The 144,179-nt window shown below is 39.6% G+C and overlaps 2 protein-coding genes across 4 annotated transcripts; one reads left to right on the forward strand and one right to left on the reverse strand.

Moving 5' to 3' along the window:
* Window positions 1-7,744: 7,744 nt before the first annotated feature.
* Window positions 7,745-92,072, reverse strand: JPH1 (junctophilin 1). 2 transcript variants are annotated; one of them, XM_086465518.1, is made up of 6 exons: window positions 91,694-92,072; window positions 84,107-84,863; window positions 38,019-38,137; window positions 15,911-16,557; window positions 12,906-12,914; window positions 7,745-7,825 (listed from the first exon to the last, which is right to left on the reverse strand). In XM_086465518.1, the coding sequence occupies exons 1-6, from the start codon at window positions 92,070-92,072 to the stop codon at window positions 7,745-7,747; spliced, it is 1,992 nt and encodes a 663-aa protein (XP_086321644.1). The 2 variants fall into 2 exon arrangements, with proteins under 2 accessions (XP_086321644.1, XP_086321643.1); XM_086465517.1 differs by lacking the exon at window positions 12,906-12,914 and having other exon boundaries at window positions 15,896-16,557.
* A 19,510-nt stretch (window positions 92,073-111,582) lies between these two features.
* GDAP1 (ganglioside induced differentiation associated protein 1) lies at window positions 111,583-120,792 on the forward strand. 2 transcript variants are annotated; one of them, XM_086465507.1, is made up of 6 exons: window positions 111,583-111,642; window positions 111,889-112,081; window positions 113,698-113,871; window positions 117,432-117,526; window positions 117,991-118,105; window positions 120,410-120,792. In XM_086465507.1, exons 1-6 carry the CDS (start codon window positions 111,592-111,594, stop codon window positions 120,790-120,792), a joined length of 1,011 nt encoding a protein of 336 aa, XP_086321633.1. In that variant the 5' UTR covers window positions 111,583-111,591. The 2 variants fall into 2 exon arrangements, with proteins under 2 accessions (XP_086321633.1, XP_086321634.1); XM_086465508.1 differs by lacking the exon at window positions 113,698-113,871 and having other exon boundaries at window positions 111,607-111,642.
* Window positions 120,793-144,179: the final 23,387 nt, after the last annotated feature.

Consider the following 144,179-nt stretch of genomic DNA (forward strand, 5'->3'; position numbering starts at 1 on the left):
TCTAACAAAGTTCTGTTTCCTGTGTCTATATCATCCATTTTCTTCATATTTTTTCTCTCCATAAACAGTCCTTTTCCCTCTCTTTAACACATATAGGTACCCCAACAGCTTCTCCTTTCTCCTCACTTTCTTCCCTTTCCCCATACTTTCTACTCTCTTGGATTTCACCGTGTCTATACCTCCTTATTCCTAAATATTTGTTTCCAATCCTTCTGACAATGCCTGTTCCGCTGTAAATCATGGATGCATGTGGAGGCTTGCTGCAATCTATGCCAGGAATGTGTGGCCTTGGTATGGCAGGAATGCGTAGAAGCCATCCTCTGTGATGTAAATGTCTTTCAATTACCTTCTCTTTGAAGAATGTCTTTTTTAGTCCTAGCCCCTGTGAAATGCTGCTGGTGATCTTCTGTCTTCACCGTTTCCATGGTAGCTGATCCCATCCTTTTTGTGACTTTCTCATCAGTGGCCTAAACAAAATCTAGAACTGTCATAATTAAAATGGAATGCAGTTTACAATATTTTTGAAGACTGGGTGGTATTACATGATAAAAGTACTTTGCAGCTAAAAATGGATAAGTAATTAAGCACCATTATCTTAAATTACGATACTTTCAGAGGTATTCTGTGGAACATGTCCTGAATATAGTAAAATTGCAATGTTAAATACAGTTAATGACGCTGTTCCAGAAGTACAGAACGTAATGGCTTAATTAACCCACAGTTACTGCTGCCTGACTTTAACTAACTTTTTCCCTTCCCTTCCTTAAAAGCACTCCCAGTTCAAGCGTTTCTGCTGCGTGCCCTTGAATTGGACCTGGACTCAGATTCTGACTGAAATCCCAAAATTAGAGTCCATAGCTCCAATGGCTGATCCAAAATCCAGACCTAAATGCTTCCAGCCTCTGGCATATTTGTAGGCCAGATTCAACATTTTCATAGGCTGCAGTTCTCAGCGTAGTATCTGATTTCCTTCTGTTTCCCCTCTTCCCCTCCCTGCAAACATCTGAATAGTAACTGCGAGGCGCTCAGGAGCTGGAAAATTTTTAAACTTAGGTCATTAAGTGTAGACTAAGAACTTTAAATATAGGCAGCCATTTTCAAAAACCTTGGTCAAGATCTGTCTTTTGTGGTCTCTGTCATGTTGCTCTTCAACGAACCACATTTTGAAATTTGGGAAAGACACGTCTCCTCTCTCAAATTCATGTATTGATCTCAAAGGAACTCAGGTACTGTCACGGATTAACATATACATTATTATTGTAAAACATAACACCTGGAATTTACTCTTTGACTATATTTTGTATTTTCTTCCAATTTGGATAAATCACCATAAAAAAAGAAGAGTTCAAAACCTACACTTAACAGCCTATAATTCACCTTTCTGTCATTTATTGCTCTTTACTTAATTAACATTGAGGTCACTTGTGAAAGTAAAACCTAGTCCTTGTCTAAATGTGTATGTGCTCCCATTTCCGTAGAGCTGTCTGATTCATAGAATCACAGTCATAAAACGGTTTGGGTCAGAAGGGACCTTAAAGACCATCTAGTTCCCACCCCCCCGCCATGGGCAGGGACACCTTCCACTAGACCAGGTGGCTCCAAGCCCCATCCAGCCTGGCCTTGAACACTGCCAGGGTCATTAATCACTAAAGACATGCAGAAGACATATGAAAGCTAAGGGAAGTGAGGTAAGCCAAATTTCCAAATAAATATGTATTTTATTCCATCTAACAATGCACATCTTTGCAGATCGAATCCAGGAATCATCATACCACATTATCCCAGACAATCACAACCCTCAACGGGATTCCTCGGTCTTCTGAGTTGAGAATCATCTTCAGCTGCATGGCCAGACTTCTGCATAACCTTACTGTGGACATTTGTGGTGGAGTTCAAAACTCAGTTGATACCAAATTTTTTTCTCAATGATGACAGCATTACGTTGGTTTCTATAAATTATGAAGAGCCATTAGAAATCCCTGTGTGTAGCATTTTTAGACATTTTCTTTTCTCTTAAATTCCCACATACTGTGTTTAAATCACTGTCCTGACACTGGAAACAGTGAGTATAGATTTGAAATTAGAATACAGTTGCAAAACCCAGCATCAACAGTATGCAGAGAACTGGACCAAACAAAAGTGCAACATGACACGTGCAATTCAGTGTAGCACAAACTGCAAGAGAGATGGTTTCCATAGCCACAGAGAGCTAAACTTGCTGCTTAAACAAGTGCGCCCAATAGAAAATGCATGATTTACTGGAGTAAGTGGCTGAAGTGTGGGGGCAAATGGCTGTGTACGGGGAAAAGGAGAGTAACTCAAATTTGCTAGAGCTGAGGGGTGGGTAGGCAGTGAAGGATAAAAGATAATTAAAAAAATAGTGGAAGCACAGAAAAAGTACAACCAAAACCATTTCAAGGGTGATTGGGAACATCCTGTTCTTTTCCATCACTGAAAAAAAATGCAAAACCTCCCTCTTGGAGAAATGGCACTTAATATACTGCCAGTTTGCACCTAAAATCTCCTAGATAACCAGTGCCAAGTGATGGTGAAAAACGTTAGCTGAAACAAACACATACCGACACAATGAAATTTAGATTATCAGATTACAAAAAAGCTGTCTGTTTCCTGCCCCACCCCCCCACCCCACCCCCCCACCCCCCTTCTAGCAAACAAAAGGAAGAAACATGAGTGATTTAAAAAAAAATCTGTTACCAGCTTCATTTTTGCTATGGGTTTTACGGGGGTGAGGAATTTGTTCAGCTGTTACAGCAATGGTCACAACATGAAGTATTTAGATAGATGAAGTTTCTGCTTTTTCCTCCTAGTCTAAAAGCTGTTGACACTATAGACATTTTTTCTTAAAGATGTTGTGTATGGAAATTATATTTACCTCCTACGATGGTAGGAGGTGTAACGTCTCTTATTTTGCGGTTTCTGCGTCCAGTAGAAAACGAGATCGATATTGTAGCTGGCTCAGCTACAGCATGTTGCCATACACAGCTTCTTGCTCAGACTTAACATAATTTCTATTTTTTCCTGTTTCTGTGAATATTAAATGAGAGAATGAGGAGACTCCTTTATTTGAAAGGCTTATTTAATTTCCCTTCTCTTCACTTTCTTTGTTTACTGAATTACATTTCCATAGGAGAACGGTATGTAGAACTGTCTCCCCTGACTAAACGGTTCAAATGAGCTATGAGTAAAACCATTTAGATATAATTCACAACCATGTTTTATTAATAACATGTAAGTTAGTTAGTCAGTAACTAAAAATGTTTCCATAGCTCAATAAGCACTGAATTTCTGCAGGCTTTTATTGTTGCATCCAGGTTAATGTCAGAATTTTTTAATATTGTGTAACCATCTTAACAGAGCTTTTAATAGGTATGTAATGTCTCATTAGCAGTTACATATATAACCATTTTGAGACTTTTAATCAAACACTTGTAAAGAGGTGTTTACTCCTGTTGAAGTCAGCACTCGGTTGCATTAATGATTTTTTTAACACACGTCTGTATCTGAAAGGCAAGTTGTAGTCATCTGTTACAAAATTTCTGCTTTCAAAGAGCCTCTCCTTTTGGAAAGCACATTCCACACTCTTTGTGACCCTATTGCTTTTCTGATGAGAAGGCAAAGTAAGAACTATATATACTAAGTAAAGAAAGGACTAGATAGACTAAAAAGCAATGATAACAGATGATTTTTTTTCTTCAGCCTTTGGCATCTCAACATCATTCATTTACTGGTTTTCTGTCTACATTACATATACTGTTTAATCAGATAAATGGAGTTGCCCAAGAAACCAGACCTCAAATTCAAAGGTGAGAGCTCACTGCGTACTGGCATCTGTGGGCAAACACACAACTGTGCCAGGAGAAACTACTTTGCCTGGGAAAAAATTTCCTTGCGCTGAAGTGGGGCAAAATTTCCCATAGCGGAGCAAATCTCAGAGCATTAAGTTGCATTGTATGTCCATGTGTGGTTTTTTCCCCCTTAGGCATAGCAGATGCATTTCCACGTAGATCCATTTGTAAGTTTATAACTGATATAAACCATTGGTAGAAATGTCAGAGAAGAAATTTCCATCTGATTTCACACACCATAGAAAACTTGTTGTATTTCTATGCAGATGTTGATTTTTGAGAATTCTGAACACTGATGAGCAGGGAGAGCTGTCATATTCCTCAGCTGATTATGAAAACTTTTTTTCCTTCTATTTCTAGGCAATTCCTTTCCTTGTTGCCGTTAAGATTTATATATGCCTGAGTATATTATCACATTCATAGAACTTAAGAAAGATTTCATGTCAACTTTACTTTCATTATTGAACATGTTACACAATGTGGATTGCAAAATGTCAGAGAAGAGCTGTCTCAGTGAACTTGACTTTAAAATTTCCTGGCATTATATTTATACCTGTTTATTTTTCTTGAGAATATATTTTTCTCTACTTGAAAACCCAAAAATTTTCTTTAGGGAGTGGGTTATTGCACAGAAAATACAAATTCTTAAAGTTTATCTTCATGCTGGTAGAACTATTTTTTAAAAAAAGACAGTAACACTTATTTCCTAAAAATATGTTTCCATTAAATAGGGACTACTAAGAAAACTTGCTCTCCTTTTCAATCAAACATTAGGGTTCCACACAGTTGACGTGCTGTTCAGTAATCTGAACTCGAATCACAGAAAATAAAATTCTCAGCCAATTTACTAGTTCAGCAAATGTGGTGGCTTGGTGAATTTTCTCTGTGTAGAATATTGGCTCACAAATGCCCTGTTAATTTTGAACCTACGAAGTCCCTGAGAAGAAGGGAAGTCTGAAAAAGTTGTTGATTCGCTTACAAGATCAGCTGTTTAAGGTCCAGTCACTGATTAAAACAAGATTGACTAAACCACTCCTGTAGTGGGAATATAATTTAAGATACTAAATCTATAAAGATACAAAAATCCTGTAGCAGAAGAGGAAAGAAGACACATAAGGAAATTACTTTTTTTTTTTTTTTTTTCACTTTTAATTGTTTCCCAGAATCGTTTTGTTTAAAACAGAAGCTCACAATGATTTCAAAGGGGCCAGGACTTCACCCATTTTCCTGCTTCACTCCTTGTTTATTAAATTTGTTAGAAAAATTGCTTCCAGAGAATGAATGAAGTAATTCATAAACAGGAAAAACTAGTCTGAAACTCTATTAATAACCAACTTATTTTTATTAGAGCAAATACAGTTGTGAAAACTGTACATTGTACATTTTGGGTCAAGAATTATAAATAGAGAAACTCATAGATAAAGAGTTCATTCTTTGACAGCAAGAAACTGTAAATGGACAAAATGACATTATTAAGTACATTGGCAGGCTTCCTTGTGCTGTCCAAAATGTAGTGTACAGTATAACAACCAATTATAAATAGCCTTTCATGTAAAATACAGCTGTGCACATTTTAGAAAAATACCAACAATTTGTTTGAGCTTTGTTTTAAAAAAGCTTATAAATCATACATATTTATAAATGGTACTAACATGCTTACTTAAATTTATAAACATTTCCATAAGCTTTGTTACCCATTATTTCCAGAGCATAAAGTATTTTAAATAAACATTTAATAGGAATTAAATACGTCAGTAACAAAATTACCTCTCCGTGTAAGGAGACGGGGTGATTTCACTGTCAGATGGAACATTTTGTCCATTATGTCAAGGCGTACACAATAACTTTTAAAATTTTGTTCTTATTTAAAAATTACTTTCCTAAATTTAAAACACAATTTAAACTTTTTTAAAAAATAAATATACAAGTTTTATTTTCATTTGCTCTCTTTCTGCATTCTTCTTTATCCACACTGGTCAAAACACCGGATTCTCAACATACTTCTGTAAAAAACACCACGGTGTTACTGCCCTGCTGGGAGCTGCTTTGCTGCACAATATTCAGTCCATACCTACATGACTTTAACACGCTGCACCAAAAGATAGCTAATGTACTTTGTAAGAATGTCGCCCATTAAACCATGCAAACACTTAGAAAGTTTACAAACAGGTTCAAAAACTATATTGTATGAAAGATTTTCTAATAGAGATAAAAGAAACCATAATACAAGCCCTTTGCTTTTTGCAGCTTTAAATTAAAATATTTACTTGCCAAATGACCACACCACATATTTTAGGTAAATAAGCATGCTTTCGGTTAATATAGGGTACAATAATTACAGTATAATGGCACAGAAAAAGAAACATGATCACATCATTTGAACAAAGGGCTGTGCAACTACTTAAGACAAACTTTCCAAATGAAAAATTTTGAGGCATTTTTAATGCTGAGGTAAAACTATGAATGGACTTTAAAGACACTGAATGCATCAAATCGATAAACAATCTCTTAACGTTTCTAAATGCTCTACCTGAATGTATTCAACACAAATCTAGTATTTTAAAATTACGATCGTTTGTTATGAGCATTAGCTAGCTTAACTGCCATTGGCATTAACGTGCACTCAGACAAGACTTTATTTTAACTGCTGGCAAAATACCTCAGTGTTGAAACATAATAATTCAAATCACCAATTACCACAGCACCAGAATTAAAAAGAAAAAAAAAAGGAAAAAAAAAGTTAACATGCAAACCCTGTATTTCTTGGCTTATTCTGGTAATCCACCTCCTGTTTAGAATGTGCTGATATCAACTTCGGATTCTTATTCTTTTATTATGAAAAATGTTGCTTGCTATTGGCATAAGTGTTTGAGCACTTTTAGGAAGGTATCAACATTTTTAAATTTCGCAGTCATGGTATATTACTTACTAAACCTTAAAGCAAAATGGCTCTTCAGGTTCAGGAAAATTAATTTATGAATTTTATCTTTGGATTGGAAAAGGAGATTTCATTTTCTGCTTCTGCTGTCATGCCAAACTGGTAGCTTTCTCCAGGTTGGACTAGACACCATGTTATGGCTATACATCAAATTTCATAAACAACGAATGAACAGAATCATGCACAGGCAAATGAAAACCGATCTCCCAGAACACTGCAGGAGATGTTAAAAGCAGCAGGTAATGGAATAAGACTGGTGACTGATGCTGCTAACTATTTCTTCTAATGAGATAGGAGTGAACGCTGGAATCACTTCCACAGCAACAGAATCCTCTGACCACATTCCTCTGGCAGTCGTTTTCCCATCTCCCCACTAAAAACATCAGACGGTAAAATAGTAAGGCAGCTGTTAGCTTCCATCAACAAAAAGTGCAGCTCCGTACATTTCCAGGTTAGTCACACTCTGCTGGAACAGATGGAGAAGCCAACGCACTTCACTGGCGGGGCTGCTTCAGCAGATTATTTTGTTTGTTTTCCAACATGGCTGCTTGCTTCAGCTTTCAGAGGACCCCAAAGCCACGAGCCATGAGCAGAGAAACTGATCTGGGCCCCTGGCTGAATTTTCCAAGTTTCATCTCTCTTGCGTCCCATCCCAATTCCAAGCCTCCTTCCCTGTGTCTGAGTATGACAGGTGCCATTTAAAAGGCTGATGACACAACTGCAGAGAACTGTGGGCTAACACCACTAGTTGTCATGACTTCACTGAAGGGTCAAAACAGTTACATTATTAAATAACTATGTTGAATCACATTCAGGCATAGCTAAAATTAAAGCAGGGAACATTAAGTATGCAAAGAAATTAAAACTTTATCATCTGAGGTGGGGTGGATAAGGTGATTTTATATGAAAACAAGACCTTTCTTACCTTTCCTAATTCCAATCAAGTTAGAAAATGGACAAAAAGAATAGCTAAACCAATATTCAACAGCATTACCAGGGCAATCATGACTGAGTTAGGGCCCTGAAAATAAAATAAAGATATCAGAATTAATGCAACCTTCCACACAGTGCACAGCAATGAACATGACTGATTTTACAATTTCTAACGGTTTTGACCTTGCTCTGAAGGGTTACCTAAATACTGAAGATAGAGATTCTGCTCCTGAAATGTAGCCATTACCCTTGGTATTCAGGTGAGCTAAAGGGTAATCTGTGTGAAAGTGAGCTGGATAAATACAGGTGAGAGTACATTATTACACTGTTCTTAATCACACTGAGATTACCTGACAAATATGACTGCATAAACAAATAAAACCAAACCCATCAACACAGAAACAATATCAGCTTAAAATAAAGCAAAACAAAGAACTTGAAGTACCTTAGCAAAGCTGGAGCACTGCTCTTCATCCTTACAGTAGGTTCCTTCTCTAATTCCAACCCGTTTCAAAACAGACATGACAATGTGTTTTGTGAAAAGAATACCCACTTTTCGATAACCAAAGGGGAAAAAAAAAAAATCTACTTACCATTGCATTAACATACAGATTAAAAAAAACAATTTTACACCTGCAAAATTTGTTTTGATTTACTCTGACACTTATTTTGGAGACCTGAAGAAAAGTCAAAATACTCCTTCCCTTCCTAGCTAGAGCTAAACTTGGTTGGAAAACTTAATCATCACATAGTTTTAGTCTTTCTGTGAAGCCAGAGAACAAAGTTCTTAATTCTTTTCAGCAATTATGGATACATTTATTTAAACATGGATACTTTCTAATAAGCAACTTGAAACAATGTCCTGAACACATGGAAATTCTCAATTCTTCTCCTCTCCTTTTAACATATTTGGTTTACTACAACATATTTTCTCAAAGATTTGTACATGCTTATATTTTAAGGTTGCACATTTCCTGTACGTAGAAACAGAAAAACTCTTCACTCAGACAATACTTTCCTAAATCATGAAAAACCCCACCAAAAAATCTCTGCAGAAAACTATCTTGTGAGCTACATAAGGATCACTGGCACGCATAAGAAGGTATATATTTCATTAGAAATCACATAATTTTTTTCACTTTCCACATGAGGCATGCCTTGCAGAAGTTCATTATGCTTCATGACAATGCTAAGATTAGCTATATAATTTCTGGAATGCTAAGGTGTAAGAATTTGCTATTATTATTTAGTTGCAGCAGTGTAATTGGGAAGCTATTAAATAGTCTCGTGTCATTATTATATCACATGCTGTTGTCCTGCAATGGTGTCATTAAACACTTTCCACCAGAACACACCTGTACACATAGTTAAGATGGCAGGCCAGATGTGGACTGCTACGTTCTCGAGTAAGGCACAAAATACGTTATGCCAAGTACTCCTTAAATCTCTGGGGAGTCTAAACTCAGTCGGCAACTCCATCCGTAAAGGCCATAAAATTCCCTGCACCTATTCAGAGGCATCTGTTCACTGGTTGAGGAACTAGGTGTTCAAGTTCAAACAGTGATTGAGGCTATCAGGACGCCAGTTAAGTGTTGCCATAGGGGTAATGGTATTGGCAGCAATATTTGCATTTTGCTTGATGGCAGAATGTCTAAAATATTCACCAGGAAATTGAAGACTAGCTTTAAGGTCACCTTAGTCAAAGGGATTCTGAATAACAAGTTCCCACTTACCAGTGGTATGTTTTAACCACTGGGTCACAGAACAGAAGTGGAACCATGTTCCTTCCTTCTTACTGGAAGGGAGCCGCTACGTGCCAAAGAATATGAGACACTTGGTGACAGACAACAGGCATAAAAGGAAAGTGTGATATGGTTACATTTCTGACCACAGCACTGTAAGCAGCCTCACTGCAGTAGTGCATAACTCAATGTTAATTTCTTCTTTCTCTTTCTGGCATGGTCACAATGGTGCTAGCTTGGTTACTTCTGTTCTTTTCTACTGTGAAGGAAATCCAAGTTCTTATTGGGATTTCCACCAAATGTATTCAGCAATTGTGAGATTTATGAATGAAAGCCATATTGGAAGACTCTGAGCAATAAAACACGTTTTTCTTGAAACAACAGCTACTTTGAGAATCTCTCAGTTCTGCTGTCTTGGAATGTCCATGTCAACACCTTTAGAGTGAACATTTCAATTAAGGACTTCTTTTTTTTTTTGAAAAAAAAAATAAAAATCCCAGAATCTCCTGGCAAACAAGAATAGTACATACATGCTAATGTTACAAATCTGTCTACAGGAAGTGTGAGTACACTATTAATTTCCACTAAGATTTGGATTCAGCATCTTTCTCTCTGGTGCTGAGACACTGGTACAGGTCTCTCAGAGAAGCTGTAGATGCCTCACCATTGCAAGTGTTCAAAGGCAGGTTCAACAGGGCTTCAAGCAACTTGATCTAGTGAAAGATGTCCCTGTCAATGGCAGGGGGGATGGACTAGATGATCTTTAAATGTCCCTTCCAACCCAAAGCAGTTTATGATTCTGTGATTCTAACAGGGACTTCCTGTGTGACCAAAATCAGGTCAATAGTTCTTTTATAGTTTAGGGTCCCACCTAAAGATTTTACAGTTATACAGCGTGAGGAATTGCAAGGAACAGTGAAGGAGATAATTGCCCAATACTGTTAAAATTCACCTGGATTTGGCCATCTGATACTTTGCATATTTGAAAATAACATCCATGGAAATCAAGTTGATTTAATACTATTGAAGAAGATTTTGGACCTTTGGGGCCTTCACAGGAGCCAGGAACTCATTCTTCACTACCTGAAATATATCCGGAAACATCCTCCTGACGGCTGCATGAATGGCAAGTTGGGATGCAGCTCAAACAACAACTCGGTATCATTAGTGCGCAGTCTTACAGAATTAAGCTTGGTGGAGGGGGAGGGGACTTCTCTATTGATGCATCTGTCAGTCAGGTTAGGTATAACAATCTCACCACAATAACATTCGATAAATTAGGCTAAAAATCCTAGGGGCTATAGTCTGAATCAAGAAATCTCATCTACAAAGACAGAAGAAAGTGACACCTTAAGAATTGGGTTGTTGTTTTTATATGAAGATCAAAGAAAAATGTGTTAACTGTTTATGATAATGAGTTTGTGCTTTATACAAAGAAGTAAATCTCATCTCCTTTGGCCTGCTATGTGAATTTTGTTTCCACTTCTGATAACTACAACTTTGAGCCCGATGAAGAATTTCCTGATATACTAAAAATGATCAAAGAGTATCTGTGGAGCACATGGTTATTATGCAATAAACTACTACTTGGTTTGTAGACACCTATGAAATGAGCATTTAATGCTTTAAGACAAATACCATAAATAAGACTTTGGTGTCCTGCAAGGGCTTAAAATAGCAAAAGCCAAATTTAGTCTGAACAGTCCAAGAGTGACTAGAACAGGTGCACTAAAGAATCTGTAGTAGAAAAACTCTAGTCCTGCTTAAAAACTACCCTTTCAGCTTCTAGTACATCTGACGCTTATGTAGTTAAAAATATAACTGTGTGATTAGTTTTCATTTGGGGAGGGAAGAAAGTTATTTTCCTAAAATGTAGTGCTAGGAAGTATTAAGACTAGTCTTGTATTCCCATTGCCTTAGAAATGTCCATTAAATTTAGCATAAAGTTCTTGCTCAGAGTTTTTTTTGTAGGATCAGGCAAGTCTGATCTATTTTTCTAACATCATGGTGGTCATACCCCTTACTAACTGGAGGTTAAGCGAACAAAGAGGTGAGAGTAGAAGCACACTGGGTAATATTCAGCAAAATGTAATGATTTTAGATACAGCAAAAGACAGGCTAAACGCTCTGTGTGGCTTAAAAATCTTTACCTACAAAATGAAAAAATGACAATATAGTAGAACACTTGCGCCTGGGCTTGTACATGACTGAGGGCAACACATGGACACATATCAGGCAAATAAAATGTGTATTCATGACTGTACACTACAATGGTAGTATTTGCAATTCAATCCTACTTTTTACCCAAATCCAAGACAATCTCAAATTAGCTCATATTCAAGGTGGGGTAGCAGCACGCAAGCTGATACTGGGGTTAAAGGCTGCTTACGAGCAATTAGAAACAAGTTAGTACTGATCTGTGGTCAAGTGTCTCTGTGCGCACTTCACACTGTGGTAAATATAAGGTGATTTGAAGGTGCCTATTTTTCAGCGAAAAAAGGATGATTTACCTCTCATTTTTTAGGGTAAATGCCTCCAAACAGACAGCTATTTTGGAGCAGCTGACGAACGGTGACTGTCATCGTGCTTTATGCATGTTTTCACCTTGATAAAACTATGACTCTTTCTTACGAGCTCTGAAATGATTTTAAACTTTGATTTTTGAACATTAGAAAATAAGTACATAAAGAAACACATTTATATGTGTGGCATAAGAAGTATGTGCTGATATTTTTCAAGTGTAATGCCAGAAATGGGGATATCTAGAGAATCAATACTGTTCCTATAACTAACTTATTGCACAGATGATATTCAATGAATGACATTCTTAAGGATGTAACAGATTCACAGAAAACAGGAAACATGAATCTTGATTACTAAAACAGCTGCTGCAGACTTTTCTGTAAATAAAGTTTTTAAAGTTCTTAATCCAATTTGAAGTTAATGTTTCATTCAGATGTGAGAAATGGCTTTGATTTAGATACACGGAAGGAAGAACTGAAAATCTTACGTTCTGTATCTATGTTAATGCTTTATCACTGGAAAGCTGGAAAAAGCACAATTTTATCCAGCACTTTCGGATAATCTAATGAAAGTGCTCAATAAATGTTGGAATTTCTTTTTGCATTCCAAAAACGTGTTTTCTCATTCTCTTTTCATGAGAGTGAGAGTTCTTTTCTCTTTATATTCCTTAACAAATAGATTTTTAAACATTATGGAGGATCTAAATCAGGTTTGTGTTCAAACCGTAATAAAATCATCTGTCGGGATGACTATAAAGCAATTGCAATTCCTGACCAAAAGAAAATAATTCCCCTTGGAAGTCTCTCAACATTCAGAAGTGTGTGGGATAAAGAGGAGTACACTCATCTGGAGTCTCCTCAGTTACTGCGTACTCTAATGTTAGCCACCGTGTAACTCCAGCACACTATTGAGCTCAGTCCAGCAGCACTGCAGAAGAGGCTACTGTTTTTCTAAAGTTGGAAGGTGATACTAAAAATGAAAAAGAAAAGTCTCCAGGCAATGTCAACAGTCATTCTGTGCTAAGTCTCTCCCTCAGTCTGCTAGGCCAGTAGGCTACTCCTTTCTGTTTCAATTGTTTTAGGATTTTTACTTGTTTCAGCACTGCAAATTTATAGACATATATGAAAGATATCTTTGAAAAAAACACATACATCTACATATACCTTTAAATGCTGTTACAGTGAAAATGAGTGTCTAAACTCTACCTTCCTTCCTTGTTGAAATGCTGAAGACAAGAATAATGCCATTAGGGTGCTCCAAATGAAGCAGAGGGACAGTTCCTAGATGACCTGTCATATAAGTAAACAAACAGTAGCTAATGTACAGTATCTCATCACTTTTCCACCTTTCCTGATAACAGGTTATAGGTTCATGGTCCTTATTCTGGTTATTCTAGTAGGTCAATCAACTGCTGCTTAGATGCCCTACTTGGTTTCTTAAGGTGAAGACTCCCTCAGTTCCAAAGCTTTATTTGGTTTGGATGGAATCTAGGAAAAATAAGGACTATTTCTAGCCACTTATTTTCACCAGAGCTGAACAAAACCTTCCAATTCAGGCTAAAATTTTGTGCATGCTCCCTCAGCATTTACAAGCCTGACAGCTTTGCACTACCCTACACAGGAGTCATTCATATCTGTGAGATCTGAAAGGTTAAAGGGCTGATATCGGCAGTAATATAGATTTGCAGATTACAAAACCACTGTGAACATCGACTTTTATCCACACATAACAGAGTATAAAACAGAGTATAAGCCTCCCGCTGAACTAGAGGATATTATCTTGGCAAAATGCTCATTATCGAACTATTCAGTGACAGCTCCAAAAACTCAGCATCTGAAAACTGATGTTACATTTAATTAATATCATTAAAGGTAACTTAAAAGAAGACTTTTATCTAAATATTTCCAGTGTTGGATCTTCTTACCCATTTGCCTGTTAGCTTGGGAAACTAGTTTATAAAGTGTACTTACAGAAAGTGATTTATTGTGTCAGATGTTTTTGCCTTGAATCTTTCATTGTAAGATATGTTTTAATCATTCTTGCAGCTCTTCGTGGGGTTTTCTCTTAAGGTTTCTTCTGCTTAAAATCCCTGATTCATGGACACTGTATTTTATTCCAGAAGTGGTTGCACCAGTGCCAAAACCAGATAAAACAGACTCTTGCTTAATCTTTCCTGTTGATAAATCTAAGGATTATATTAACAACAGCAGCAGACTGGGAGCTCATGCTCAGTTACCTCTCTTGCTCCTGATCCACCAACCTCTTCCAGTTCCAATCCTGCATGGCCAGGCTCTATGAACTGTCTTTCAATACACAATCATACATTTTGCTGTGCTGCACATGGATAATTATACTTGCATCTTTCTTAGCAGGTGATTTGGACCAGCTTGTATTGATAATAAGTTGACTTCATTATTTATCAGTTTCCTCGTCTCTGTGCCTTCTGTAAAATTCATGGGTAATACTTTTACGTTCTCTTCCATGTCATTAATAATCTTAATAAAATAGAGCAGCAGAATTAACCCAAGAATGACCTCACCAGAATAATACCAAATTACTGATGTTTTTCCAATTACTTTTGAGAACCATCAGTTTATAAAAATTATTTTAATGTGACATTTAGCCTTTGCACTACTCTGGCTTCCTTGTCAGAATAAATAACTGCGTAAAAGTAAATCAAGTGACCTTCCTGGTTGAGGATATGATTCCTCTGTCACACCTGAAGATGTCAAACTTGTTTGACAAGATCTTTTATGATGCGTGTTGGTTGGAAGTTCTTACACCTCTTTATTTTTAAATTCTTTATTAATGAAGTCTGGTGTCAATTATTCAACTGTTTTGCCTGAGATCAGTGCTAGGCTATCTGGATCTCATTAAGTGGGTCATTCTGTTTATCCCATCAACAATGACACGTTTGTTTTTTTCTACTGGAGTACCAAAAACGATTCAAAGAAACACTTATAAAAAAGAAACATTATGACAAATATCTAGAACTCTTCATTTGCTCAAGGTTAACTTTAGGATCTACAACCAACATTTTCTTGAGTTTCTCTTGCCTAGAAATAATTTTATCATCATCATCGATTCTGAATTCAATAACCTGGCTTTTTCTTCTAACATGGAAAAAGATGCTATTAGTCATTTCTCCTTTACTGCATAACTATTGATTGTTCTATTATTTCTAAATAATAATGAGATTCAGATTCACACTCATCTGAATGTATAGGTTTAAAACTCCTCCATTTTCCGATGAAAAAGAGTACAACTTTTCATGTCACTGTAAAATTCAAGCATAGTTAGAAGTATGCATTTTAAAACTGTTTATATTTTGATGCAAATTGCCTGGTTTTAGAGCTCAAATCAACACAGAGAAGAAAATTAAAATGAGAGATTGTCTAGACTGGGTCAGCATCATGTCTCCAACAATAGTGCAAAGCAGACCTTTGGGGAAGAGCGAGAGTGTAACTCCCAGTACTGCCCAATCATCCACTGAAGTACAACGAACATTGTTGGGGAGGAGGGGAGGAATATATACACACACACACATACAGACATGTATATCTGCAAATATATATCTACAAGCACACAAAATGCACATACATACAAACACTAATACACACACTAACACACTTTTGTGTTTACAGATGCAATAGGGATTCATGTCTCAAAACTCTGTCAGTATCTGGCTATCCCTTCCCAGTTTTCAAAAACCATAAACATAAAGGACTGGAATATTTGTTCCTCACTCCAGTCTGGTGTAGTGGGTTCTAGCTAGCAGATTGTATCCAGATGAAGATTTGACAGAAGTGAGCTTTGCCTGACTTTAGCTTGCAAAGCTCAGCACTAGGAGGCAAAAGGGCAGTGAAACTGAAAAGGTTTCTTGCAGTACTCACCGAGCTGTTCTCTACTTCTTTTTCCACTGCTGAATGTGACTCATTATTAGCTGGGTTCTTTGGTGCAGCAAATTCTGGTTTCTTAATTTTTGTGTCAGGTTTGTTTTCTTTGGCATCTGGCTTACCCCCAGATCTTGCAGGACTTGGCTTCTGTGAGGGTGGTATCTGTGCAAGTGTTGATGGTGATGGGTTGACATATTCATCTTCTTCCCTGAGCTCCTGTGGAAGCACTGTTGGATTCATTTTTACATAATAGCCATGATAGTGACCATGCAGCTCCCCATTCTCTGTGCTGATGGGATTGTGATGGGCTGAAAACTTTGGCTGGTGTTTCACAGCTACTTCCTCCTTCATTGGTGCTTTTGAATATAAAGGCTTGTTAATTGTGGGTGTTATATTCTCAGTGGCTAAAAGCTTTTTTTCTTGACTGAGTCTTGCCCCAGAAGTGGAGCTTTGCCTTTTCAGTTGTTTTGAAGGAGAAGGATCAGAAGAAAGGGGAGGACTGTGCCTTGGACTTGCTTCTGGCGTTCGAGGGGGTGTAGTACCTTTTCGATAAAAGTGAGGTGACTCTTTTGGGGTAGATGGTTTTTCCTGAACTTTTTCTTCAGATTTTTCTTTCACCTCCATGCCTTCTTGAAATTTTTGTTTGATGTAATCAGGGCCTGAAAAATAGTGTAATAGAAATATTATGGCTAAACCAAAAATAAGACATCACAGTAAAATTATTGCATTGGGATGTCAGACTGGACTGCCTTGCTAAAATTCTAGCGGGGGCAGGTGTTACCGAAAATTCACTGGCATCCATAGCGATTTAGTCTAAATCGCTCAGTAGTTGAAGTTACTGTACTTTTTGGTAATTGTTGGGACTACTTACTAATTTAGCTCAGTCACTTTAAGTCTTCAGCTTTGCAAAGGGCCGTGGGACATAAATTGTCTCTGAGTGAAGTCTGAGGGACTGAAGACTGACTGACTTTACATTCTTTCTTTTTCTGAGAGGCATATTTTGAGGTATGCTTAATTTCCCTATTTAACTTCTACCCTCATGATCATAGTATCTGTTTGACATGGAAGTAATTAACCATCAGAATGAAACATCTCTTCTGCCCTTATAAACTACAGGAAATAGGGTTTGAATCACTTTTTCTCCCTTTGTGTGCATGTTAGCTTGTCTTATATATACATATGCGCCTTGAACTCTCACACACTCGCTTTGTTTTCCTAACCTGATCAATTACTGTATGAAGACCCAAATTAACCATTCTAGTCATAATACAATTCTGCTCAGAAGCTAGGAAGACAAATTCTCTCACATTCACTAGGGAAATAGCTACAGAGCAGCCAGAATGAAGAATATCCTGCCCCCAAATCCTACCTAAACACCTATGAGCACATTCACCACCAGGACTCATTTATCAAGGTGCATTTCTATGCAGCTTTCTATATAACAACAAGCTGGCTGAGATGCTTTGCTCCAGGTTTTGGTTGTGTGATTTAACAGTTCAATGCTAAGACTTGAGCCAACACTCTGTTGAAGAAACAAAATTGCTGTAAATCTGTCTGTACTGTGGGCAGCGGTTTTTATTTTTCTTCTTAGAGGCCACATCCCAGATTCCAGGATCATGTCCCCTAAGAAGTCAGAAGTTGGGGAGCTCTGTGAACAATAAACTGCAACAATCTTTCTTTATGTTCAATAATGGCTTCTGCCAAACTTGTTCTCCCCTTCTATCTTTGCTAGCACCACTACTTTCCTTTGATTTTTTTTTTATCTTCTGTAAGTGAGTCTTATCTGTGTTTTATGTCATAGAGAAATTCTGTGCCCAGGGAAGAATGCCTGCACACATTTTTCTGCTTTTGAGTTTAAAGGAGGCTCTAGCTGTGTTAGGCAGATACAGTGTTTTTACAGATGCCAGAAGCATATGCATCACTACACAGTGCTAAGATGAAAAGAAGGAAGAGTAGTATGAAGTTTTTGGAAGTTACTGAGTCATCTGGCAAGTAAGCATTGCTGAGAAGAATTACGTGGCATGCAGCGTCTTTTGAACAGGAAAATCATGTTTTTGGCATCTCTGAAAACCAGGGGTGGCAACAGGGAGCTGTTGAGAAAGAAGGTTGGATGTAGACAAGCCAGGATTTGTTCTCAAATGACATTTGAAGAGGAAGCTTTGAGGAGTTAAGCCTGCACAGAGGGAGAGGACTAGAGGCATGGTTCTTATGGCTTTTTATAATCTTCCTGGTAAAAGGGAAAGGCAGCATAACACAAATTAAAAGTCGCCATATATAAAGTTACAGTTATGATCACCAGTCACAAAATTCTCCATCATGTAGGGGATTTCCTTCCATCTTTGCTGAGATGCATAAGGTAATCCTGAGGGTTTTAACATGCATGAACTTTGCTTTTCTTTTCCTTTCTGGGATATAAAGAGCAATGTAAAGAGAAAAGGAAAGCTAAAAGAGCTCTGCCTAACCCTTAAGCCCAAGCCACGGAGCTGTCAAATTGCAATGATTATTTATGATGGACACATCCACATTCACATTACCTTGCTCCTTATGACTGCTGTGGTGAAAGCATCCCAGTTTGAATACCATCTCTTCAGCTTTACAATGCTGCTCAAATGGCACCTGCTCTGTTCCTCATCTATCTAGAAAATTCACACCCTGTGACAGCTCTCCACTGCCCAAGGTATGTAAAGATACGACTTCTGCTAATATCTGACAGCACTTGGTGGACTGAAGGCACTTTCATAAGGAGCACATCTGGACCTCAGAAATGTCACCCCTCTTCAATGTTTCCGACGTCAACTAAAAGCCTCCCAAGGCTGGCCAGAGGGCTCTCTCCTCCTGAGACCTCCAAACTGTGTTGGAATATCTGAAACAAGAAGGGAGCCAGGTTTTGGCTGCCCATGTCTACACGAGAGACTGGCAGAGTGAAAACTAAAAAACTTAAACCAAAAATACCATCTTTAACTGGAGCTTCCCAAAGAAGTTAAGTGTCAGCAGGCTAACAATGCCACTTTTTTACTGGGTATTTGGCACTATTTGATGCTACGTGAAAGTGAGCCCCACCAGAGAAAGCTGTAGCCATCTGCATCCAAGTAATGTCTGAGGGTGTCTGACCACACATGCAGCAATTGCCTTAGCGTAACACAGCAGCCCTCCCTCCCACCCCCAGTACATCACATATGGCCGTTAGAGACACATTCCTTGCCTCCAACCTTGCCCGGCAGGTCTTTCCAACACTCAAATTCTTGGCTCTACGCTGAAGTTAGCTTTGGAGATTGTCCAAAGTTCATTGGACTTTTTTTACAAATATTGACTGTATTCAGTACAATCAGATTATGCACCTGTCTGAACCACTGACTCCAAGTAGCAAGCATGCAGTTCCTGCTCCCTTCTGAGGACTAAGAATACTTATTAGAACTTACCTTGTCTGCTTTGTTAAAAGCATTATCTAACACTACAGGCATGGGCAACAAAGTCCTTTTTCTTCAGCATAAGAGCACTCTGTAGCACGAGTTTAAAGGAAACAGGGCCAAGTGAATTTGGGAACAGAGTCACTAACTTCTGATCCTATAAGATCTCTCAGCTGCCTGATCTTAACGAGGAAGAGAACAGGATTTGAGGGTGGAAAGAAGGTAAGGTGAGATTATCTGTCCCATAAATAAGCATGGAGTTCTGTTCATCAGTTTGCAGTTCAAGCAACCAGTAGATATATTGCTAGACACTGTATGTCTGAGTGCCTATGGAGAATCTGGTCTGGAAAACAGAACCAAGAAGTGTTTCTAACCAAGTAAAGATAAGCTTTCTTTGTGGATGAACCTGTGTGTTTTCTTGTGGTGACATGCTGGCCCTGCTACTGTCGGTTCAAAATTTACACACCTTTGCTGGCGGAAGGTCAGCCACGGGGCGGTTTTGGCTCACACAGCTCTTGGGATGCCAGCAGCTGGATGGCACCATTAAAGTGTGAGTTAGCCAGTATATGGGGGGAATAGCCTCTGAAAGCCAAAGGACTGTGTGGATGTGTGTGACGTACGCATGCAGAGTCTCCTACTGTCTGCTGGTCTGCTTGAACAGCATTTCATTGATGGCTGTGGGGTGAGGGAAGCTTTGGTTTGGTTGCAGACATACTCATAGTTGTTCTAAATCTAGAATTTCTTGTGGAGTTCTTGTGTAGTGTGTCCTTCCTCCTGGAAGGGCTCCAGTAAGTGATGTGACAGCATGGCCAGCCCCGTAAATGAGAAGAGAAGGGTGCCTTGGTTCTGCCACAGCACTTTTAGAGAGGTGACAGCTGCATGTGTTCCCCCCTGGCCTGGTGAGGTATACATGTTGGCAGCATGGGGCTGTTCCAAGTTTTTGGCTTGAGCAGTGTCTGAAAATGTCATCTTGCAGGACACTGTAAATGCACCCAGTGTTTCCCAAAAAGGCTAAGAAGAGACCTTGTGCCTTATCAGCTCAGGATGAAATCCGAAGCTTGAGAGGGATTGCACAGCGCACCTGGGACAGTAACGAAAAAGGTGTAGATACATTATATACATGAGCTTCAGGTCATACTCCTGCCTATTCAATCCAGGCAGCTTCACATATTTTTGCCGCTTTGTGAAAAAGAAAAGGTAACGATACGGAAAAAGGGTGGGACTGAATGAGGATGAGCTCAGGAAGTGCTGAAGGCACTAGGATTCCTTGTAACAGTAGGGCTGGTGATCTTTCAAGGAGCAAGTCTGGACTCCATAGTCAATATGCTTGAGTCACCTGCCATAAATCTCATCTCCATAATTTAATGAGCTTTTGCCTCATTTTAGTATAATAATTTCTATATTCTTGAAATTATTAAGTTAATGCTTCTTTTAATGGCAAAAAGGACTTCTGTAGTAACATATCAACCAAATAAAAAATTCTGATGTTTTGTGTCAGGACTGCAGGACAATGCATTAAGTAATACAAGAACACTTCTGTAGCTTTCTAATATCATAAAGTAACAGAGTAGTTAGTAACTTACAGAATAAAAATATACTCAAGTACTGAATTAAAAACATTATTATCTAAACTAAAATATACTATATTCTAGTACATTGTAGTTCTGTATAGCAGTCTTTTCTCTAAGAGTTAATCCACTCCACCCTACTGTTTTGCAACTTTCCATGGACTCCTGTATGACCTTGGATACGACCTTATAACATCTTACTTGGTGCACACGCAAAAATACAGTATGCAGGGGACACTCAGGTTTAAAAGCTTTTCCCTGAACCAAAATTGTTTAAGACAGGGAATTTTATTGATATCCACAAACAGTTTACACAGGAAATATTTTCACGGTGCCAGATGCATTCCTTCTTAGAAGCAATGCTGTGAGAAACTCCACTAGGACTCCACTAGAAACTTCACTCTCTGGGAGCAGCAAATATGTTCTGGGAGAGCAGGTTTCTCTGAGCTAAGCTTGAGACACTGCGCAATACAGATGAGAGCCTCTCACCATACTATGACAGAAGATTTCTATTCCTGCAGCTCTGGGCTCGCACCTGACTGAAGTGGGTTTCGGTAACACCCTACAGGTAAAGCACAGGCTATAGGACTCCAGCAGCCTTTTTGCCCGGGTGTCTCCAGTCCCCATGGTGGATCGGTACTCCCAGTTGTGAACTGGTTGGCTGCTGCGCAAGAGGTGAGAATCCTCCTTCCCCTTTTCCCCTCCAATTTGTGAAGGCCCAGCCACAACCTTTAAATCAGTTAAAAGTGATTTGGATGGAGGGTACTGTAAGTATATACCCTGTGCAAAAATGCTAATTTGGGAATTACCTGGCATTACCAATGAGACTATGGTTAATTAGGCCATCATAACTTGCAAAACTGTATTTAAAACCTAGAGGTTGATGTGTTCTGTACTGTAGAGACCAATTTTGTTCTTCAGACACGTCCTCTCTATTTGTTTTTCAGAGGAAAATGAAAAACATGGCAAACCCACCTTCTTAATATATGGAAGTAGCATTTAGGCTCTTACTCTGTGCAATTTTGCAGTAAAAAAAGGAAAAAAAAAGAAGCATCTCCTGAAGAAAAACCTCCCAACTTTATGAATAATTTAAAAACCATTTATAATTTCTTCATGGTACTTCTTTGACTTGTTTGTCCTCACAGCCTTACCACTCTTACAATTCAGGAAAAACAAGCATTTCATACTACAATTTTATTAGTCTTTTGAAAGTAAAAGAGATTGCAATGCCACTGTTGCACGCTCTAGAATACTTAATATAATATTTAAAGTACTGTTGATGCTGAAATGATGTGATTCAATTTCAAGGTATATTAGAAGTAATTATTAGGTAAGCATGCACTTATTTCTGGTTTTTAAACTAGAGTACACATTATGCGATGCAATCTGACCACCTTTAGTGCTACATAAAGAGTTAAAGACTCTCTCTCTATATCATATATATAAAGACTATATAAAGACTAACCCAGGTAACAAATGACATTATAATTTCATGATTACAAGAAAATTTATGTTGCACTTACAGATAAATTCCACCCATAAAGCAGATACTTCACCCACTAATTTTGTTTACAAATATGAGTTGTTAGCGGAAAGACTCTCAACCTTCACTGCAAGGTTTACTGATTGTCTGTAGGGTAATGGTGACAAAACTATTTGCTCAGTCAGGACACTGAAGTCTATATGCAAACCTTCCAGGATGAGAGGCCCCTTTTCACTGAACTACTGAACGCTTCTATAAAAAAGAGAGAATTCCTGCTCTGAAAAGTTCCCAGTCTGTAAGTACAATACACAAGACAGCAAAAATGTTACACCAATAAACCATTTTACAGATGGGGGAGCTAAAACAAAGGGAAATCATGACCCAAAGTGCATGCTTCATCTGAATAATGTCTCTGCATTCAGTGGTCAGTTGTCAAGAAAGCACTGTCATGCTCAAAGCTTTGCTAAATCTTTAGTGAGGTGATAGCCTGAAGTTGCACAGGAAGCCTTTGTCAAAACAAGGAACAGAGTGCAAGTCTTCTGAGTAATCAAAAGCCAACACAGCACTTGGGCCATAAGTTTGTCACACACCTTATTACATGTCACCTTTCTGGAGAAGCTGAGAACTGACTACTGAATCAGAACTCAAAGACTGTGAAGAGGAAACAGTAAATGCTGAGTAAATTTCTTACTGCACATTATATCCTAGCACGGATCCAGGGCACAGTATCATTGAAGCAAAAGCTGATGTCTTTTGTGTTTAAATGCACTGTACTAAAAAAGGAAACTATTCAGTTTGGTGTTGGTTGTACAGGTTGCTAAATACTGTTCAAGAAATAAGCCTGTGAAAACCATCTGGTTTGTTATATTCTGATGTGATTGATGGTTTTCTAATGTATCACTGTTGGCAACAATATCTATGCTCTCATACTGAGATTTATTTGCTACTCTGATGAACTTTAATAAAACTTGGAAAGCCTGGTGATCCATTAGAGGATCGATTAATAAAGGATCTTTTTTCCTGCAAGCATCCAAAAATGCTCTTACGTTAGGATTTTTCAGGCTAGGACATCTATTTTATAATAATGTCTATTTTATAATAACACCTCAGGATGGTAACTGTAGGTGAAGGAAATAAAATTAATCGTTTATCAGTCTGTTAAAAGAAGTGATTCAATGAGTCATTATGAAAGTGCAAATAACTATATTTAGTAAATTTTAGAAAGATAGGGTTTATTATTATTGCTTCATTGTGGAGATGTGTAGGGGGAAGAACTATAATTAATGTCATTAGTACTTCCTCTTTTTATTCTTATTTTTCTGAAGGTTATACTGGTAACAGGGAAAAAAAAGCTTTTAACTGCTAGGCTGCTGGCTTGAATTCAGCCCAAATGAATGGAGGGTTGTGCAATGTCATGTGTAAAACATGTTGATGAACTCAGCGGAGCAGATATATGGTTATGGTTTTAGTAATGTTTGGCAGCCCTGTCTGCCATCTTGGCAGATTGAACTGGGACTGAATGGGGCTGAAAATTAACAAGTGAGGATTACAGCCATAGAGAAATTGATGGATATAAGGCAAGGTGCTTAAAAAGGCATAGGGCTCTGAGAAATCACTTCTGCCTGACTTAGACATGAATAGGCTAGGCTAGGCTAGGCTAGGCTAGGCTAGGCTAGGCTAGAATAGAATAGAATAGAATAGAATAGAATAGAATAGAATAGAATAGAATAGAATAATTTCAGTTGGAAGGGACCTACAACGATCATCTGGTCCAACTGCCTGTGTGATTCAGGGCTGACCAAAAGTTAAAGCATGTTGTTAAGGCCATTGTCCAAACGCCTCTTAAAACACTGAGAGGCTTGGGGCATCAACCACCTCTCCAGGAAGCCTGTTCCAGGGCTTGAACACACTCTTGGTAAAGAAATGCTTCCCAGTGGTTGTTTAAGAGGTTCTCAACCCTTCTGATGGATACAGTGCCCCAGCAATAGGGCATGGAACGGTGTAGCTACTTCATGGTTGGGTCAATGTGCAGCAAGGTATGTAAAATTTCTGGGCACCTGACTTGATTGCCAAGTTGGAGGTGGGATTTCCCTAGAAAGAAATGCCTTACGCCTAGTGAGGCATATATATGTTATTAAGTAATTCCTTAATTCAAAATGACATACGTAGGCCCTGTTGCCCAGTTTTGGCTGCATCTGAAGTTGGTTATGCCAGCTGGAATAATGGCTCTCCTTAACTGTACTTGAGAATGCTTTAGAGAGAAAAAATCACACATTTGCTAAAGTTTAAAAATAAAGCATGTCACAAACCAGAAAGAAAAACTGAAATGGAAGGGATTGTTGACACTATCTGGTGAGAAGTAAAAGAAACCCAAGTCTGGATGCCTGCTTTAACTTTCAGCCTTTGATGACAACTGCATTTCGGTAAGGTATGGTCAATATTTTAAACGCTATAAGCAGCTTCCCTAGCAAGGGGCAAAGAAAAAATATCTTGCCTGGATTAATTTTTAAATTCCATCTGACTGCCTCACAATATTTTCCTCTTTTTCTGGACTTGATAGCACTAGCATGGAAATACCATGGCTGCCTAGGAAAGTAAACTACAATGTAAACAAGAGGGAGAACAGTGCATGTTCTGCATAATCCAAAAATACTCTAAAATGTAATGTATACTATTTGGAATGCTTTGTAATCTTTCTTAATTCACTCATACTCCCAAGTCCTCATTTCCTCCTCCTCCCTCCCTGAAAATACCTTCCCTTTGCTGAGATTTTCTGCAGCTTACTCTTCTAGGGCTTCTCAATCTGTTGTTAGCATTGTTGCTTCCTTCAGCTGTACTCCTGGTAGCCCTTCTTCTGCTACTGCACTGGAGGCAACACTGAAAGTAGCATGTGCCAACAGTTACTTGCTCACTAGATCCATGAATGTCATGGAGAATGATGCCTATATGTATTCATTTTATGGAACTGTTGTGATTTGATCTGGCAGCCTGCTGTCCTTCAAATCATGTACTACCAACATGACCTAAAAGTTAACACAAAGATAGCAAGTAATGTGATATTATACTATTGCCATATCATTGTTCTATGATGTAAAAGTTAGAATACACAAATCTGCCACCTAGGATTAACTTTAAAAGGTAGCATCACTGAATAAAAGCAGTTTTTAATGCAGCCTTAAATGCAACCTTCCCTTCTTGCTAAGTAAAGATAAGCACCTACAATAGGTAATCACTGGCAGAAATTGCTTATTAAGTGTCTCATGCAGAAGAACCCCAAACATACAAATTCTTGTATATCAAGGTTGCCCTCACAACTACTTTATCTCTTCTCAGGAAGCAGTTTTGTGCAGTATCATAAACAACTTCCAAGTAGCTTTGCTAGAATACTTATCAACCATCTTTAAAATAGCTGCCAGTACTTTATTTTCCTGGTTTTGACATTGATGAAAACGACAGTGTCTTCTCGAAATCCACATGAAATGCTTCCTGTCACGGACTAGAGAGATCAAGGGTGCCAAGTTACTTATTTACTAGCCACACATATGGAGACACGCATACACTTTGGCCAAACCCAAGGCTAGTTCTTTATGCCTCTGTGTTTACTCTGTTCTGATGTTTACACAGCACAAGAGAACTACTGGTGTGGCCTGGGAACTGACGACTTTACTGCTACTCTCCCTGCATTTCACCCAGGTACTTATTGCAAAGTATACGGCACTATGTTATCTCACAATGTTTCTCGAAAACATCAATATGTCCACTCAAGGACACGGACTTGAGCTGCTAGGAACAGCAATGGCAACAAAAAAAGAAATGGACTTCCACCAAACAATTCAAATCATATGCAACATCACAAACTCATGAGTCTAGCAGTAGGACTACAAAACAGAGATGTTAATGCAATTCCCATCTGTACGAAACCCAGACTGCCTCTTTCTCTCCCTTCCCATCAGTTCCTCCAAATCTGAAATGGAGTCATCATACCATTAACATATCTGAATATAATACATAAACAATGTTTTTGTATTTTGCATTTTTGTATTCTCTAATAAATAATTTAAAAATAATTACAGATAAAAGAATCCCTAAAAGTAAGATTTTCTTGTTCAAAAGGTTTCTAAATGCATCATTATAGAGTAGACATACATACACTGAAAGATCTGAAGGCAGGAAAGAATAGACTAATGAGTCTCAAAAACTGCCCGCAGGCAGCACTAAGTAAGAACAATGTATTCTGACTGTAAATCCGATCTGTGCTCCACTTCTGTGACTACTTTAGTAGGTGACTGAAGCAGCTGTGACATTTGCAAAACAGGGCACAAATTTCGTAATTGTGTCTGCATAGTAGATTACAGCATGCGGGCCCTTATATTTTTGGATTCATTACCATCAGAAAAATGTAACAGACTTGTCCTACGTGATTGACGGCACTATGAGTGCTGCGCAGCTCTCTAACTCCTCACTGGTACATCAGCTTATGGACCAGCAATCTTAATTACAGTTTGCTTTACTTACCCTAACTCTCTGTTGGTGAATACTGACAGAACTTCAAAAATATTTGACAAGATTAGATGGTGTTGCATATGGCTCCTGTATATAGGACAGGCTTCATTTTTCCAGGCTAGATAATATATACACTGTATTCAATGGGAATGCTCCCGGCTAAATAACACACAGACTATAATCTCCTTGAATGCTTCTGAGCCTGCAGACTGCTTAATAAGAGATAATTGAGAAGGTAAATTTTTAGCTTTTTCACAGAAAATCTAGAGCCTACTTTACTTCAGCTGAGCTGCACTGGGGCATTAGGGAGACTGAAGCCTAGTGTCAGGGTATGTTTTACTGCTCTTAAGAACAGTACATGAACCTCTGATCACAGGAACGTTTTTCTGAAAACTAGAAAAAAACCCCGGGAAAATTTAGCAGACTGCAGCAGTAGTGGTTTTGAGCTCCTTTATATCTATCATAAAGCACAGGCAGAAGTGAAAGGCTGTAATTCTGTTCTCATCACAACTGCATATTCTCTGAAAAGACGAATTTTATATATATAAAGAGACTGTTAATGTGGCATATAGGTGCCTTTACTCAGTAGAATCCACACTTCTTTACATTTCTACCAGCATGTCCGCATCTTTCTGATATGACGATGCCCAAAGTTACACACAGTATTTCAGATTCAGCGTCACTGGGATCATGCACAGAAGGGACCATTACCCTTCTCCTCCATGATGTGCTGTTTCTGCCTGGAAGAGTATTAGCTGCTTCTCCTGCTGTATCACATTTCAAGTGCATGGCTATCATCCTGCTCCATGGGAGTTTGGCAACCGACCTCAACAGGAGCAGGTTCACATCTCGTCTCCATCTGGCTGAGTCTGTCAGCCCTTAAGGACTTCTCATAGCACTTTTGAGGAGCAAGTCACTGTCTTCAGTTTCAATAAGAAGTCTGACAATTCTGTGAACTAGCTCGCATTTGGTGAGTGATCATTGCTGTAAATGCATCCACTTTCAGCTATATGTGGAATGTTACTGAGAACTTTTTCATAGAGTTGTAGAATCATTCACATTGGAAAAGGCCTTTAAGATCATCAAGCCCAACAGTTAACCTAGCACTGCCAAGCCCACCACTGTCTTTTAAATACCCCCAGGGATGGTGACTCAACCACTTCTCTGGGCAGCCTGTTCCAGTGCTTGACAACCCTTTGGGTGAAGCCATTTTTCCTGATGTCCAAACTAAACCTCCCCTGGTGCAATCTGAGGCCATTTCCTCTCATCCTATTGCTTGTTAGAGTTGTACTTTGTTCCGGCTTGCAACATACCACTTCGCCACTACCTGCTGATTTAAATAATATGTTGTTCACCATATTATACAACTATGCAACATACAACCCATGATATTTGGCTAGTCATTAGCGAAGACTCAGATGAGATGATTATTAATTTCCTTGTATCTTTATCAGGCTTATTTCTCTGCCATTTTTCACTTCCATCTATTATTTTTTTTCTCATCAACAACTTCCAGTATTCCTACTGTAATCAGACAGGAAAACTATCTAAACATACTTGATTCTCTTTTGAAAACATTACAGACTAGCAACCGTCATGTCTTGGTTTTTAGCTGAACAGGAAAATACGCTATATTTGATTAAGTTCAGTATCAAAACTGAAACTTAAGTTGCCAGCCATGCTCTACATTAAAAACAAAATACTTATGGCTCTTCATACTTATTGTTCTCTTAGTATATTCTCTCCTCTTGCAATGCAGTCTTGGGTTTGCCTTCCTATTCCACATCAAAAATTTTAACATAAGCATCCCAGTTCCCAGTGGACGCTCCATTAATAGACTGCACAAGTTGTATCAGATACATTGCCTCTTGGGCCACATACAAACTGGAGGAAGCAGTAGTTTTTTCTTCCTTGCATTTGATTGTCTTTGCAGAATTTGATATCATATACTGAGAACATCTTAAAGAAAATTTCTTACACGAACTAACTCTCAGCCTCCTGGTCCATCTGTCCACATATGCAGGTTTACATAGACATTAGAAACTACTGGAATTACAGCAGTTGCTCTGCTGATTTGTATCAAACAGCTTCAGATTAAAACTGCAACTACTTCCACAAACAACTTGAAATAACCATAAAATAACATGATTTAGAGATTTTTAGGAGGAGAAAAATATCATTCATAACTGTCAGATGCTTTTCAATACAACAGTATTGCTCTTTAGTAAATTTAATAATGGAGTCAAATTTTTGCCAAAGCTCTTCTAACTTTTCGCTCTTTTAAAATCCTTATTTGCCAAAGAAACTGCCTGCACTTTTTCGCTGAACACCCTTCCACTCTTCCACTAAAGAATAAAGCAGATTCTAGGATATGCATCCAGGGCTTGGGTTCTAGATGCCAGCACTTCTTATGTCTGTGGAATATGTGCCAAAAAGGCTTAATACTGGGAAGAAATGTAATATATTTATGTCACCAAACAAGCAAAATTACATTTGAATGATTTAGATGGGCAAAGTAACATGGAAATAACCAGTTTTAGACTCCACTGATTTTAGTCACAAATTTAGATACACATTACTGCCTTTACTTAAACTCCAGATATTTCAAAGGGATTCATGATTATATGATAACATTAGACTTCATGGTTTTAGAAGTTTCCTTTATCCCCTTGTGTTTCTAGAAAAACTGCTTTAAAAGTATGAAATTGAAAGATGGAAAAGCAGGAGTAAAATAGAGAGACCCCAAATTTAGTGCTTTTAAAATATATGATTACATGAATTTTCTTGGAGGGTAGAGGGTTAATCCAGTATTTTTTGATATTCAGGAACAGTATTCATTAAGCTGCATTGCACTTCTAGCAAAATTAATTTCTTCTATCTAGCAACGGAATCAATTAAGAAGCTTAAAAGTGTGAAGTGGGCTAACAGAACTGACTGCTGCACTACAAAAGCCAGAACTAGAGAAATACAACAATAAATTTAATTGTGGTAAAACTAGGGCATGTGATCTGCTTTGTCTTCCATCCTATTCTGGCTTCTTTCTCAACTTATTCTTGATCTTTTGTATTTTAAGAGAAACCACAATCATCATGCCACTTACCATTCTGACCCCACATGTGTCATTTCTCCCCCTCCACCTCTGTGCTCTAAGTTTCAATTTCTAAATTCGAAGTTTGCAATATGCATTTACTGCTCCTCTTTTCTAAATCTAACCCATACTCTTCACAGTTTGGCAATTGCCCCTGACAAAATACCTTCTGCTCTTCATTAATACTTTTTGAGAATCCTCTGCTGATTTCTTAGTCCTGTCTCAGTATCAGTACACTCTTCTCATCCTCCTTTGACACAGCTGGCCATTCTCCTCTTCTGGAACAATTCTCCTCTATTAACATCTGTGACTCGTCCTTTTATTTCTCCCTCATTTTTATTTCACTTTTAAACTACACTTTCAAGGAAGATAATCTCAGATTACCCTGTTCTTGGTCCTTGTACCTTCTCTTTTTACAATCTTCATCCTGCTTAATGTCACCATACAAAAAAATTGAACTACCAATTCCATGCTGGCTGTCTTTCAGTTGCAGGTTTGACTCCTGTTCAGATTGTGATCTTGGCGAATAACTGTTGCAAGACTAATAGGTAGAAAACTTCAACTCTTCCAAATTCTCAGCATGATCTTCTACATCATACTGAACAATACTACATTACTCTACATTACTCAGGTCTATAATCTGACTAACATCTTCCTTTTTCAGTTCTGCGTTCAGCTCTGTAGCCCTCAGTGTAAGAAAGACATAGACCTGCTCAAGCAGGTCTGGAGGAGGACACAAAGATGAACAGGGGGGCTGGAGCACCTCACCTGTGAAGACAGGCTGAGGGACTTGGGGTTGTTCAGCCTGGAGAAGAGAAGGCTCTGGAGAGACCTTATAGCGGCCTTCCAGTGCTTAAAGGGGGATACAGGAAAGGTGCAGAGGGACTCTTGATCAGGGAGTGTGGTGGTAGGACGAGGGGTAATGGTTTCAAACCGAAAGAGGGGAGATTTAGATGAGATATTAGGAAGAAATTCTTCACTGTGAGGGTGATGAGACACTGGCACAGGTTGCCCAGAGAAGCTGTGGCTGCCCCCTCCCTGGCAGTGTTCAAGGCCAGGCTGGATGGGGCTTGGAGCAACCTGGTCTAGTGGAAGGTGTTCCTGCCCATGGCAGGGGCGTGGGAACTGGATGGTCTTTAAGGTCCCTTCGAACCCAAACCATTCTGAGTCTACAATCTATCTCTACACTCTCTCTAAGTAAGTCTTAAGCTTTGCAGACTTTCTTGGACTAAAATGATGTACATGTTAGCCATCTATTTCTCTGGTCTTGACAAATGTAGAATGCAGCTGTGAAGATTATTTTTCTCTAATGTTCTACCCTTTCCTCTGGAATACATCTCTTGTTCCCCATTTCCTATAAAAACAACAGCAAAAAAAAAGACTACAGCAGGCATTAACTGCTTATGGTGAAGTAGTACAAGGCAATGCAACCAGTAGAGCTGTGGAGATGTGCTAATGTAACCCATATCAGATGTTAAAAATATAACACGAGAAACCTAACGTTTTTCAACACAATTTAAGCCTTCAGTAGTGTAATAAAATCCTTTCAAGATACATCACTGCACTCTAGTGAAAATTAGCACTGTAAGGAAAGTTCTCACAGCATAGACCTTGTTAGCTGAATTTCAACATGGAACAATTATTTATGACACAGTTATAAATAAGATTTATAACGGAAATGTTGACAGTGTGATAATACTCTCATGTGAGAGACCCTACTTCATCCTGTCCTTGGCTGATGGACACTGTGACAGACCAATACAGAAATCTACTGGAGCAGACCAACAGCGGGTAGGTTCTGTGTCCTGAAAGGAATGGTTCTTTTTGGGATCAAATGGATAATTTTGAACAGGAGAAAGGGGGCAATTAAAACTCTAAGGCAGCACTGACCTCTTTCTCTCAGATTATACGTGTAATTAGCACTGCTGTGATGGCAGCTCAGATAGGTATATCTAGGCTAGAATTCAAGAAGCTACTTCAAGACAGCAACATAGCCAAGACAGCACTGAAGCTAGGCCAGGCTAGTTGCCTGTCTGTCTAGCTAGCTTTATAATCAGATCCTGTAGCCTTTACTAGGCAACCACAAGTTGTATCTAGATGCAAATTAACTTACTCAGTACTTGATGGAAGCCTGTGAAAATTACAGTGATTGTAACAGCTTTATCTCTCTACAGGACACTGGGTCTCTGTTATTGGTTTTAAAAGTTAATTTGCTCAAAACTAACTACACACACACACTTTTTTTTCTAAGGAAATCATTTGGTTATGTGACTCAAAAGTATCTTGGAGAGATTGAGAAAGTATCCTGAAGAATTAAAGCTACTCCCTTGCAACCTCTCATTCCTTTGCCTTCTCCCAAGAAGGCGCTCTCGTCCCAGATGAATGGATAAATGCTGTGGAGTGGGTTGAGCAGTGGAGCAGGATGGGTGCAGACTGCCAGCAAGCTGGATGGGCCTCAGACTGGTCAAGAGGAAAGATGTGGAAGGGTGGAGGCATCTGTACCTAGGGCTTGGCAGCTCTGATGATGTGGAAGTCAAGTTGTGAAGACTGGTATGACAGGAGTTGTAAAAGGAAAGGGGAGAACAAGAATAAAGCTTGAAATTGATATCTTTTCTTTTAATGCTTCTCCTTTCTTTGACTACTAGATACAACAGAAGTGCCTTAGGATATTTCTATAGGCTCTGGCTTCTCCAGAGTTGTGTAGACAGAGGATGGAAGCAATAAATTGTATATAAAAGATGCCATAGCAAGAATCCTGACAACAGTTGTGTGAGGATGATGTAGCCATATGTCGAATAATTTCAGAAAATGAACAGGTTCTTGTATGACTAAGAATAACTAGTGAGCTTCCGTACACTTTAAGGCACAAACTGATGGCATGGCTGGTAACTCTAATCAGGCAAAATGCTCATTGTAGTTGGCTTTTTAAATAAAAATATCTGGCCTGGTCCACATGCATTTAATTAGCACCAGGCAGAAATCTCTCTTTCCTGTCCATATGGAGTTTGCATGTTGTGAACTGGAGGAGGTGGAGATGGCAGAGAGGAGGAAGATGGGAAGGATTTGTTTTCTTCTGAGGCTACAGACTTCCACCACTGGTCAAAAGAGAATGTAAAACACAGTTGCTCTTTAAGGCATTAGAAATTGCCTTATCATAAGGTTAAAGTGCATATTTCTGAAACTAGTGATGTTCTGCATGTTAATACTGATGCTGTAACAGTAATCAAACATTACAGGAAAATATACTGGTAAAACCTGACAAATTCTTATTCTTTTCATTAGAAAACCTTTGTTCTCTGCTCATGTATTTCACATAAAGAAATTCTGTCCATCTCTTTAGAGAGCATTAGTTGACAAACTGCTCCTTGATTTCTCTCATGCCTTCTTTAGGACGTCAAAGGCTGACAAATTGTTCTGGTGAGCTATGTATGTTCATCTGGCAGCTGGTTGGCCTGACAAATAATCTGCCATAAAACAATTCAGAACTGAATTTCCAGACCTTAATTGCTCCATGGTACAGTGCCCAGACTGCTCTTACCCTGCAGCAAAGTAGTTTTACCCCTCTTTCATTTAATCAAATGTTATTCATTCAAACTGAATGAAAGAGCAGTAACTATTTGCTGCAGGATATATACACACACAGACAATTACGGCTCAGCTGTCCAGTCTGTGCAAGTTCATACTTTAGCTTACCTCTAGTGTGTTCGCAAGACTATATCCTAGAGATGGCCTGTGGAATTCAGTATGAATGGGTAAGTCAAGGCATCCACTGATCTTGTGCAAGACTAGAACAATATTCCCCCTTTTTACTGGGTGTCAAAAGCCGTTTGTTTCTGTTACACCTTTGATACAGCACTCCCATTAGTCATTCACCCTTCTCTAGGTTTTAATAAGAGACAGAAAACAGCGTTTACTGTTTTTCTCTAAGCAAAGACAATCTCAAACTGTCCCTGGATGACTCCCTTGAATGAGGATATGACTCAGGTTTCATTTGTTTCCTGTCCTGGTATGCTCTCTTTTGACACATCTACAAGCTTAGTGATGCCTGAAGGAAACAAACAGGTTAGAGCTGGGATTTCTCAAAATTTGTTTTATGTGATGATAAAAAGGCCTGTAAAGTATGGTCTCTACTATAAAGACTGTAACATTTGTTAAATCTACAAAATGTATAGACTTGTGGGTAGAGCTCTGCAAAGTTACACCATCCCCATAGCCGTTAACCACTAGCCAAATCTTTGCCACAGCAAAAGTAGAAGCAGGGTCTTGACTGAGACTAGCATGAATAAGCTTAGGGAAAACAGTTCCCTGTAACCTTATAAGTCCTTACACCATGGCACTGACTTTTCCAATCATACTTGCCTTCCTTATAGGCAAATATTAATCAATTACTGGGAAAGCTAAATCTCCAGATTTCTATGGTACCTCAATATTCACGATTCAGACCGACATTATTATTCTTACTCAGTGGATGCTACTTTGCTTCCTACCACTTTGTTGTCCTTTCAATCTCCTTTTAAACTACACTACAAAGCTAGAACCTCTTGGCAGCTTCTGATGAATGTCTTAATGGACATAAAATGAACATACAGGCTGCCCAGAGAGGTTGTGGAGTTTCCTTCTCAGGAGATATTCAAAACCTGCCTCGGTATGATCCTGGGCAACCTGCTCTGGGTGAACCTGCTTTAGCGGGGGGGTTGGGCTAGACAACCTCCAGAGGTCCCTTCCAGCCCCCACCATTCTGTGATTCTGAGAAAATAGAAATGTGAGAGAAAATAATTGGGAAGTAAGAACTGTCATGGTACAATGAGTGATGAATATCCACCGTAATTATAAATTATGTGTAATACTGGGCTATATGGCCCAGAAGGTTGCTGTTTAAGAACCTGAAATTCAAGAGCTTTATAAAAAGATTTTCAACTATTTAAACAGACTTAGACCACAGGTAATGCAAAGATCACTCATTAAGACAGAAAAAAATGCTTAAGTATTGTTTACAGACAGGTATTTGTATTTCACTTTATTTTGTCTCCCTTTATTTCAAGAGACTTGTTGATACACTACATACGTTTATTTGTTGCTGACAGCACGCTTGTCTACCGTACTAAGCAGTTCAAGCAATGAGAGAAAAAATTACACTTTCCCACAACAACTTATTTTCAAGACAATTTAGCAAAATGAAAAGCTTTCTCTTAACTATAGTTTCAGAGACTGAGATATAATACTTATTATTACCTTTTAGTAGCACTAACAGAAACTTATAAAGGTACTGTAAAAATAACAAGCTCAAGCAACAGAAGAAAATCAAAAAGTTGCTGTTAGGAAGCAATAATGATTACCTTATTTTCATTCAAACATAGGAAAAACGCTATTTGAAAAGCAGATATTTACTGCTGTTTGTGTGAGTGAATGTAAATAGTTTAAAATATTTATCTATTTTATTACCACCAAAGACAAAAGTTAATGCTAACATTGTCCAGGAACTCATAGCATGACACTTGGGAATACTTAAATAAGGAAGTATGTGTACAGGTGAGTCTCAGGGTCAACCGGTACCACTCAGAAAGAATCACAGACTCATAGAATGGTTTGGGTTGGAAGGGACCTCAAAGATCATCTGGTTCCAACCCCGCTGCCATGGCAGGGACACCTCCCACTACACCAGGTTGCTCAAGATTCCATCCAACATGGCCTTGAACACTGCCAGGGATGAAGCATCCACAACTTCCTTAGGCAACCTGTGCCAGTGCCTCACCACCCTCAGGGTGAAGAACTTCTTCCTTGTATCTAGTCTAAACCTGCCCTCTCCCAGCTTCCAATCATTACCCCTCGTCCTGTCACTGCAGGCCCTTGTAAAAAGTCCCTCCTCAGCCTTCTTGTAGGCCCCCTTTAGATACTGGAAAGCTGCTATAAGGTCTCAGCTGAGTCTTCTCTTTTCCAGCCTGTTCTTGTAGGAAAGGTGTTCCAGCCGTCTGACCACCTTGGTAGCCTGGACTCGCTCTAATAGCTCCATGTCTTTCTTGTGTTGTGTTGTTTCAGAATGTATCCGAAAAAGCCGTTGTGAACACTGAGGCTAGAAAGTATCTTTGACATGACAGTATCTGAAAGGATCACAATGATGTATGAATCTGGTGTTTAGATGCAGCTTATTTGGGTTAATTGAAATTTAGTTACCATCTTGGCATCTTAAAGTTACTTATGCAATGGGAATGGCAATTTTTTTTCCCCAAATGTGTACAAATACGCTGTATTTTACCATCCTGAAAATAATCAGGAAATTTAAAATTTAGACTCCAAAAGAGGTATTTATCTTTTGATAGGTAGCTAACTGGTAGACATTTCCACATAAGGAACAGAGTAAGTAAACTCTGAGAAATGTTTTGTTACATCACTGTACACAGGTACAGCTGCGTTTGGGGAAGGGATACAAACTCTTCCCTGCTGTAACTGGAATAAAATTTTCAAATAAGAAGAAAATAAGAATTACACACCTTCCCTCTCAAAATCTCAGCCAATTTGTCAGCAGGGAAGTAAAAGATGACACCTAACAAATTCTTGATCTGGGGGACTTCTTGGCGTCAAATTTCACACCATCAGATGTTTGCATTTGCTCTCGAGTACTCTAGACATTTCTTTATTTCAAGGGTTTGACAGCTTTGAAATACCATCATTCCAAATGCTTTAATTCCCTCTTACTGCCATTCTCCGTCAAGCTTTCCCTTGACAGGGTTCCTGTTATTAGCTCTTTGCATGGCTAAGCTTATGACTTCTTAGCTTATGACTGGTAAGATGAACTGCTGCTATAAATTGGGAGTTCACCAGTTGATGGAAGAATGAAATAATGAAAAAAGAGAAAGACTTGGGTATCATAGGAGTAAGTATGGGCCACTAATAAAGTCCACAGGAGAGGCTGTATTGAGGTCATTTCCAACAGTGCAAGGTACATACTGATACCATTTTAAAGCTAGTAAATTCTTACTACTGGAAATAGTTCTGTTGAGCTTTGCCTACAGCTCTGGACAGCCATGTTCAAGAAAGATGAATTTATAGCGGGATGTGTTCAAAGGCAATTTGCCAGATTGATAAGGGCAATGGAGATTCTAACCTGCACGAGGTGACCAGCCCTTGCCTTAAGCACTAAACAAATAAAAAGACTGCCCCAACCCTCCCAAACCCAAACCGCACAGATTGCTCTCTACAACTGAATACTTAGACATAAAGAAAAAGCCAAGTATTCTGTAAGTAACTGATAGTAATTGTTTAGTAACAAGATATATATAGTGGTCATTTATACCAAAAATTGAAGGAAATACGTGGATTGTTAGAAAATGTTCTTTGATTTTGCAGGTCATGCTATTATCCTGCATTCGCCATATGGGTACATTTAAGGATAAAGAGGTTTGTGTCTGAACCAAGGATGTGCAGAAGATGACGGTAAATGAAAATGAATCTCAGAGCTATAAACTATATTAGCATACAAGTGAAGGCAAGTCCTTGAAAAGTAATAACAAGATATGACTCAACTCATTTGACAAGTGAAAGAACGGACAAGACTTCTGGAAAGACGTTAAATCAGCAAATGGATTATTCCATTTGATCTATCCAATCTTAAGCTAAAGAGCAGTACACAAAAATCTTAACCTCACGGGAAGGCACCAGAAAAACAAAACAAAATCCACTTCGCTTCTTTCTATAGCAACTTTCCAAACCACATGACAGGTGAAAGTGGGTTGCAATGTTGATATAGGTGACACAGACTTAATTTTATGCTATCCTGAGTATAGGACTAATACTCCACAGAGCTTCCTGAAGAAGCTACTAATTTGAGCAAAGCTGCGCGCTTGATACTGACTTTTCAACACTGAAATGCTTTTATACAAAGCTATTGTCACCAAATGATTACAAATGAAACCAAAAATTTCCTTGAGCAATGTACACTCTTCATGACTTACAAAGGACCACTGTTTCTATATAAATGACAACATGCAAAACGAATCGACTTTTTAACTTAGCGCAGAACCTTTTCACTGCAATAAAAAAACCCAAGCTACAAAGAAAACCAAACTATAATTACCTGGTTGGTAGAAATTTGGTGAAAGTTCTCTGGCAACTGCTCTTGCAATATCACATTCCTGGCGAGCAGCCTGAGCGGCCTGATCCGCAGCATCAGCTTTAGCTCTTGCATGTGCAGTTCTGTACAGAGTAGAAAACAGTTTATATGCAGGGAAGCCTTTCACAAGTTGCATCAATAACGTGAGAGCAAAGGACTACTGTCCTGAGCTACCATACACTATATCGCATAGTGCACTCTTATGCCCACTTGCTGTGAGTAACTGGAAATCAAAGTATTTCAGAATCCACGCATTATTCCTCTCAGTTCTTCAGTCCTGCTCATCCTTGTGTCACGTTTACCTGTAGGTACACAATTTATAGCCCAACCCCACAATTAAAATTTCTAAATAGAAAAAAAAATAGTATCTGACTGAAACCTGGGACTACGATTTTAATACACGTTACCAGAATGTGTACAGAAATGTACAAAAAGCCAGACTGGGCCACCACACTGACTCCTAAACAGTGATCTTTGAGACCAGGACACACGGTGTTCAAGGGGCCCGTGGAATCCCATTACCGCCACAACATTTCAAAGTTAATGCTCAATGCTGTGTGCCATGTAAAATTTTTTGAAGGGCAAAATTTTAGGCAAAATGTTGGCCTAAAAAACTGAGAAATGCCTTCCACAATCAGGCCACATTGAAAACGAATGGGATGGAAAATGTGTTTGATGCTTCAACAGGCATTTGTATAAATAGGGACATAACAGTTTAAAATTCTTGTAACTCACTGAATTTCAAACCCAAAACAATCTGACAAGGCAACTTTTCTGAAGTCAAGACAACAGTTTGGAATGCTTTTGTAAAGTAATCTGCCCTCTGCTTCCATTTTTTTCCTTCTGCTATTTCTTAAAAAGCCTCAAGAACAGGTTGTGCAAGTGCCTCTGATTCCAGACTGTGCAAATTGATAGTTGTGTTACTGCAGGATTGCATCACTGCTTGTCCCATCTTCCCTCCCCACTTCATTTTTAAAACTGTCATCTATCTAAAAATTCCTAACGGCAGTGATCTCTCTGTGCCTTTACAGCATTAGCACATAGCCTAGAGCTATGAAATGGTTCATTAGAATGAAGGGGAAGCTAAACGTGGCAAACCGGCAGAGTTTTGAGCTTCTAGAAATATTAATAACATTTCTAAACCAGATATATTAAATTTCATGGTCTCAGGAATTTTCTCATAACACTAGTAGAAAATTGTCACTTAAGTAAGAAAAAAATTAGTTAAGAGGACAACAGCACCAGCAACTTTTTTCCGATGTGCCTGGTGATACTAATCAACAGCAATCAAATTAATGAAAACTTTCAACAACTTCGCTGTAAAAATTCAGTTTTATTTTCAAGGAATAAAGAAGAGTTCTATGTGGTTTAGATGAAGCAAGAATTAAATGTTAGCATTAACCAGAATGAGTACCAAGAGATTAACAGTATGGCAGACTTTGCATTTCTAAAAGGATGTTTAATCCCGCAGGGTACTAGTATAAACACAGACATAAAAAACCCTCATAGACAGTTTCATCTGTGGTGCCTGGAGAAGATTTATTTAAGTTACATCCTCCCTAAAATGTGTGTGGGGATAAATGTTGAATGTTATTTCAAAGCTTAACTTGTCATAATTTACTGGATAAATATCAGCTCATGCTGCCTTCTTGCAGGTCCCTCTAGGTCTCTGAGAAAAAAAGATAATGAGCAAATAAGCAGTAACACCTTCCACTTGTACTCGGGACGGGGAAAGAAACTGTTAATCAAAACAAATACACTATAATCCCATATGTGTTCCATGCGGTTCATGAATGGTTGTACGGTATGTGCTTGCTTAGTAACAGTAGTCAAACCCGTTCTTTCTCTACAATCATTATTTTCAATTAGATGAGCTATTCTTAGCCCCTGCATAATTATGTCTATGTAGCATAAACTTAATGAAGCAACCCTAGCACTGGGACATTGTTTTGTGAGAGACAATAATGTAGTCTGCACATAGATAAACTAGACACTGATCATTCTTTTGTGATGACAGAACAACCAGACTATGCCCATATAAAAATAGTCTAATACTATTGCCGCTGCTACCATAGGCATTCTAAAAGCTAATATACTAAATGACCAGCATCAGGGAAACATACTGCCGGGACAGTAGAGTTATTTATTGATGCCTGTGAATTTTCTGTATTATTATATCCAAGAAGCAAATCATGCATCCTTTGCAAACATACCGTATCAATTATTTAAGGAATTAAATGGTGACATGAGTAATAAGTCAATGAAACTTTGTCACATGAAGCTGGGCAAAGCGAATCACAGCAGGAAGAAGCCAATGGAACAGAAGGTAAATGAGCACTGCTCTCTGCGGCTGCCTTAGCTCACACCTTTTTTCTCAACTTGTGCTTCCTCCTACTCTGCTGCTTTTGTACTCACATCAGGAGTTCCAGCAGACCAGAACAGGAGCGACTGTTCAGACACGAACGCTGCCAAGGCATGTCTCAGCGGCACACTCGAGCAGAGCCCCAGTGCTGTACGGCCGCTGAGAGACAGTGCAGCAAGAGGAGCTAAATAGGCGCAGGAGGGTAAGGCACAAGAACGGCTTTTATGCTCCTGAGCAGGCCTTCGACCAGCCAAACAGAAGAGTGTGCATGTGGCTGTGCTGAGACACTTCCCTGACAGCTCTTCAGCAACCATCATCGACGATGTAAGGCAAATGTGAAAAGAAGAGGCGAAATGGGCAGAGCTGGTGCTTCTGTACAGAACAGAAGCACCATGCTTCGCCTGGGAACACAGGCTCTTCAGTATTCACATTATTTGCTATTTATTACCCTGGCATTTGGATGCTTTACTGGCTAACTTCAGCAATGTGTACTTTATTACCTCAATTTACAACTGGACATTCAGACTTTTCTGTCACTTCCTGCACACTTACTCGTAAGTGTCAGGTTCAAATAATTTTTCTGTTGCTATTTTATTTCCTGTTTTGTTTTTTTTTTTTTTTATTCTGACTTCCACACTTGATTTGTCTGTATGTTTTCCAAATTACCTGCTGCTTGGTGCTACATTTTGTTTGTACTTGTTTTATTCTGCCTTGCATTGACCCCCCCGCTATCCGAGTGTTATTATGAGAGATTATGGAGAAAGACGTTAGTTTAGAATGACAATCAAAGCACATAATATACAATTTGCTCCATTTATGCTTTAAACAGTTCTGGAACGCCTTCTATACCTTTTGTTCCTGGAGTAATTTTGTCATTGTAAGTTTTGTTTATTATCAGTAATTATTCCTGGAAATTTAAGCCTATGATATACCAAGTCAAAGTGACCCACATTTGGATGACCACCGCCTACTTATGAATTGCTTTTTTTCCCAGACAGCTCTACATCTTTTCCTGCGACAAGAAACTTTTGAAAGAGAAAACTTAACAAAATGACTCCTTTTGTCTCCCCCAGCCAAGAAAAGGACTGTAGTAGGCTTTGCATGCTGTTCTGCACATTCTCCAGGAAGGATCAATCTGAAGTTTCCACAGCAAGACAGAAACTATGCTGAGAAGTAGGCAGCAATCCATAGACTGCAAAATAGTACAGGAAAGTAACGAGTGCTTTGCAATGCTGCATTCAGGTTCTAACCCACAGCAAAGGCCCTTTAATGATTTTTCTTTCAGGTGAACAGGCAGTCCTTCACAAAAAATCATTCTCAGCAACTGTTACACATAATATACATTACTAACGTTTGAACTGCCACGTGTTTTTACATGTCTATCTACTTGAAAGTATCATCCCACCATGAATATTCCGTACAATGTCTCAAACATATGCTTGAAAGCTTTCAAACCAAGTTTTAAACCAAAACCAATTCATATTTAGAGAAACAATCTACCACCGACCTAATGAGTCCAGAGTGGTGGTAAATGCAATCAAGACAGGGACAAAATTAAGTTGTATCTGTGGCAGGAATCAAACTGTACTCACATTGAAAAGGAATCCACAGCCATAGCTCGTGCAGACTGTTGTTACCAGGTGACAGCATGCGGAGTCCTTCTATCTACCTGTCTCTGTTGTCAGTGAGTGAGGGCTGGAGGACCAACGGCCAACTGAATAACTTTGCTATTGTTAGAAATTTTATTTGAAGTGATATGAGAGTCTGATTTTGAAAGAAGCCCAAGCTTTCTAAATGGTGGGACAACAGATATCACTACCGATACCTTTCTTTTCTGTTTTTTCAGGTAGGTAAACATATACATGTCATCTTAGCTACGCTCCAGAGTATGAGCACAGTCAGGCGCTTCTTACAAGCAGTGTCCTCTTCCAGCAATGCAGTGTCCCCTTCCAGCAATACTACCATCAGATTTCTATCTCCTTATGTCTGCAAAGTGACTTGAAAGAGTATTGAGGGCTGAAGAGCTTAACCGACATTATCTAGCATTCTGCAGCAACAATGCTATGTATCATGCCATGTGTCTGGAATGTATTACGTAATGTTTATCTAAATTTAAAACCCATTTAGAACTGTCCATTACCCTTCAGATTATTTTGTATTTCCATGGTATCCTTCAACACACTTGTAATGCTGCCTCATTCTGAGTCAACTAAAAATGTAAGCAACATATGTTTACTTTGTTTCATTTTTCAGCTTTTATTAAACACACTGATTTCAGCACAAAGCTTTCCAGGAGCTTGCTTCTATTTCTTAAAATGATACAAATAATTATCTCTGTTTTCAAATAATCTTAACAATGTTACTTATTAACAGATTTCCACATTGTAAAAAAAAAAAAAAAAATCAGTAAAAGCTAAACCTACATGAAGTTTGAGTCAGAGTTACATTCGTTTAATGACAGCTATCAGGTTTGTCTGACTAATATTACATGCTGTTGGTTATTACCCATACCATCCTTTTTGAACCCGGAATTCTCTAAAAAACAATCCCATCTTCCTAAATTCTAAAATTCAGTGATTTTTCTAGAAAGCAAAGAACATGCTGTTGTTTTTTTCCAGGTATGAAACTCTCCCACATTTTTACATTCATTTCTATTTATTGGAGGCTCAATTCTCCAAAACCAAGCTTTGATAAAATTGCTAGAGAGATCAATAGCATTTCCAGGAAAAGAGGAGCTGGAGAGAAAGAGGAAAACTTTAAGGAATGATTCTTTAGTAGTTTAATTTTCTCCTTGTCCCCATTTTATTTCCATATTCTTCTGATATATAATATCAGTAATGAATGCACTACCTAAGAACTCTTGGCTTCACCACTCTCAGCAATTCATTGCTGTAAAATATCTCAGAAGTGAGGGTAGGTCACCGAATACCAGCAAGAAATGGTAGTCTCAGAAAGAAACAGAGAGGGGAAAAAGACTGACTTACAGACATTGCAATACGAGAGCTTCATGTCAGTGAGAAACTTAAATTACTCCTAAACAACAGGCTGAATTGACTAAATGAGCTGTAGGTCCTCAGTCAAGAAGCCTGAACTTAAAAACTCTTCGAAGTGTTTTACTTAATCAATCTCCTTTGTGTTTTGCTGGATTTCAGTTTCAACCAGCCGCTCCTTCTTCATGAACTGACTTCATAACTGGACTACCTCGGTACTACCAGTAAAGTCTCATGTAGTGCAGCATAAGCAGATCTATTATGTACACACTGCTGGCACTTGATCCATATCATCTTACCTAATGGATTCTGAAAACTCCTTCCCAGACTAATTCCATTTTTCAGGTTTTTTTTCAGTCCTAACCCACATTAGGAGAACTGAAAAAAATAGTAACCTTTAGTTAACAACTCCCCAAAAATGAAGAAATTCCTTACAATTGGCAAACAGCCAACCTGATTTCAGTACTTGAAAAAATAACCTGGGGGTAATGACTGGTTGGCCAGATATCAATCTTGGGCATAAATAACAGCATAAATAAACTGGGGCTACATCCCTTAAGATATACAGGCTAATAATATATTGTGCCAGACATCACGCTTTAACAAAGAGTATTTTGCCAAAAACTTCATACATATGTAAAGATTATGGGTCCCATACCTTATCTAGATTGCCTTGATTTAACACACTTGGATTGTTTTCAAGGTTTCTGATTTTGTACCCTATGGCAACATCAGCATAAATTACATGGAATTAATAAGACACATGAAAATAGATTAAAAGCTGTCTGACAGATTTCAAAGCTTAATGCCGAAGACATCAAAGAAAAGGGTTGATATGTGCATTTTTACCTTATGAATTGGTTTTTGCTCCAGAGTGGTTTAATATTTTACTTTTATAATGTCTCAATACAAGCTAAAACATACTATGGCAGAGTTGGCAGATTACACCACTTCTGGATTCCAAAAAACACCAAGAGGACAATGTACTGTAACCTACTGTAACCTAACATTACTGTGACCTAAAGTTCAAAGATAAGAATTCCAAAACCCACTGCATTTAACTGTACTGAAACAGAACACCGGGAAACAAAAAATCCAGCCAGTATGGGAGACTGTCATGGGAAGTAGCCCAGAAGGAGTATGAGATCACGCTGGCTAGCCCCACACACTGTGGCAAAAGGAAGGATTAATGTGGTCTTTATACATGCAGTGACGAAAATCAAGTATAAACAGGAATTTGTTCTTGCTGTACTGCATAATCCAGAATTCATAAAACTACTAATGGAACAAATGTTCATCTCATCTACATCTCAAGAAGGAAAAAGAAATATCAGGACCACAGAATAACTGAGGTTCTAAAAAGACAAGCTTTTAAACTTAAACTTCTTGATCCTCATATCTACTCCTTATTAAAGAAACACTGAGAAGCCATTTATCATGGTGTACACATGGATATCTGACAGCGGAAAATGGGGAAGACAAAAAGGGGAAGACAAGTGTTTCAGACAAAGACATATCTGGTCCAATGATTAGAAGCTAAATTTGGGCATTGTGAACCTTGAAATGTTTTGATGTATTTCACAGAGAAAAAGATGGATCTTTCTAAGTCTTTAAAATTATATTAGGCAGTTAAAGTCCTCTTTAAGCCATTTTCTGAGAAAAAAATTACATGGTCTTTTGTTTACAGGAAGTGAGATTAGATGATTTAGGGACTGTTTACATCAAATATTTCAGACATCTGACATAAGTGCTCTCATCATTACATTGGAGGCACTCCTCTTATTCCATTAAAAATAAGAAACATGAACTATTTACAGTTTGGTATGCTGAATTGCGCAGTGGTCAGCATGAACATGCTCTGCTGTGCCTACAAATATATGAATAGTCTTATGGCAAACAACAATTCATGTGTTTGTTGAGGAATCAGCCACCTTCTCATGCCAAGATTCAGAACCTATCTGCATTCTCCTTTAGACCTCTATGGTCCACATCAATAAAACCAGAACTGCTCAGCAAATCAGGGGTGCCAAGGCACACGTTTCTGTAACTTAAACCAGTCACACGTGTACTCAGCAGTTCAGAAAGATTTTTAGGTGAATGAAGGATACCATCTCCAAAAAAGAAGGTACTTCTGAAAATTCACTTTTAACAATTGAGTTCAATTTCCCTACTCTGTCTTTCAGGCCCTCACTCTCACTCACCTGTTTGGAAAAAGACTCAAACGCAGATGTCTGAATTTAAAAAGTGGTTTTAAATTGCTGTTAAGCATCACTAGCAAAGCTGCATTTACACGGTACTCTCCCTAACCTTAGGTGTCCCACTAGCCTGGCATTATTTATGTGCATGCCGGACAATCTGCCCTTGGGTAATGGAGTTAGGTCTTCACGTGATGTATTTAATTTTATCCATCATTCTGTCAGGAGCTTGAATGAAGTAAGTTTTGCTTTCATGTTGATTGTACTTGGCCCTAGTACTGGCACAGAAATCTTAAAGATAGCACAGTCTCAGTTTCAGCAAGACGAGCAGCATTTACACTTCGGGCAAAACACACTTTTGTATACTAGGCTTATAGGGTTTTTTCCCCATTTTTGCCAATGGTGATTCACTGCCAGTATCTTTTCATGTCACTAAGCGTCAAGTACCTCTACAGAAAAGTGCATTTGTCTATCACACTTTATAGGACAGATCATATCCTGTCCTACTTTATAGGATGGACTACATCCTATCCTGTTTTATTACCAAGTCTCCTTAGCGAGCAGTATTTTCTTCCAGTTCCCTGGCCCCATAATGTTAATTTCTGCAGACAGGAGGTTTTTTTTGAAAGGGGTAAAGGAATATCTACAAACAATCTGTTGTTACCAATCATCAAAGCCAATTATATTGGTTGACTGAAGAGAGCTTCTGAATCTAGCTAGAAGCATAAAAAAATAGATGCACACTTGAGCTTCAGCTGCTCTTGATGACACAGTTAAGTGAAGAAAAAAAAAAGGAGGTAAATGTTTCTCTTCCCCTCATCATAAAATACAAGCTTCAAGGAAAAAGAACCCCATATAATAGCGATTCTGCACAGAGAAGGTGAGCCTGCTCAAGGAAATAGGAACACATGGACCATTGTGATCATTTGCTCAGAGAATTTCTAAGGTACGTTTATTTAGTGCATTGCATCTCCTCCCACCACACTTCTTTCTTTAAACTGTTCTCTACCTGGGACAAATGAAATAAAACAGTAGGTATGACGACTGTTGTCATCAAAACCAGTATCTGGCAGCTATTCTAAACTGCATGTAAGAAAGCAACAACAAATCACCATCCCAGGGATACAGCTAGAAGAACAGCTTACAGGAAGAGACTAGAAATTATTTTTGTATCAAAATGGACTGTTTTTTCAATTTAAAAGATTATCTTAATGTTTTTCAGTGTTCTACTGATTTTTACCACTTTCAATTACTTGTAGAAAAAAATAAAATCAGAAAATATGAAATCAAATATCAATTTTTAGAAAACAATATATTTTTCATTATTTTTTGTTAGAACAATTCTAGTTAGAAAACTTTTGGAAGCTCTATTAATCAGTAAACTTATTCAGGAAAACTATGTCAAATGTTATCCTTGACAATGTTTCTATTTCTTCATCTCTCCTCTATACAGTCTTGACATGGTTTTTTTAAGGATAAGATTTTTTTAACTTTTAGGGCAAAAAGTCCACAGTGCTATACATATTTTAGCAAAGAACATCAAAGTATTGGTAAAGCAAAATATCTAATATAAAAACAGTATCTGATCTCTTTTCATGTCATAATACATATAACTTGAAACACACTGGTTGCAGGAAAAATACACTACAAAAAATTACAGAAAAAATGTGAAAATTTGTTTAAAATTCTGTGGGTTTTGCTGGCTTCAAAAACTGTAAGATAAGCTCCCCAATCATAAATATGTCTAGGAGTATGCTTCATGTTTTTCCTAAGTGACTTTGGCAGTCTGTAACTTAGTAGATTATACTGAATATTTGAATATCTGAATCCAAAGACTTGAGCCTGATGGAGGAAAATATTCTAAGAAAAAGTCACAACTACAGGCTTGATGGCTTTCTGCTTATTTGTCTTTCTCTCTTCCAAAAGCTGTAGCACACACATTTATTTCTGACATTTTCTCAAAATAATAATAATAATAATAGTATAGAATTGAGATCTTCATAACAAACGAGAATAGAAAGAATACATTGACCATGGAATAAAGTTTTAATATAGAATAGTTTTGGGGAGGCTTGAAAAAATATTTAGAACATAATGGCAAACAAAATAATTCTTTATAAGATATAATAGTGCAATTTATGCATTTTTAACTAAAAAAAGAATGTGGTGTAATTAAGCTCTTTCAATAAAAAATATATCAACATGAATTCAAATGATCTATGACAATGTCTTTTTTTTTAACAGTCCTTTTAATATCTTTGGGCATCAAAGTCTAGTAGGGAAACAAAACTGCAGTATTTTCACCCTTTTAAAGGCATTCACCATATATGTTTAAATTTAATCTTTGTGTCCTTAGCAGTCTGACAGCCAAAACTGAACTGGGCTTATCTTCCTTTGCATGGTTCATTTCTGTTCCCTGATCAGGTGCCAGATGTCTAGAAAAACAGTATTGATAGAAAAATGTCTAGCAAACCATTCTGGGATTAGTTCTTCCATTTTCAATTGTTACAAATGCTCTGACATGTTTAAAGATAACTTAAAAAAATTCATGGAGATACCTGAATAACAGAAAACACTGATACGTTATATCCGAACAGCTTAATTAGCAAAAGGCCTAAGCGCTCTACGAAAGACAAAGTGCTCAAGTGTGGATGGTTATATGCAATTTGAATTTTCTCCAGGGTAGCAGATACGAATCAAGCTCATTATATTATACATTAAACATCAAGACACTAACAAGCAAAAAAAAGACTTTGATGATCCTTCCATCTGTAAACATGTAATACCTCTTCACTGAAGAGCACCGCAGATTGAAAATAATGTCAGATCATTTCAGACACAGAGCAGGTGACAGCTATTTCACTGGTTTTGTTATCTCCATCATGAAGGAAATGCAAAACCTGGGTTTATGATGAATGCAGTTAACAGCTTTAAAAAATAATCTTCTCTCATATACATAGCCCCCCCACCCCCACCCCAAATAAACATATATATATGTATTCACCCTCTATAGCCACCTACAACAATACCAATAACACACAATTTGAATAAACAACCAGCATGTCCTATCAGCTACCAGAAAAACTGAAAAAACAGGAACATTGCTCTCTGCTGGTTCCCATAGGACTGACTATCGATCGTGCCTAGATGCCCAAAGGGCTTTTGTGGCACCCAGAGACTGCTGAAAGAGAGTTCACAGCAGCCTATTTATTCCTGCTTAGAGCCGTCCTTGACTGCTTTGTTCAGCTGAAGTCATGCAAATCTGCACGGTAATGCTGAGGATTCATTGTTGTATTCTTACATATTTAGCAGCAACCACTCGTGAGAGTAAGAACTTATTGCAGACTCATGAAGTCTACTGCTTTGAGACCCTCTGAACAGAGCTAGTCATGGTCTATTTGCTCTTTTTTTTTTTTCCTTTCACAGCCCTTGTCTGGAGCTCTGACATTCTCCCCCAGCCTCTTCTAAAAAGCAAGTATTCTCTTTTCTGAGTCAGTAAGAGCAGAATTTTAGTGTAAATACTACTGCACGCCACAAAGGAGGAAGTAAATTCAAAAATAATCAATCCTAATGTCTTCTTGTCCTCTCTTCACAGAAACACAGATTTGTCAGACTTTCCAGATCTATCTAAAGGTTGATGGGTTTTATTGACCCTCATGACTGTGACACTGGAGCAGCTGGTTAAGACACAAATTTCCTATCAGGCAACACTATGCACTCCCCCTCCCATCAAAAAGCTGTTTCTGCTAAGGTCCAATCTTGAGATCTGGTGCCCTGATAAGCAGGCAATTCCTCAGCCTCAAAAATTACTCTCCTAGTAAAGTATCTTAAGTAAGTTACCTTCCTAAATTGCAGATCTCTGAGCTTTTACGAGTGTCAGAGAAGGGCCACACACTGAATCCTCTCCCTATTGCATAGCAGGGCTACCATTTCTTGCCTGAAGCACCAGATCTACTCTGCCTGCACTGAATGCTGGTGCTGCACACACATGGAAGTGTTTTCCAGAAGTGCTGGGCATTACTATATACACACCCGACTAAGCTCTGCACTTTTCATGTCTTCCATAAGTAACACTACAGGAGTAACTGCTGCTGCTGCTACAGCAATTCATGTTGCTGGCAGCCAGTGGAAACTGCATGGGTCTGAACACCAGTCAGTGACAGGAATATATTTGCACCTGCTATTTTTCTTGTGGACATTAAAGGAGCCTCACCATGTCAAAGGCATACATCATGGCAGGGACAGGGCTGATATATCCTGGGAAAGGCAGTGTCCTGGAACAAGCCTGTGGGCTGCATGAATTATCTTAGAATCACAAAATCATCAAGTGGTTTGGATTGGAAGGGACCTCAAAGACCATCTAGTTCCAATGGCACCATGGGCAGGGACACCTTCCACTAGACCAGGTTGCCCAAAGCCCCATCCAGCCTGGCCTTGAACACTGCCAGGGAGGGGGCAGCCACAGCTTCTCTGGGCAACCTATTTGTGCCTCACCACCCTCACAGTGAAGAATTTCTTCCTAATATCTCATCTAAATCTCCCCTCTTTCCATTTGAAATCATTACCCCTCATTTTATCACTACACTCCCCAGTAAAAAGTCCCTCCCCACCTTTCCTGTAGCCCCCTTTAAGCACTGGAAGGCTGCTATAAGGTCTCCCCAGAGCCTTCTCTTCTCTAGGCTGAACAATCCCAACAACAACTTATTTTGTCAGGTTGTGTACCAAGATAAGATGATCCTTCCAGATCCACCTTCACATGTACTTCATTTTATGAACCCCATGAGGAAACATGAAGGTCAGCAACAGAAGTCTACACTGTTGGAGGTTTAAAGGAGGAATAGAGGACATTTGTGAAGAGGCACTGGTAGAACAGGGAAAATAAACATATGCTTCCTTAAAGAATTTGATAACTCAAGATGATCACCGCAAGGTAATTCAAAGACTACCTGTTTTCAGAATTAGCAAAGCAATAACAACAAGAAAAATCCCTCCCCCAACAAACAATAGTCAGAATTGCAGCTATATCTGTCAATGAAGTGTATGTTTACTGAACATGGATTTTGACCTCACATTATGCTTAGCTGATAATATTTATTAAAATGCAAGGGTCTGCTCCAGCACAACCATGCTCTGACATTAAGTGGATGGATATGCAATATAATTTCTCATTGGAAAGGAGAAGTCACTTGATAACAAGTAGAGACTTACTCTGCAATCCTATTACAGAAATAACATTTTCAGTCTCTGAGAGATGTGCAGTGAAAGGCCTGCTGAGATAAAGAAAACTTTTGCCACAAAGTGCAGTGTTGAAAAGACTTGCTAAAGTACTGTAATGGTTTCGTTTGCAAGGAATTGTGTGGAGCTCCTTCAACATAAGTTGAAATGTGCTTTTGGCAGTTTCTTCTAACTCTTGTGCAAGTGAATCCAGCTATAAAGTCTTGAAATTCACTCTGTTTCTTGAATGGCTAACCTGTCTAGTAGCGAAGTACTGTTTTGAGTATTCAAATTGTTGCTGAGAAAATAGGAAACAAAGTAACCTTTTTTTTGAAGGGTCAAGATGCAAACTAGATTTCTACCTGACAATCAAGGTGTAATTCCACAGAACGGGCAGAAATACAAAAAAAAACTTTTAGGAGTTCTTACACTTAGGATTTTCATGTACTTTCATCAGAGTTCATATGTACAGAAATTCAATCTCTCTGTACGTTTGTTAAAAGAGACGTCACTGGGGAGAAGAATGATACCCTTTTCTCATGTTTAATGGGTTTGAATAGCAATTGAAACTGCAGGGCTGTTCAATTCCATGATATCTGGACAGAATGCAAACAGGTCATAACACAAATCACTGCAGTATAGCTCTCTCTCATCACCTAGCTGTCTAGGTAAAAACAGAAGTAAGGTCCTTATTTTAAACACACCATACATTTTATACAGAGTGACAGTATCATGGAAAAGTGCAAGATATTGATAATTTCAAGTACGTAATGCATTATCTCTGTAGAAATGACAGAAAAAACAAATCAGTCTTACTTAAAACACAATGTGATAAAATCAAGTATTATCAGCCTACAAGTGAGATAGCAAGGGGATTTTTTTGGCCTTCCTTATCTACCTTGAGAAAATACAAAGAGTTTCCAGTGTCAAGAAAGCAGGAACCTTATCTATAGATCTTACACAAAGCAGGAAGGTAAATTTTGTTTGAAAAAGGCTTCGCGGAGGAAAAAAACTTTGGAGAAGGAAAGGAAATAAAAGCTGTCACTGGCATGGAAGACTGAAAATCAATGAGCTGGTCAGGAACAATTATATTTAAAGACAACCCAGCCATCTGAGGTCCTAACAATTAGTCCTGATAGAACAGGGCAAGATAGAGTCTGAAGGGTCTTATTTTTTAGTGTTGGTTAAAAAGGAGATCTCTGCTTTCTTATTAAATCTACTGGGTTGTCTCAGAAGCAAGAATATTATCAAAGAAAAAGGAAGACAGACATTCACGGCAGCATCTCAGAAACATTTGGCATAGGACACCGTCTGCAATGCTGGGACAATTTTTTTGGCAATTGTACAGTCTGTGTTAGAGAGCAGATGTGTCAGTCCCCCATCACCCAAGGTAAGAGGTCTCAGTTTTTTTGCTGAGTATATGCCACCAAATCTACACGCTGAAGAACCATGAGCTCTAAAAAGGTCCCACTTCCTCCAGAGCACCTGAAGCTACACAGCTACATACTCCAGGTCATAAATGGTCAGGATATCCAGTGTGTCCATTTCTTCCTGCAAAGCTACTTGGCTAACAGTGGTCCCTTTTGTTTCACTGAAATTGAGTCTTTGTTGTGATGAGAACAAGGCACCACCACACCCTATCTGAAAAGATGATTCCCTGCCAGCAAGACCCGGCAGTCAGCCAAATTGCTGTAGCAAAGCTGAGGTACAGTTTCCTCACAGAAAGGTCATGTCATTTGGGGTCTTTGTCCTTAGGTGTGCTTTTGCTTGACAGAAACCCTCTGTACAACTAATACTGCTTAGGAGGCTCAAGTGGAGTCACTGCAAAAATATTCAAGCTCTTTTTCTTGCCTTTCTCTATAAATTAGTCATGTCTTTCTTTGGCTGGTGTCCACTACAGTGTTTTCATTGAATTTAGCAGCCACTCATTAATGTGGAAGATGACCCTGCATGAGTAGGAAGCTGACATGACACGACTTCCCAGATGTTAACCATCCACGTATGCCTCAGCCTTTTGAATCTTCAGACACTTTAACTGTGTGCCATGAGACCCAGTTCTTCAACATACACACTCTTCAACGGTAAAGCCTCAGACCACGACAGGAAGATTACTCCCACCTCTCATTGGTGCAGACCAATATCTTAAAAGACAGTGCCTGAAAAAAGTGAGATAGGTGATTGGAAGACAGTTGAACTGCTCTCAGTCAATCCTGAGTACCATTCACAAGACAATCCCTTAAGATGCCAAATAGGCTGGTGTTGGTGGTGTTGGGCAGAATATTGACCATGGGAGAATGGCCACCTGTTCAGTGCAGAGGGCAGAGACCAGAGAATCTAACTTTTTCCAGGAACACTGTATAGATAAAAAGTGCACTTGGTACTCTAATTTGTATTTGGGCTAACCGCTATCTCAAAACCAGTGATGGACCACATTAAGTGGCTCTATCTCATTATCTGTAACTAGGATCAATATCGAGACTCATACTGGAGTAACTATGGCTACTGATGTCCATGCTGGGAGCATCAGTGGTGCTGTCATTCTGAAATTTTTATCTCAGTGGGGTGTAAGAGCATCAGTATGTTGCTAACTCTTTATTATTCTGTGACATTTTGCTATGGCAGTTGGGCATTAGTCTGCTCAGTGGTGTACTTAATGGACACTAATTGCTTGCACTAGAAATGCTGGAGCTTACTTTAAGGTTCAATGAGGCCATGAGCTGCTGCAGAAGATAGAGTTTCAGTCATGAATCTCACATATTGTGCATTCCAGCAGATAAGGGCAGGCATATGAAGTATCTGAACATGTAGTTTCCCTAGCAAAAGAATCATGGAGACTATGTCAGTCGCAAGGTGGATTAAATTAAAGGATGCAGATTCTTACCTGCTCAGTTTAGGAATCTCTGGACAGGGGCATGCGAACCAGAGAGTACTAGATCAGGACAGAAACAGAATTCTGGAAGGTTTTGGAAAGGTTTGAGCTGAGAATAAGTACTTTCAATACCTACCACATTCTCTCACTGACAGGGAGAGGGACATAAGGAAGCCCCTTCTATGCTATCCTTCTGCACAGAAACCTTATGCGTCTTATACTATGCAATCCTACACAGAAGCGTGAAAAGGTGTAGGGCTAGAACGTACGCTGCTATTAAAAACAAACAAAACAGCCCCCCAGCCTAACCTGCCTGAAGCGTACACGCACCTAGAGTGACACGCACCTGAAGAAGAAATGCCGTCTGGTGAGACTGGAGCATGATGGACTGCAGTGCTGCAACTGAATGTTGCTTCTGTGTGAATGAGATTCTTGTCAGTGTATGTCAGAGCTGAATTTAGCCCTGTTGGGGATGGGATAATTAAGCAAAGAAGAGTCCACCTCCAGCTAATTACTTTTCCTCCTACAATATCTCTGCATTACAGAATATGAATTACATCTAACATAAGCTTTAAAAACTTTGACAACGTAAAATTTGGAATCAAAAAACTATTACCTTTTAAATTTTTTTTTTTTTTTTTTTTAGAGAGACTCTTAGTATCCATCTGTCCTTGAAGTAAACTAAAGAAAAAAGAGTCATTGTTATTTGGGTCAATAAATACGGCATAATGTCTAATAACCAATGCAAACTTCATTACTTTTCTCTTAGTACTGGCAACGTCACAACTAAAATAACTCAAAAGATTTCTTTGCAGATTATATCTAGTTTCTCTTAACGTCCTTTCAAGTAAGTCAACATATTATCTCTAAACTCTTCTACAGTCCAATGTTCTTCATGGTAAATACAGTACTAATGTTATATCTACCTATTCTCTTCAGTGGTCTCCTTTCCTACACATGAAAATAATTCCAGAATAGATTTGTTTTATATGTAAAATATAACAGTTAGTTTGGAGTAAATCCACGAAGCCAACTGCCTTCTGCATCAAGCACTTCCAAACCACACTAGGAAAAGGCACTGTTATCCTGAAAGTGCATGACAGAATTTTGAATAGTTAATCCAGAATACTTACATATGGAAAATCTTATGCAGGTAAAAAGTAATTCAGCTGAGGAGAACAATCTCTGCGTTGGTGTTGTCTGTCAGTTTACTTAATACAAATCAGATTATTTTTTTTTTTTAATTAAACCATTTATTTTTCTTTCCCTTATAATGCTTTTTGGATGGAGCAAATCATGTTTCTCTCTTATAATTTGCTGGGATGAAAGGCTGTGGGACACAGAAGCAGTGTCACTAATCTCAGATGAAAATATTTATGAATGGTCTGACAGTTTTTCTCTCTGTTATCCTTCAGATGACATCTTTCAGAATGCTTAAGAGGAACAAAGCGCATGTTGTTTAAGCAAGTTCCTTGAACAACGGTATTCCCTCTTAACAGTGTCAGGCTGAGATCATAGAACAGAAATGTTAAAAGGCAACAAGCCAAACAGGGTCGTAACGAAATAAAATACGCTCAGCAACAATTAAGCTGTGAAAGCAGCTAGCTGCTACACAGTGGAATGACAGAAGAAAAGACAGTATTTGAGAGCATCTGTAGAGAAACTGATTCAAGGTGAAGAAAATAAAAATTACAAATAGGAAAAATGTATCTTCAGAGAAATTTTACCAATAAATCTAAAAAATCAACAATACATCTTAGAAAATTCCTTGGTACCCATATGATCATTGATATAAGCCATTTTTGTCTTTTTCCTTGTGAATTATGAAGGCAAGAAAAGCATTAAAGATAGTCTCTGAATTCAGGGGTGGAACTACATTCACTCAGACAAAACGCTGCACCCTTGACACAGAAGACAGAATTCCAATTTTTGACCAGGTCCAGAGGAATCCGGAAGACAAGCGGCTTTTGCTTGGTTTGGTTTTGTTTTTAAAGCACTATTTATAATTTTTAGCTTAAACTGTTTTTGACACTATACGTTTCAATCTATAGCAACAGATATTCTCTGGCAGGCACCAATAGCTTCTTTGTCTACGAGAGACATGCCAGCACATTCATACTTAAGATGATCAAAAGTGTAATTATTTTTAATTTATACTTTGTTGCACAAATAACAAATTCAAATGTGGAACTTGTTTATCATCGTAGCTGTATTTTCTAATCTTTTCCAACACCACTAAGAAATAGGTTAAAATTAATTTGTTTATACATCATAGCCACAAAGTCTATTTACCACTACATGCAGGAGAATTTAGAACTAGTTATTTGAATTAATGGATGGTAAAATAAACAGAATACTGGCTACAGAAAACAAGCAGAATTTAGGAAGACTAAACAGGGCAACCTGTGCACACTTCCACGCATTCAGGTGGAATGAAGAATAGTTTTCTTAGGACCTTTTATGTTGCAAAATGTGGTTTTGTTTTGAATGTTTGTCTTTTACTGAACCACTTTTGTATTATATAAATGTGTATGTGGTTTCAGAAACAACAGCAATTGAAGCATTAAAAACCCCTCCAATTACTATAAAGGGAAATAATACAGAAAGAAATACTAGATCCCATGTGCATGGTCCTACTGTTTAGGGGTTTGTCTTCTCTGGCTGGCATTTTGCCCAAATCCATTTTTCCCAGGTCATCAAATTCCCGATTACACTCATACAACAAAGGAACACACTAGATCCCTTTAAGGGACTGTGTAGGACAAAAAAAAAATCAGGTAAAGCAAGGCTCTAGTTTCACGTATGTTTAAATCTGAGGAAGAGCACAGCTGAAAGGAACCATCTTCTCTTCCCCCAGTCTCCACCAGTCATTCCTGCACTCAGATTAGTCCTTGTCTCATGTTTGCAGTCGATTCCTGGTACTGGTTCACTGGTACAGCAGGGTAAAAACATACTTGAAACTACCAGCTTCAGGAAAGAAGTAAGGAGTTTGTGCCTCATATGGTTTGGTATACTCTTTTGCAAGTGCTTAGTTTGTAGTATCACAGAGAGCTGGTGAGGCAAAGTTAAGCAACGGCATAGCTCACAAAACTAAGATGAGCAGATTCACAAACTAAAATACCATACCTGATAAAGTTAGGCAAAGCAAACAGATACTACAAGAACACCCTAATGGCTGTTACAGCTTGGGCAACTTGACAATATGCTTTCTCAGTAAGTTCTCATCCTCTGCAGCTGGAAGGAAATATGGCATTCCTCACTTTCATGGAGCACTTTCTGTCAGGCTACTTAGTGAACTGCGTTTTGGCCAAAAGGATTAATCCTTTTGTAGTCATGAAGGAATTCAGTATTCAAGAAACCTTCCTCTAGACTTACTGTGCAATAATACCCTTCTTACTTGAAATATCAATCCAATTCCTAGTTTGCCTCCATTGGTAACGTACTTATGTTTGTACGATAACTCTCACCATATCCTTTAAGAGACTGCTCTACTGAGAGATGATCTTTGACACTGTTTAGCAAAACATCCCTCACTGCAAATACAGGTCAGGACACCTAATGGGAAGTCTGTCCACGGTAGCATGCTATTTTGAGACACGAAAAATACTGTTTCATATACAGAACCCAAAAAGACTACTAACAAAGAAACCAAGATTCTTATTTACATTTTCATATATGATAATTAGGATGCTTTTATATGAAAGGATAGACTTGAGCACAGTCTGTGAGAACACTATTGTGCAGGTTGTGTTGTGGACCATAAAACAGGTAATAAACAGAAAACTTCACTTGAGACAGATATGGTCTTCCTCCTTTATTGATTATGGTACAAAATTTAATATGGGCATAAGTAATGCAGACAAAATGTAGGCGAAAAAGTCATCCCCAGAAAAAAATAAATACTGGAACATGAGTAAAATCAGAAACACAGAGTTGCTGATATGCTGTCTATAGCGATGCAGGACATAACAATATGGTTACATATTTATACTTCAGATATTACACAAAAAGGAAAGACTGATTGTAATGAAAAACACATAAGTGAGTTTAGATAAATATTGTCTTTTAAACGTATCCGTTTAAGTTCAAAGAGGTTATTTAAAAATTCAATTTCATCATGCTATACTACAGTGTCCCACCTATGGCTCCAAGGCTTGCCGTGACATCTGGCCCATTTCCTGAAAAAAAAACTCACAGTGGTGTTGAGAGGGTATCTCTGGCTTCAGGGCAATATTCTGATGGCCCACACACTTGTTCTGCCCTTTTTCATGACACAAATCAGTTGTGTCTATGCGTAGGATGACATCCAGACCACATTTATCCATTTTACCCTTCGGTGACTCTACAACAGGTCACCCAGCTTACTCTCACCACAGTGCAGGCATCTTTCTGCATTTGAGCCATGTGTCCTGATTTATACTGCAAGAAAATAAAGCTGTCCTGTGAAATTTTACTACAACCATCCTGTTTTCACCACCTTAGCTAACAAACAACAAATGACTTAACTGAGACCTTATTCAGAGATTTACCAAGTTTTTCCACATATTTACTATAAGAGCTTATAGTCTTTCAAATAATGAAAAAAATAAATCAACTGTACACACCAAAAACAAGCCTCCTTTAAGAAATCCACTTAAAGTTCTTGGCAGCTACATGAAGACTGTTTTAATGAGTGCACAGATTTCTGTACTACAAAATTAGAACTATCTTGCTTACATTCACTGCATCTTGACGCTGACATTAAGTCTCAAGACAATAACTACGTAGTAAAACAGTATTAACTGATTTATAAAAAAATTAATAAAGATCATGCTTTGCTTGCAGCTATTCAGTTGATGTGGAAAACCAGGTTATAGCTGATGAGATGGAAAGAACGATCACCATAGCAACAATTTACCACTTAACAATGAAGGGGGAAGGGTGCATCATTTTTTCCTACTTGCACATCTAAACAGTATTAGTTCAAAATTCTCAAGTTCAGCTACGTATTATGTTCTTTCAGCAAGATATGGAGTGAAAAAATTGTATTAGTGTTACAGCACTGCATTCAGCATCATATGTTAGTCCTATTGGCAATGACATGAAATTTAGTACCAGCAAAAGAAGATAATGATGATTTTCGTTAAAAATCCTCCTTAGTAGCATAAGCTATCATGGAAAAGCTTGTCTCACTGAGGAATAAAATATCCCAGTGAAGTGGTAATGAGTCAAAAATATAAACTACTTGTTTTCAGCAATGTAATTCATGTATTAAAAGAAAACATAAATGATACTATCAACTTATAACCAAAAGATTTCTTTTAAAATAAGAAATAAAGTTACATATGTACCAACACAACATTATCTATTACTGCTCTGGCTAATTTAAAATATGATTTAAGTGTGCTTTTCTAACCTTTTGGAGTTACTTGTCCTGTATCATAGAAAGGATGCGTATAACTAAAATCCACTTCAAATGTTTTTCCTGTGTCTGCTCCCCCACTCTTCCCCGTGCAAACAAGAACACCTCAACACTTGTACCTTGCATAATCACCTTGAAGTTTACGTCAGTCATCTTCAGTATTGTCCATCCTGTTCAGATACTTTAAGATGAAAAGTGTACAGTGAGGAACTAACTGTTCAGCAGCCACTAAAGTAAACTGAATGACACTGGAGTCTTCATTAGCTGTGTTGGGTACTCAGCCTCTGAGGCAGGCATTAAGCTCAGCCACCCACTCATTATTTTGCCTGGGTACTTTTACCCCATCTCTGCAGCACGTACACTTGATCCTCACAGTGCCTTGGTAAGAGAAAGGCATTTAAACTGCTCACATTTTACACTACACGGGGATCAGGAGCAAAGCATGACGAAGCTCAGCAATTCTGTGTTTAGATATGAGTAAAAATCCTAATGCTCAGAAATAATTCTTAGATCCTCTTATAGTGAATGGGAGAGAATCTGATGTACAGATTAGGTACTGGGCAGCACTTTAAACACCAGGAAGCTTAAACTTGCCTAAAGGAAATGCTCAGGGACATATTCAAAATACACTATCTCACCTGGATTTACATGACACTGTGATAATGAGTTCCAGGTTATAAAAATTTTCAAGAATTTAAGCTCTAAATTCATGCATTTAAATATAGATGAGTGGTTTATGGTCAGTATTCAGAAAACATTGCCAAAGGCAGAAATTGCAGTACCACACATCCTTTGTGTCTCTGTTGGAAATTAGGACACTGAATCAGGAAGTGTGAAACCTGAATTGCGGGTGCCTGCTCCCAGTTTGAATCTGTACTAACTACATACCAGGAGAAAGACTTAAGCCACCAAAATGAAGAGTTCTTTTGTAGAGATCAAATGCTGCCTTTTTGGTTGAAGGTGGGCCACTCTGCTGCCATGATCACAAAAATCATGGTCCAAAAAGAAAGGAAAAAGAGAGGGAAATGTGACTTGAATTTATATTAACGTATATAATTTGGGGGAAAAACCAACCAACAAAAAACACTAAAAAAAACCCCAATGCTGCAGAAGAAATATGCAGGATCTACACAAAGCAATATTGTGGGGCATTCAATATTGAGAACACTCAAGTTTTTTTTTTTTCCCAGCAAATTTTTAGCGCACCACACACTATCTAGGACATGTGACTAAACTAAGAGCAGTGCAAGAATCATTCCCAACACTGAGCTTAAAATATGGTGCCACAACCGAATGAATGACTTTAGGTAAATCGCCAGCTAAGAGAGATTTCAGAGGAAGTGTGCAGAACAGTAGAGCTTTTGACAGAAGGTTATCCATGACAGTTATGCCTAAAAATGATCCAAAACCAGCAAAACAAGTCTTTTAACATTACTGATGATACACAGGCAGTGCAACTTGAAATTCAGTTAGAAAAGAATTCAAATATGTGCAGAACTGGTTAATTACTCTGGAGACAGCTCAAAAGTGTCAGGAATGATGCATCCAAGTACAGCAAAAACGGTAAAGGAGTTCTTAAAGCAATCTCCCTACAAGAAGGAGGTGCCAGACTAGTCCTGCTGATCAAAGTGCATTAGGAGAAAGAAGATGGAAAAAAAAAGCTAGCTAGCAGTACTATGACAGAAACATAAAGAGGATTTTCATGTACAAAGGGTTTAATCACTTTCAAAAGCTAAACAAAACACTACCAAAAACACTACAGAAAAGAGAAAACGTAAAGCACTCAGGAGCATCAGTAGCTTGGCTGCATGAAAGTGCCCCAGGGGGAAAGGGATCAACCAGGCTCATGCTGTCACGTGAAAACTGCATGCAAATAAGTCATTATCCATCACTGCACTCAGATATCCAGAACACTATAGGCATGGCTGCAGCGTAACAGTTGAGATAAATAATAAACACAGCCCCGTTACCTCTGCTTGAAGCCTGTTCTTCTCAGGCAGGTGATCAGAGGCGCAGGAGAGGTATGGCACTGTGCTGGCTGAAGGACATGGCGGGCCCTCATGTACATATGGAGACATGGTTCCTTCCTGCCTGGCAGCAACCTGCTGCCCATCACTCCATACTCGGGAAGATGGAGAATGGAAAGACAGAGAAAAATGCTTTTCCTGCTCTCCTACTGCTGCTATGTGACCACCTCTGCCACAGAGCAATGGTGTCTACACGCCCTGCCATGGCAGGGCAGGGACTGTGTCACCAAGACACCTGGCAGCAGTGGCCCCTCACTCCACTCCTCCACTGGACACACTGAGGTGGTCGCGTGTGATGCACGTGTTCATCCAGACAGATTTGCATTATTTCCACCCAGTAAAACCCTACTCATTCTCAGCTGTGTTTGAGAGCCCTTGGGAGTCAGGAGTGGGCTGCTGTCAGCAAAACAATCCATCCAGCCTACTCCCAAGCCCTCTTCTTCAAGGACACTGAGGAGCCAGCTGCAAACGGGCTGAATGGTCACCCCCACTAGCGAGTGTATTCTTAACAACTCCCAGTTTTCGCATTGCCAAGACTTCTGCACATGATCTTACAGTGACAAAGGTAAAAACTTGAAAGTGAAATACAACCCTGAAAGAGAAATTCCTTTGGCAGATCTTCTTTCCCTCACCCCTTCTCACCCTGCATTTTCATGAAAGGACAAGATGCAAAAGAGTAGAAAGATTTAGAGGAACAGGTGCACATCGCAGTAACAATCTTACCAAGGTCTACAAATAAGCTAACAGAAATAGTGACAGAAAGCGAGAATGACAATGCAATGAATCCTTCAAAAGGGAAAATTTAGGACAGCATAAAGCAAGTGTTTCTCCAGTCCCCTTGGTTATTTAAAACCTCTACGATGGAGAGAAATTGCAAACCAGCCAGCCACCACCCACCAAGGCTGGAAGGGACTACAACAGACAGGTGAGGAAATAAGGCTTCATAAAGGAATCATCACCCTCAGAAATGTTATATTATAGAAAAAGCACTGGATTAAACACAAAGAATTAGAAACTGTTGCGTTCATGTGAAATGCCAGGTCAGAGCAGCAAAACCCCCTACAATAATTTGTCATAGACTTAGCAAAGTCCAGCAGCAACTACCACAGCCACGAGCATGATTTCTAGATGGTGTTGCAGCTGTTTGTTTAAAGTGCTAAAAAATTGCTCAGAGACACAGGGAAAGAATCAGAGCCGAGAAGCAGATTATGAACCTAACACTCCTGCTCAGCAGAAACATCAGTACCTGTAATTGTGGCTTATTTGTTGGGGATGGAAGCAAAGAAATAATGCACTGTGCACACATACAATGAGAGAACTAAGGTGGTATTTGCAGGTGGGCAGGAAGCGACTAAGCTTCCTAGTTACCCAGGATGTGTCAAGTGCAGTTGCTGACATTGCACTGCCTCTGAAAGGTCTGTTAATAAGTATTTGCTTAGTATATTGTAACTTGAGCATAGGAGAGAAAAAGTATCCCTCTGTATTAGCACACTACAGACAATCCTTACAAACCTCCCATACTTTTCACAGCAAAGGAGAGAAGATTATTGCTTTCTCTTAGGAGGAACATGTTCTTCACGGAGAACAGCTCTCCCGTATACATTAAAAGTACCACCCAAGTTTCTTAACAATCTTCCCTCACAGCCCTTATGGAAAATACTGAGAGGTTCACCTCACAACATCGACTACTCCAAGGAAGCCAATTATTTATGTAAGTTTATGCTTTTTATCACAAAAGCAATGGGATTTCTTCTGGTAAATTCAGCATGACCAGAAACAGAGGAAATATTTCAAATTAAGCCAGTTTATATGAGAAAATGAGGACAAGTCACCATACATCTTGAGAAATTTCCTCTTCAGAAAAGTACAGATTTGCAAAAAGAAAACAGCCCTTGGCCTCTTTATTACACAGGCTATACGGTCAGGGCCTGTCCCTCTCATTTACAACAAGATGTAGTTTGCCACCTATGGAGCAGAATATTCTACTTCCAGGTCTCAGGCCCAGTTACACAAAGTAGCACTTGGGAACCTACGAGAAATGCTTTGGTGCCCAAAGGTAAAATTTATATTTACAACCTGAAAGCTCCATCCACCAAAAGCTTAAAAGTTTCATCAAGACAATAAGGTACCTAAGCAGGTGGTAAAATGTACTGAAAGAGATTTCTTTCCATTAAATTTATTTTATTTGTTCTATGAAAAAAAAAAAGATAAAGGAATATGAACTACAGTTTTGGAAGTAATTTTTTTTTTTTTTTTTTTTTAATAGATTTCAGTACAAAAGCTTTCAAATTGGTTCACTTTAAGAAGATGAAGTCACATCTGCATATCACAGACTCTCTGCTTCTGGAGTTGCAGAATGAGCAGTAAACATTGGAACCTGATGAACCAAATTCTGAATGGATGAACTACCACACATGAGGGACTTCAATTCCTTTACATATAATATGATCCAAAAGATAAACCATAGCTAATGAACAGCAAAGTTAAAATCACCTGAGAAAAGTTTGAATTTAGAAGCCATTAGAAGCATGAACTGCATAAGAGTACAGAATAAATTTAATGAGATGCTGAAAATACAACCTCATCAGAACAAAGTTAGGTCTTTCATCTCAGCATAAAAATGTCTTCCCGTGTTTAACAACTGCCATTTTTTCTTCTTATTATGGGCATCACACTCTGCCAATAACTTTCAAATTCTCATTTTCCCAGCAGAGGGACTCAAAGTTAGGGGTTTCTTGAAGATTAAATCATTCTTGGATATTTTCAAATATACTTGTTTGTCTTTGTATTCAAAACGTTTATATTTAATTCTGAAGTGACTATTAAAAAGAAAATATGACAGTGTGGCTGGGGTCAGGTAGATCACCTCAGACGACTAAACCTCCTTCTCAGAAGCATTTGGGTTTTAGTTACTGTTCAACACATAACTAGAGTGAATACATCTCTAAAACACACTAAAGTTAAGCTCTTTCTCTATCAGTCCTTGATGTATGCCAAACACATCTGTCTCAAAATGCATTCAAAGTTGACAAGCGATAAAAATTTGTAACTAAGTAGAGCCCAAGATAATGCTTTTCTTGTACTATTTTTTCAATGTAGACATGATTAACCAAACGTCTACAAAAGCCAATCACATTGTCTCATTTAGCAATTAAAAAGATAGCTATTGAATGGGTTATTTTTTAAAGTTCAAGTGCTATTGATTAAGGTTTAGTTTCCATGATAATATATCATGAATAATATATAACATAACAATATAGCTTGCCAAACTCTTGCTATTATGTATGAAGAGATATTCAGGTGCTACTAGGCATGTGTTGCAGAGCTCTGAACTGCTTCAAGCTTTTTTTTTTTCTGTTTAAAGTGAGACAGCCTTCATTACAGAGCCAGTAAATCTGTGCGGTGTGAAAACAACAAGATAAAATACTTTTTAAGACCATAATATCTTTAAGCTAAGCAGCATATGTGAAATTATAAATCTGCATAATTAATATGGTTACAAGAATTAAAATATTTTCAAAACATATTTTCCGAAATCAAAAAGATAACATTCACTAATAAAATTCCTCAAAATCCCTGAACGACTAAACAATTTTAATGGCTTTACCATGCTTTAAAGAATTTTCACTGGACTTAAATTCAGGGCTACACAGCTTCTGCACCTCTATGGACACATCATATTGCTTTTCATGCAGATCATGCAGGTATATGATAGTGCAGCCAGCTCAATACTGGGGGTTTGCAGACACATTCTAGAAAATCAACAGAGTATTTTGGGCACAGCAGAAAAGCATCAAAAAGGCAGCATGAAAGTGTCCTTATTTGCTCTATAAAAGTGCTCTTGTTTTGGAGGGGAGTTAGATATAAAGCCATGTGCAAGAGCTATTACACACGTGGTAAACAGTCCATTACACTGCACATCCACTGCGAACCCTTCACACGTGCCCTAACGACAAGCACCCCAATCAACCACTCGTTCTTTCAGGACCATTATCAGAGATGGATTCAGGGGACAGAAAGACATCTCTGTTAAATATACTGTGTACAACAATGCTACTGAATTGTGAATTCACATTAGGACATTTAAGCCAGGCTACTGAATTGAAGAAGATGGATTCCTTCACTAGAATTGCTGGGTTTGTTGTTTTAAGCACTGCACTGGCTATGATGAAAAGGCACTTCAAAAACAACAAACTTTGGAAAAAGCAAATAGCACTTGCAGGACCAACAGGATCACTCCCAATCAGGAATTGACGTACTTTATTCTTTTGTGAGCCTAAGTGGTGCACAAGAAACTACACCTCCAGCAAATACCCAGTTAAGAATGTACACAGGTAAGCATTCTTCCCACGACAGAGATGCAAGTCCCTTCTTTGTCCTGCCAGGAAAGTAATTTTTGAAGGAAAGAAACCTGACACTTCATTCCAAGCTTAGGAAAGAGATAACAAGAAGAAAAGGGAAGAAAAAACAAAACAAAACAAAAAGCCTCACTGAGGTTTTCCTCAGATTTATCTGCTCTGCTTTGCTTTCCTAGGATTTTAACTGATCCAAAGTTATCAGAAGACTCTTCCCTTAACTGCTCCAGGAGTTTTAGTCTTTCCCTGTATCATTTTGTATACAGTACAATGAACAACTTTTCAAAATGTGAGGTTCCCATACAACAATCTTTGAACTCTCAGAAGGATGCCAATCATTCCTCAGCTACCTCCCTGTACAGAAGAGGACAAATGGGAGGGTGAACACTGACGATTTTGCTGTGAGAACAGGAAGACAGTAATGACGGGATAGGGAAGAATGCATAAATAAATGACTTGCCAAAGTAGAGCACTGGGTGGCAGAAAGTACATACAATGTATGGCGAAAAGGCAGAAGTACACTGGATCTGATTTTATATGGAGAAGCTTATAATGTCTGCTTTGCATTTACAGTAAAATTGGAAAAAACGTAAATTTATCAAGACTACTTTTAGCTGCATGTGTGAAAAACAATTTGGAGTACACATCTGAGCTCAAGATAGATGCAAAAGGTTTAATATGAAAAGACTAAAGACAGTGCAATAAATAAAAAAATGAAAAAAGGCACATCACCCATCTGTCCCTTCCTCCCTCCCTGACTTGAGAAGATAGTAGAGACCGACAGTCAGGAGGAACAAGAAATGAAAAGCGTGCTATACAGAAGTGAAGGGCATTTTTCGCTACTGTCTTAAATTCCCACTCAGTGTAAAAGGTATTTATCACTTTGGGTAACAGAAACTTTTGCCAGTAATTGAACATCCATGGCCTTGCATTTTAATGACTTGAACTTGCAAGAAAAGGAGGGATTCCCAACTCCTTGATTTCTCTTCATATGAAGGAATAAGAATTTAATGTTTGATATTACAATCAGCTAATCAGTCAGAAAACCCTTTAAAAAAGGTCATACATGCACAGACATTTTCATTCATTCCCAGTATCATAAAATACTTGCATGTCACCAGTTTGATTGTTTTGGGATGTTCTGTGGCAGGCCAGGTGCCATCAGATCTTAAAGATTATTAATTGGCCTAATAACTTTATTCATAAGATCTTCAAATCCCAAACTCTTGCACAACACAGGGACAAAACCTGACAACCAAACTCAGTTTAACAGGAAAACTGATAATAAAAAAAACCCCTAATAATGTTAAGGGTATTTTCATCTGGATATTTTAAAAGCACCTACAAACATGCAAAATGTAATACTATTTCCAGAAAGGTGTCACTGGGAGCTTAGCCACTCATTTGAGCAGTATCAGTCCTCCAGAGTGAGAAAGGCAAAATCAGTCAGGACTTGCGTTCATAATGCTATGGATACTTTTTACAAGCATTTTTTAGTGCACAGCAGTACCATGAGAACACTGATATGCATGAAGTTTCCTATTTTTTATTTATATTCTCAAACAATAGTCACTCACTCCAGACTATTTGGTGGGAGAAGAAACAGAAGGGACGGCACACTTCTTCCCTAACTTTGAAAGCTGATGACTCCACATATACTTTTACATAAATATAAATACATTTGGGTTTCTAAGGGCTCCAGTTCACTTACATGACTTCTGGCACAAACTATCTGAAAAGAAAAGGTGGAGGGCCAAGTTTTGAGCACAATCAGCAACCGAGCAGACAATAAACATACATCTCCACGCAGCGTAGAAAGCCAATGATAGCACAGAAAAGATAGGCTACTGTGTCAGCTGTTAGCAGACTATATTCCTGTCAAACACTGATAAGCGCTACTCATGCATTGCCTTACTTAGTCAGACTTCTCTGCTGACACGCCACTGCACAGTAACAAATGCGTATGAAGTTTCCAGTACAGGGAGGCTTCAGCTCCTTCTTTTACTAAAAGTGTAACAAATATTAAATGGCTCAGTGTCATTTTCTAAGGCGTACTGAAAAAGTCTTATTTGCTCATTTAAGAGCACGCTGTCAGTAATGACAGTGCATTCTTAATAGCACTTAACGTGGAAACACAACATAGACCGAAAAAAAATGGTCATAAAAAAATTGTAGACTTTTTCATAATGGAGATATTTACTCTCTATTTTGAAGACAAAGGAATTTCCTGGAACACATAAGTAGATATTCAATGAGCCTGTGGTTTGGGAATTACTAATGAACATAAATTAGCAGTTTAGGTCTCTAGAAGTAATTCAACCTGAAGACAAAACTTCCCTTACACTTTTAACCTAGACATACACCTCCATACTACTGCTGTGCTACTCAGGATAACTCTCCTCCCAAGGACCTTTAGCTACATTTATTCTATGACACGACACGTACGAGAAGAGAACATTTTTACTAGCGCTAAAAACCAATATCTATTACCTTCAGAACCACTTTACTGATGTCACACTCTCATAACTAGTAGATCGTCCTGTTTCTTTGAAAATATTAAATAGGCTACTGTACTGAAGCATCATTTCAGGAAATCATTGTCGCTTTTATTAATGATACTACCATCCATTAACTCATATATTGCAAATATATTTACAGCTAAACTGCTACTATCAAGTTAAATAAGCAAAGAACACACTGCTGAAGCGTGCATCTCTGGTTTTGTCATCATGTTTCACTTACTCGCTAAGCTGTAAAATCAAGTAATCCATGACAGGTCTCTTAAGTCATTAGCATGAATTAACAAGATCCTGCTGTATATTATTTCACAGCTACTGCCAAAAGGTCAGCTCTCGAATACAGAAGATTCACCGAATGTCACATATTTAGCTTCCTTTGGAACTATGATAATATATTCCATTAAAACTCACTCTGTATTGCAGAATGCCATTAATCATGTTAGCAAAAGCACTTGGTTCACATCCTACTTTTTTTAGTAGAGGCTATACAGCCTTCACTGCTGCAGATGTATACCAGTATTCATCAGATTTTATCCCTAGAGCAGCCCAGCTAGATTAGGCAGTACTTTCCACTGTACACACAGAGAGTCTGTGCACAAGCCTGACTGATACACAGCGTACAATAAAACATGGAACAAGCCTGCTCCAGAGCTGCAAGACGTGTAGTTGTATCAGCACAGCCCTGGGCCCAAGCTAGTTAGCTCGGCCGGTAAGGGCCGTGAAAAGGCAAGGCTGGATTTCCACAACACAGTGGAAGTGCAACAGGGTCACAGTCTCAGACAGGACCTGTGCTTGTACGCTCACTGCATACCCCACTCTCTTACAAACCTAATGGGGTACTCATAGCTACATAGTCACGTATCTCTAACACAGTGCCTCACCATAACTCATTTGCTGAAAGGTCACACTGAAGTTTGTGGCATGTTTGGAAAGTAAACTCACATAATCAAGTTCTGCTGTGCACCAGATGCACTGGACTAACGTCCAGCCTGTAGCCTAAGAGCACACGCAGCTCACTAGGCCAAACCACCAAACCCAGGGCTGGCTCTTGGCTGGCCGAACACCTGGGGAAGAGCAGCGCACAGGCAGATTGCTGACTGAATTATTCTGGAAGTAACAGCAGCCCACTCCTCACCATCACCTTTCCCAGAGCTGCTGTCTCTATCACAGGGCTGTCTGGCTGCTGCTACCAAAATTTCACAGCACATGTCTGCTCCTAAAGATCCTTTGGGATAAAAGCACAGTGGGAGCCAGCTGTCTGAACGGTTCCAGTACCGTATTGCACAAGCAATAAGCCGCCTAGCATGCCCTGCCACTAGGCAAGTGCCACATACACCTAGCCAGGGAAGTCTGGACACCACGATCTAGATGACCTTCCAGAAACACGCACCGAACAAGCAGAGCTGAGGAAAACAAATCATGCTTGATGTTTTTTATCTGGTTAACTAGTACACTGAGGATCTTCACAATCCGAATGCAGCTGTCACTGCAAAAAGAAGTAAGAGGCGGCAACCTGTATAAGCAGCCATTTCCACTGCAAACCCATATAATCTGTTAATAATTTTTCTCACATATATGTAAATCTAGAAACCAAGTTCTCTACCAGAGTGATAAAACACAAAACTGTCTCCTCAGTTTAGCTTTTCAAAGCAATTCCCCTGCCCCCATTTCCAGAAATATGGATATCCTCAGCAACTGAGCTGACCAATCTTTCTAGAATAAATTTTGTCTGGCACCCTTATTCATATTGAGCTGTACCATGCTCAAATCTCAGTTTTTTGGAACAGTGTGAAGAACGGCATAGCACTCAGTATGAGTAACGGCAGACAGAATGTGACATATGGCTTCATTACAGAAGCTTCATTGTTTGCAAAGGGAAAGGACTGAATCTCAGAAAGTTGTTAGTTCCTTTGCAATTCATAAAATAAGCCCAGAATTTTAGTTTTTCTGGGAATTGTGAAGAGTGGACACCTAAGACAGCATACTGAGAACCAAAAGGTTTCCTTCAGTGGTAACTGGACTGTCCCTGTGCTTGATTATCCCTTAGGGTCCAGCTGGGAACTTCTAGTATCTCGGCTTTGGCCTTTTACCTGCCTGTGACTCCCACAAAACATGCAACTCACAAAGAACACTTTTCCATCAGTGGTACCCTGCTATCACTGGAACCAGCTGACATCAGCATGGCCAACATTTAACATTTCACCAATGAATTACGTGAAGAATAAACTAAAAACCTTCCAGGTTCAGCTCGCACTTTTATCCTCCAAAGCTACAGGGTAAATGGACTATAAACCATTTAACTGTTCTTTGATTAAAATTTTAGAAAGTGATGTTTTGTCTGCTTCTAAAGAGAAGAACATCACAGGAAATATCGTAAGGTGAATTTTTTAAAGACTCCTGACCAATTTTTCCCCCTCATCTGCTGAGCAGCAGGCTGTATGCTCCTTTCCAGCTTCCCTTCACTGCAGAATTAGCTGAGTAACAGCAATGATGAGCTGCTGATCAGACTGCATAAAGTCAGCTCATTCCCTCAGAATGAATGGTACAATAAAAAGCGGCAAAACAAACACCTTACATTACTACCATAGTCTCAATATCAGTTTTTGCGTAATTGACCTCTAGGATTAATAAAGAACACTTTATAAAGCTGTCCTTCAGGGTCATGAAAGGGCAGGTTATTTTAAATTATAATATAGAAGCATTTGAGTAGTTTCATATTAAAATTCCACAAAATTATCTCCATTCTGTAATTTTTAGATCAATTTAGTACGAAAAGATTTTTCTCATATTGCTTAATACATTCCTATGCATGGCAAGGATCCCCTCTATTCAAAGTCTCTTGCTTTCACTTAAAAATACCAGAATCTGAATCACGCCAATCTTTCCTTGTTCCTGCTATTGAAGAATGTAGGTCTTCTACTTTAAAATGCTGGTGCTTGAACTCACTGCTTTATTCACTAGGTTCAACATAATGCTCTTATATCTGGGTTTTTTAAAAAAAAATCATAAAAATCTGCGACTATTTTCTTTGGCAGAAACATTAAGCCATATTTCAGCAGCAGAAAGGCAGAAGAGACAGCCATGATGCCTTGATACCATGCTCTCTAGTGGCTAGCAGCAATTGCACACACCCTGACATTCCCAGGCAGAGACTAGCTATTTCCTTCTGAGAAGAAACTAGACTTGAAGACTAGAAGTCAATGATTTCTTTCCTGATAAGTCACAGGGAAAAAAACAGAGAGAAAACCCCCTTGTTTATTCTTCCCAGCACAGTGCTTTTGAAGATGGTGTTCTTAGATTTAAACAAAACAACAGAGTTCATTCCCCACAGGAAATCATCTTCGCGTTGCGCCTGTTATTATTAGTGCATATATTTTGCTAACAGTTGCATGATGACAAATAGACTAGAATAGATTCCACCACTTCAGTTACTTAAAACATATAAAGTGAACGTGCCCCAGAGTCTATACAACTTAAAAGATGAGATTGAACATGTGGAGACAAATATTCCAGATGGAATGGAGTGACAGCAGGTAGAAGAGCAAGAGGAAGTTCAGTTGGAAACAAGTAGTAGCAACTTCAGCTCTCTACTCATACTTTACAAGATGACTGCAGAGATGAACTCTGGAAGGGTCTGAAAAAGGCACAGGCTTCTCCCACTCACTTGTAAAGAGCATCAAGTGTGAAAGGACAAAAAAGCTTGCAGAGGAAAGTTTGAACCCTTTGTGTACATACTCCTCAGATGCAGTACATAAAAAACACCAGCTTGAAGACGATACTGTATAGCATGATAACCGCACTTTTTGGCACTGAATAAAGGGAAAAAGGCCTAGTATTGTGCCTCTGTCTATAGGCATTGTTTCTGAGTAAGGCTGAACAAGTTAATGGGATATATCAGAGTATTTTACCAGAAGATGCCAAATTACCTTTCAGGATGTTCTCATGCCCTTTAGCCAGCTGATTATATGTAGAGTCTTCTCCCTTAGATGCAAAGGGATTGCTCTGATGGCATCATTTCCTTTTTTCATGCATGCAGTTTTTTTCTTTTTCATTACAGCCTCACAATAGAAAAACAAACAGCAGGAAAGGATGTAACTGCAGACTAAGGTGACACTTTGTTGACCTTAGGATACAGGCGGACTTGTCTTGTCACATTCAGAAAGAACAAAATCTTGCAGCGCTATTGCAGGCAACCCGACCACAAGCAACAGTTCCACTGCAATATAACATGAGCTTTTTGCCATAAAAAAATTTAAAAAAGCAAGCAGTCTACAAAGTTATCACATGACAAACATTCCTGATGAGCATTTCAGTCAATTAGCTACACATTTAAATTGAACCTCTTTTTTCTTTATTTACCAATGCAAAGAGTATTTGAGTTACAGCATCAACTTCCTACTAGTCCTATTTGTACAGTCAAGCACTGGAACAGTATGTTGAGGGATAAATCACTTTAGATCTTTACAACAGATTTAGAGAAAAAATCCTGAAATGACAAAGATTTAATTAAGGTGAGATTAATAATTTTCCTCTTGTTCTCTCCTTGCAGAGGTCTCTGGAATAGATTAACTGTAGCAAATCCTTTATTTCAAATGATACAGAAAGTGCAGAAAAAAGATGACACTCAGCTCTACACCTGACCAAATCTTCTCTTGCATTTGTAAGGAGCTTTCTAGAAAAATGACTCATCTCATTTCAGAGTACCACAGCCCTCAGCAGCGGATCTGATCTAAACTACTATCCATTAAAAAATACTCCCCTGCCAAAACAAAGCACAAACCCAAAGGAAACATCAGACGTCCCACTCCAGAGTGACTAAAAAAAAAAAAGAAGGAATATATTGTATAAAAGCTGCAGCATTTTCAAATTTGGTTATCAGAAGCTTTCAGTAAATCCTACTTTTAACCTTCTGAATGAAAAATTATATATAAAGAAAGATATATTTGAAACTCTGTAAGAAGACCTGATGTAAACCAAAAACTTTTTTCACTTGATATGATGTAAAATGCAGATTTCTAAAATGCACCACAGCATGAGACCAGCAGCCAACAGAAATCGGATGGTTATATAATTTGGTGGTTAAGCAAAGATATTTTTAGTGCTTTGCTAATCCATCTAATGCATTTCTTTCCAAGAGAAGAAAATGCATTACGCTGATCGCAATAACAGGGTCAAAACATGGAGATAGTGACAAGGAATCTATGTTTTCTAGAAAATAAAAAAGTATCTGAAATTATCCTTAATGGTATCCATTCCTAAGCAAGGCTTACCAGTGACTGGGAATGGGTGACGCTTAAGTATAAGTAATTGAACAGAAGATCTAAAACAAACAAGGAAAACCTTGACAAAAATGCTTCAAACAGCAATCTCATAACGCAAAACAAGCTGATGACACCTCAAGATGATCAAACAAATATGAAATTAAATGTGTAGGCAATTTGAGTGGCATATTAAGTTTATGCTACATAGGAATCCTGAAGCAATTTCTATTTTTTCTGAAAAAAAACTCAGTACTTTTTGCAGAATGGACAGTAAAGGAACCATAAAGAGATACTAATATAATTTTGTAATAGCCCTAAAATTCAAGACTTCCATTTTTTTCCTCTCAGCTCCTTTTTACTACTCTGTTGCTGCACCAATGTTAAATGCTTATTATATTAAGTAATAAATCCTTGATATCATATTTAAAGTCTTTCACAGAAAAAAACGTGACTACAAAAACTAAGAAAAGGTAGGTTTACAATGCTTACTGTTGGGGATATTAACAGAATCTTGATATTCATTTTCCCTTATATTCTACTTCATATTCATCTCAGAAGGAACAAACGTTATTTAAACTGCAAGCATGGGAATAGGAGGGGCGAAGCACACCAAAAATATTTTTCTAAACAGTGAATACTCTTGAAAAAAAAATAACTTGAGTTAAAACACTCCTTACTGTAACCTGAAAAACAACACAGTGGACTTAACTGTTAAAAGTTCTTATTTAATCTACTTTAAAGTTTCATTTATTAATAGATGGAAATGATAAAGTTGGGTACAAAATGCTTGTTTCCTCAGCTGACTTGCACCTGAGCAAGTTCAATTTCTGTCTCCCTTGAAACTTTTACTTGCAAAATGAGATCATTCAGTGTCAAAGAACAGAGGAAAAGATCAGAACATCTCAAAGATGTGAGTTTAGTTTTACTAAGGAAAAGGCAATAAACTATTTCAGGCTCAGACAGATGATATCAAATAGTTTTCAGTTTAACAATGAGTGTATAAAAGCAGATAATCCAAGAGGAAGCCGTCCCCATAATCCTGCAAAGTGAATTTCTATGCAAAATCAGAACTATTTTCTCTAATGGATTAAGCAGTGTTAGGTTATACATCCACTTCAATATGCATTTTCACGTACCAGCAAATTCAAGGCAAATTCATTCAGTTTTTCAGAGAAAAGTACCTTTTAAAGTATCACATTAGGAACACTGAAAGCAAGACAGAATTCCTGAAATTGTCAGGGATCATGAACAAGCAAGCAAGGTTTCTGAAGATAGTTTAAGCTGACTTGTCTCAGACTGGCCTCTGAGGACTCACTCGGTCAGTATGTTCTTTGAACTGTCAACTGAAAATGCCTGCATTATTATAAAGAGCTGATTAAATATGCTGTGTAATAGAAAATAAATGGCAGGACTTTTGCTGTGAGGAAGCCAGCCAACAGGTTTCACCAGTCCAACACTTGTAACGACCCCTACTCAAACACCAGGGCACAATTCAACATTTCTCAGGACTTTTTTTGTGCTGTTCCAAAATGTATTAAAATAAATAAATTTAAGGAATCTAGCCACCATGAGAAGAAAGTCAAAGCCTCTTCACCAGAAACCATCAACTATTACTTGAACAGATCTGTACAAATGAAACATTTTTAAGTATCAGAAAAGGTCAACAGCTTATCTATTCTGTTGATATTTACAGGATTGATAAAAGCCATTCCCACCATTGCTGCTAATAGGCAATTTCCAGAAACACACTGTTCCCTGAAGCACAAAACAATGTTACAAATGGTAATACAGTTATGAACAAACATTCCAGAATGCGTTTAATTACTGGATTTTTAGTAAAACTGAAATTAAGCCCTAGGTCAAGATATGTTAAGGTAAAAGCAGGACTCAAAGCAGTAGACATAAGAAAAAGATCCTTAAATGCTTAAGGTGGTTCACCACTGCATCTGCGCAAAGCATTCTGACAACTAGCATCTGTTGACTCACACTCATAACTTTTGGTTCCCTTATTATTCCTGAAATACATTTTGTATCTTACTGCTTGGCAACATGTTCTTTGTCTTTGAGATATTCCTGAGATGCTTATACAGTTGCCATCATAAATTCCTGTAAGTGACTGAGCTCAAAAAGCAAACTTGGGCTGAAAACACACAGACAGCCAGTTCCTTTGATGTCACTTCAGCTTAGTCATAACTAAGATTTCTTGGTGTTATTTATTCTCCCTGTGGAAGTCAAGTTTCTAACCACGAACAGGTATGAAACCTTAGCTCCAAATACGAGCAAATCAGGGCTATGCATGTCCGCATCTTCCAAAAGACCACCTCAACAGTGAAAATCTTTTAATCCTACTTGTTTTCACGTTTGGATTTTAAGTCCTGTTGCATGGCTGTAAGACTGACATAATCCAACACATTTATTTATGAAGTGGTCTAAAAATTCAAAGAAAGAAAGAAAGGTCTTTGAAACGGCTCATCCCAAAACCATAAAGCAATGCAAAAGCAGCAGCAGAATGACCTCACCCTCATCTTATATATGCCAGTAAACCAAGGAAAGCACAAAGTGGGGGTGCTGCATTATAGCAGTAAGGTAACTAAACAAGCCTTAACCGCAGCCTCTCAGATTTAACTGATTTCCTATCAGCCAGACACTAATAAGGAAATTTCTGGCTTTCAAGTACAAGACAGTAATACTATCTTTTCCCATCAATTCCTGCTTTTAATGTAGTAGGACCAAAGTGTAGCATTCCTCACCAGAAGCTATTTGGAAACTAAGTGGAGGAAATTAAGATTAAAAAAAAAAAGTGAAGAAATGCTTAAGTGAATAAAAAAATTAGTTCAGAAACAGAATATAATGGGTCAGATTAAATGATTGTTTTTCCCAGCCAAGAATATTCACTGCTGGATATCCATAGGCCTTAGGGCTGAGAACGCATGACATTCATACATGTTGGGGAAAAGGTGTGTACAGCTAAGTGTCAGAACTGGTGAATGTTAGTGTTACACAAGATAAGTCTGAGGGACAACCACAAAGAAGGGCTGCACAGAACTCACTGATCACTCTTAAACAGCAAATGAAGTTCAATTTAAGTGTAAGAGTGATGTACAAGGCAACAACCCTGACTTCATAAATAAAGTAAGTTGCTTTGAGGTGACCTCAGGATCGAGCTCTTGGGAATATGTTTATATAGAGGAAATGGGAAAACATCTAAAGAGGACAACAAGAATAATAAATAGGTTGTTTCAGATGTTAAACATTTACACGGGCTTGAAGGGAGACAAGCTCTGATGGAGAAATTTACTCCCGGACACTAGCCACAAAGAGACTGCCACCGCCTCTGCCTCCCTAGACAGCGAGCGCAGAGAACTGCAGAAGAACAAAGAAGCAGAAAATGTAACAATTTACAAATAACCAGTAATAAAAGATGAAAATCATAGTGAGGTAGGCAAAAGAAAGCAAGTCAGTGTATGAAAATATGTACCAATGCCTATTAGATGTATAAACCAGAAAAATGTATGAATTGCCAGAAAAATGAACAGAAGTCATCATATGTACCACTGATCAATCAGCAATCAAACAAATGGCATTACTCATTGAACTACACCAGCTTTCAGAAAATTAATCTACTATTATTTGGGAAATACACAATTAGATCAACATAGGGGGCATTAACTAAATCATTTCAATCACTATTTTTCTGCTGTAGTTTTTCACTGAAAAACATCCTACTTTGTAGAATACTGATCAACGATGTCACTGTTAGATGACAGCACATTTTCTTATTTCTTTGAAGAAAGAAGTTGGGAACATTCTGTATTAATTGGTTTAGTCTTTGAGCAAAACATCAAGCATATTACTCAAGCTCTGACTAGTACTACTAGCCATATGTAGTTGTACTCAGTACAGTAGAAATATAAAATATCTTTTTGTTTTCGAGAATATTTTCATAGCAAGCAATAATGTAAGTCTAACGGCTTTACACTATGGTTCATATGTGACTAACCAGTACAAACGATCCAGATTTTGTTTTTTAAAATGGAGATTTATTTCCCTCACAGAAACTCTCCTGAAAGTCAGTAGACAGATGCTGTTTGCAGCTTAGCTTTTGAATAATTGTTGTAATACAGATCAAAACTGAGATGCTGTGTAAAAACTAAGGCAAGAATCCGCGTAACGGCTCATCTTCTTTGGCTACAAAAAAATATTAGTCTTTTGCTAGTGTATTTCAGTATTGTAAAAAAAAAAAAGTGTTAGTATTTTCACATACATCTGCTGGGCTGCCGTTGTAAAGATTCTTTCTCCTAAATTAAGTATTCTGGAAACTGGGAAAAAAATCCTTACCCATCTGAACAAAGAAACATCTCAAAAAGGTCTGTTTATTAAAAAAAGGCCTTCTTAGATGGTTATTTTAAAAGCAGTGGTACAGTGTTGGTTCATTTACATTTTGAAAGCAGAGAATATTTTCAGTCTTATATTATCAATCTCCTGATTTTAAACAAGTTAGGAAAGTAACTCTGGGGTAACAATTCTATGTCTAATACAAACACAAAGTAAGATTACCTATACTCCAGAACTGCGTTTAGTTTTTTTTTTTTTTTTTTTTAAAAATATATCCCTATTCAGACTTGCAGCTGTAGGTAGGTGTATTCTATATAGGTAATTTGATCAAAAAGTTAAATACTTGAGGCTTTCTTAAATTTCCAGCTGAGAGATAGTACAAGAGTAATTTTGCATATTTTCAGCCATGTAATTTTACTGCATTAAATACTAAGAAAAGAAATAAAACCTGTGTAGTGATGTTTATACAATTTGTGCATTTCAAACAGATGTATTATTCATTCCACAGCAAATAATGGAGGAACAGTCCAAGACTGCATTCTTCTATCAACGAGTTGTTTGTGAAATCTGAGTGAAAATGTGCCCCACTGAAGTTTGTGGTACAACTCCCACAGGATTCAAGGAACATATGGTTTCCTCTAAAGAATGCAGAATTAACATTAAAATTACTATCCATAGTAGCTCAAGACTTATTTTGAGTTTTACCACAGCATTTCATTTGTTACCTTCAAATAGGCTACATAGTAAAATGATTAAAACTGGCTTTGTTTTGAACCTAAGGCAGCTCTTTGTACTAAAGCAAGCAGTCTTATTTAAATACCTTTGGTATTTATTGGATCCTATTCCTAAACACAATGTTCATATTTCAGCTGTAGTAAGTAAAGCATCTCAAAGACATGAGAGGCACTAGCATTGCAAGCGACCAGTTTACTTTTTCGAGTAAAGTGAGATTGGTAGATTCAGCTAAATCCACCATGGAAAGCTGTGTGGGGTACACATAATTCAGTGCCATTTGGAATGATTGGCAGCTGCCATCTAGTGTGGACACAAACTGTAGTACCACACGCATGTAATTCCAGCTCTCCCTAGAAATCACAGTTTGTTCAGGTCAAGCCGAGAGCACTGGTCACAGAAGGCAATGAACACAACAAAAGACCTGGCTGCTAAACCATTCCTGGCAGTTCCACACACTTCATATAAACCCACCACGTGCAGCACAGCATACTGAAATTCTGAACTAAAGTTATGAAAGCACTAGTTTCTTATATAACTGCTGTCCTGTGAACACTAGTGCTCTGGGGGGACAATTGAGCTGCGCCATGCAGAAGCAGGTGCTGACCAGTGACTTGAAGCCAACACGAAGCGCCTGGGCCCAGGCCCTGGCCTCAGGATGAACCAGAGCTCTCTACAGCAGCCTCAGCATTGAACATAACACAAGCCAGCTCCAGGAGGCCACTGTGGCAGCGAGGGAGAGCAGGGACCCAAGAAAGTCCAGGTCGTGGCAGCAGGCTCGCTTTCAAACAAAATCAAAATTGTTATACTGGGTCTCCACGACCGAGGCAACCCTCCTGCACCTTCCTCCTGCGGGCCCTGCACCAACTCCAGGCTCCTTTGCAGCTGCACAGAACAAAGCAGGCTGCTCATGACACTGGATCACAACCAGAGTTTTGGCAGATTCTACTAAATAAAGGCTGAAACTAAGCCATAGCATCTGGACCTGGACACGAACATGTTAAAAATAAAACTGAGCTGTCTAAAAAAGCTACTCTGAAAAGAAACCGCTGCAGAAAAGACACCAGTTAACCCTCCTTCAGTGGTCCCTTTAAAAGCTGTTCCTGATGAGAGGCTGGCTAGTCACTGCTATCTGAGCACAGGCAGCTAATTAACAAGGAGGAACTGCTCTATGTTATTAGTTGCAAGATATTAATTTTACTGTTATCTTGATCTTGGCTCCTTTCACAGTCTTTTGCCAGTTTCTTTCCATTTGTTGGTCACTGCCATTTTCCCAGACTGCAAGGTCTCTAGACAGGGTAATTTGTTTGTGCAGTGCCTAACACAAAGGCACCATTATCCTTCACCAAACCTCAGGTGCTCAGGTAACGAAAACCCATTACAATATACCCTTTAAGGTGGTCAAAAGTTCTCACAGTGTATTATGACAGTACACCTTACTTAAAACTCACTCACAACTCTGGAGTAATTAAAAGTATTTAGCTTCTGTGGGAAACAGAATAAAAAAGAAGATACAATTCTTTAACCTGCTTCTTTTATGACTGGAAAGATCAATGGAGTATAAGGAAAATAACAAGGAAACATTTTTCTTTTGATTTCTTTCTCCCTTTTCCTCCACACATTTTCTTCTGATTCATATTTCTTACTTTTGCTGTACTTTTATCTTGTCCCTCTGTGACCCTGCATTTTTTCCTCAGACAGTCAACATTTAAAGAAAAATTTCTATCTGACCATTAGCTAGAAAAAATCTGAAGGGAGAAAAAAGAAAAAAGGCCTGGCTCCGAGAGCTCAATTCTGAACCCATAATATTGACTTTTCTAGAAAGAATCTGGTATATGAAACGTTGTATGTAAACAAACATCACTCCTTCTGCTTCCAGCACTTACATATTTACTTACGGGACTGATACATTTGAAAACACCCAGTGATACTGAGTATTAGAAGGTAAGTTTATGTTTAAACTCTGAAAATTAATTCCAAAAACGTTACAGTTTATACCACCATAAGAATTGATGAAGGCAAAGTTACTATAATACTCTCAATAGCACCTCTAATGAGAACTTAAGTGCTTTTCATGCTAGGGAAGAAATGTTCTAATTCCAGTTCATAGCGAACTGCAGAGGGATATCTCCTTTGAATCAGACACATGACAGTGATGAAAAGGAAGTTCAAAATGCCTACAGTGAGAATTACTTGATATCCTCAAAACAAGTTTGTGCTAGACTCTTGCTTGAGTGGACATTTGGGGCTTTTTAACATCTTCCAAAGGGCTCTTCCACATGTACATCTTCCAGCATTGGAAGCATTTCACATGTTCTTGAAATAATATAGAAAAGAATTTATTAAAAATTTCTGGAAGGCAGCTTTTTCTTTTAGACACCAAGACCCAAAAAAGGCATATAGAGTAAACCTGGCTACTTTTAGCACAAATGGGTTAAAGATGAATTTGACCTAATTACTGCCTATAATGATAAAAAAAAAGTCTTTTAATATTTTTAAAGGGAAAAATATTGAACATGCCTCTGAAACTCCTCAAATTCTGGGATTTTTACATTTGTGCCTTAATATTTTGTGTTAAATCTAGCTAGTAAAACTATAATACACAAGACTGCTAAGCTGCACTATCATTTTAAAAGCATTTTTATTCATTGCTAATTTATAATCTGTTTTGGATACGAATCCGTTTAGCAGAGGCTGGTAACTATTCCCGTGATACAGCAGCTTTCTATATATCACACGATTTTGTGACCTGGTTATCTTTTGAGAAATGCTGCCATTATATCTAAAACACCTCAGTACAAATGCCTCAAAAACCCAAAGGCTGAGTCAGGAAAGCCAATGTAAATTCAGGTTCAGAGGAGCAACATTTAACCCAACTTTTAGATTTTTCTTCATACACCAAACTGCTGGTTTAGATAAAGGAAGACTACTCAGATTGTTAAGGAGGACTTTTAGACATAAAAAGACATCAGGAATAAAAAGCAAAACAGTGGTTGGTCTTGTCGATGACTGTGTGGACATCTGTCACAGGTCAAACTACCAGCCAAACCTGTCGTGACCAGCAAGGAGCTATGAAGTGGAGTATGGTCTGGTTTCACTTGGCTGAGCGAACATTTTGGGAATAAACAATACAGGAAGAACAGCATACAACTCAAAGCTGCATCAAAAAGGAAGGTATCTGGCTGAGAGTTGGAGTTTCCAACTCTTTGGCATGGAAACCTGGACATTCGATGTTTTTTGGGGTGAGAAAATGTCTATCTAGAGAGTTCCTCCACTAATGGAAATCTACAGTAAGCACACATTGCTGGTGACACTTGCCAGGTCTGAAGCACAGAAGGTTTTACAGACCACCGTGTGGTGAGGTTATGCCACATGGGCAGAACCACCTTTGTATTACACATCTGAGAAATGAAGAAAGGCAGTCCTCCGGGACTCTCTGGTGTAGTAGTGATGGTTAGGAAACAGACAAGACTGCCATCCTCACATCCATCTAAGACACTGCAGGAATGCCACCGTCTGAAGGATTAATACATTATTAATTGGTAAAAAAGCAGTCACAAATCAATGCTGGTCCTTGAGTTTCAGTGGGACAGAAGTAAGTTCCTTCATCCTGAAACCATACCAATCCGGTCAGCCTACAATTTAGCAGTGGTTTGAAGTGGAAGTTTTTTCTTCAATGCTCTTCTAGAACCTCTCCCGGGTGATCTGGCTCTTCGGCAGTAAGCGCTACCTACTCTGCCAGTCTGACAGTCCCTTAGCTCACATAATGCCCTGGCCTTGCTCCCAGTGGTTGACACAAAAGGCAGGTCTGAAAACTTGAGAGACGGGAAGGGTTGTGTCATCCTCACTAAGCGAGTCCAATACGCACTCACAAGTGAAGTTAATGCAATCTTTATGCCTGATGTTGCCTGACTCAGTGTCAGGTCCCTTTGCCTTTGGCTCAGTGCCGGCACAGTTAGTGCAAAGGCTACTAACAGAAAGGAAACCTGAATCTCAAATCTTGCTATCCATACTGGTAGCCGTGGGACTGTTTCAGAGGGATTCCCAGCTGAAAAACCAAAGGAACAGACCATGGTCACAGCTGTACTACAACTGATGCCTTCTGTTTTGCACTTTCAAAAATGCCTTTTCAAGAAATAAACATTGTTTTCATGGACCGTTACAAAAGAAGCAATTTGAACTCTGTCCTTCACCTAAAACTGAAGGGAAGGAACAGCAACCACAACACTCCAGAGACATATCCCTTCTGAACAAGGAAGTGCATACACTGTGCCTTGTAACCTAACGGTCTCAGACTACAGCTTTTTAATAGCTTTATATGGACTCAAAGTGGTGACCGCCCCTATCCACACAGCCTATCACTTCATTTTTTTCAGAACTAGGGCTTATTATGTACTGACAGAACACAAATGGGATCCAGTAATTTCTTAAAGTTAGCTATTGCTGATCTGCTTTGCTAATATGGTGTGCTGTCATATAATGCCTTCCTTATATTTATAGAAGTAATTGAGTACATTCTACCCTCTAGTTACTTGGGTGACCAGTGCTCAGAAATGTTCTTTAACAGTATGCTGAATTCTTCATGTTTGTGTCTCAGCTACTTTTTGCTATGAGCAATCCATGTATTCAAGCTTTCCCATTTATGCTGTTTTCGGTCTTTTCCATATTCTTTATGACTGTCAGAAAAAGGATAGTCACTGAGCACACACTACTGACCACACTAAAATCAGGAATCAGTTGTTCAGCTCTAAGTGTAATGTGACATCTCCTTCTAAAATAGCATGAAGATTTACTTTCATGAACATTTCTGGGCTCTTTTTTTGGTCCACAGCATATTTCAAGAAAAGCCTGCCCGAGGAAACAAACTAAAACTAACAACAGAAAAACAGCCACGGAAACTTATTGGAAGGCATTAAAAATTAAATAGCTTTTTAAAGAGCTCGCAGACTTAATAGCAAAACCTATTAAAATCGTCTATACTGATTTAATTTGTAACAATTCCATTTTAGACAACTTTGCTTGGTTGTTGGTTACGAGTTCAAAGTGAAAATGACATTTTTCTCCTCACTACTAATACCCATATGCTTCTCCCATCTCCAGCACTTGGCAGGGGGGTGGGGAGAAGATGACCACTACTGTTTCAAGTGGTGATCATAAGATCCAGACAAATTCAGACTGCAGGAGAAGCATGCTCCAAAACGAAAGAGCCCTCATACAGAACTCTTTCAGCAGACACTGCCTCGGCGACCGAATCAACTGCCTCTAAGCACAAGAGCCTTGATGACATCTCAGATAAAGAGATACATCTTAAGATGCTCAATGTCAAATGGGCAACTTCAGTGAGTTTCAGATGCTACCCAAAAAATCAACACAATAAGCGTAACTGGAGCATGCTTATGGGAAGATACTCAATCTTCACCTCACATTCCCCAAATCATTCTCTACGTTTCCTCACTAGTTTTTCATTTCCAAACAGGTTTGAAAGCATGATGCAGCAGCTTTTAAGTGAAAGCAGAAAACTATGAGAATGGAAATTTACTTTCACAGTATATTATGGAACATATACAAACATCTTCACACAAACGAGCTGAAGTTCTAAGTTTCACATGTGTAATGCCACTAAGTCAATGAAGTCAACACACGTGAAACAAAAGTGAGCAAGTACTCACTAAAGACAACATTTACACCCTTGCACTTTTGAGTCTTTCGTCAACAATAAGAGCCCACATATTGTAATACATTTTTGTTTCTGAAAATCCAGTGATGAACAACTAGATTTTGCGACAACATACCTTGAAGTTGCAATTTCCACTTTGGTTCTTGCCATGGCAGCTGCTCGCTGTGCACCCTCTATTGCTCTATCCACCTTTTCTCGAGTTTTTGTGTTTCGTATTGGTATAAGTTGCTTTCTTATTCCACGGACCAAAACATTATTTTTATATTTTCCCTCTTCTTTGGTGCCATCTGGAAACATGGTACATCCATATCCGTGCCTCCTGTTATTTAGCCACTCTCCTTCGTATTTCATACCATTTGAACGCTCACTAACACCAAAACCACTGCGCTTGTCATTCTTCCATTCACCCATATAGGCTTCTGTAGTGGTGGCATCAACATGGTCTTCCACAGGGCAATAATCACAGTCACCATCACCAAAACTAATTGTAGAATTGGCATCGCTAGAACTAATCCTGCTCATAGCAGCATCACTCCTGACGGAGCTCCGTTTGCTAGATATCGATGACCTAGATTCAGATTTTCTGAGTTTTATACCACCAAGAAGGGATCCTCTTCTGAACAAGCCTCCTTTTTTCTTAATGCCCATGGCTTCTGGATCACTGTGAAAATTGAGCACAAAACCTCCTCTTGTTCCAGCCGGACTGTCTGAAGTGACATCATGCAGAACAGTGCCATTACTCTGCTCACTTCGAAGCGAAGCGAGAGAGGTTCGGAGGGGTGAACGGATCACAGTTGCCATGCCATAGGGTACACTCTGACGTACACCATAGCCATGTCGCATCCCTCCTGTCCATTGCCCCTGGTAGGTACCTTTTAAAGTAATAAAGGAGAAATTAAATTCAGGAAGCCATAGAAACACTAGCACTCTACATCCAGCATCCTACAGGCAATGCTGTGTTGTCAGCTCTGGTTTTGGCAAGAAGAAATGCAGAAAAATCACAGCACAGGACACAGTAGTTAAATGACTTCTGTTACTTGTTTTTCTTATCAATTATTTTTCCGCTTAAGAAATCCTTCACTTTCCCAGCTGAAGTAATTTATTTTGGCAACTAAGACACAGTAGCTATAATCATAAGCGGTTTTTGAATGGATCTGTCCCTGGAAAAAATTTCAAGAGAAATTTCTAAAGCAGGACTCCTTCAATATCTTTTTAAGTTGGTCAGATGGCGAAGTGGTCAGCAGAAGCAGAGCCACATTACATACAGTCAGCTGAGGAGGGAGATGGGGATGGAAGGAAGGGAGGGAGCAGGACACTCATGGCTCTTGCCTCCAGCTGCTCACCAAAAGAGTAAGTAGGAGCAGTAAACACCCTATTATCCTGGGTTCAGGATGACTACAGCTCTCTCCTTGTCAGGACATTTTGTCTTGCCTTCAGATGGGCCTTTGGATTCACTGTTATAAACCTCTATTGCAAAACTGAATATTTTAATGTTTTTGCATGTACTCAAATGGAAGAACAAAACCTTGGTATATCTGAATCTTTGTGAACTCTTGATATCAACACTTTTTGGTATCCTCAGTATCGTAAACACAGCACTGCATTCTATAGTGACAGAAAGATCAGAAACACGAATCCTTTACCATTTTTTTTACCTTTCGATTGTTCTGCAGTACCTAAGAAAGACAAGGCAGTAACAAGCAGAACACTGCACACCATTCCCTCATAAACACATTTCATTGTTGCAATCATAACTACTTTGTATTTTTTTTTTAAACAGCAACATAAGGAAGAGCAATATGGTATTTGACAGGAGAGGTCACGGATATCCATGCAAAGCTGCGTCTGAGCCAAACCCCAGCATTATCAGATTACTACTGCAGACAATTTTTTTCTTGTATTCTTGAAAGGCATTTTCATTTTGACGAGATGCATACTCCAGTGTCTGATCTCTGAAAGCCCTTCGTACCAGATGTTCTAAAGGAAGGTGCCAGGAGCCCCACAACTGGCAAATATAAGATAATTTGCTTTCTAAGATCATTTCATTCTAATTCCCATTAAATTGCTTTAAGCTCCTCAAAATGAAGCCTCTCGCCCACCTAGCGCTGCTTTTTTTTTTTTTTTTTTAAAAAAAAAAGCTATTTTGAGTCTGAATATCCTTACAGGATGAATAAGCAATCTCTAAAATATCTTCCTTTGATTTTGATCTGCTTTAATTGGACCACCTATTAAAAATGACTCTTCAGAGAACTAAATATCAAATGTCAAATTCAGTGACTGACTAAATTTTTGTAAAAATATTCGTGAAATACCTGCAGCTTTAGATGTGGCTCAAAGTTTCATTTGCTTTGAGATTCTATCTCCTTTGTATAAGCATACTGTTTTGGTCGTGTACATGTCAATTATCTATTAATTACTGCTTGACTGTATTACCTCTTCCACTAAGTTATATTTCAATGTTAACATGCAATTAAATTTGCCAAATCTGCTTTCTTTGTTATATAATACTAGACAGGTTCCACAACATACAATTTTGTGTTGGTAGAAAATTCTACCAAGTGGAAGGTTTTTGTTTTAACAGATGGCTGCTGACACAAACAAACAACTTTCCTAGATTCTTTTTGATTCTCTGTATCCTGGATACCTACTGCTGCACTGGTGGTAAGAGTGCTGAATCTAGAAACACGATTATTTTAAAAAACACAGCATATGGAGAAGAACAAATAGAAACACGAGCATAAAGCACTGGTATGACGTATTCTGTAAATACTGTAAAAATACAGCCAAATTGTAATTTTTTTTCTTTATTAAACAGATATTTCCCAGAAATATATTAATATTTTATGAGCATAAATGACTACATTTTATCCATAATTATATCTGGGATCCCCCTAGCACCGTAATGATATGCTGGAGCTAAGAATCTGGCTACGTATACTTACTGCTACATACAACAATCTGGCTAATGTTCTGTACCAGTTAATTTCATTTCAAAATAATAAATCTAATTCTAATTTTGATTATACCACAATATTACATTAGAGCAGCAACTCACAATTATGGCTCTCCATGTTGCTATTTGAGTGTCAGACTCGAAGCAGAATCAACTTACTTCAGTATGGAATTTTATAAAAGTACAAAAGGTCAGGTTTTTTCTTGCAAATATTTTGTTTTAATTAATAAACACGAAAAGCTCAAAAATATTTGATTCATTTAGGTCCTGTATTTTTCACTACAACGTAGAAAGAAGTGGAAGTGGTCATTGTTGTCCATAAGGGCACTAAAACAAGGACAACTGATGTGCTATTCACTTGTTCGATTTTTCTTTCTACTGGGGAAATAAAATCAATGCCAGCTTCTTCTAAAGAGAAACCAGTCAGTGAGAAAATGGAAGACTCATACTGAACTGGTCCTTGGAAAGTACCAAAGATACTTAGTTGGAATTTTGAGCAGTCTTGCAGGTAGCAACTATCTCTTCTATCATTACGAATCTATTAAGGGAAAGACTTCTAATACTAGTGCTAGAAAGCTGGCTCAGTTTTCTTGATTTTTTTTTAACTTAAAGGAAAAATATTTTAGTGGCATATGAATGCAAGTGTCCACAGTGCAAATGCAAGAGACTTGTACAGTAATTTGCTTGACGGTATCAGACTATAACTGCACCCTCTTCTTCGACAGAAGACATTTTAGAAAACTTTAACCAAACAAGATAAGGTATGTTAATATTGTAATATAATTAAATACTACATCATATGATATGACACAATAAAAAAAAGATTTTCCTATATGTGAAGACACAAACATACGCAGTATTTACCTGTCTCTCTATACAGATATAAATACAAATGACAGAATCAACAAGCACACTTTTTCCCCTTTCATCTTATACTACAAATGACTGTTTAAAGCAGTTCCAGTAAGGATCAACTGTTAAAATTTTAATTAACACCGTCATTTCCAAGCTAATTTAAAATTGTATTTGACCATAAAAGAGTAATGTCATTCATCTTTATTTTCCAAAAGCTAGGCTTGGTATCCTTTGTAACTGAAGAAGCATTCAGCCACGACTTCTACTGACCATCCACCTGGTGTTTGGTTTCCCTGAAAAGGTGTCTGTATTTTGAGCCCAAGAACTATTAGAAAGTACATTTTTTCTTTTGTTTTCCTTGGCAACTTGCTGTAAGGTATACTTTCGTAACTGTCTCCTTAGAGTTACATTGTGCCATCCCTCCTGAAAAACCCTCAGTGTATCTTACAGCTGTAAATGTCATTGCCTGCTTGTGGCTAAAATTTAAAACTAGGCTGTGTGAAAAAGCTGAGAGGCCACAGATCTATTAACTACTCCACTTGCTCTTATCCTGTACTTACATCTTCTGTAGTTTAGCGAATTTGTTGTTACATCAAGACTTTTGCATGCTTTTCAGACTCAAATGTTAGATAAGCGCGCAGCTAGAAGAGACTACTTAGAATCAATGAACATAGGTACAACTGTCGACCTTTGCTTAAGGATTCATTTGCCACTGCCTGACCTCTGCAGAACAACAACGCACAATCTTACAGCAAGACACTTGTTATTGCTGTTGTTGGCAGGATCATCAACTGCTGACCAATTTACACATACTGAAGTGTCAAAATTAGGCCTTATTTCCTCTATAAAAAATGCTCAGGTAGACTCGCAGGTTCACACCGATTCAACAAAATCTAGGGAGTTTAAAGGAGGCCCAGAAGACCAGACTGCCGTAGGGAACAACCTGATGGGCCACTTGAAGGCCCAGCATAAGCACATGCAATGAATGGAAGATCATGGTTTATAAATCACAGTGTTTTCCTCGGAGATTTGACTGAGTGACAACGTTAAGCATATAAACACAGCAGGGCATATATTACTCATGTTGTGCAAAGTGTTGTGTGCAGAAACACCGAGGAACACTGTCAATGCTCATGTTCCTTTTCCCCTCCTTCAACTACATCTCCTGTTACCACCAATGCATTTTAAAACAACCTTTGGGGGGATGAGAAAAAAAAAATTGCAGCAAAGAGGCCTGGATTTTAGTGAGTTTGAAAACAAATTGGCAATTGGCATAGCCTAAACAGTTGTTTTGCTCTGCTAGTCCTCTCAGGCCATAATAAAGGAAGATCTTTCCTGCAAATATTTCACAGTGTGTTAAAGACACATATGTAAATCTGGTTTCCTTGTAAAAACATTTCAGACATTCTGCCAGTGTACAAACATGGCTATTGTTCCCAGAGCACGAAAACAAAAACACATCTGCAAACATCAATGACGCATTTGCTTTGCTTCATTCATGAGCACTTTCATTAAAATCAATGGGACTTCACACCCTCTGCTCGTATGAACTGAAACACGTAAAAGACTGGGGTGATGGTAATAGATTTCAGTTAACGGGGCTAAAAATCTCACAGTGTAAGCTGCACGCTTCATATGCTGTTTTGGACACAGAATTTCCTGCGGGGTCCAAGTCTAAAAATTTAGAGAATTTAGCTCCTATTATCAATATTCTATTGAGATATTAAAAATTCCACAAGAAGCCCAAAGAAAAAAGATAAAAGGAACTTTAGTTTGAGAAAACCCCTCCTAGAAAATTTACTGGAATGGCAACTTACTTCTCAGGAAAGGGGGAAAAAAAAATAAAAAATAATAATAAAAAAAAAAAGATGGCCACTGCAAATTCAGCTGTTCTTCAACTTCTAATTTACTAGCCAAAACAAATATCATAAAAATTGAAAAGTCTGTTGTGTGGTGAAAGTGAAACTAAAATTCCGATCTCTTCCATGTTTTGTTTTGGGTTTTTTGTTGTTGTTGTTTCGGTTTTTTTAAATCCCCAAATACACATTTCAGCTGACTTTGAGCACCAGAACTTTCCACACCAGGAAATAATTTTCAGACAGCTACAAATATGTATAAACAACAGGATTAAAAGAGTTCAAGACACAAAACCCACAGTATATCTCATTTTCTGAAGGAAATGAATCTAACCCAACTAACTACATTTTCTGTTTCAGAAAGGGAAAAAAAATAAGGACCGTAAAGTTCTATTCCTTTGCTTAATACAAAGATGCCTGTTCTCTGACATGATTCTTAAAGTTTGACCACAAATCTCTTACCAAAATTCCTTGATGAAACTAGCAACAGCATCAATCAAGCCCAGGTTAGTACTTTGGCCACATCATGTGAACATTACCTCTGATTTTGGTACATTCTATTTCTTGCATGTTACCTAAGCACATTACTTGAAGCTGAAGCGAGCAGCATTTCTGTAAAAAAAAACCCCAACAACTGTCTAGTCCTAAAACTGAATCCAGTTTTTCCCCCGTTATGATGGAACACACCAAGTTGAAGAGCAACTCTACAGAAGCTGCAGGTGGCACTTCCACTGATGCGATGCCAACAACATAACAGCAGAGAGGGACGAATTACGGAAGTACCGGGCTTATTTGTCGTACAGAGCATGAAATTACAGAGGTAACTGTAACTGACCATTCAAATAAGCTCCAGTCGTAAGTGGCCTTATTGAACCTTGACTTCTTGATCGCTCCTACCCTCCACAGGAGGGCTGACTGCCCACACCCCTCCAACCGGGCGCTCAGCCCTACAAACGTTTGCTGTTTCGTGGGGAAGCGTGTGAGAGGCAAGCCTGTACTTAGAGCAGGGTGTTTTTAAAAAAACTATACCATATTCTAATAATAGACAAGTTATGACGTGAGGGTGGGCCCGAGTTTCATTGATTTTATGCAAGCTGCGCGCCCGCCCGCTCGCTCTCCCCCCGAGCCAGGCGCCGCCGGCCCCGGCTGTCGCTACCGCGGGCGGGGAGCCCGGCAGCCGCCTCAGCGGCGGAAAAGGAACGCTGTCCGCAGGCAGCCGTAACACGGATCGCTACCAGCTGTCCGGGAGAAAGAGGCGAGCCCGGCAGCCCGGCCCGCGTCCTGGCGGGGCCGCTCCTGCTCGGCCGGGGCCGGGAGGCTCCTCACGGAGAGGGGCGGGGCAGGCACCGGGCACCTGTGGCGCTCCCGGGCCGCCAAGCGGGGCCTCCGGGGCGGCGAGGCGAGGCCGACCGCTGAGGGACAAGCTGCCCGCCGGGGGCGCGCACGGAGCCGGCCCGGGGGAAGGAGCAGAGACCCCGCCGGGGGCGCGCACGGAGCCGGCCCGAGGGAAGGAGCAGAGACCCCGCCGGGGGCGCGCACGGAGCCGGCCCGGGGGAAGGAGCAGAGACCCCGCCGGGGGCGCGCACGGAGCCGGCCCGGGGGAAGGAGCAGAGACCCCGCCGGGGGCGCGCACGGAGCCGGCCCGGGGGAAGGAGCAGAGACCCCGCCGGGGGCGCGCACGGAGCCGGCCCGGGGGAAGGAGCAGAGACCCCGCCGGGGGCGCGCACGGAGCCGGCCCGGGGGAAGGAGCAGAGACCCCGCCGGGGGCGCGCACGGAGCCGGCCCGGGGGAAGGAGCAGAGACCCCGCCGGGGGCGCGCACGGAGCCGGCCCGGGGGAAGGAGCAGAGACCCCGCCGGGGGCGCGCACGGAGCCGGCCCGGGGGAAGGAGCAGAGACCCCGGTGTGAGGGCGGCGGTGGGAGGAGGGGCCCTGCCCACGCCGCGCGTGCCCACGCAGGCGCGCCCCCCGCCCTCCCTTCCTCCCTCCCTCCCCAGCGCCGCCGCCGCCGCGCGCGGGGCGCCCCCCGCCGGCGCCCACCTCCGTCCCCGTAGGTCTCGACGCCGTATCCGTCCTGCAGCCCGTTGCTCCAGGTGCCCTCGTAGCGGGCCGGCGTGCTGAGGCTCTGCCGCACTCCGTAGCGCCCCTTGAAGCCGTGGGACCACTCGCCGCGGTACATCCACCTGCCCTTCGTCTCCACGCCCAGCCCGTGGCGTTTGCCCTGCGCCCAGTAGCCCAGGTAGGTGTTGCCGCTGGGCCAGGTGTAGCCGCCCGCCACCTCGAAGCCGTGGGACCAGGAGCCGGCGTACTCGCCCTGCCCCTTGGGCCCGGTGCAGATGCCGTGCCCGTGGGCTTTCCCGTCCTCCCAGCCGCCGCAGTAGGTGCCGCCATCGTCGAAGTCGAACCGGCCGCCCGTCATCCAGGGCAGCGGGGCGAGCGCGGCGCCGCCGCCGCCTCCCTCCCGCCCTCCCGCCCGCCCGCCTTGCCTTCCCTTCCCTGCCTGCCCTGCCTTCCTTCCCTTCCCGCCCGCCCGACCGCCCCGGCGCTCCCCGCGACTGCGAGCGCTCCGCCGCTCGCCCGCCCGCGCCCAGCCCAGCCGCAGACCCGCGGCGCCGAGCGGCGCCCGCCCCCCGCTCCTCCCCGCCCGCCCCTCCGCCGCCCGCCCGGCACCGCCCCCGGCCGGGGCCGCCGCCGCGGGGCAGGTGCGCTGCCGGGGGACTGTGGCCGCTGCGCCGCCGTGCGCGGTGCGCTCCGTCCTCGGGAGCGGCCGGGGGCAGGCGGGTGCGGGGTGTGTGTGTGTGTTTCCGTGTGCCCCCCTCCGCCCCTCCCGGGGGCGCGTGTATCTCGGGGCGGGGCAAGGCCGCGGCCCCCGCGGAGTGCGGTGCCCCGGGGCGGCTCCGTGCTCCGGCCGCGCCGCCCTGCCGTGCCGTGCCCTGCCCGTCCCGGTTGGCGCTGCACCTACCAGACCCGCAGCGAGCAGGGGGTGCTTCCAAGTGGTGGTACCTGTGATTCTTAATTCTATTTTTTATCTTCACTTTCTCTGAGCTTTAAGACCCGTTTTAAGCCGGAGGCATTGCTACAGAGCAAAGCCGAGTTGTGCTTTGTCCCTTTTCCAAACCACGCACGGAACCCACCTTGCCGAAGGGGCGAACGAGCAGTTCCATGGGTGGAGGAACACGGGGCACAAGGAACCCGAGTGGTATCAAGGCCTCTCAAGGACAGCGCTGGTGGGAACTTAGTGAGCAATCTCTCATTATGCCTTTAGCCCCGTGGCCGCTGGGTGACTGAACAGCTCTAAATCCTGCCAAGGGCTCCTTTGCCAGATATTTGATAATCAGATAAAAATATAGGGGCAAATGACAGGAGAAACACGGAAGCACAGAAAAAGCAGAGGGAAGAGCGGAGAAGGGATTGAAAGTTGTTGTCATAGGGCATCTCAGCTTTTTGTTCTTTTGCAGATACAGACCAGGACTGGAGGAAAATCTGAAAGAAAATAGGGATTTTGTTAAAAGTGTGACTCATACTTACTAATCATGGGGAGTGGTACTGTCTGGACACAGATGATTTGGAAAAGTGGGAAAATAGCAATGGCTGTGTTAGTGGCAGAGAGTAAAAGCAGAAACTTAATTGCAAACGAAAGATTTGAACACCAACTGTCAGAAGTTGGAACAGTTAAGCTTTGGAAATCTATGCCGAATTCAGCCCAGTTATAAACAGTTTTAACTTAAACCCAAATCAAGTTCAAATATTGCACATACTAAATATACCCATTTATCTTGGATAAATTTTCAAGCTTTATGCTTCACAGGACGCTGTTCTGTGTACATTTTTATGCCGCGCTCTCACAGAGAGTTGAGCACCATAACAGATACATGCCCCTGGTGTCTCCTCTCTCCTCAGAGGAAGTGTGTGCTATAAAGCCTTGTTTCTGTTCCAGTAAGGGGCTTTGGGATTTCTAGTTCTGCTTGAACATGTGCAGGTAGAAGACTCTGTGCACACGTTTGGAGACGTACATACAAAGAGAAAAAGACGAGATTAAAGACTTGTGCCTTGTCCATGAGAAGACAGGGAAGCTTTCGATGCCCCTTTACACTCTGGGAATTTTGTTCCACAGTTGTGGAGTGTGGAAAACCAGACAAGAATGTTGTTTCTGTAGCACAGATGTTATGCAGCCTTTCATATCTTTTTGGACAAGGCTGTGTAGTGTGCTGAATTTAAGGCTGAGACCTTCACTGCAGTGTGAGCATTTGTGGAGAGCCATCATCGAGAATGGAGGAGAAGTCTGAAAAGGTTGAAGTAGATGGGAATGCTGAAGAAGATGCGTTCAGTATCCTCTGAGTATTTCTTGAGCTCATCAGGTTTTATGCCCTTGCATTTCGTAGTCAAGAAAAAGGTTGGAAACAATAATGGTGATGGCATGTGTTTTCACTCTATCGGTCTCTCTTTTCTGTTTTCTTTCCTGTGACACAAGATGAAGCCCTGTCATGTTTTAACAGAATTTCATAAGCGTGAAATGGTTTACATGGGTGTGCGGAACTTCCTGTTGGAAGTCAGCATGCCTATAGCTGATACTGGTATGCAATTAAACTAGTAATTGAGGCCACCTGTCTATAATTGCATGTCGTTCTAGCTGTGTGGTGTGGTCCACAGGCTGGAGGGAAGGGAGGCCATCCAGAGGGACTTGGACAGGCTGGAGAGGTGGGCCCGTGTGAACCTCATGAAGATTAACAAGGCCAAGTGCAAGGTCCTGCCAAGGCAAGGCCAAGACAAGGTCCTGCACCTGGGTTGGGGCAACTGCCAGTGTCAATACAGGCTGGGTGATGAGTGGACAGAGAGCAGCCCTGCAGAGAAGGACTTGGGGGTGCTGGTGGGTGAAAAACTGAACATGAGCCAGCAATGTGCGCTTGCAGCCCAGAAAGCCAATTGCATCCTGGGCTGCATCAAGAGCAGCGTGGCCAGCAGGTCGAGGGAGGGGATTCTCCTGCTCTGCTCAGCTCTGGTGAGACCCCACCTGCAGTGCTGCCTCCAGCTCTGGGGCCCCCAGCATAAGACAGACATAGACCTGCTTGAGCGGGTCCAGAGGGGGCCACGAAGATGATCAGGGGCTGGAGCACCTCCCCTGTGAGGACAGGCTGTGAGAGTTGGGGTTGTTCAGACTGGAGAAGACAAGGCTCCAGGGAGACCTTAGAGCGGCCTTCCAGTACTTAAAGGGGTCTATGGGAAAGGTGGGGAGGGACTCCATCAGTGAGTGCAGTGATAATGGTTTCACACTGAAAGAGGGGAGATTTAGATTAGATATTAGGAAGAAATTCTTTACTGTGAGGGTGGTGAGGCACCAGTTGCCCAGAGAAGCTGTGGATGCCCCCTCCCTGGAAGTGTCCCTTTGAGCAACCTGGTCTAGTGGAAGGTGTTCTTGCTCATGGCAGGGGGTTTGGAATGAGATGGTCTTTAAGGTCCCTTCCAACCCAAACCACTCTATAATTCTGTGATTCTGTTCTATGAGCAGATTTTTATGAAGTACAGGAGTTGTGGTCAAACTGGAGCTACTGAGCATTGGTTTTATCTGCTGTAGGGCTACTATTGCCTTACATGGTGTTTCTGGCTGCTGTGCACACAAGGGAGGGTACAGCCACTATTGGCTTACACGATACTTCTGCGCCTGGTGCACGCCAGGGACAGGACTGGCACAGGTGGGGGGAGCAGAGGTGGGGTGAGATGACTGGTTAGCAAGTCCAGACAGTGCGTCTGCGACTCAGCAATAGAAGAGGTGGGTCTGACACGGGAGTGTGGGTTCCCCCAGCCCCTCCATGGATCCAAGCTGCTCCTCTGAAGAAGCAGCCGTGCCCTGCTGCTTGGCTGATAACCACGGTTGTGCAAGTCCTCGCCTGCCCGGGTGTTACGTTTGGCTCAGCATTGGTGAATTACTGGATTTGCTGTCATTTCCACTTGAGTAATTGTACTACTGAATAACTGGATTTGCTGTTGTAATGACCTGGGTAATTGCACTACTGATGTATATATGTTACTGCACTGTTACTTAGAGATAAGTCGTTTATCCCTAAAGCTGTTGGTCTGATGTCTTTTAGCATATCTCAAGCCTATAACTGATTTGGGCCACCTTAAGTTCTTACATCTGTACACTAGAAGATGTACCATTGCTTTAATGAGTAAGCATCTTCCTGTTAGTCCTTGTTTTATCTCCTTGATTTAAATTTTATAGGTTTTAATATTAGATCGAGTGAAGCAACAAGACTGGATGGGCCAGAGGTGAACAATGAAAGTTTTAGGAAGGAATCATATAAATTTTCTTCTGTTATCACAAGCCTGTCAGTGGGTCTTTTTTAAGTGACCCACAAAAGATGCTGAAATCGATGGTATTTTTGCATGTGGTTTATATTTCCAGGTGTATACATTTAAATGAAGTAATCAATTTAAATGAAGTTGATGCTTGATGACAAGATGAATTCATCTCTTGTTATATTTTCAGCAGGGGATAAATTTTGATAGGTATGAGGATAGAAGTGCTTTGCAGAGAACTCTTAGCATCACTCAGCCAGGTCTTGGTGATGTAAGAAGTCACAAGTGTGTCATTGCTGATGAGGTTGTACATATTTTTTTTTTCTGACATATTTTTCGTTGACGAGCCTCAACTTTAGTTCATGCTACTTTGTGTTTGCTCTGGCCAGGGTGTAGGGAATGATCCTATGCAATGTGTAGCATGTATATGTTAAATACTTTAGATCCACAGATTTTTGTTTCCTTGGACACTTCTGCCCACTATCAAGTTAAAAATTGTGCTCAAACTCCACAGATGCAAGAAATAAGCAGTTGTAGGTAGATGAATGAGTTTACTTGTTTTGTCCAAAATAAAGGTAATTGCTTCTGCTGTTTTTTAAATCTGCCTTTCAAGAGTTCTTTCCTGAAGTCTTTGACACATGAAACATTCAGAAAATACAAGGTCCAGATGCAGTTTATTTATCATTTACAAAAAAATGTGATTTTTGTGGTATATTGGCCAAATAGAGAAAGTTTACCTTGAGTAGTTCTGTTGCTGTCTAAGTCACCATGGCACTAGGTCTGATGACACTGCGTGGATGCAAAAACTGCGCTGCAGGGTCATACTCAAAAAGGTCCTTGGAGCAGGGATGGGAGATGCAGCAGGTGAAGATGTTGAACTCCAGAGATTTAGTATTAACTAGATACAAAACTGCTGAGTTTAAACTATTAGTCTATAGATCTGATGCATGAATAAAAATTAGGCACATTTATTCTTACTCTTAAAAGCCTGATTCAGCAGGGAATTACTTTAAGTACTTTAGTAATCCCATTTACTTCAGTGGGACTACACATGAGCTTTAAATTAAACATCTGCAAGATATCTGTGCTCAAATAAAGCAAAGCTCCGAAGAATGTTCTCAAGTGCTTTGCGGAATGGAGGCAGGATGCTTAACTGATGAGCTCCATGAGCTACACACATTGTATTGGAGGAGTTCACACACAGGATTGCCATGTGGGAGGCAGAGATAGAGAAGTAAAGGTAGTACCACAGCCACAGTGTAGAAATTTCAGAGGCAAGGAGGTCTTTCGTGGCTCCATATGAACAGCCACAAGTTTAATGCCAATTTTTATGGCTGTAGTCTAAACTGACATTTATAAACATAGTTCTGTATAACTGTAACACAAATTATGTTGTCTGACTTCTGGGACAGGATCATAGAGCTTTTTCTTACTGTGCTGTAAATTCACGTAAGTTACTGTGAATAGTGGAACAGTAATTCTAAAGGATTTTTTGCAAAAAATTTGCTATAGTATTTGAGAAATGTTGTGTCATGATACTGCACTCCTATCTGCTCGGTAAGTGTCAGTTCTACCTTGCACTTGAAGCTGGGACCTAGCCAGTAAGATAGTATAAGAGATATTATGCTTACTCAGTGAATACAGTTACTATTTTCTTCGCAAAAGTGCTGATAAAGCTTATAAAAACAAACCCAGAGCTTTTTCTAACTTGAAAACAAGACGAGAATGTTTTGTATCCGGACTTCTATTTTCAGCATTGTTTAAGCAACTGGATTAGATTTTAAATAAAAATGCGGTTTGATTTTTTTTTTTTTTAATGAAATGCAGCATTTATCTTGATCTTCTCTGTTTCTGAAGTGATTTTAACAGCGCCAGAACTCTCCATACGAGTAAGATACAGTGTATTGGCATGATTTTTTTAAAAAAATGTATGAAGATATTAGGTTCTCTTATAATGATGGTATGCAATAGTGTTATGCTTATGAGTACCTGTGAAATTATGAAAAAAAAAAGAAATATTATTTCTGGGTCTTGTCAACATGTAGTGGTTTTGTTGTGTTTTGGTGGTGTTTTTTTTTAATATGTCTGCAGAACAAAAATGTGTGCATCACTATACCTTAGTCCACATGAAAAAAAATTAATCCAAATGTGTTTGATTTTATAATGCTTGATTTGAAGAAAAATGTAACATCATAATGATTCCCCTAAATTACCACCCAAATTATATAGGTGGAGAAGATCTACAAAATCATATTTATCCTTAGCAAGTTTTTTCCTAAATGGCAATATGAGTCCTGCAACTGCTGCTGTTCAAGTCTTGCTTCCTCAGGGAGGATGGAAACGGTTTATTGCTTCCCTCTTTGCAGGAAATTCCTAAGTGTTTGAAGACAGCTTGTCCTGTCTTGCTTTAGCCCTTTTCTCTAGCCTGAGCTGGCTGTATTTTTCATTATTTCCTCCTAGACATTGTGACTGATGCTGTTGCTGTTGTCTGGACTTTCTTCAATTATGTTAGGTATTTGTTAAAATTTGAAAACGAAACACATTATTTGGCTAATATTGTGCCACATTAAAGTAGCATAATTCCGTGTTATTCCCAGATGATGCTATTCTTGTACATCGGTGCCAGGAATCAGCAGTGTGATGATTCCTTTCCCCCCACAACAACAAGATGATGTGTAAGAACTCGTCTTCAGTGTGTGATTTGCTGTTGCCCTCGTCCTTTCCCACAGAATAATGTCTAACTACTTGCTTCTCAGTTTGTATTAGTGAAGCTGAGTTTCACTCAATGGGTTTTCACTAGAATACTCCCCGCACCACGCTCCCCAAGGTTACTTCCCCAGGTTAAGTTGATTTTGAATTTTAATCCCATATTGCAGTTCCTCCCTGGTTTCTAACAGTTTGTACATTTGCACATGCAGTAACTGGACTCTTCCAAGATCAAAGTTATTAACGAACATATTGAATGTTAAGGATTTGGTACAGATTTAACATTTGATACATTCTCCAGGCTTGGGACTTAATAATTAATAACCATTATTTAGTAACTGTAAACAATGTGTACTCTCTTACCACAGCTTTGCCTAGATCACCTTTAACGACAATCAGCGACTTTGCTCAAGTCCAAAACTATAATATGTCTTTTAGTGAAGGCTGAAATAAAAAAGAATTTAACATTTTATTTTATCTCAGTGGTGCATGTGAAAACTTTCCCTCCCCACTGAGCAGTGGCACAGCCCTTCCCTTCGCCCTCTTCCTCCCGGGCTGTCTCCTTTCCTTTTCTCTTCCTTCCTAACCAGGTCTTTGGAAGATTTAGCCTTTCTATTTTGCCCCTACGTACTTGCTTTCTTCCCTAATATTCTTCCTTTAGTAATTTGACCGACTTTCTACTTGCGTATACTTCCTTCTAGTGTTTCAGGATCATTGAAGAGCTCTCAATTTAGTCAAGTTTGTCTTGTGATACTCGTCTTATTTTCCCTTCACATCACGTAATTAGTGTTTATGCCCTTCACATTATTTCTTTAAGAAAACAGATTGCTCTTTTGTGAGTTTATAAAAAAGTCAAACCTAGTAGAGAGCAAATCTAAGTTTGTGGCTTTTATAAGGCAGTCTTGGCTGACGCTGGCTTGAGATACTCTCATGCCCCCAGCGCTTCGTGCTGCCAGCACAACTGTTTCTTCAGCAAGCTGTGTTTTGGATCAGGGAACCAATCCAGCTTAAAAATAATCCAGCAAAAAGATTTATTTTTATTTTGCTCTTAAAGCTGAATCGTTTGCTCTGTTTGCAGAGCATCTATACAAACAATCGCCCTAATGCAATTGAAAGCATGCAGAATGTTTTTAGTTCCAGTCTCTTTTTCCTAGGAATTACAAATAATATTTTCCCATAATCTTTCACCCAAGTTGCTGGCAATCTTGTGTTTTCAGTCAGTTTTCCTGCCATTGGTTAAAAGGAAAAGATATTCCAGTTTTGATGTAGTCACTTACTTGCTGGGTGAAAAAGCTTTTCCCTGTAACACAGTACTGTAATTGCCCTATAGTACCTCCCCAGCAGGTCCCTGGGTTGTTGAAGTCCCCTATCTTCACCCTGTTTTGTGCTTTGAAGAACTACCAGCAGCACCAAAAGCTCTTGAGTCCTAGGCCGTTGTGTCCTACAGATTTTCCAGGTGCCTGAGGAGGTTCAAGGCCTGATTGAAGCTTTCGTTATTGCTTGTAGGGTTTGTGTTAGCTTTCACGTCAGGTAAGAATTAGGATTGTTTCATGGTTTTTAGTGATTTGCAAAGCATCTCTCTCTCCTGCCTGGATGTATATTTTGTGGCTTTGCTTTGTTTTAAATTGTAGGAATGTCATACCTTAGAGATCTTAGTTCCTCTGGTAATTATCATGTCAATTAGCTAACGAGTTAAATAATTTTCATACATGTTGGTTTAATACCACAGGAAAAAAAAAGTTCAGCAGCCTTACTGCTCACCATGCTGCCATTTTTCTGAATACCTCTATTGAGAGCTGCTTACACCTTCTCAGAGTTCTAGGTCTTTTGCCATGCTTTAGGCCACCTATTCATGGAAAACCCTCCTTCGTTAGTTAGCAATTCCATCACCAGTGATTACAGACCTTCACAGAGGTTTTGGTAAAGAGAATTTCTTCATCAGACAGACAGTGCCAGCTCTGTGTTTTCTGTCTCCTGCATAATGACTCTGATGGAGGAGACCAGAGCTCTGTGGGTCAAGCCAAGCCACCTCTGCAACAGCAAGTGCTCCTCGAGAAGGCACCCATCCCGGCTTCCATAGGGATTGCACCTCTCCAGCCGCTCCCTGGACCTTGCAGTTCCTTATGATCTGCCTTGATTTTACCTGGCAGACCTTATCAGACATAGGGACGAGGCCCTGTGTCAGTTTGCATTCATACTCTGTCTTAACATGGTGTCTGCCTTGTGAATTTCTTTGGGTTCTCTTCTTATAAAAATTCAAATGCCTTTTTTTTTCTTTAAAGGTGATAAGTTAATGTCAAAATAGCAATTAGATATGATGTTTCTAAGTTTAAAAGACATGCTGATGGCCACAGCTGTTAGCACTCACTCTGGTTATGCCGCACTGGAGCAGAACAAACCAGCTGTTGCACTTCACTAATGAACTAGTGTTGGTGCTTCTTGTACCTTAAGTAGTTGACTACCTTTATGTAAAAATCTGTTCTTCGGAGTGAATCCGTTTGTGAATGGACTGAAAAATCATTGTCACTCTAAATATGAGTTATAGGTACAACCTTGGTGTGGGTTTTTTTGGGTTTTTTTTTTTTGTTTTTTTTTTTTTTTGGTTTGGTTTGGTTTGTTTTTTTTTTCAGATGGTGATGGAGAAAACAAGGCAAATGCTCCCAGAGATGCAAAAGCGGAGCTTTTTGCTCTTTGGTGATGAATCTAATATGGATATTTTTATACACAGTGTAGTCTCTTTTGAGATTTGTTTCTGTTAACAAAGTCCTTAATAAAGGAATTGAGATTTAGAGGACACTACCACAGGGCTAAGCAGGCTGCTCTGCAAAGACCTTTAATAGAAAGCCACTCCCTCAATCTGCTTAAACTTTGGTGAGGATAATACGGCTTACTCTAAATGATTTTTGATAAAACAGTAAAAGACAAACAGATACTTATTATGCCTGAGTTGTTAAATGCACCCCATTGATAAGTTTCTTGTGCTTATCCAGGAATATTTGTCCTGGGGGAAAAAATTGTTTTCATCACAGCAAACATGCAAGTTAACACCTAAACATATTTTGAGGTTTAATTTTACATGAAAAAATATAGCAAGGGTTAGTGCATCATAATCAGCCTAACTAATGAATTAAAACTCCCAGCTGGTATGAGATTTCATTATTCTTTGTTTGCTTCTATTCTGTTGGCTTTTTTAAATGCTGGCAACATAATGTCATGATGGTTTTGTATGATGAAGAAACAAATTCACCCTGTGGATTACACTATTAGCCCCTTTTGCATCTTGACAACTGGCTTTCTTAGCAAATACACTTAATGTAATATTGCATTTCTGCAAAATTGTTTTCTATTTGTCCACTGAAATTACAGCTTGGAGGTTAGATTCTGCTCTTTGGAAGACACAACCACCAAAGCAGAATTTTGGAGAATGATGCCCTCTGTATCTTGCAGGTGCAATACATTTTTTATGCTCTTTTGGTGGAGTCACATGAATTTGTATTTGAAGCTCTGCATGTGAATACATTATTCCTGTGCTTCTGGCAAGTACAAGATGGACATTGGACAAATTAGTATGTGCATTATTTTTTTTTTTTTCTAAAGACAAACTGCTTGACTGGGAGGGTTTTGAGCCTTAGTTTTGTTTAAAAGTAACATTTTATTTTATTTTATTTTTTTTTTAGCGGAAAACACCTCATGCTAGGTGTGGAGTCTAAAACATGTTTCCTAACATTCTTTATCAAAGAATCATTCTTTAGTAATTGCAGTTGTCATAGTAAACAGAATCCTTTTATGCAGTAGTTTATGATCTTGTTATAATAGGTCCTTTATGGAAAAAGTAGCCATTGTCTGAGTTTTCGTAACCCAACTATACTGTGTATTCAACATGTAACACTGGAATTTAATCTAAGTTTCATAGAGAATATAAAAATATCCTTTCTCTGACGATGTCTGCTCTAATCATGGAATGTAGATCTTGCTAATAATACAGTGTGTTTGAAAAACAATTATGTGATGTTCTGTTATGTCTGAATGCATAATAAATGTAATTGACTTATAGAATAATCAACTGTATTCAGTTAGGCATGTATTTATCATTAAATCTTTCAGTTTTAGGTATGCCTAAAACCAGCTGTGCTATGAAGTCCGTGGGAGAGGTCACCTTAGTTCACGTTATAGTTTATTCATTTTAAAATTTGGCAGTGTCATTAACCTGCATGATATTTGGGTATGTTAGTTCCAAAGTTTATTTCAGTTGATTTGAGAACTAATTTGATTTTGAAATTCACTTGTTTCATATGACACCATTGCAAAATTTTTGTAATTCACCCACGGTTAACTGTGTGGTATTTTTGTTTATATGAGGTTCTGCTGTGAAAACAAAAAGTGTAATAGAGCTGGAGGACTGCGGTTCTGTGGTACAGCATGCTGAAGTTAGAAGTATGGGGTTGCTGTTTTGTTTTCGTGTATAAAGTGATATGGTTTTGGTCTTGTGTAAGTTTGAGACTGCAGTTTTTGTCTAACTAATGAAGCTTTTAATGAAATTTGATTTTTAACAGCTGGCTGCTCAGTATATTTGGAAAATTGAGCCAAATGAAATATTTTTAAAATGTCAGCCATTTTTGAAAATTCATGCTGTCAGGATTTTCCTACCCAAAATTTCAGTATCTGGAAAGTGAATGTATTGAGCACTATGAAAGTTTGGGATTAGTGCTGAAAGTTTATTTGTATAAGCTGAAGACAAGAAAAAAAATGTGCTCTTTTCTGGGCCACATGGTATCAATAGCATGTTTCTAGATATTTTTTTAAAAAATATATCAATAGAGGCAAAATGATAACACTTGAAGTGTGCATGTCGTTTTAATCTAGAATTTTGTTGGGTTTTTTTTTTTCCTCCTCTCTATTACAAAATGTAGTACAGATCTTGCACTAGCTTGAGTTTGATCAGTCACTGGAAGTGCCTGGCTCATTCCCTTGGCCACTGACTGAGTTTCAGTTTGTATACCTAAGCTAATTGCCTGATTTTTGGAAGAGGTGATCCTATGTGCATGATTAGTTCAGGAAATGCAGTTTTTTATCCCCTATTTTCACAGGTTTTGGGAGACGCAGCTGCTGTCCACATTTGGAGGTGTTGGGCAGAGCTGGAGCTACTGTGTTGCCACCAGCCTGAGTTAAGGTTTAGTTTATGGAGACAAACGGGCTTGTGCTTCCATATTAATTTGAATTATTTTATATAGTAATACTTTTCTTTGTCTTCTTATGGTTTGATTTTTTAAAAATGTAACCTAAGTGTCTCATCTACCTAGACTGCAAAACGTTTAACGTGTATGTGTGTATGATGAAGTTGTTAAAATGGAAGTCTTCAATATGTAAGTAAGCTTGCTACCAGTAAATTTTGTTTTATTTCATCCTGTCATGCTTGGAGTGAGTGTTGAAAGACAAATGGCCAAGCGTTGCTCAGCCAGAGGGGAGAAACACGTCATACAGCCCCCAGAATAGCATCGTCAGTAAATATGGTCATGCTGTTCTTCCCCGAGATAGACCCAGATCACATTCATAGCACCCACCAGGTCTGCTGGTTACCAGACGTTCAGGGCCTTTGATGAAACGTTTACAAATGCAGCTGCAGTTCGGAGAGATCTTCTGCTGGCAGTGAAGAAGCTGACATAAAATAAACAGGAGGAAACGGGATCACAAGCCAGGGAGTTCAAACAAAATGCAATTTAGGGGGAATATAAATTTAATCACAGTATTAAAACGCTGCTCCAAGATATGAACCGTGTTCTTGTTAGACTCCCTTTTCATGTTAACTTGATTATGTTTTCCAGTGACTTAGAATCACTAAAGTGTGAAGCTTTTGTAGAGGAGGAAAGGTGGGCTGAAAAATAGTGCTTTCTTCAACTGTCTTAGGTCATACGCAATGTCAAAACTGGAATTAAAATGTATTATCGCGTAACTGAAGTTAGAGAGAGGATGAGATTAAAAAGTTTTTTCCAGTTCCAGTTATTTCTCACTTTGTGCAATATACTGAAATAAAGTAAGATAGCCCTGAAGGTCTGTGGCAGTGGACTCTCTAGCACATTAGAGGGAAAATTTTAATTATTCAAGGTCAAGGAAAAAGAACCCTGTTAATGTCTTCATCTTGAAAAGACAGATTATCCCTCTGGACCAAAAGGATGTTCTCTCTTCCTTGTCCCTAAGCTCTGTTCATATTGACTCTTCTATCAATGTAGCTTCTATGTGTTTTTAATATTTGTCTTTTGCTCTGAGGACTGTACACACAAGTCAAATTCTGCCTTTCTGTTCTGGCCACTGGATTTGACAGGATGCTACAGGAATTAAGCTGAGGCATTGCGTCTTCCTCCGCCCCTCTGCCAGTTGATGCGTCTCTGTAAAATTTGAAAAGCTCGCTTCAGCTTCTGCAGCTTCTCTCCTCTGGCTTTGCCTCCTCACCCAGTGTATTAGCTAGGGTGTTAGTGGAAAGGGTTTGTTATTTCAGACACATACCATCACCTGCTGCACTCGCTTCTCCCCTGCACTTGCACAGGGCACAGAGACAACTTCATACTTTCATTTGTATCAGTTACACAGGATTTGAAGTCATCCCTTTCTCTGTATAGCCTTTTTTATTTTTTTTGTCAGATAGCTCAGTAAATGCTAAAAAAGCAAATATGATTGCCTTCAGCTGGCACTAATGTGCTACATCTATTTTTCTTAAAATCTCATTGAGCTAAACGTGATGAGTGAAGTGTGTTTTCAGAGCAGTAGCTCTGGTATTTGTTTGCTATTTGTGAGTGACGTTATGCAGTTGAGAAAAAATCACGCCAGCGTGTTTCAGTTAGTGCCAAAAGAACATAGACAGCGATTCGGTGCCCAGATCTATTGCTGCCCAAAACTGTATCTTGTCCTATTTATACTTGCACAAACGAGGGTCTTGCTTACAAGAGAGGTTGGGTGAATATTGTGTGTGCTATTTGATAATTAATTTGTCCAGCTGTTTTCCATTCTGCTGTTCTTTTAAGTATTTAAGGTTTTAGGTGGCCTAGATTGTTTGTAATAATCAAGTCAATCCCAGTTTCTCAAATTATCGTCACTCGTGTTGGAGTTAACTTCACTGGAAATACCTGGGTACCACAAAATACCTTTGTCTACAAAGCAAGACAGTTGACCATTTCTTGCTATTCAGTACACCTAAACCACAAATACTGATTACTAAACACTTAAACACTTAAACTATGTTTAAGGTTAGTAAACTCTTGAACACTTAAACTATGTTTAAGAAATTACCCGTCTACAGACTAAAAGAATAATTTAAAGTGGAATCAGTTTGGATCGGGACTCAAGTTTGGGGTTTACTAATTGGTACCAACTAAAAGCCCAATTCTTTTGTGCTTTTTCATCAACACTTGCCAAGGGGCTGAAAAACTCAAAGAGCAATTATCAACTAAATATGGAATCACAGTTCCATTAAAAAGAACAGGAGAAGAAATTTAAATCTGTCTGAAAGCCTAACAAAATACTATCCTGACGTCTGGCCAGGGAGAGTGGAAGTTGTGTAATGGGAACTCTGAGACGCCCTTCGTCAAGTGCAGAAATGAGAGCTGGAACTGGAAGTCATGCATGTGGAGGGCCCCCCACTGGGAAATAGCAGGAATAAAAATGCCAGTTGACTAATACAGATGTAGTGAGAAGTGGAACTTCACAAAAATGTCTTCAACTTTCAAAATGAGTAAATATAAGAAGTTGATACATCATAACTGACCACTACCATTTCCTTTTTGTTTCTTCCCTACTAAAATTTGAAAAGACACTGCAATACTGCTGTATAATTGACGTGATTTAGAGTGGAAATTAAAAATGCTACTCAGTAAGAGAAAATATTCTACCAATGCTTGTGGGTCTCCCCTCTCCCCAAGCAATCATAAGCCCAGTTAGCCAGCCAGCGCCGATGGTTTTCTTGTGGTGGTGTGGAGCGCACAGGGCAGAACAGCCTTCATCCCTCTTGCTGTGCTGGCGCAGGATGCTCTGGAACAGAGGGTGACCTACGATTTTGAAAGCACTTTTTCGTACTTCTCTCTAACGTAGATGTCTGACTGTCTTATGAAGTGAGATTTCAAGGAGGCTAATTGAAATATTTTGCCTGTTACTCTTTGGTTTTTAGTCCAGGCTTGCACAAAGGTAATGAGCAAACAGCAAGAAGTGAGGCTGAAGAAATAAGAGTTTCCTTATTTAAATGAGAACAGTGGTTTTGTGTTGTTAAAGTAATGGCTTTTCCTCAGTGGCAGCTATCTTTTTACCTGTCAATGAAAATGTTCAGAAGTACAAGGTAACTCTTTAAGTATTTTAAAACTATTTTTGTGAGCAGTTGGCCGAAAAAGATCCAATGTTTAGTTTAAACTCATTTACATGTTAACTTATAAAAGCTTTCACAACATTTTCAATAAAAAGTGTAACTAAGTTTTTTAGAAATTTTTGAAAATGGTTAATGACTTGTTTTAGGGATGGAAAGAATCTGATTTTTATACTCTTTCAGGAAGGACCTTTTAAAATTATTTCCCAGGCAAAGAAAATACTGCATGAGACTTCAAAGGACATTTTACAAAATTGTATTTAACCCCTTAGGTTTCCTTAAGACTTTCTGTGCTTGGTTGTCATTCCACTTACTGGTTCTTTATATTTTACAGTATGATTGTAGTAGAATTTGAACAGGCCTGAGACCTGATATACGACCCGTTGAAGTCAGTACAAATCATCCCACTGACTTTGGTGGACTTTACTTCAGCATCTAAATAATCTATTTTACCAGCTCAAAGTTGCACGCTCTGTTTATGGCCACAGGCAATAGCTGGAAGACACTAGTTTTTTACATTCATTATTCATGCTGTGGTAATACGTGAATTTAAATAGGCAGCCAAATCCCAATGTGCTAGACAGTGCTGTGCAAACATGATGTAACGTGATGGCAGTCTTTGCTCAACAAAATGTCATCACTGTTGCATTAAAACCAGTACAAAAATCGACACCTGGTGGTTGTGCACAGAGGTACAGAGCACAGAACTTTTTAATGGAATTTTTACTCATGTGAGTTACACATCAAATTAATGTGAGGGAAGATGAGCATGTGAAGTGATCATACAGAATTGTTCCTAATAGCTCAATACTGATCCCTTAGCCAGCATATTACACATATGCACAGAGACAACAAACATGGGCAAGTACATAAAACCATGGTTTAGATCTTCTGCATGCTGTTTGTATAAAAGCTTGAGGAGACTGGACAAAGCTGTAATGATAATACCTAGATTTTAAAGTTTGTAGCTAAACAATTGCCCTTTTGGCACCTTATGTAAATATATTAAATGTATTTCTGTGCTTGATTAAAAAGCCTGATATTTCAGGAAAGTTTCTTCCAATCATCCAAACTGTTGGAGTTTTTGTAGCATTAGAACAATGAATATTTTTGTCATATCTCAAGAACTAGAAATGTCTGCAATCACTACTACCTGTTTTGAAATAGGCTTACTATAAAACTACTAAGAATAATTTTATATAGAAAACTTATTAAGCAGTATTTTTGAAGTACTGACAGATGAAACTCTTTCTGCATGGAACAGGTTGGACTATGGACTATTTAGGGAAAACTTTGGCAGAAATTTGTGGTGGAATCCCTGAAGAAAACCTAGCATGATATATTAAGTGACTAAATAAGTTCCATTAATAGGTGGATTTTGTTGGATGTAAAATGGTAACTCAGTAATATGCATCAGCTATCTAGAATGACTTAGGTTGGCATCCCTGCATGGTTTTATACACAGTTAAATCGATAGTCTCCACTGTGACTGTCAAGTTGTAACTCTGCTGTCGCTGTTTCTGAAGGGTTGCGTATCTAATTCATCGGTCATATTCAATCTCACCTGTGTGTCTGAACTCAGTGCTGTGGGGTTTTTTTGACTTATGTCATCACCAGTAGTGCAGCATATGCAACTGGAATTTAGCCAATAACTATTGATGACAGGAGGTTCAGAATAGAAACCCTCTTACTTTCCCAACCAGTATTAACTCCTCCACCACTGTCAATTAGGCCAGCTTGCACTTGGAACTGAACCAATGCATGTGTTAATGATGCAAGTACAGAATCCAGCTAATTTTCAGCTGTAATGGCTCTGGATGTGTAAAGAAAAGCACAAGATCCAACACCCCGCCCGTAATCTAATCAAACTTGATTTTCAATATGCACAAAGAATTGATCTGATAAGAAGAAAATTGTCATTTTTAACTGGCAGCAATAATTTTTATGACACAGCTGTCCTAGATGTTTCCTGACAATATCATGGAGTGAGTGATCAAGTAAGGAAGAGAACAATGAGAATACTGATTTCCAGATCTTTGACAGAATTTATACATAGGCTATCTAAGTTGATTTTGATACTGCTTCTTTATTAGTAATACCCGTAAACGTTATCTTCTTTCCATGATGTGAAAATATAAGCATAAAGAAAAAACTTGTCGAGAGGTGTATATCTTTTTTGTAAACATGTACAGGATGCTAAAAAAGGCCCAACATGGACCATGTGAAGAAACAGGGCAAGAATTTCAGCATGGTTAGGAAAGTGATTTATGACACCGTGCCAGCAGTCTCCTTGCAACGGCAACACGCCAAGATGCCGGTCAGATTTGTAGTTGTGTGGCTTTGTGCCTTGTGCTGCTTTTGTATTCATGACATTTATACATTAAAAAGTACCTTTATGGAGACTAACTTTCATTTCAGTTGTGTAAAGCTTTGTGGAAGTGCATTTGGAACAAGGTTTTCCAGGATGCTGTGAGCTTTTTCATAACCTAGCCCTTTTCCTTGCTTTTCTTCGTGTATGAGAAGGTAGAGGAGCAAACACAGGCGGATGGATAGGTGCTGGTCATGACCGAAAAAGCGTCAGCCTTTCTGCTTCAGCGTCTCTGGAGAGAGAACGTACTTGGCACCGTATTTTTGGAAAAGGGAGGCCTCGTGTGGTCAGTCTGGTGAACAGCTGCCTGCCGGGCTGGGGTGGAGCCCAGCCGCAAGCGCTCCCTCCTTCAGCTGAACTGGTTTTGGGCAAGCCAGGACTGGAAACATGCCGTACTGGTGGTATTTCATAGAAATACTGATGACTGGATTAAAGGAAGAAGAAACACCCGAGTTTGATTGCAGCTGCCCTGTTATTGAACCTTTTATTGCCTTTCTAGGCATCTAAATCAGTTGTCAAAACATAACTCAGACTTGAAAGTCCATGTTTGATATTACTCAGTTGAACACGAGAACTGAAATGGAGCCGTGGTCTATCTAGTAACCAACAAAATGACAACACTTTGATTCAAAGGCAAAATTAAGAAAAACAAAACAAAACCATGAAAGACTGTTTAGCCCATGGAAATTTTTAAAAAAATACTGTCTGAGGTATCCAATGCTCAGTTCTTTGCCTTGAGATATTCTAATAACTACCTGCAAGGAACTGTAGAGCAACCCAGGTAGAACCTGTGAGAATTTCCGTGTATCAGCAAGCCAGAGCTTAACGCCCTGGTGCACGAGACGGTATTCCAGCACTCACACTTTTGACATGTATCTTGGAGAGAAATAAGTCCAGTTGTAATGTATTCACCTCATTCTGTTGACTGTATTCTTATTATCAATTCTAAGCACATCCTCAACTTTTCGAAGAATTACAATTAAATTAAATTCCCCAAAATGTAGGATTTACCATCAGTGATGCACTGACTGCTATCAGCTGGGATTTGAGAAGCCTCTCGTCGTGCCTGCCCTTCTGAAGAGATTATTTCTGTTTGTGACTCCAGCAGGGAGTATTCCCTGGGGAAGGCATGGGGCTGCCCTTGTGCCTGCTCACAGGGCTGGAAGACAGCTCTTTGTTGCTTCCTTTTTGATTTATAAGATGTGTCTGTTACCTTGTCTCTTTCAGTGACTTAAATCCATTCCCTTGCTTAACGTTAGTAAAAATTTCCCTTAAAATCAAACGTAGTTGATATTGGGATGTAGCTCTCACCATACTAGGTTCAGGTCTTCAGGATACTAATGGTGGGATTCATCTGGTATCTAGAAATTGCACATGGGAGCGGGTCATCAGGTTCACCTTTATTGCGGACTGAGCAGTCAGGATGAAGAGAACAATATTCTCTACTCTGCAACAATCTCACCATGTTTTTTAGTTCGCCCATCTCCCTGATGCAGCAGGTAGTGTCTAATGGATGTACTGTCAGCAACTCCATCTCCTAAACGATCTCCAGTGTGAGATACAGAGGAAGCATTTTCTCATGGTGGAAGCCAGTGTTTGTTACCACATGCTTTTCAAGACCTTACTTCACACAGGGAAGAAGAAACCCAAACCAACACTGCAAAACTGTTCAGTTTTCTAATTTTGTCTAGAGAAAAAAATAATTGAGAAGCGTTGTCTCTTGGGATTGAAAAAACACATCTGGAGGCAAAAGAAGCATCTATTATGCTAGAGCTTTATTTCTTCTTACTATAACATATGCGCGTTTTGCAGCAGAGTATTTATACCCATAGGGTCCAATTAAGAATGTCTTCTGGTAATATTTATCTCTTTTTTTTCCCTCAAAAGCCTGCTGCCAATATCCCTGAAATTCGGGGGGGGGGGGGGGGGGGGAGCGGAGGGAAATCCTCCTTGTGACGTTGTTACCTGCGCATCCATCTTGCCGCCCCACCTCAGGGGATGCTGCAGAGGACTGCGCAGGCGGCTTCCCCTTTGGAAGGGCCGTCCTGTAAGCAGGGCAGGGGGGGAAGGAAGAAGGAGATTCCCCGCAACCCACCGCCCGCCGGGGGCATCCCCTTCTTTTAATTTCCAAGAGCAGGCCGACGCCGGGCGGGCACGGCCTCCGCTCCGCGCCCGCGCAGGCTCCCGCCCCGCCCGGCGCAGCGAGCCGAGCCGAGCCTGGCCATGGCGCCGCTGGTGCTGTACCACTGGACGCAGTCCTTCTCCTCACAGAAGGTGAGGGCCTGGCGGGGCGCGGGGCGGCGGCCCGCAGGCTCCGGTTGCCGCCTGCCGGGGTGGCGGCGGTGCCGGCGGCCCCGGTCTGGCCGCGGCGGGGCCTGGGCCGGAGCGGGGGGCGGGGGGGCGTGGGCGGCCTGTGCTTGCCGCGGGGCCGGGCGGGGAGCCGGGGCGGGTCGGGGCCGGGGCCGGGGCGGGCTGCCCGCGGAGCGGTTCGCCTGGGTGACCGTGATGGTGGCGTTGCAGGTGCGCTTAGCAATAGCGGAAAAAGCCCTGAAGTGTGAAGAGCACGATGTAAACCTGCCGCTGAGCGAGCACAACGAGCCGTGGTTCATGCGCTTGAATTCCTCTGGAGAAGTACCCGTCCTGATCCATGGGGAAAACATCATTTGTGAGGCCACGCAGATTATTGACTACCTTGAAGCGACATTTGTCGATGGTAATCCCATGGGTGTTTTGGTGTGAAATCCTTCCCCACCTACCCGTGGTTGGGGTCACTCCGTCTCGCCACGCGTTGGTTCGTTCAGGACCGGAACACGTGCACAGCCTCACAACAGCCTCTCCTCCATCGTTGGCGGTATGGGGGAAAACCACATCCCTTTAAAACACAGTGAAGGCCTTCCAGCGCCTTTACAAGTAGAGAGCTACTGCTGTCCTCCCTGCCCCTTCATGAGGGATGGAGAGGTTGGCACTGGTGCTGTGCTAACCCTGTGGTGAGACTTCCACGACAAGTAGCGTGTTGAACAGAGAGCTGCATGGCTGCTGTTGTGGGGCAGGTCCTGCTTCTCTGCCAGAAAATAAAGAAGTTTAATTCCAGAATAATCTTGGGCAGAAAAAGGAAGTAGAATGAGTAAATTATTTTTGGAGCCGAAATGGAGTGAAGAGGTAAAATGTAGGAAGAAAAAAACTCAGGTCCAGGCTTTTACAGAATCACAGAATGGTGTGGGTTGGAAGGGACCTCGGGAGATCATCTGGTCCAACGCCCCTGCTAAAGCAGGGTCACCTAGAGCATGTTGCACAGGACAGTGTCCAGGTGGGTTTTGAATGTCTCCAGGGATGGAGACGCAACAATCTCCCTGGGCAGCCTGTTCCAGTGCTCTGCCACCCTCAGAGTAAAGACGTTTTTCCTCATGTTGAGGCGGAACTTCCTGTGCTCCAGTTTGTGCCCGTTGCCCCTTGTCCTGTCACTGGGCAACACTGAGAAGAGCCTGGCCCCATCCTCTTGGCACCCACCCTTTAGATATTTATAAGTGTTGATAAGGTCCCTTCTCAGTCTTCTCTTCTCCAGGTTAAGCAGACCCAGGTCTTTCAGCCTTTCCTGGTGGGATAGATGCTCCAGTCCCCTCCCTCATCATCCTTCAAAATTGTTTATGTTTGTATTGCCAGGTAACAGACTGCCTTGGTTTTTGAAGGAAATGCAGAGTTGTATTTTTTTAGGCGTGAAGAGACAGCATTATGTATTTCAGGGATTTAGTGCTGCGATTTCTAAGGCATGAAGAAAACTTCATTGCTGGTGAACATATTTGTATTTAATGCTGGCGTTTTCATCAGACGAGCCATCGGGGCCCAGACAGATCAAGGGTGGAGTAAAACTCAGTCGGATGCAGGAATACTTCTAACCATGCTTTGAGTAGGATTCCTGTACTGTAATTTTTACAGCATTGCAGCTGTAGTAACGTTCCAGCCGTGACAACTTACTAGAACCTCAGTTGTGCCGTGCTGTGAGAGGGCTAAAGGGTTGTGCGCCATGGTCACTTGTTCCCCGAAGTACAAAATAGACGCTGAATCTGATTTTGTGATTTGAAGGCATCTTATTATGTGTTTATGTGGGTTACTGCATAGGAATTGGAATTATTCAAATGTCTTAAAATTAAGTACGTGAATATACGTTTCTCTGAGCTGTGATAACGCTGCTGAGTTACGGTGCGGAGCATGTGAAGCTTTCTTAACTGTGGCTGCATCTACTGTGCCGGTTGGATGTAACCACAGTAGCTTTGGAAATACTGCTTTTGGTCAATCACATGGTTGTTCTTTATTTTTAACTTTGTATTGCAGAGGAAGTGCCAAGATTAATGCCAGAAGAAGGGAGCATGTATTACCCAAGGGTGCAACACTACAGAGAGCTTTTAGACTCCTTGCCTATGGATGCCTACACGCACGGCTGCATCTTGCACCCCGAGTTAACGGTGGACTCCATGATTCCAGCCTATGCTACCAGCAGAATTCGTAGTATGTACTGGTATAGCTGTGAATGCTGATCCGTTAATGCAATGTAATCTTAGCATTAGGATGTTGCATTACATTCATCTTGTGTCTTCAATGCACCTGAAGTAGAATGTATTGAGCACTGCATATATTTTTTTTAATTGATTTTGTAGTCTGTTATGATTTGGAAACAGGAAAGAGGAAATGTCATTTTTGAGGTGTCTGTGGAATTAATTTTCTTAACACTTGAAAATGTGCTGCTTGTATGTAACAGAAAATGGCAGCTGTGACAGCTGTGAGTATTTTATTTTCCTATCTTGCTGTTTATGCTTATAAAGCAATTTCTAGGGAAGAGCTCTACTACTGCTCAGATCAAACCACTACAGTGAAGGAAATTTTTTTTTTGTGATTGTGAACTTGTTATAAGTTTACCTATTAAATTAAAGCAATTGCATTCCTCTCAAAGTGGTGCAGATGCAGATTAGCCTCAATGAACGTGTTTATCTGATATAAGAGAATCATCAGGCTGTTTTTGTCTGAAGAATATACTAGTGTCAACTTGGTGCTGGGAGTAGGGAGAAAAAAATAAATATGAAGAAGTAAATAGCTTGGGTTCATTAGACCAATGGAATTGTTAAAGCATAATTTAAACCAAAATCCTGGCTGCAAATAATGCAACAATATAGAATCACGGTAAAGGACGAACTGGTGGTCTGGTAGAATCAATGGTAGAATGTCCTTTGACGTCCTTGGATTCAGTATTGTACCTGATGGACTTCTATATACATACCAGTTTCCCACGAAAAAATATGTTAAGGGCAGGGGAAATAACTAGATTATGTTGCCCAGTCCCCTTTATAACAGAGAACCTCCTGAAATGAACTCCCGTTTCAAATCCAGTGGTTTGCAGAAATACTTAGTTTAAACAACTTTCGGTGATATTCAGAAAAAAACCTTGGCAAATATTCTTTCAGTTCTTACAGTGCTATTTTTTTTGCCTTTTTTTTTTGTTTGTTTTCCTTCCCCCCTCCTGGGTTTCGATGCCAGAACTGGACAGCAGATTCTGTTCACTTCAGTGTTGGATAAGGAGAGAAATACTTAATTCTTTATTATTTTTTTTTTTTTCACAGTATGTATGTTCAGGGTCTCCAGCGTTACTTTCAGCCACAGAACTGTGCTGGAAATCAGCTGGTTGTGGATCATGACCTCATTCTAGCTATTCAGAACTGCTTGCAAACTTACAGCCCTCTCGCCAAGAAACATGGCCTGTATCTTTAGCTTCAATTTATATTTTACATTGGACTGTGTTGAAACATCGATTGGTTGCTTAGGCCCACTTTATCAGCCACTCCAGACCACTAGTTATCAGTGCCATGTTTTATCTTGATTTATGTCCCTTCTGGTTTTCATACCCTGACAAACTTTAATTAATGCTTTTCTATTTGCTTTTAAGTATTATGAAAGAACTAAATTGTTCTAGGACAAGGATCAGATCTTGAGAATGCAGCTGGATGACAATTCCCTGTTTACAGTTATGTTCTGAGATCTCTGATATCAATGACAGTGCTTTATATCATGTTGATTTTTTTGTATGATATTTTAGAATGCTCTGTAGAACAAAGTCAAATACTGTGGAGACTTTGAAGTGTAATACAACTATATCTTAGCAAATTCATAATATAAAAGATGATACCGTGTTAGTTTGAGAAGTTCTGTTTCCAACAAACTGTGTTATCCTCCTCCTTAAAATTTTTGGCAAGTCAGTTCTCTTATTAGCCATGCCATCGCATTGTCAGAAGTGAAGTCAGGTGGTTCGTTTTCCTTATAGTTGCACGAGTTCTCCTTTATAAAACATTAGCGCAGAATTAGTTTTCTTTCTGTCTTCTGGAAGCTTCCTGAGCATTGCAAAGTGTTTAGAAGTCAGTGTTGCTGGTCCAATGATCAATGGTTATTTAAAAATAAATTCTTTATAATAAGTGTCTAGAGAGATTTAGAATAGGTAATTTCAGCAGGAGTAATTAGCATTCTTTTTTTACTGAAGTAACATGAATTATTCTCTTACATTATTGTACTGTCCTTTTTTTTTGGTTTTGTTTTTTTTTCCCCCCAAATGTGGTTGCTAACTGTGTATTGAACAATTGTACTTTACTCGTAGGCATTATTGATAGTTTTTCTGTTTTCACATGGTGGTAGTCGATGCTTTTATTATGGCTCACTTTGTGTTCTGCTGACTGTATGTGGTGTTCCCCCTAGCTTCTAGTTGGTATAAATTGTTGTCAGTGTACACACACACGTTCATATTGGTAGAGTTAAAATTGCTGCTTGTCTAAATTGGGATGTTGTCTTATCTTTTTATACTTAAAGCATAGCCTGCTTTCTTGCTTTGAGGCATTTTTTTTTGAATAGCTGGTGGATGTACCTAAATAACTCCTTTGCTTGTTCAAACTGCTCCCAGATGGTTTAGTTGTCAGCTTTGAAAAGTTGATCTTTTTCAGAGTGCTAGATAAAATAAGCCACCAGCATGTTATGTTGTATGTTTATGCATACCAGATCCAATTAAGTAATTAATTGCATATGTAAGATTTTAGTTGTGTGATTACATCTTTCAGTTTCTTCATATACTATGTTGAAAGATGGCTTTCACAGTCATGTCAGGTTGAAACAAAGAATACATAAAACAGTGAGCTCATTATTCTCTAGCAAGAATTTTTTATCAGCTGAATTTATAAGACTTAATTGGAACTAATCTTAATTATCAAATACAAGTGTGAGGTGATTCATGCCCTATAATTATTGTTTTGTTCTCAGATTATTACTAGAAAGACTAATTTCTAGAAGATAACATTATACAGTATCTTCTGGTATTCTAGGTCTGTAAGTATGACATATTCAAGCAAAGCTCCATTTTAAGGAGAGAAAAGGCTATACACATGTAGTAGAAATCAGTAAAATTATATTTTTCACATCATTCTGTCTTTTAAGTCGTGTAGTGAATGTTTTTCTAGAACATCCATATACTTCATAATAAATGTTTCCAAAAGGGATCACAGATTTTGGTGTCACATTTTAGCAACACGTTGGTTCCATATTCAGTGGTATTTAGGCTTTTGCTCTGGAATTATGTGCGGGACCTACATAAAATCTCAGTGTGGGGCTATCTGCACTTTCACAGCATGGAAAGTGTGTTAGGAACCCAGGAACCGAGGTACAAAACCAGCAGAGACCTAAGGTATTTAGTAGAGTTTCGTGGACTTAGCACTGGTTTTGGCAGCAGAATGGTTTCATCTGAATAAGAGAAAAATATTAGCAAGAATTCCTCATTCTTACTGGGCAGATCACTGCTTTCTAGAGTTCATGGCACACTGATGAGCAGAAGGTGTGGTGGGGTCAAGTTATGCAGCAGTTAAGTTTTCCAAAACTTAATGTTTTCGAACGCTAGCTTGGTGGTGATACTTCATTGAAGTACCACTTCACATTTCTTCAGGGTGATATTTGAACACAAGCAATTGCTCAGTTCCTGTGGATTGCATTATGGGTACATTTGGAGACCTAATGTCATTCCTTTGGCTTTTTTTTTGTATCAGGCCAAATAAGTAACACAGAATCAGAGTTGAAGAAACTTGCGGAAGAAAATCCAGACCTTCAAGATGCCTATATAGCAAAACAGAAGCGCCTTAAAGTAAGAAAGCTCTTTGTATTTCCCCCCTGTGTTATGAGCTTGTTAGTGTCGGATTTTTACCTTCACGACGTAAACATTTGTTTCCCCCGTCATTACCAGTAATGTCATGGAATGGTTTAACCCTACATGGCGTGAAGCAGTCTGTCCCCCAAATCAGCTACACACTTCAGATGTGTGCTGAAGTATTGGACTGGTCCCACTGACTTCAGAGGTAAGTACACATCAGTGCTGGTGTGGGGCTGTTGAGCACCCTGCAGGGTGAGGCAAACCTTGGTATCTAGCATCTCTGATGTTTTTTCTCTGTTTCCTGAATTGTCACCAGTATCCAAGTGGTATCCAGCTGACTATGTGGAGAAAATAATCAGATTTTATGAATAAGCACTGTAGTATCTAAGTAAAAGTTTCTCTGATAGAAGTATAGACTCTGTACAATGATTAAAACCCTAACCTGTATCTATATTTAGTCTAAACTGCTGGATCATGATAATATAAAATACCTAAAGAAAATACTGGATGAACTGGAAAAGGTTTTGGATCAGGTTGAGACTGAATTGCAGCGGCGAAATGAGGAAACGCCAGGTAAGGACTTCCTCTTGCTAAATCCTGTTGATGCTTATGTTTGGGGAGACTGAGTAAACTGATGGACAGTGCCATTGCAGGACTGGTTTTAATGTATCCAATTTGAATCTTTTAGCATATATTGATTTAACTTCATGGAAGGAATCAATACTGGTTTAGGTTGCTGCTGCGATCAGTGAGTAGAAGTCTTATGAGGGTGCTTGATCACATTTTCAGCATAGTGAGTATGATTAGCTGCACAATTTTGCAGTATTTTATAAACAAAATAAGAAAAACCTTAACTACAGAATGTTGTTATTGATGTTGTAGTTTGTAAGCCTCAATTCACTATAATGATAGTGACCTTAATGTTTAACACAGGTTTATTAAGATGTTTAAATACTGTGCTGATACTTGTGGTACATCAGAATTAGTAATCTGAATAAGTGCTCTAATCATTAAGCAACCCACTCCATTGAAAAGCAGTATCGTTTACTGCTTATCGTTTGGGCTGTCCAACCAAATGAAAGTTGAACTCTGTTTAAATGGGCTTAGTCTTCTGCTTATTCAGTCTAGTCCAACTCCCAGTGCTAACAGGAATCCTTCCTCTGACTTCGCTGGGAGCTGCATGAAGCATCAGTCAATATCAACTGCATCTGCTCAGATCGATTACTCTTTGCATTTGGCTCTATAAATAGCTGTTGTAATAATTATCCAGTACTATCAAGACAGTAGCTTTGAACGAGGAATTGAAAATCTAGGTTAAATTTTCTACTGACTCAAGAGCGAAAGAGTTGCAGAAAATGTTTTAACTCCCAAAGGATGGTAGGATTTTGATAAGCAAACTCAGCGTATCACCATTTTCAGCAGCCTCTCTGCTTTCTCTGCTGAAGAGCCTTTCCAAGGAATCAAATGATACAATACTGATGAGCTTATGAAAACCAACAAAATCAGAGGATTTAGTAAAACCTGTGCCTTCTACATGCCTCTTGGAATTTTGTGTGAGGTATTCACATTTTTGGGGGTTTGTGAACAATGCTTCTGCCAGGTCCTGGTCAACCTCTGAGCTGCTGTTTCTCTTGCTACTGCTCAAATCCCTCATTTACTCACTGCTGCTGCCACTGCAGGCATCTTTCTTTCACACAGATTAGCTTCTTTGGTCTTCCTTTCTGTCATCTTTCTTACTTAATGCCCTGGATGAATTCCCAGGTATCCTTTCAGCAACAGAGGATACACTCATTCTCTGCAGAGGCCTTTCTTCCAGACCTGCATAACCGGTTGAAATGGACTGGTACCAGCGGTGTGCCAGACTGTTGCTTTCCTCTGGTGGCAAATGAGTTGAAATGGACATTGCAGAATTTCTCTGTTTCCACAGAGGTGTTGCTGAACGTTCATGCCAGCGGTTTTGCGTGCCTGCTGTGTGGGAAAAACTGCAAAAGGTTGCAAATGAGGAGGGAACGGCCTAGTCCTGTTTGAGATCTAGGCTAGAGCAGAGCGTTCATGCTGGCAGCTGTGCTAACTACCAGATTTCATATCCTGGGTTTCAAAAGCTCTTGGTGTAGTCGGTACAGGTAAGCCCTTTCAGGTGGCAGTGGTGATTCAGATCATGGAAGTTAGAGGTGTGATGCTGCCTGGCAGTGCCTGCTCTGAGACATCCCAGGAAGATTCGCCTCTTTCCTTTGACTGGAGAGGCAGCTTGGACTCTCCATCAGCGCTCCTGACTAATGGTGGGCAGCGTGGATATCCATTGCTTCTCAGACTTCTTAGTGTAAAAACCCCGTGGTTTGGGGTCTAGGAGGCACAAAGGAAGGATGGGTAGACAAACTCTGTCTTCTCACTGAGCTGGTGTGTTTGGTGCGGGTCAGTTGTCCGATCTTTTTGCCTTGAAAGTCTCCAGCAAATTAGCAGGTTTTGAGTGAATGCCATAGAGCCGAATGACACAGGCAAGATGATGAATTCTTCAGGCAAGTGGTAGCTTTTCAGTAAAAGCTAAACTGCCTTCCACCTTTCCCCTCTTGTTTAATTTAATCCAGATAGGAGAATGTAATTGAGGAGTCTTTACTGGGGGTTTTAATTTATGAACCTGAAATGTGGTTCTTTTTTCCTTAACAAAGGTAGGCCAGGCTGCTGAGCCTAAGATTTTGCAATATTGTTTGAAGAACAGACAGGGATTAGTAAAATGTTAATTGATTAAAGTCATATCTTAGCTTGTGTTTATTAGACATCATTTTGAAATAGCACTAAACTAAACGTTAGCCCATGGCGGCTTTTACGTGTGCTTGTATTCCATTAGCTCCTAATTCTTTATGTTTTATCTCTGCTTAGAAGATGAAAATCAGCCTTGGCTTTGTGGAGATTTCTTTAGTCTGGCAGATGTATCACTTGCCGTCACATTACATCGCCTGAAGTTTCTGGGATTAGCAAGAAGAAACTGGGGAAATGGAAAGCGGCCCAACTTGGAAGCCTATTATGAGCGTGTCCTGAAGAGAAAAGCATTTTACAAAGTTTTAGGACACGTCAACAATATATTAATCTCGGCCGTTCTACCAACAGCATTCCGTGTGGCCAAGAAAAGGGTTCCCAGAGTTCTCGGCACCACCCTGCTGGTCAGCATGCTGGCGGGAATGGGTTATCTCGCTTTCCTGTGTCTTCGGAAGAGGTTTGCCAACATGCTGTTATCGATTAGAACCAGGCAAAATTATTTTTAGACCTGTCTGTCCCTGATGGTGAGTGGAGGGCATCTCTAGCCCCCAGGAAAATATCCCCAGTAAAATATAAAAGTAGAAGAAAGGTTATGTCTGTGAATTAGAACACTGTCACACAGTAATCGTCTCCTGCTGTTGTATAATTGGATCGGCAATGCCCAAATATTTATGGAAAATATATGTCAGGGGGACAACAAAGGAAAGAAGAGACTTTCTTTTCAGATGAAGACCTATGAGATCTGTGACAGTGCTTTGTTAAAGTGGTTATTGTCTCCTTTACCCAGTAGCTGACCTAATTACGATGCTTTTATTAAATAGATATGCAGCAATGTGACAGCTCTTCACTGTGGGTGAAATGCGTTACTGTGCAGAAACCAGCATTGTTAAAATCCTGAAAATAGCACTTACTTCAAATGCTCGGAGTAGGATTTAAGTGGAATGTAGGCTCTGCGCCTGTTGTGTACAGGAGCGAGTGTCTCTGGACCGATTAATGTCTATTGATCTGCAGCTGGACCTTTAGGAATGTGTTAAGAAGTAGTCTTGTGGAGCCACTTTTGTCACTGTGTGTTCACGCAGTAGTACAGGAAGAGACCTGAAACACACATGAACATCAGTGATCTGTGGGCCACGTGAGTGAAATTCTTCAGAGGCATCAGTGGTCAACAGATGCTAGACTTTGGCTGAAACACAAATGGGAGTGAAAAACCTGACACTTGTCTTTTGAAAGCATTTTGGGTTGCCTTTGGCCCAGCCAGGTGCCCAGCTCAGCCGCAAGCCCTGGCTGAGTCAAACCGAACTCTCTCAGTGCACATTTCCTGCTTTCATTGGGGTGGCTTCATAAAGTTGTTTTCATGTTAGTGTCCCATATACCCTTTCTTGTTTCCAGTCTGAGCACTGGGTATTTTTTTGCACACTACTTGGCTATGTTAGCGACTGCATGTGCCTCTGTGAAATGTTTGCTCACAACGTGCCATGGCCAGCTAGAAAATGTATGCACAACAATCCATTCTGTAAAAGTAATTTAAAATAGTTCACTATCTTTCAGTCTGGTTAGGCAGCCTAGGTTGAAGGTGAAACTAATTTAGCAATCTGTTGGTTTGTGGAGAGGTGTCATATTGGTGGTAAGTGAAAAATATAGGTCAGTTTGGAGACAAGTGATTTTTGCTGTAGATTTTTTGAAAAGCTGCACTCTTGTAGCTTGTAGGAAAGGTACAAAAAACCATTTTGATTACTTCCCCCTACTCAGTAGATGCTGAGAGTTTGATTAGATTTGAACTAAGCTCCTGTTTCAATGAGAAATGCACATTTACCTGAAGGCAGACTTTGAATTGTTTTGCAATGAGAAAGCGATCAGGAAGGGCTGAAAATTCTCATGACAGTTTAGTAAAATTTTTGTATTCTTGATGAATGTCTTAAAGCCTCAGAATTTTGTTTACAAGCTGTAGATAACTGCAACAAGCAAAACACAGCTTTAAATGTTTGCCTGTCAACAACCAGTGTGATCAGGCCTAAGTACATTTTAGGTCCAGTGCTGGTGACTGTGGTCTCTGCACAATTGCTTTGAGCACCGAGAAGATCCACTCTGAAGTTCGGTGGAGAGAGCTGCAGCAGTCTCACCATGTAGCAGATTATCAAAATGGATGAAATTGTTGAATCACAGAATCATAGAATGGTTTGGGTTGGAAGGGACCTTAAAGACCATCCATTTCCAACCCCCCTGCCGTGGGCAGGGACACTTTCCGCTAGACCAGATTGCTCAAAGCCCCATCCAGCCTGGCCTTGAACATCTGCTTATAATTTAATATTGTGCTAGTTGTCTAGCAAAAGAAGACCTAAATGTCACTGCTCCTTTTCAGTAATAGGAAACATCTTACCTAGGAGACAATGTTTTTTTTTTATTTGTCAAAAAGACAGTTTTATCTAAGTCTATTTCATGACCCAGTTGTTCTCAGGAACTTGTTGAATTAAATGTGCTCTGTTTAGAAAAGCTTTATTATGTCTAGAGTAGGTTTAATCCAACAATACTATTAATGTGCTGGCAGCTTTAGCAGAATTTGTTGTTTGTATATTGCAGTTCATCTGCATTTACTCGTAACCAACAAATTCCACAAAGTTAATAAACACAGAGCAAGGCCTGTAACTTAATGCTTCTCTGACACGTATTTCTGACAGGCCATCCGTAAAATATAATCTGATCAAGTCATAGTAGATTTCGATATATATGGCTTAGCTTTCTTTACAATTAATTTATATTTCACTTTTTCCTTCCTCTTTTTTTTTTTTTTTTTTTTAAAAACATGTTAGTTCTAGATAAGAACACTTACATTCCCAGGGTGCTGTTGGTACTGGCAGCCCTGTGTACTGTGATACAGACTAGTTCTTGATGAAGCAGTTTTACTTCCCCCCAAGCCTCGATGATCTCTGCCCTTGAGCTCGTCGCCTGCCGGGAGCTGCAGGTCCTATTGGGAAAGAGGGAAGTGACCACCAGATGTCAGTGGTCCTCCAGGGCTGCGCCTTGGCATGCCTCTGAGATGTGCAGGGAAACGGAGTTCTCACAAACAAAACGTTTGTGACCTCAGCACAAGATGGATGTGAGCATCCTCATCAGGCTAGCAGTCTCTCAAGAACTCTCAAAACAACTGCTTTGGTCTGCTACAGGTTGGTTCTCTGGTACCTATCATTTATGTTTGTGTGTAGTTTCTACACTGGATAAATAAGAGGGCAAAGTTGAAATAATGTTTCACATTAAAATGAATGTCACTGAACAGCAATTAAACTTGTCATCTGCAGGAATGAACATGGATAAAACTTTTACTGCAGAAAAGTTTGGATCTCTAGTTTAATTCATGTCTGTTAGTTCAACTGTTTGATAGCTGACTTATTTTCACTGCCCTGAGTACTCTGTGCAACAGCCATTTCTGTACAGGTGGCAGCAAAAGGCTTATCCATGATTAAATTCCTCAAAATAGGATGAGACTTAGAAGCACATATGCTGTATATGGCTCTTTGCGCAGGATAGCTTGTGTGTGGTGCTTGTAAAGTTTCTTTTCAGCCTGGCTTATTTTCTTTGCTCTGGTACCTCTGGACACTAGATTGGAAACACAAGCAGTCTTTGGTTTTCGTTTACTATTTGCTCTCATATCATGCATCAGATATATTTCATACCATATCTTTGTATGTGAGACCTCACAATAAACATTGATTCTAAGACTTTCTAGACTGATTTATGTCTTCTGTGTCAGTAAAACAAAGCACCTTTGAGATCATACAGTATTGCTGTAAGGAGTCTGATGCTGTTCAAGGAGAGAAGCCTCTGGTATTTGAGTTTAGAATGTGTTAAACAGATTGTCTTTCATCTATTTGGAAACAACAGTTACAATGACTGTTTTCTTTGGTTGTCTGTCTGAGCTGTATATGCCTGAGGCTTGATAGAAGCTGTTTAATAATGTTCAAAACCCATTTAAAGAAGGACAATTGGTTTTTGTATTTCCAATTAACGCTTACCCCCAGAAAAGCTTCCCTTCTGACTGTGACATTGTTTCTTGGTTTACATCATTGAGCTGCAGAAGCTGCAACTCCTTTCTGTAAGGTGACAAGCACGTAAGCTGTGTCCACATGTATGTTGTCATTAATGAGACCAAGCAGTGTGCCCTGACCAGTGTTAGTCTGGCCATAAGCTTTTTTTTTTTGTCCATCTTGCCCTATAACAGTCTGCATTGGACCTTTTAAGCAGAGGAAGAGACAACTCGAGGCTTGCATGCATTTCCACTTGGTATTTCTAAAGTCAGCAGAGCTGCTAGGAGCTGATAGACAGCTGGTAGGGCTTGCCTTTCAGGAGATTATGACTCCTATGGTCAAGGAACCGACTTTGAGGTGGCCTCGATGTTAGCATTAACCAGAAGTATACACAGAGACCTTGCTCTGAAAGGCTTATGTCTAAGCAGATGAGAGGAGCAAGAGTGAATGGGAAGGTGAGTACAGGAAGTGTAAATACCGAGTCCAGATTCCCATAGCCATACATCTACTTTGGTATATCACATTTTTAAAGGCATTTTTAAAAAGTACATATTAATTTTATGAGAGCAAGGAGCTACTAAGGTTTAGAGAGCAGATTGGTGTGCCCTAATTCATGAGGATTAGAGCTAGAGGTAGGCTGAAGGTAGGTGAAAAGTAGTGGATCTAGCTAACTGGAGCACACTGTGCTCTGCAATAAAGCATATGATGGATTTTTCTTTATGGAGGCCTCATTAAGTATATCTCTCTGTTTAGCTGATGTTAGACAAAGAGGTGTAATGTTGTGCTTAGGCAATTTGTAAGATGTGCTAAGGAAGTCAAAAGCATGTAGAAAAAGCCCAAACAAAATACATTCCCCCTACCTCTGCCACTCCTTTTAGTTTTGGTGCAGTACCAAGTCAAAAAGTCAAGCACTCAAAACTCAGGAAATTCCAGAAGCCAGAGTTCTTACAATACTGTTACCTCAGTCATACAGTTCTTCAGTAGCATTTTTATTTCTGGTTTTCTTTCTAAGTTAACAGTTGTGGTGCTTCATTTCATGTGAAGTTAAAAAAGTTGCACCATAAAGTAGTTAAGCTGTGGATAAGCTTAGTGTTGTGGGAAGAATCTGTTGGAATTTGCAGAGTCCTGGCTATTTCCATTTTAGCTTTACATCAGCATTTATTTTTTACTACAGTTTAAAATACTCATAAATAATTGCATAAAAGTGTATTGTGGAAACTAATACATAATAGCATAACTCAATATTAATCTAATTTATATGTATTCATATGTATTACTCTCCTTTATATATATTCTATATAATATTTCTATTTATTCCTTCCATACTTCTTCTGCTAAACATGGCTAATTGACGATTATGTATTTTATTTATATTTATAAAATCCAGCTCTAAAGCTAAAATGGTAACAATTTGGTTGATTTATTTCAAATTAACACAATGAGAATTATCCTTTATGGTTCAAACTTAGTGCTTTGTTATGTGCAATTTTTGAGATCCTTTGTAGGACTGAAAACATTGTCTAAATCCCACTGAGACCGCAGGTATAGTCGCCACCAGCATCCTGGAAGGGCGTGAAGGAGAGTCTCTTCACATGCCTGGCTATGGCTGAAGAACCGAAGGGAACTGGCTTCTCTAAAGGAAATTGCTTTTCAGGCAGAACTGGGGAGAACGTAGAGAGGGAATGAGTCAGCCTGCTTGTGTTACTGGCGTATTTTTGTGCAGGCATGTGTTCACTGTTTCTACATGAAACCTCATCGGCAGCTGTCTATCCTTATTTACTTTCATAGCATTATGGTAGTGTTTGATAACATTTGTTTGACATCATGAATGGAGGGACTTGAGAATGTACATGAATATATTTGGTGCTTCTTGTTAGCTGATCAGAACAGAACAGAAGCTGAATGCTACTGTATTTAGACTGGACAAAAAGCTTTACCTGTTGATAAACAATTGCAGTCCTGAAAATTAGGGCTTGTTTCAGAAAGATTACCTAACCTCAAGAGTTTAAGCAGGTGGTGCCTGTGTTTCCCTACGCAGCAGAAAATAGAGTATTCATGGGGCCAGACCCAGTGTGAGGAGACCAGTGTTTCTGTCACCTGCTGGCTGAGGCATTAGCTTACAAAAAGTGAAGTCCTTCTCTCCAACTTTGTGGAAAGCATTGAAGTTGGTAAAACTCAGAAGTAGAGAGAAAACCTCCCCCCTTGTAGATACGTGCCCTATGCAGTAGGTTGCAGAGCCAGGCTCCCTCTTTACCAGCACAAAACATATCAGTGTTTGCAGAAATCAGAGGCATTTCCTTTGACAAAAGGTAGTTCGAACAGGTGGAAGACCAAGACTGCCAGTCACTCAGCAACTTTATGGAGAGCGGGGCCTGCCACACAGCCTTCTCTGCCAGGTTTGGTGAAGGGGAGGGAATTCCAGGCTCTGGGGCCCAAATGAACCGGAGAAGAAAGTGTCCAGAAAAGCTCCATCACTGTTCCTTCTGGTCCAGCTCTGGGTGGCTCTTCTGCGAGTGGAGAGAGGCTTTGGATTGCCACAGCACAGGACCTATTTGTTCTATCTCATTTCAGCTATTCAACTGAAATCAGTGGAGGGAAACACGGTGAAGGCATACCTGTCTGTGTTGAATGCATGGTGAAGCCAGCTTCCAAATACAGATGTTGAAGTTGGACCACTGTTCAGAAAGGTACCGTGAAAGCATATGCCTTGAACTGCTTAACTCTCCCCAGACACCTTGTGACAAGCCTAAACGCCAAACTAGAGGTCTAGATTGCACTCCAGAGCCAGAGGCAGTAAAATTAGAAGGACCTATTGCTTACATTTCAGATCTTTTCATAGAAATATCTCCAGAGACAAAGAGCTCACAGGAGGTCTGTACCATATGAGGCCAGATGCTCTTTGTCTAAATCTGGTGCCCTAAGATGTTGCGTACCCTTCTATTGTGCTAAATTTTAGATACCCCTAAACACCGAGGCAGAAGCCTCTAAAAGTTCCAGAGGAAACAAAATTGGCTGATGTCGCAGTCATGGAGGTTTCAAGATTTCAGTTTCTAACGAAGAGCCAGATTCAGATCTGGTATGAGTCACTGTTACAAAAAAATCAGTTGTACTTCTACTTACATGGGATCTGAATTTGATCTTAAAGTCATTATGCAGTGAATCATATTTTAAGACTTTGCCTTGAAATGTTTTGTTTTAATCAACCTATTTGTTACAAAGACAATGAAAGCTGCACAATACCTTTCTGAAACAAAGGATATATGCAGAGCTTAAGCTTTTAAAAGCTGTTTAAGCTTTTAATGTGGGCAGCACGTACCAAATCAAAAATTTTGGGACTATGGAGTTATTTTTGGAATAAAGGGTTCTTTTAAAACAAGTCCAAGAATGTATGTTTAGGCCTGATTCCAGAACAGCATCATAAATTTTTTATTCTTTGGATTTGAAAGAAAACCAAAAAGCTATAGCCTACTTAATTTTTCTGTTGTTAGCAGCAAAATCTGATGGTGATACAAGGAACCTCCAGCAAATAAAAAGATAACAGATTTCTCTTTTATGTATAAATATCAAAAAGAAGTAAAAATAACTGTGCTTAGTTAATTTTCGTAGGAATATCATACTGGATAAGAGTTCTGCCCATTCTTGCGTGTTATAAGAAATTCTCAGGATCCTTTTGTGCAAAGGGAAAGATGTAAATATTCCCAAAATGGCTGCCAGAACAGCAACACCAGCACCATCAGCTGAGGCTGCGGTTCCACATCTGTCGCAGCACACGGAGGTGGAAATCCAGCAGCAACTGAAAGAAGTTCACTGCAATCCACCAACCTTGTATGTCATGTGGGAGGAGAAGCAAACCAAGGTTCAAACCAACACAAGAAGTGGCAGTGCTTGAAGTCAGAAATCCATCAAGCTGGTTGCACACCTAGGTGCCCAACGTGTCCCTAACATCTCTGTCTGATTTGGAATGAGAGGATACCTGGGTGTTTACACAGGCTGTATTGCCAATGGCTGTGTCAGTTGTCAGTCTGCGGAAGCTTTGGCAAAGGCCTACGCATGGAGACCTGGAATCAGAAAATATTTTCCATCTTGTGCTTGTATTTGTGTAGAGAATAGCTTGAAGAGGTATTTATGAAGAAAAGCATATTTATGTCTTGTTTTTAAAGACGCAGGAAGAAAAAAGGACGCTCGTGATTTTTAGAGCCAGTGTTGTAAGTTTATGTTTGAAATTCTCAAGGCAGCCCAAAGACAGCCTCTGCAGGGCAGGGGCAAGAGAGACAAGATGCCAGTCAGATCACCCATTGAGTTTTCTTCATGCATCTGTAAGTCAGGAGGTAGTTATTATTATTTAAAGGCTGGAGTTCTCTCTTGTCCTCAGACTAACTGTTTTGAAGAATGACTGGAAACCTTGGTCTTCCAAACTGTCAAAGGTCTTTTGGTTCCTACAGAAGATTATGTAGCATAAAAGAAACCCCAAGAGAGCTTTCTCTGGAGGAAGGGCTGTAAAGGAGAGGCAAGACTCTTACCTTATCAAGAATTAGTTCTGAAATGGAGGCTTTAGCTTAGCGCTTCACACTGACATGCTTCAGCCCCTCTATGTTATGGGAGAGAAAAGGGATGGGGAAGATGGTGATGAAGTCTCAGAAAGAGGACCAGTTGCATGAGCAGGCTGATAACCCTAAGGTTTATGCTTTGCTTTTTTGTTTGATTTTTGGTTTTGTTTTTGTTTTTTTAAATAAAGAGTAAATCCCCACCTGATAGAATGCTGCACCGCACTGTGCGCAATAGTGTCGTGAGGGAGACGCCATCACAGGGTGTAGTGTGTTGATGAACAGGTAGATAGTTTGCTTACTGTGTGAGAGCTTAGCTGAACACCTCTTTGTTGGGGTTCAACAAGCAAGGAAACAAGCATTATTATTACATGGTTCATTGACTCATTCAATAATGATTCTGTTTAATGAGATACTCTGTATTTCAGCCACAGTTTGAAAACTAATTCAAGATATTGAATTTAATTTCCCTGCTTACCTCCATTAATAATTTATTAGGTGTTAACAAATTTTATGGTTTTGCGTGTATTATAATTAATCTCACCACAGGACCTTGCCTCAAAAGTAGTTTTGTTCTGCTACACTGCAGTCCTTCATCTTGTTTGTTTGTATAGAACGGGTTCTAATCTGGGCTGTTTGCCCTATAACCTTCAGTTCCCCAGGCTCCTGCTGGCTGTGGGCACTTTATGTAATGTTGCATCTTGTTGACATTCAGCCACAGAATTGGATTTGGGAGCGGGAGGCTGATGTTGTCTAATGTTACTCTGTCATGATTATATGTTGTATGTCTATAGTGCTGGTTATTTGGCAGTCTGAAGGTGCTTCACAAAAGTGAACAAGATATATTGACTAACACAGTCATACTGTAATATTACAATAGTATTGCATTAATAACTAATATCACACATGGGAAAAACATACCCAGAATGCTTTCTTATTGTAACGATTTTACCAGAGCTGGTGGAGTCCCAGCTTTGGCTTTGGGAGCAGGGAAATTAGGAGGAGGCTGATGTCCCTTTAAGAAAAGAATAAGGGGCAAAACCTTAGGCAGGCTTCTATTTTTTCATGAAATAATTATCTATTTTAATCTTGCCTATTATATCAGTGCTGCCACGGATTGTATTTACAGTGCATTGTGCAAGGACATTTGGAGTTGCACACACTGAGTCTGGCTGCCAGAACAGTTTAATTTGAAAGAATTGCTTGCTGAGCTTAAGAAAGCAAGGAATTTATCAAACTTTATATGCTCTGAAGCAAGCTTCTTGGTAATAATAACTGCTTGGCATTAGCTGTAATTGATATGACAGATACTTTTGGTATTTCCTAGCTTTCCATGAGGAAAATACATGCATATTTCTGACTTCACCTTTCTTCAACACTCTGTGCTCCAGTTCCATCACTTATAACTGAAAGTTTCTTACAGTAATCTGCAAAGGAGAATGGTGATTCTCTCGAACTTAAATGATCCATTTAATGTTGTGGATATTTCATCTGTAACATCTTTTCGTGATTGCCTATGAGAATGTATCCGTCTGATTCTCAAAGCTACTGAGAATTTACAACTCCCACCTAATTCAGTAACACTGTGGGCAGTTAGGACCTCTGAAACCAGGCCCACAGTTGATGTCCATGTTATTACATGTAACATGGTCCACGTGGGGGAAATGTACACAGGTAAGGTTGAGAAACAGGTCCTTTTCACGTATAAAATTCCTTAAATTTATTGCATTTTAGGATGTATCAGAGAGGATGATGTGATGGTGATCACCTGATGGATTGGCAATTTACCCAAAGGCAGAAGTTTCACTTTACAAGAGTTTGTGGAAACTTTTCTTTCTTTTATAGTTGCACTCACATTTTCTGTATTTTATCTTTTGAGACTCATATTCAGACAATTGAAAAATTAGATTGAACCTTTGACAGGTAATTCATTGTGTACCAATTATAAATCTCGTATTCACTGAACTTTCTCATGGAAGTGGCCTGATTAGGTGCAATAAGACTTCTGAATAAGTATTTTAAAATACTTGGTAGTAGTTTTTCAATCTGTCTGCTACTGTTCCAGAGCATCACCAAGTGGAAAGCTCAGCAGAAGTGCAAGTATTTCTGTTGTTTGTATGTTAAGACTTTTCATTTCTGTGCTTGCAAAGAAATATTGAACACAGGATAGATTAAAAAAAAGAGCTAGTTAGCTGTTTGGGAACATGAATTGCCTCATTCTTTAAGCTGGAGAAAAGGCCAGTGAGTACCTTCATGTATTATTTTTACAACTGCCTTGATTCTTCTCTGTGCCACATGGGAGGCAGCTAGATTTCAGGTGAATCAGGCAAATGATGGAATTTTCCTTTCTAGCCCAGCCATGCCAAATGTTTATGGGGTTTACATGCCTGCACTTGAATGCTTGCTGATGAAGTGTAGCCACTGTGCTTCATCGAAAGGAGCTTAGTACAAGTACATGGTTTATGGTCGGCAATGTTTGGGTAAGACATTTGCATAATTTTCTCAAGTGGCAATGACTCCACACTGTCTGCTCAAGTAGCTTTAAGAAAACACTAGATAGTTTTCCAAATGGTAGTACCTCTCTTTGAATGTGAACTTTGATGACCATGTTTAAAACAGGGAGTTTAATGTGTGATAAATCATTTTTCCTTTAGTCTCTGGAGTCTGTCTGATATGGCATATGTAAGGAGGGTGAGGAAGTATGATTTCTGAAAAACTCCTCTCCAGTCCTGTAACAGAAGCAATGCAGCAGAGAATGGTGAATGAGTAGTCTCTGCTTCGTATTTCAGCTAACACTGTCTTCTGATAACCTTCAACATAACTAACAAGAGCAAGAGACATTTTATTCTGTGAAGCAGGCCTATATCCTTAAGCTATTAATTAATACTGGTAGTAATTTGGCCTTATTCAGATGCTTCCTTGTATTTCAAAGATACTAGAGAGCTTTTAATCTGCCTAGAGAGATCCTGATACATTTTCTTTCTTCTTCCTCATTGCAGTAGTTGATATCTTTGGCATAGACTGATTAAGAAACTGTCAGCTCTTTTGAACTTCTCTTTTTCCTACGTTAATTTCCAGGGAACATACAACATACACTGTGAAGGTACTGAAATATGCTTCCTTAAATTCCCATCTTTGTGTTTTCCTTTCGTCTTTTCCTAAAACATGAACCTTCATTGTTGTTGTGTAGCCTTTCTGGAATTGCTAATTCATGCTCACCATGTAATGTTTAGTTACAACCAAGTGTCGGAGAGCATCCTATTAGTTACTTACTTCACTTTCTGGAATACAAAATACATCCTAAGAACTTGCCTAAATTTGTCCTGCTTTGAGAGGTATCTAAGAAGCCTCCTCTCAGTTTTGTGCCGCAGTTGATTTATAAAAACCCTTATCTTTTTGATCTTATGGATTTGGAGATCTGTGAAGAAACCCTCTGCTTCAGAGCATTGTTTCCCCTGCTTATCATTTCTACAAGAATTCCACAAGTCTGTTTCCCTTCCTCACCTAAAACAAAGCGCAAAATGGACACAATTAACGGCAGGTTTATCACTAAGAAGGTACCATTTTACGAAGTACTTTTTTGCTTCTTTCCCAGTTTTCCAACTTACATTTCATGTATGCCCTGAAACATCTCTATTTCCCCCTCCTTTCCACAAGTCTTTGAACCAGTGCTTTTAAAATGTCCATTTCAAGGTCATCCCCAAGTCCTCCTTTGGGTACAGAGATCAAAGCCCAAAGGGCTTGAAGATAGACCCTCCTAGTTCATACTTAGAGCAGTCCTGGCCCTTTTTGTAACATGGTGTTCTTTAAATTGTAAACTACTGCCATTGGAAAAAATCCATTTCATTCATCGCGTAAAATCATGTCGCCTCCTCCTACAAGACACCTCTTCTGTTTGTCAAACTTTTCTGTCAGTTTGTGTCTTAAAGTAAGTTTGGCTTTTTGCCCCCCCATCATCTATTGCAAAGCTAAAGCAGAACCTCAGTTCTCTGATGGTTAAAATTTCCCATGTAGGCTTATTTCCAGCTCTCGTAGCTCAGTCATACCCAGTTGTCCTCATACCAGTAATGTCGTCACAGCTGCAGCAGGTTTTCTTCCTTCCTGCTCTATATCCCCATAATGTATCTATGTGCAATAATGGATCTATAAGAACAGCAGAACAAAATAGTAGATGAAAACTATTACACTGGTGTATTTTACAGAAGGAGAAGAGAAAATTTCCACAGGATGCCCTACCCCATAAATATTTTCCCAAAAGGTAAGATTATAAGCAAATAGCAGTACTTGGAACCCTTACTTTCAAAGCATATTTGCTAACTAAATGTCTTACACAGAAGGACACAACAAAGGAGAGCAGTATTCAGTGCAAAACCAGCATGTTCAGCAACATGGTAATAAAGTTGAAATGCTTGCAAAAAAAAACCCAGCAGAAAACAAAATAAAACTAACCCACAAACCCCTTAAAAACGCTTTTGGAAAATCAGTTCAGTCCAAATGAATTCTGTTAGTACTGATAAATAAATAGTGATTTCACTGTTTATTTACTGTCATTGAGATTTTATCTTGGAGCGAAATATGTAAACAAACACACAACTGCAACAGTTTTGGAATTAAACACAGGACTGGTATTAAACTTATAATTCCCGTTGATACAGAGTACAATCCAGCCAGAAACTTAAATTAAGGTTGAATCACAAGCCATCTGTGCTGCTATAAACACCCTTGCTCTATGCAGAAACTCAGTCACAAAAGAATACTCCTTGTTCAATGCAGATTTTTGTTAGAAAAACACATTTATTCATCCCACTTACTTTATATTGTTTTAATTATCCCAACAATGTGATCGTTCAAAAAAAGCATTCTTGACCATGAAGAAAACTCTGATGAAGTATTAAAATAAAAAATTGTCGTTTCAGAGTCTACTTTCGAAAGCTTCCCTCTTGCCAAGAAGTTGACGTCATATGTGACATGGGCAGCTTCAGGGTATTGTACATCAGCCATGACAAAATAGTTTCTGTCCTAGTTTAAGAATAAATGCTCATAATGTGTTTTGCACTGTCCAACTAAAGCCCGGTTGTCCGAGCTGCAAAAGAAGAGAATGAGTTAGCGCAATAAAGTAAAATTAGAATATATGAATGTTTTGGAATATCTGCCATTAAATCAGATTGCACTTCAAAGCCCATTCTAATTAAATATTTTCAGCTATGGAGACTGTGGAATATTTATAGTTTCATTGTTTTAGAAAAATATGTGATATATTTAACAGTGGAAAGTAAGAAAATAGTCTTTGGGTTGGGATTCCTTTGGATACTTGACTATGATATGTGTCTTAATTTTATTTCCTTTTTGGTTTCTAGAACTTCAACCACATATGTAATCCTTCTCTTCAAAAGAAAAAAATTAATTTTAGTGATGTATAATTAAATCTCGTGTTAAACCCCATTTTATGCCTTTATTTCCCTTATGCACTATTTATTACTGCATATGATGCCATGAAATGCAGAGGTAGGTTGCTGATTTTCACTAGCTGTGAAACCTTTCATGACAACACCCAATTTTTCCTTTGCTTGAGAGAATTGTAGTACTTTGGGCCTTCCAAAATAAGTTTGAAGGCACATTGGTGGCGCACGCTGTATTGCAAGAGTGGTAAGCAGTGAGCCAAAACTTTCCTGCAATCGCACCCTTGACTTGGAGAGTAGTTACAGAGAAATGGCTTCTCCAAAGGCATGGGATTGTCCTACCATTTAACCCAAATATGACCGTTACTTATAGTTACCCCTGGAAGATCTCTAATGCTTTGAGAATGGAAATACTGTTCAAAGGGATGAGTAGCATATTAAAACTTCCTTATCATTGACCAGGAGAACTCTGGGTCATCCAGGTTTTGCTGTCTGACAGCTAAGCAGAAGGAAAAGTCTGAAAGTGAAACATGCCAAACGGATTCAGTCTCAGTCCTGTAGGTTCAGAGGCCTCCTATAGTAGCTATGTGGTAAATCTGATCTATTGTAAAGGTGGAGCACAAGGGATGCCTACAGCACCTTTTGTCTGTTTGTGTACTCTACCCAGCAAAGATTTGACTTCCAAAATAATTCCTGTGGATATAAAACAGTTATTGTGATCTATTACTTCTTCTCCAGGGGGTTATAAACATTGGAGTGGGGTATATAAATTGTGACTTATAGATGAAAGTTGCCTGAGAATATTTGCAGTCTATATGTAATGCTCTCCTATGAGGCAGGAGAGGCATTGAGGCAGTTGCTGGTTTAGTTTTTGAGTTAAAAAGTCCAGTTAAGAAAATCCAACCAAAAGTAGTCACAGAATCATGGTTGGAAAAAACCTTTAAGATCATCAAGTCCAACCATTAACCTCACGCTACCAAGTCCACCACTAAACCATGTCCCTAAGCACCACATCTATACACCTTTTTAACACCTCCAGGGATGGTGACTTCACCACCCCCTGGGCAGCCTGTTCCAATGCCTAATTGCTCTTTCAGTAAAGAAATTTTTCCTAATATCCGATCTAAATATCCCCTAGTGCAACTTGAGGCCATTACCTCTTGTCCTGTCAATAGTTGCTTGGGAGAAGAGACCGACCCCCACCTCACTACAACCTCGTCTCAGGCAGTTGTAGTTGTATCAGAGAGCGATAAGGTCTCCCCTCAGCCTCCTCTTCTCCAGACTAAACAACCCCAGTTCCCTCAGGCGCCCCTCACAAGACCTGTTCTCCAGGCCCTTCACCAGCTTCGTTGCCCTTCTCTGGACATGCTCCAGCACCTCAATGTCCTTCTTGTAGCGAGGGGCCCAACACTGCACACAGTGTTTGAGATGTGGCCTCACCAGTGCCGAGTAGAGGGGCACGATCACTCCCCTACTCCTGCTGGCCACACTGTTTCTGATACAGGCCAGGATGCTGTTGGCCTTCTTGGCCACCTGGGCACACTGCTGGCTCATGTTCAGCCGGCTGTCGACCAGCACCCCCAGGTCCTTTTCTGCCTGGCTGCTTTCCAGCCACTCTTCCCCCAGCCTGTAGCGCTGCCTGGGGTTGTTGTGACCCAAGTGCAGGACCTGGCACTTGGACTTGTTAAACCTCATACAGTTGGCCTCGGCCCATTGATCCCGCCTGTCCAGATCCCTCTGCAGAGCCTTCCTACTCTTGAGCAGATCGACATTCCTGCTTAATTTCGTGTTATCTGTACAGTCACCTGTATTTGAAGGAGAATTCGGAGTTTATAAAAGGTTCTGCCATGACAGTAGCAAGGACTGAAGTCTTTGACTTGACCTCAGCAGTTTACAGCAGGAGTAGAAAAATATTTTCTTCTCTGTTCAGTAACAAGCTTCTTCCTATTCTAAATGGTAAAACACAGTGCTCCTCTTTTCCTGCAGCTGTACTATTAATTCTGAAAACTGGTATACAGGCAATCCTTTGAGATTAGTTCATCCACCAGCTAAAGAATTGAGAAGTTGTATTGTCTTCTATGCACCTGATGGATGTAGGCTGGATTTGAAACATGCATGGGAAGGAAAAGGTAAGCAAAGAGGATCAGAAAGGACACAGCACTTCCCTGTAGAACCTAAGAGATGAAAGGGGGTTTACTCCTTGTGATTTTTAACTCTTTCTCGTCAAAGTTTTCTGCTGATTGGCACATGACTTGCCTCTTCCCCTAAGTCCTGGGTGCCTGGATGACACCAGCCCCTGGGATATGGAACTGTGTCTCTGAGCCCCCCCAATCCACTGCAGTGTTAGTTCCAGTTTGGGTACACCTGGAGCACTCCCTTTGCGGAGGGAGGATGATCTGCCTCCTCAAGCAAAAATTTAAAAGCAAGTATTGAAGAGTGTTGCAGCTGCAAAATTACAGTAAAAATAAGAAAATGTGGCTTTTCATCATGTTTCAAAACTGCATTTGACAACGGCAATTACAGACAACTCCACAATGCAAGGAAAATATAACTGGTTGGAAACACCTCCGTCAATACATGAGGAATTATCTCCAGCACTGCAGTTATTTTATTAAACTTGACAGGTAGTGAAGAGGGATTTTGTTGTAAAAGAATACATCTATAATAAGATTTATTATTTCTGAGATCGAGTATGGTTACAGCTGGTGCTTGAAAATGCATAAACAGTGAAGTGTTTGAATCAAGAGCTGTAGGGCAAGTGAATGTCAAATCACTGGAAAATGTTTTAAAACATCATTATGGCATCTGAAAAAGAAAAATCTTTGGAGTCATGTATAAAAAGTAGACCAGACACTACTTTGTAAATGATGAATCTATTATCAGAGCAGTTATTTAACAGGAGATGAAAAGAACAGTGAAGGAGATAAGTAAAAACTAAATGGAAAGCTAGAGGAAGACAATCATATCTTCTTTCTTATTTCACATTTGAGCTTACCAATTTATGTAATCTGATGGGAGATTTAACAAGTGTTATGAATAATCCAAGTCATCATGTTTAATGTGGAATCATGAGAGGGATGAATGCTCCACTAAAACATGGCTTTGAAATCAGGGCATCTTTTGTAGGCTGGAAAGGATCGTTCTAACATCATCTGTAGTGTAACACAAACTATCAATATTCTTACCTCCTTCTTCACTTTCCTCCAAGTCATACGTGGATCTCACTGAATACCATGTCTGAGTAAACCATACCTGTCTACCTTGGCATCAAAGTCCCTTACTTTTTTCCTTAGCATGTTTCAGGAGTTAATTGCACTTCTTGTTAAAAATGAAGACCCAAATCTATGTATTTGAAGTGTGTTTTAGATCGTATTCTTCCACGTTTTAATAAGCCCAGCCGTGCTTATCTTCACTTCAAGCTAACCCAGTTGAATGAACATTAAACCAAACAGATGCTAGTCCTGAAAGACAATGGCTTCCATGTCCAAGTCAAGCTCTCGTATCCACAGTGATGGATGAGGAGCTGCTAAAATAGTTAATGAATACATTATGTTGACATGACCGTTGGGATGACTGTTGGGCTATTTGTTTAGTTAAACACTGGGCTGTAAGAAAAGCAAACAAGAAGAGAAGAATAGTCAGAGATAAGCCATATCTCTGTAAACATTTAAAGACAGTTACACAACCAAGGCAGAACCAGGGCTTGACCTCCCATTTAGCTCCTTCTAAGGAAAGAAAAGCGCAGAAACTGAAAAGAGTCTGGGCTTAGAGGGTATCTCGCTTGATCTACAGACCTTTTAAGTCTTGGGGAGCGGGAAGAACCAGGCCAGACATAAGCAACTGTGCTAATATTTGTTGTTTTGAAGCCCATTTTATATTTCGTGTATGAAAATGAGCCAACAAGCATCAGAGAGTCTGTATTAGGTCACCCTCTTGTCTTAACAATGGTCTAAGGCAAGTGCCTAGGAAAGAAGATGAGGTTAGAAGAATCATACAGTGACAATTGCTCTGAGAAAAGTCCCAGCTGACAATGGTTTGTGGCAGAAGTGGTTTCTGTGTGTTTAATACCCCCCGCCGTGCATTTCTTTTCAATGTACTTGCCTGTGTCTTCTTAAACCTATATACACTTTTAGCAGCCACTATCCTGTGTCAAGGAGTTTCATAACTTAATGCATAATGAGTAAAACTGTCTTTTTGTTTGTTTTGAATCTCCCACTTGCTGGCTTTATTTGAGTGCCCTTCACACTTGCACGGGGAAAAAGCAGAGAAAAAAGGTTTCAACATCTATTGACAGCCACTTCAAATACTGTAAACAGCTTCAACAAGTGTTTCTGTCCTGAGAGCCTCCGGGCACTGTGCAGGTACACAGCCAAAAGACAGAGCTGTAGGTTTTGTATCAAGCGAGACCTACTGATTAAACTTAATTGATACATAAAATAATATAATTTTGGGCTAATTCATAGATAGGCAGCCAGGGGCTCCTCGTTATGCAAGTATAACTTTACAAAACTCCCTGAAGTTAGCCCAGATTTCCACTAGTAAAACTGAACTGGTATGGCCAGTTTGCTGATATTCTTTTACTCCAGTGTCGGGGCATCACCTTGTCTTAATCTTTCATCAGAGACAGGATTTTCCAGGACCCCTTTTCAAACTGTAGAATCATTTAACAGGCTGATTAATCAGGTATTCAGACAGCAGCTGCAACTCCTGTTTGCCGTAAAGATCTGACATCCCTTTGCCCTGGTTTTAGTTTAAGTTCCTAAACTCTCTAATGCCACCTGCAGCTGTCAGCTGAAGCAATCAAGTCCTGCCCTGATCATAAGGAAATAGTTCCTTCTTTATTTTGTGGGTGATACCTTTAGCCCTTACAAACAAACCCATGCATGTTCTGTGTTCCCGTGACATCTCAAATGAATCAATGTAACCTATAATCATTTCACTGAGTTGTATTTCTCCATGCCTGAGTGTTAACATTATAACTAACAAAAGCCAAGATACACTTTATTAAGTGCAATTTCCTCCATCCTGTGGAAATATACTAGTGTGGCATGATACTGTTTTATGAGCATGTGTTGCCTTTATCCCATTTTCTGCCAGTGCTTATGAGTTAAATGATGGATTTTCAGTAGAAATTTAAGAATGTATACCCTATTTTAAATTGCTGAGGCTTGTGCTCCCACTATATTCTGGCACCAGAAAAAAAATAAATCACAGTGCTTTAGTAATTATTTCTGCCATGACATGTGAGAATAACAGTAGCTTATACTTCATGCTTTTCTCCCTTTCTCAAATGGATGATATGGATATTTTGTTTTCTTTTTCTCATTGACTTCTATATTATTTAAAGGGAAAGAAAGATGGAATTCTTGTTCTTTTGCAGTTCTGGGGTGAATTCATCAGCACTTGATTCCCTTCAGTCCACTTGATAGCAAGTAACACCAAGAATTGGCAATAAACTGAGTACTTCTATTTCCTTGGAGATAGTTAACGACAGACTTAACTGCAGGTGAGGGTAAGGCTCATTAATGCTCAGCTCATGATGTTGAATTAAAAAAATTACTTCACCTGTACTTTCTGTACCTTTTTGTGGGGGTACGTAAATTTATAAACATATCAAGATTCTAAGGTGACATGGGAAAAAAGCCAGTTTGCTATTGATATGGGTGACTGAAAATAGTTCTTTAACCTGTTTTCTTCCATTTCTTCCTTCTCAGTCTGAAGAATCCCTTCTCTACCTCTAATCAACCAAAGAATGATGCAAACAAATGAGTGCAAGTGATGCATTTCTTTTAAGAATTCTTTTTAAGAATTCCTTTTCATAAGCTGGGCATTGACTGTTTCTGGGCTGAAACCAGTGTGTGTGATCAAAAGAAAGGATCGTATTGGGCATGAAAAAGTCTTGCTTACTGCAAGTTCAGGAATACAGATTTATAAAAAGATTTTTTTCCACAACTGTTGCAAGCTCACTGAGTTCCCTTTCAAGCTGTGGGTATCCCGTGGACAGTAAATGTTTTCTGTCTTCACTTCTTCAGCTTTAGGTTGTTTTTTTTTTTTCCCTCACAGAAGGGGAAAGTTTACGTAAGCTTAAATGTTCTAAGGTCTGAGATCCTGACTTGAAAGATACTGTGAGGAGGTATAGAATACTTATCTTTGCAGTGCAATCTTTGTCAGCTTAGATCATGGTTTCAAATTGAAGTTATCCTTGATGAAACAAAATTTTGGTTTAGAAAAACATCATTTCAGAGCAAAGAGCAGGAACATGTGGTGTTCAAAAGCAGTCAAGTTCTCTGATACTTATCAACAGCTACACTTTCTTGGAGAGAAACACGACAAATGAAAATTCTGCACTGCCTTCCAGGAAGGGTTTAGCTCCTCCAAAGAGGAACACAAGTTCAGAAGGAACCACTGATGAGCCAAGGGAAACAGCTGTGGTTAGTTAACATAGTAAGGATTAAACAGAACAATTGCAAGATGATGATAGTACAGCTAAATGATTTCAAACATGCATTTTAATGAAATTCATTACAGCAAAAGACCTGCAACTTTATAATCTTTCAACATGTAAGAAAACAATAGTGAAAAAGAAAGAAATGACAGATGAGGGATTTTCTTAGTTACTTTCTTAGTTTATTATTGATGCATTTACAGTTTGTACCTACATGCATAGTGACTAGAGGACAGCATGCTGGAGACACCAGTTTCCTAAAATCCGATGTGTAGCTCAGCATTTTGTACATCTAGACCACTATTATCCTGTCTAAGGGCTCATTTTTGATTTCATTTAAAACACCCATCTAATGCACAAAAATCTTACTTTATCCCTGGGCAAAGTATTTTTCTTTTTATTCTGTTTTGCTGTTGTCCATCTCAGTCTCCATTCTTGGCAGCTAAGAAAATTCAGTGTTCTGGTGTTTGTAACAGAGAAACTCTGGACTAATTGTGATATATTTTTGAAGACAATGCCAGGAAGCATAAATGCCATATTTATAATACCTATTATGGTAGGAACGTGTCAAAGAATATTCTGCAGAACTGTTGTAGTTAGCGCTGTCGAGTTGTAGGAGTATCTCCATAGCCAGTGGTTTTACAGCCAGACATTCTAAACAGCCTTTTGGACATGATGACATCTTAATTGATACGGCATCAGTGTCTGAAGTAGACTTTGTTGAAAATTCACACTTAATTGTCGCAAATCCTGCATGGAAATTTAACAACTTGGTAAAATCGTAGCAAAAACTGAGACCTCAAACTTGGCTGGGTGTAACAGTCATGACCTTGATTGACTTGGGGCTAAAAATCAAGAGAGAGCTTAGGCTAACGTGATAGAAGACATGAAAAGTATTGCAGATGGATTTACCTCACATGCTCTGGTTAGTTGTCAATACTAGCACTTCTTCTGCATTTAAATTCCAACTATGTGCAAACAGCTCACTCCATTTCCTTCCCAAGTCATATTTTTTCCATGCAGTGAAATAACCTGAGGTGTGAATTCAAAGCACACCATCCTTCCATGCTCAATATGCTCTTCCACGCTTTTTTTAATAAAACACTACCAGAGTAAGTTAAAAGTCATCTGTGTCTAAGGGAACAAACAGATCTGCCTTGTCATTTGTTTGGAAGCTGAGTAGCCACACTATGTCTCAATAAAGATATGTCCCCTATTTTATGCTTCAGCAGAAGGGAGAAGGATGAGCAAGTAGAAGAATAGACAGGAACAAAGAGGTTGAAAGGGAAGTCAAAAATTAACCTGTGATTATCATTCTGAAGCTTTCATGCCTCCACCCCCTCAAACATCATATTCTTTGTAGCCACTGAGGCTCATCTGGGTTAATTTCCTTCATTTTGCCAGCTTCCCTGGAGAGAGACAAGCCATCACCTGCTCACCTGTGTGCACAGATACTGCCTGCTTCCTCATACTTTGCTGCAATTTGCTCAGATGAACTTGCTGGTGCTCTGTGCCCATTCCCCTCCAGCTAGTTCCTACCCACATGGGCTTCCCACCCCATAAGCTTCTACGTGGCCCAGGCTCTCCAAGGAGACTGGAGGAGAGTGCAGGGTGGTGGTGGGAAGAAAACACTCTAGGGATGGAGAGAGCATAGCTGTGGGAACACCATCGCTTCTGCCTCAGTGTGCTCTTTCTGCTCCAGTAATGCTCCCTTGTGATACCCAGGATACTTTCTGTGTCCCCCGTAACTTTGAGAGGAAAAAAACACCACATAAACAGTGAAATACAACTGATTTTTTTTTGTTTTCTTACTCATTTCAGACAGTTTAGGCTTTTCTGGCTTTTGGTATGCTCAGAGAGTGGCACTTCTGCTGCAGCCAGGGAGCCAAAGTACTGAACTTGATATGAAGTGTGGTAGCTTTTGCTGCTGGAAATGGCTGAATGATTGAAAGCAGAGTTGAAACCATTTATGTTAAGATGATTTATGGTCTGCTAAATATTTTGGGAATTTTCAAAAAGCAGTGTCCTCCTTTACACTAGCTTTTTAGTACTTACTTTGAAAGGAAATTGAACATTTGTATTTATCAGTGTTTCTGTCTTAAAAATAAGGCAGACTTTGCTGAATTGCAAGCACTAGGTCAACGTGACAGGTGCCTTATAAATAATTAAAGAAGTTATGAAATCCATAACACCAAAGTATCTGAAAAATTAGCTAATAAAGATTAATTTAATGATAAATATTCTTTCTTCTTTTTTTTTTTTTTGCTTTGCTTTGTGAGTTTGTTTTTTTTTTTAAGCACACTCTCCCGTCTAATCTGTCAGTATAGAATCTATACCTCTTTCACAAGATTCAGAACTGAAATCTTTTCCCAATGGCTTCACTGGGGCTAGGTCTTGGTTTTCTTTTGTACCCTCCCCCAGTTAAATCATCATGAATTCCAGTTTGTGCCATATAGCTGATGGGATGATTTGGGGTTTATCCAGCTGCAAATAGGCTGAATCGCACCAGTTACAGGCATGCGATTTGTATTATTTCTCAGTTTTCCCCAAGTGTGAGCAAAGATAGTGAAGCAGGTCACTGATGGGACTGTGGGTGAGCACTAGAAGACTTGGTTGTGCACACTCTCTAATCTCTGCCTAACTCCATTGCCTGTTAAGAGGAAGCACCTTTCTGTACACAAAACTCAAAGGTATTGCCACTAGTCTGGCATACGTAATCTGAGATGTGGAAATGGGAATCTCCTTGGGATGTTGCTGTACAAGAGCTAAATGGTCTGAATACGATTTTTTTTGCTTGTTCTGCTCTTCCTTTAGATACACATTGAGCTTTCCTCTTTTCTGCCTGCCGTTTGTGAATTTCTTTTGCTATATACTTCAAGTTCAGTAATCGTAGTTTGCTGGGGTTTTTGCAAACGGTTGAGTGATGGTTCGTGTCCTAGAGCTTCCAGGACTCAGCATGGGTGGAGTTACAGTTGCTTGCATAATGCATCAGGTGAACTGTGATAGCCATTTCTGGGAGTGCTCTTAGCCCACTGCAAAGGCGAAGTAAAAAATGCTCTCGAACTGTGATGACAGATGTTCAAGTGAACGCATTTTAACTGTTACAGGGCAGAGTTTGAAAGTTGTTCCTGGCCTGTTCCTGCACCTCAGCTGAGGCACTGTATTTCACTGAACTGTGGTAAAACTGAACCTGGTGTTTGAGTCTTATGATAAAGAAAGTGAGAGTCAGACAGAGTAAGAACAATCCAGCTGTTTCCACAGCAGACTTTCTTACTTGTCAAACCAGAGTACCTAATATGATGAGGGGTAAGCTAAGGACATTTCTGTCCAGTGCATTTGTCAATTCACATAGTGTTTGCATCAGAATTCCCATTTGTTCATCCTTCTCAGAAAACCCTTGAAACTTCTGTTATTTTCTTATCATTTAACGGAAGGCTCTGCAGTACTGCATGTCCCTTTGTGTCCTCCCCTTTGATAAAGCTATCA

Source organism: Leptosomus discolor, chromosome 5 (genome assembly GCF_034619465.1).
Source record: "Leptosomus discolor isolate bLepDis1 chromosome 5, bLepDis1.hap2, whole genome shotgun sequence".
NCBI lineage: Eukaryota > Metazoa > Chordata > Aves > Leptosomiformes > Leptosomidae > Leptosomus > Leptosomus discolor.

Excerpts from the sequence above, each read along its gene's own strand:
- GDAP1 (XM_086465507.1), top strand. The coding sequence starts at position 111,592 with ATGGCGCCGCTGGTGCTGTACCACTGGACGCAGTCCTTCTCCTCACAG. Across the intron at positions 117,527-117,990 it reads CAAAACAGAAGCGCCTTAAA|TCTAAACTGCTGGATCATGA; the intron begins GTAAGAAAGCTC and ends ATCTATATTTAG. Across the intron at positions 118,106-120,409 it reads GCGAAATGAGGAAACGCCAG|AAGATGAAAATCAGCCTTGG; the intron begins GTAAGGACTTCC and ends ATCTCTGCTTAG.
- JPH1 (XM_086465517.1), bottom strand. The coding sequence starts at position 92,072 with ATGACGGGCGGCCGGTTCGACTTCGACGATGGCGGCACCTACTGCGGC. Across the intron at positions 16,558-38,018 it reads ACCAAATTTCTACCAACCAG|GCCCTGATTACATCAAACAA; the intron begins GTAATTATAGTT and ends ACTATTTTTCAG. Across the intron at positions 7,826-15,895 it reads AAGAAGTAGAGAACAGCTCG|GGCCCTAACTCAGTCATGAT; the intron begins GTGAGTACTGCA and ends TTTTATTTTCAG.